The sequence below is a fragment of the Bombyx mori genome, chromosome 18 (genome assembly GCF_030269925.1).
Source record: "Bombyx mori chromosome 18, ASM3026992v2".
In the NCBI taxonomy this organism is placed as follows: Eukaryota; Metazoa; Arthropoda; class Insecta; order Lepidoptera; family Bombycidae; genus Bombyx; species Bombyx mori.
Window position 1 is genome coordinate 15,432,152 of NC_085124.1, and position 142,252 is coordinate 15,574,403.

General features: G+C 41.9%; 6 protein-coding genes across 29 annotated transcripts; 2 read left to right on the top strand and 4 right to left on the bottom strand.

Annotated features, from left to right (window-relative positions):
* Positions 1-13,010: 13,010 nt before the first annotated feature.
* On the bottom strand, positions 13,011-28,817 carry LOC101738080 (insulin-like receptor). 12 transcript variants are annotated; one of them, XM_012689882.4, is made up of 8 exons: positions 28,684-28,817; positions 27,160-27,331; positions 19,785-19,998; positions 19,119-19,259; positions 18,536-18,744; positions 16,526-16,672; positions 15,142-15,304; positions 13,011-15,030 (listed from the first exon to the last, which is right to left on the bottom strand). In XM_012689882.4, the coding sequence occupies exons 2-8, from the start codon at positions 27,180-27,182 to the stop codon at positions 13,270-13,272; spliced, it is 2,658 nt and encodes an 885-aa protein (XP_012545336.2). In that variant the 5' UTR covers positions 27,183-27,331; positions 28,684-28,817; the 3' UTR covers positions 13,011-13,269. The 12 variants fall into 12 exon arrangements, 11 of the variants coding, with proteins under 11 accessions (XP_012545336.2, XP_004925605.2, XP_062529523.1 ...); XM_004925548.5 differs by having other exon boundaries at positions 27,160-27,291; positions 28,684-28,794; XM_062673539.1 differs by having other exon boundaries at positions 27,160-27,447; positions 28,684-28,784.
* A 1,534-nt stretch (positions 28,818-30,351) lies between these two features.
* Positions 30,352-53,292, top strand: LOC101739167 (nuclear RNA export factor 1). Of its 4 annotated transcripts, none has more exons than XM_038017373.2 (15): positions 30,352-31,445; positions 31,879-32,028; positions 32,685-32,819; positions 34,455-34,994; positions 35,738-35,879; positions 36,167-36,326; positions 37,824-37,988; positions 38,678-38,912; positions 39,192-39,315; positions 39,974-40,190; positions 41,341-41,542; positions 47,153-47,292; positions 47,960-48,160; positions 52,823-52,935; positions 53,110-53,292. In XM_038017373.2, exons 2-15 carry the CDS (start codon positions 31,881-31,883, stop codon positions 53,198-53,200), a joined length of 2,613 nt encoding a protein of 870 aa, XP_037873301.1. In that variant the 5' UTR covers positions 30,352-31,445; positions 31,879-31,880; the 3' UTR covers positions 53,201-53,292. The 4 variants fall into 4 exon arrangements, 3 of the variants coding, with proteins under 3 accessions (XP_037873301.1, XP_037873302.1, XP_062529757.1); XR_005245763.2 differs by having other exon boundaries at positions 30,914-31,445; positions 52,807-52,935; positions 53,110-53,219; XM_038017374.2 differs by having other exon boundaries at positions 30,914-31,445; positions 47,960-48,151.
* On the bottom strand, positions 49,024-52,824 carry LOC100862774 (nuclear valosin-containing protein-like). The gene has a single exon (XM_021347611.3). It carries the CDS (start codon positions 51,953-51,955, stop codon positions 49,361-49,363), a length of 2,595 nt encoding a protein of 864 aa, XP_021203286.2. The 5' UTR covers positions 51,956-52,824; the 3' UTR covers positions 49,024-49,360.
* A 1,838-nt stretch (positions 53,293-55,130) lies between the features above and the next one.
* On the bottom strand, positions 55,131-58,672 carry LOC101737946 (26S proteasome non-ATPase regulatory subunit 8). Of its 3 annotated transcripts, none has more exons than XM_062673774.1 (6): positions 58,623-58,672; positions 58,044-58,276; positions 57,796-57,971; positions 57,107-57,314; positions 56,354-56,524; positions 55,131-55,323 (listed from the first exon to the last, which is right to left on the bottom strand). In XM_062673774.1, the coding sequence occupies exons 2-6, from the start codon at positions 58,149-58,151 to the stop codon at positions 55,180-55,182; spliced, it is 807 nt and encodes a 268-aa protein (XP_062529758.1). In that variant the 5' UTR covers positions 58,152-58,276; positions 58,623-58,672; the 3' UTR covers positions 55,131-55,179. The 3 variants fall into 3 exon arrangements, with proteins under 3 accessions (XP_062529758.1, XP_062529759.1, XP_004925604.1); XM_062673775.1 differs by having other exon boundaries at positions 58,564-58,653; XM_004925547.4 differs by having other exon boundaries at positions 58,458-58,648.
* A 1,661-nt stretch (positions 58,673-60,333) lies between these two features.
* Positions 60,334-81,552, top strand: LOC101739019 (centrosomal protein of 164 kDa). 5 transcript variants are annotated; one of them, XM_038017099.2, is made up of 20 exons: positions 60,334-60,583; positions 60,740-60,851; positions 62,434-62,581; positions 64,398-64,827; positions 65,158-65,359; positions 65,509-65,657; positions 66,791-67,028; positions 67,107-67,980; positions 68,551-68,728; positions 69,286-69,578; positions 71,573-71,673; positions 71,741-71,843; positions 72,607-72,721; positions 73,191-73,253; positions 73,522-73,591; positions 73,673-73,898; positions 74,576-74,779; positions 75,610-75,712; positions 76,315-76,370; positions 77,606-81,552. In XM_038017099.2, the coding sequence occupies exons 1-20, from the start codon at positions 60,517-60,519 to the stop codon at positions 77,660-77,662; spliced, it is 3,789 nt and encodes a 1,262-aa protein (XP_037873027.2). In that variant the 5' UTR covers positions 60,334-60,516; the 3' UTR covers positions 77,663-81,552. The 5 variants fall into 5 exon arrangements, 4 of the variants coding, with proteins under 4 accessions (XP_037873027.2, XP_037873029.2, XP_037873030.2 ...); XM_038017101.2 differs by having other exon boundaries at positions 66,839-67,028; XM_038017102.2 differs by having other exon boundaries at positions 66,842-67,028.
* Positions 81,495-96,238, bottom strand: LOC101737815 (uncharacterized). 4 transcript variants are annotated; one of them, XM_062673776.1, is made up of 7 exons: positions 96,006-96,238; positions 95,774-95,879; positions 91,846-92,000; positions 90,290-90,497; positions 88,853-88,977; positions 82,071-82,254; positions 81,495-81,642 (listed from the first exon to the last, which is right to left on the bottom strand). In XM_062673776.1, the coding sequence occupies exons 2-7, from the start codon at positions 95,820-95,822 to the stop codon at positions 81,593-81,595; spliced, it is 771 nt and encodes a 256-aa protein (XP_062529760.1). In that variant the 5' UTR covers positions 95,823-95,879; positions 96,006-96,238; the 3' UTR covers positions 81,495-81,592. The 4 variants fall into 4 exon arrangements, with proteins under 4 accessions (XP_062529760.1, XP_004925603.1, XP_012545328.1 ...); XM_004925546.5 differs by having other exon boundaries at positions 95,774-95,882; XM_012689874.4 differs by having other exon boundaries at positions 96,072-96,236.
* Positions 96,239-142,252: the final 46,014 nt, after the last annotated feature.

A 142,252-nucleotide genomic window follows, 5' to 3' on the forward strand; every position in this document is an offset into this window, starting at 1 on the left:
CCCTGGCATTGCTGACGTCCATGAGCGACGGTGACCACTTACCATCAGGTGGGCCGTATGCTCGTCTGCCTACAAAGGCAATAAAAAAAAAAAAAAAAAAAAAAAAAAACGATAACGCCCTCTTATAGGCGCTGCAGGCTTAAAGGGGGGCGATAAGAGACTCAGAAAAAATGGGGGCGTTGTGTAGAGGCTTGGAAGGCGATTTGTAATTTCACCTATGGGCCGTAGACAAAATAAGTTTGGGAACCCCTGCTCTATGACAAATAAAGTAATTTGTATATAATATGTATGGTAGTTTAATTCAGTATTTAGTGCGATTTTGATGAGTCATAAATAGCACAATATTCAAATGTCGACGACAGCGAAAACTGTGAAATATTCCAAACGTTGGAATGAATATGATGACAATGTAAAACGGGAGATTAAACCGTAAAAGCTATTTTTTTTGGAGTTTACTCCTTAAGAATCGATTTACATATATAGGCCCGGGGTTTGAAAATTATGGGGACCAAAATCGTACTAGCATGTCACACGAAATGCGTTATGCGCCTGATTGGCTCCTGATTGCGTGATGCGTGCGCGCGCCAATCAGGAGCCAACGCGCGGCCGCGTTATCGCAGGTGACGCCGGGCTGCTGCGCCGGCAGTCCGCCACAAAGCCTCGTACTGATCGCGCGTTTCTCTCATTATTGTATTTTCATATATTTGTTAGTCGTTTGTTTTGTGTCTCGTTAATTTGTTAATAATCTGTAGTGTATCGTGTTGTCGTAATATAGAACTATTTCTCGTATTGTTTCGTTTAATTTTTTATATCCAGTAAACTCCAGTCGTGCGTCGGAGCGGACACACACACTTTTTTATATCCAGTAAACTCCAGTCGTGCGTCGGAGCGGACACACACACTTTTTTTATTGCTTAGTCGGGTCGACGAGCTCACAGCCAACCTGATGTTAAGTGGTTACTGGAGCCCATAGACATCTACAACGTAAATCCGCCACCCACCTTGAGATATAAGTTCTAAGGTCTCAAGTATAGTTACAACGGCTGCCACACCCTTCAAACCGAAATGCATTACTGCTTTACGGCAGAAATAGGCAGGGTGGTGGGACATACCCGCGCGGACTCACAAGAGGTCCTACCAGCAGTAATTACGCAAATCATAATTTTACGTGTTTGATTTTTATACACGATGTTATTCCTTTACCGTGGAAGTCAATCGTGAACATTCGTTGAGTACGTATTTAATTAGAAAAATTGGTACCCGCCTGGGATTCGAACACCGGTGCATCGCTCAACGCTAATGCACCGGAGGTCTTATCCTTTAAGCCACGACAACTACAAATTATAATTACTATAAATTGTAATTATGTACTTTAATTTGTTCTATTACAAACAGTTTCCCTAATGATTAATACAGACACGAACGCACCCAATTGTCAAAGAAAGTACGGTCGAGGAGCTGCAACAGTCTGTCAGAAACACAGTCGGCACCTCGGGAGCGACCGCCGCCCTCTCTCGATACAATATCGTGTTTTAGTTTATCATCTATACTATCATAGATATTACGAACAAGCGACCCCCTCCGGCTCCACTCAGGTCTTTAACAAAAATTTCAACAATATTTGACGTTGTTTTATTTTTTTAAATAAAAGAACACTTATTGCGACGTAACTACAATAGTTAGGCATATGCTGTTGCGACATTTTTTGTAAATAATAATGTGTACTACAAAGTCGTAGTACATTATTTTATTCTCTCATCAATAGTATTCTCAGGGCACGCGATGTAAAGAATACTTTAGGTTATTTTTTTACACCTTCGATTACGTTATTGGAGTTTTTGTAAGGATCTCTAGGTTTTTTTCAAAAAAGATTATAGCCTATGTCACTTGAGAATAGTGTAGCTTCCAAACAGTGAAATAATTTTTCAAATCGATTGAATAGTTTCAGAGTCTATTCAATACAAACAAAAAAATCTTTCCTCTTTATAATATTAGTATAGAAGTATATACAATACTGTTTAAATTTTAAGCTGATGAGACCGCACTAAGGTTGGCAGCGACTTGGCTCTACCCCTGACATTACTGACGTCCATAAGCGACGGTACCCACTCACCATCAGGGGGCCGTGGTCTTGTCTGCCTACAAGGACAATAAAAAAAAAAAGACCCGTACTCAGGAGTTTCGGTAATCGTTTAATAACGAAATATTTGTCTACCCATCCACATCAATCAAAAAATGTTCGGGTAGCGAAAGTATATGACATACTTACCTCGCAGAATACACCAGCCCAGAATTGCCGATCACTCGGCCGGCCTACGGGCTGTCGAAGCGATTCGCCCACACCTGGGGGACTGGGTGAGTCGCGACCGCGGATGCCTCACCTTCCAACTGGTGCAGGCGCTACCCTAGCATGGTTGCTTCGGTGGTACTTGCATCAGTTCGAAACTGACTCACAAGTTGTTAAGCAACAAAGGGTTATAGTCAGTTCAGTTCCGACATGTCTCGCCTATCGCTCGAACGCGTAGGTCTAGCAAATTACCTTCTAACCCAAAAGAAAAAAAAAGAAAATTTAAAGTGATCCAATAACAATCATTATTTATTATTATCTAAGAAACTTTTGGACCCGCTGGACTGACCTAATAAAGAAGGCAACTGAGTCCACTATGGTCGAATGTACTCGTAACGCTTTGAACCGCTAGACCTGGAAGCGCATTGCCTGGAGGGCGGTTGTCGGGAGCATGGGCGACCTGACAGGTCCTACTGCACATACAGCGTCAACGCAACCACGACCACTCTGACAAGAGTGTCCGACTGAGAAGAAGAAGAAGCGTTTTGTTTTTAAACGATAGAAACGTAAATAGTAAATTGACATTATTCAAGAAAGGGGCGCAGGTGATTGTAGCTGCATCGTAGACTACTAAAAAGCCAATAAAATATCTTTGTTCCATCAGTTAACATAGTAACAAGTTTTACGAGCTAACTTCCTTCTAACCGTGAGAGGTGTAATTCCAGGCGAGAGAACATCAATAAAGTACAAATGCTTTGAACAAGAAAACCACACATTAGACAACTCTAGATAACACCGTTGCCATTCAAATAGAATGAAGGGCCTCGAGGCATTGATAACTTTGCCAAATTATGCCAACGATAGGGAAATTCGCGAAGTTTTCAACTTTCAACAGAATTTCAGCTCCAGCGTTTAGTGTTTCATTGAGTTTGTAGAATCGAAACTAATGAACTTGCCCGAAGAATTCGAATTGGTGTAATGAAGGTATCTTAATGATTATTTTATTTTATTTTGATAAAGATTTACTGGTTCCACACATGAGTTCGCACAGGTAGGTACCACCACCCCGCCTATTTCTGCCGTGAAGCAGTAATGCGTTTCGGCTTGAAGGATGGGGCAGCCGTTGTAGCTATAGTGAGACCTTAGAACTTATATCTCAAGGTGGGTGGCGCATTTACGTTGTAGATGTCTATGGGCGTCAGTAACCACTTAACACCAGGTGGGCTGTGAGCTCGTCAACCCATCTAAGCAATAAAAAATAAAAAAAGATTTAAGGACAGTTTCAATTACGGCACCACATATATGTACATAGTATATCTAACTGCGTTATTATGTGTTAACTGCATCATCACTTTTATACAAATGTGCCGAAAGCTCTTTCATAGGTCGGTACATAAGTTCCAAGTGTACGTGAAGGTGTACCGCCATGCGGTCTGTTTCTGTCGTGAAGCAAGCGTGCTTTCAGACTTTAGTAAACAACAGGGTATTTTTGGACACTTGTCCTGAAAAGAACGTTGATACCGTAAGTGTGTATTGCCGGGGTGAGCCATAAAGTCCTCGGAATAACACATCACACACTAGAAATAAAGTTGATAATCCTAACGTTGTCTGCTCCTAACATCCTACCCATAGTCTTTAGTGTGCGACTAATTATGGGCTTGCAAGAGCGGCGAATTATCGGGAAATCATTAAAACTAAAAATCGTGTTTAGAACCTGTTAAATGATAACGTTTATAAAGATCTTCATGACCATTCGAAGCGCTGTCCTACGCATTTCATTAAAAGTTAAAGCTTTTCGTTTAACTGGCTCACTACGGAGACATATTTGACCAGATTATGTTGACCCAACTGGCTCAATAAAGATTCCAAAAATCGGATAAATTCAGTTAATGAGATCAGGGTCCAGGTTGAGGTGGTTTAATTTTCTGTCGATGTTCAGAAGTTAGTATAGTCGTTGGTTTCGAAGTTTCACTAATTATCTGTAACTAGTTATTACCTGTACATTATTATTCTCTGGAGAATAAATAGGATGAAAATGAGTTGATGATGAGATGAGTTTATTTTGACTTAGTTTAGGCACATGGGTTCTAATGGAAGAAGCTCCAAAGTGAATTCTCGTATCAACTCAGGTGAAAATGAGCCACTACGCGTTTAATTTTTCTAGGTAAGTAGGTTATTTTTTTTACGCTTGATGTGATGCTAGATTGTTGCAAGTCAGTTGCACACATGTTACAATTTTGATGAATTTAAAAATACTAGTGGCCCTGCAGTAGTCGAGAATCGATTATAATTAATTGAAATTATAAGTTACAACATTATTATGGTTCTATTGTCAAACACTATAATATTTCGATAATATAATCACAGTATTCGCCAAAACTGCACTATAGACCAATAATATTAAAGACAAACAATATTAATCTATTTTCAATTCGACCACAGATTTTAAACAATAACAAAAGTTTCCCAATTGGCAGTAAACAAAGAGTATATTTTTATGTATGTGTTGTGTGAAATACACGGTAGTGTGTGTGATGTTTTCTTTATTGGTTTAAAGTTAAAGTTAAAAATTTTCTATGCATTATTTTAAAAAAATATTAGCATTGTGCACTCCTTCTCTATATTCTCTATAAGTGTGAGAAATTTCATACTCCTCCGTCCGCGCAATTTTCGTAAAAAGGGGTACAAAGTTTTTGCTTCACGTATTAATATATAGATAATTCGTGAAGACATTTTTTCTTTCAGGTTTTTAATAGCAGTTTTCGAGAAAACCAACCCTGGCAGATGCTATTTGCCTTCTTGCGTTCGTCGCCCCTGCCTATAATGACCCCAATCCAAGACCTGTCATTTCCAAAAAAAGATGACAGGCGACAAGCAATTCCACTTAACATTAAGAACATTATTTTAGAATTACGTGATAAGATTAAAGCTTACGTTTATATTACGTCTTTTGCCTAAGATAAATTTCGTTTTTTCTTAAATAATAATATATTTTATATCTCTTCTTCTTAATATGCACCCATGGAATCGATGCATCTCTGTTAGTGGAGTGTGACGACATTCAAATTGTGAAATCTAAGAGTTCTGCCAACCACTTAACATCATGTGGGTAGTGATCTCGTTCACTTGTCTATGCAATAAAAGCCTGGATTTCAAAAGTTGCCAAATTTACAACACTTGTACCACATGTAAGTGTCAGCATCGCTACCCACTCTGAATCAATCCTTCAAATTATCTAAGTGTAAAATAGTACAGTGAGAATTCAAAAAAAAAATACATGTGTGCAATTCACACGTGGTAGAAGTGAAACCTTCCAAAATTAAAATACAATTATCCTAAACGTCTTAAGTATATGTAAAATTTTGTCATTAGTAAATAATTGTAAGGTCATTAGTAAATAAATGTAAAGTGCCCTCTGTGAATTGATATTTTAATTTCACGTATAATCCTAAATTAAAATTCACTACAAGAGCTTTCATACACACGTTAGTATTAAAAAATCTCACAGATGGCGCTGTATTAAATAGTATGTATATTTCTGTTTCATTCTTTGCTGGCTTCATCCTACACATTTTTGTATTTGTGTCTCTTACCTGTCGTTTTTTCCGTTGCATCCGGTTTGAAATCACAACGATTCTAAAGAAGTTTTCACTTCAAAAAATGTTTAGGTGTAAAACTCAAAGAGGCACGTCAAAGCAGGTAGGACGGCACTCAAAGGTTTTCTGATGGAAAAGGCATTAGTTTTCAGCTGATCCAAATAGCTAAAGCCTCTTAGACCCTGGAATTCTGATTGTGTTTGTGTAAAGAATATTCGAGAAAAAAAAAAACGTTTTCGTGTTTTGGTTTATACGACGTAAAAAAAGCAATTTACGTAATGGTTTTTCAGGTCAATTAATCCGGTATATTTGAGTGGTTGTGAAACAACATGGAAAAATGAAAGTACTCTAGCGATTTTTCGTCCAAAAAAATTATTATCACGAATTTATAAATAGTTCGCGCATTTTCTTTTGTGAAATTCCGTTAGGAATTTTGTTCACGATTTTCTTAGTGAAATAAATATAAGCTAAATTTTTTTTTTTATTGCTTAGTTGGGTGGACATGCTGACAGCCCACCTTTTTTTTTTTTTTTTTATTGCCTTTGTAGGCAGACGAGCATACGGCCCACCTGATGGTAAGTGGTCACCGTCGCTCATGGACGTCAGCAATGCCAGGGGCAGAGCCAAGCCGCTGCCTACCATAAAGAACTCTCCGCAAGCCTCGTTTGAAGAGGGACATGTCATAGCGCTCGGAAAACACCGTGGAGGGGAGTTCATTCCAAAGCCGGATGGTACGTGGCAAAAAAGATCTTTGAAAACGCACTGTCGATGAACGCAGCGGTTCCAGATAATATGGATGAACTCTGCTCCGATGGCGGGAGGTGCGATGATAAAAAGGAGATGAGGGAATCATCTCGAATAATTCCTCAGAGCATTCCCCATGGACCATGCGGTATAAAACACAGAGAGAACCGAAGTCCCTCCGTAGACCCAGAGGCTCCAAGCGATCCGCGAGAGCAGGACTATCGACCATCCGAACAGCCCGTTTCTGTATGGAGTCAAATGGAAGTAGCTGGTATTTGGGAGCCCCGGCCCAGAGGTGAGAGCAGTACTCCACGCGAGGTCGGACCTGTGCTTTATAAAGCGCAAGTCTCTGTCCAGGCGTGAAATACCGCTTCGCTCTGTTGAGAACTCCCAACATTTTAGAGGCCAATTTGGCTTTACCTTCCAAATGACTCCGAAACTGGACATCGCTCGAAATATCGACCCCCAGAATCCCGATACTCGCGGAAAGCTGCAGGGATACTCCTTGAAACTCCGGCGCCATGACAAAAGGGTCCTTCTTCGCAGTGAACGCGCAAACCTGTGTCTTCAATGGGTTGAACTGAACTGAATTCAGTTCACCCCACTTGGAGACCCGCCCCAGAGAGTTCTCCACTTCAGACACAAGTTTTAATCGCCTCTCGTGTACAACGCTTCGAGAGAGACTCTGATGGCCGATATATCGCGCATCCCCCGTGCCATCATCCGCATAGCAATGCATGCCATCAATAGATAGCATGTCATTGATATGCAGTATGAAAAGCGTGGGGGAGAGCACCGAACCTTGTGGAACACCAGCGTTGATGGTCATGGTATCGGAGCAGCAGCCGTCGACTACAACTGCGATGCTCCGTCCATCCAAAAAGCTAGCGATCCACTTGCAGAGTCCCTCAGGGATCCCGTATGCTGGAAGCTTCAATAGAAGTGCCCTATGCCAGACCCTGTCGAAGGCCTTCGCGATGTCAAGGCTCACAGCGAGAGCCTCGCCCTTGCTTTCCAAGGCTTCAGCCCATTTATGTGTGAGGTAAACAAGAAGATCGCCAGCTGAGCGACCATGACGGAAACCGTACTGCCGGTCACTGATCAGCTGGCGATCCTCAAGATACTTAAGAAGTTGGATGTTTATGATTCGCTCCATCACCTTGGAAAGCAAGGAAGTTATCGCGATAGGTCTGTAATTCGAGGGGTCCGACCGGTCACCCTTCTTGGGGATAGGGTGGACATGAGCAGTCTTCCATGAAGACGGAACCCTGTTGGTATTGTACGAGAGGCGATATAGACGCGTTAGCGCGGGTGTCAATTCAGGGGCGCATATTTTTAGAACCACTGCGGGGATGCAATCTGGCCCACTCGACTTATGGACATCAAGAAGCCGAAGCTCCTGCCTGACCGCACGCTGTGTGATGCGAATCTCAGGCATGGAGCTGTCACACCGGGAGATGTTGGGCGGCGTGGCTCCCCCGTCATCCAAAGTCGAGTATGAGGCAAAGAGCTTGACCAGAAGGTCAGCCTTCTCCTTCGCACTATGAGCCAGACTGTCATTGGACTTACGCAGTGGTGGAAGGCTAGACCTGCAGAAGTTACCTTCTGCAGCCTTAGCTAGCGACCAGAAAGCACGGCTCCCAGAGGGATAGCCATTCAGTCGCTTGCCAATTCTGGCAACGTGCTCCGACTTCGCCTTGGCAATAGCCCTCTTATAGGACCTAGAGGCGGCGTTAAATTTCCGCCTTTTCTCCGAGATATCAGGATCCCGGCATCTCCTAGCAACATTAAATGCCACGTATGCAGACCGCTTGAGGCGTGCAGCATCCCTACTGGCTTTATTATACCAGGGTTTGCTGCGACCCCCAACGGGCACCTCAGAAGAAGGAATGAATAATTCCATTCCCTGAAGCACCACGTCTTTAAGTCGGTCCGCACAGATGTCAGGATCATCGGAGGAAAAGCAGAGCCGCCCCCATGGGTAGGATGCGTAAAATTCACGCATTCCATCCCAGTCTGCTGACCTGTACCGCCAAACTCTTCGAAACCCGGTCGTCGTTCGACGACTAGGACGAGAGAGTGGTATGGAAGCACGGATAAGGCAGTGATCAGACGATCCAAGTGGAGCGTCGACCACCACACTGTATCCAGCTGGGTGAGTGGTCAGCAGAAGGTCCAACAAAGAAGGCTCGTGCCCCTCAATGTCTGGGACACGGGTGGGCTGTGTCACCAGTTGTGAGAGGCCGTAGGACAAGGCGAAATCGTAGGCAGCCCGACCCGGGAGGTCAGTGGTTCTGGACCCCAACCACTCCTGGTGATGAGCGTTAAAATCACCAAGGACCGCCACCTCCGCAGATGGGTACTGCTCAAGCACGCGGTCAGTCCCCTCTTGTACATGCTCAAACAGAGCTGACCCCGCATCACTGCTGTGAGACCTGTACAGGCAAGCGTAGACTCTGGTACAGCCCCCATAGTCCACGCGTAGCCACAAGAGGGACAGGTCCCGTTGCTCGAGGCCCCGAAGCCGACGACAGCAGACATCCTCCCGGATAAACACGCACACCCCGGCTTTACGCAGGAAGGTGTGCTCCAATGCGTAGCCGGGGTATCCGAGGTACGACGTATCGTCCGGGGCAGATATCTGCGTCTCAGTCAGGAAAAAGAGGGCAGGCTGCGCCGTCTCAAGGTGGTGATGTACGGCGTCAAGGTTACTGTGTAGGCCCCTGACATTGCTGAAATCCACATTAAACGTGGAATGGGGATCCGCCGAAAAAACTCTTTTTCTTTTGTCGACTTTCATATTATTATTAATTTTAGTTGGAGAGTAAGGATTTGGAGAGGTAGGATGCTAGAGGTGAGATCAAGGCAATACCTGAATAAAGCGCAGGGCACAATGAACACTCGATCCGGGGTTGCGCGAGAAGCTGACGCAGGGCATGGAAGGGCCCCCAGTCCACCCTGCATACGATCGCCGGGATCCACTCCGGTCTCCGACTCCGGCACGACGAACGTATGACAGGATTTTACACCGGTTGGCGGGACAGCTTCCTGGGGCGGAGTTTAGTTGTGACACCCAGGTTCAGGTCCCCTACTGACCGGCGGGCGGCGGCAGGCACCGTTTCACTGGGTCTCCCTATACCCCCGTCAGCAACCCACGCCCCGCGGACTTGCGCGCACGTTTGCTCTGCATGTTCCAAGTATCATCAAGACTCACCCCCAACAAGGAGGAGGAAAGGAAAGGAATAGAACTGGCTCTCCAACCCACATGCCGGAACACAGCTAGGCTATTTGGCGGCAGACTCTAGTTGGAGGGTGGTCGCCAGCCAGTCGGACTAGGTCCTACCACCGATTGTGTTTTCGGCTCCCGTTTAGCACCACCCAGGGGTTACTTGTAGGGAATCGCGGGTTAAACCTACGGAAGCGGGAAGCATCAACCCCCAAAACCTGGTGTTAAGCGGTTACTGGAGCCCATAGACATCCACAACGTAAATGCGTCACCCACCTTGAGATATAAGTTCTAAGGTCTCAAGTATCGTTCAACCTTCAAACCGAAACGCATTACTGCTTCACGGCAGAAATAGGCGGGGTGGTGGTACCCACCCGCGCGGACTCACAAGAGGTCCTACCACCAGTAAATTGTACATATTATTTTAATTTAATTATAGGAGTTAAGTAGTCACCTCCTACAAGATGGTCCGACGACCTATTGAGGTTCGCGGGGATCCGCTGGATGCAAGCAGCGCAGGACCGATTTTTGTGGCGAGGCTTGGGGGAGGGCTACGTCCAACAGTAGTTGTCTGTGGGCTGATAGACCAGTAGTTACCAGGATCCACAGATACCACTCGATGAATACCTCCTCCCGCTTTGAGATATGAGGTCGAAGTCTCTACTATTCTGTATAACGGTGGCCCCGACAAGCTGACCGAAGCGCGTAGCTGCTTTTCGACAGAAAGCAGGGTGGTGGTACACAGAAAGCAGGGTAATGGTAAACAGAAAGCAGGGTGGTGGTACATAGCTCGGTATAGTAACTTTTTCTCTACCTAATCGCTGGTAGCTTAAGGGCTATTCCAGCCACGCCGGGACGGGTAGATGACCTCATGGGCTCAACGTGAGAGAATTGCTAACACTGGCCCAAGAAAGAGCAGTGCTTCGCTAAGCCTACCATTAGACCTAAATCGCGACCCACTAAGAAGATTCGAAGAGAAATTCAGTGGGTTAATACGGCACAATATTAACTATACCCTACTACTGATGAAACTGAATTTACCATTTTAATCGGCTTACTAAGTAATAATTTACGGTTTAATAATAATATATATACATTTATTTAGACTAGAGGTCCCACAATAGTCGAAATTCGACTATAATTAATTGGAATTGTAAGTTTGTACACTATTATGATTGTATTTTATACTTCTATAATCACAAATTTCACCAAGACTACACTATTAAAAACATTAACAAAGGCAAACAATATTTAATCTATTCTCAATTTGACAACAGACGCCAAGAACAAAAGTTTGACAATAAATAGTATGCATGTGTGTGTGCGTCAAATTCATGGTATGTAGTGTGTGTAATGTTTTCTTTATTGGTTTAATGTATATTTTATGCATTCTTTAAAAAAAATATTAGCATTGTGCACTTCTTCTCTATATTCTCTATAAGTGTGGAAAATTTCATACTCCTCCGTCCGCGCAATTTTTGTAAAAAGGGATACAAAGTTTTTGCTTCACGTATTAATATATAGATACTGAGCGCTATGACATATGCTTCTGAAAGAGAGGTTTGAAAATATTCCAGTGTGGGCAACGGCTAACCTTTTTTTTTAACGCTGGGGAATCCGTTTCCGGATACCCGGTCGGGAGGGTAACAGACCGGGTTATGTCGGACTTCGGCGCCTCCAGGGAAGAAGAGGGAGAATACGAAGACCAAAGTCCTCCTCTTTTTCCAATTCCTACCGGGAGACTACGCCTTGAGAAAGGCGCGCCAGGCGCTGCGTGGCGTCAACCACGCAGGACCCGCCCCGCAAAACCGACTACCGACTAAACCCCATCGAGCTCTACCACTCCGACTGTACGAAACCTACGGTACGAAGTCGTCTCGGGAGACACACCGTGAGCGGCGCACAGGAGCCACCTTGCGCCGCCTCACCACGGAACCGACAGCAGAGCACCGGGCGCCCCCGCACCCGGTACCCAACAGCCCCTACGGGAGGTTAACGGGAGAATCGTGCCCGCGTCGCCCACCCCGCCTTCTGATGCATGAGTTAAGTTGCACGTCGAACTCTTTATCGAATTCGACGAGTATGGCTACCGGGGTCCCTAAGCCTGCTCCTAGTGTTAGAGCTGAAGGCGTCTAAGGCAAAGGTTATTGGATCTGATGGATCCGTAAGGACGTGTCTAGGGCGTCGACGGTGACTGGCTCCTGCGTGATCAGGATTCGGGGAGTAGTCAGCTGCGGAAACGATACGGCGATACGACATTTTCAAGATAAGCTTGCCTATATACAAGTTGCGAACAACAAAATATTCGGACCGTCGGTCTACCGAGCAATATCTAGCGCTCGGTGGAAGATCTTCCCTTCGTCGTTAAACATCCCACGTACATATTAATACTTTATGACGCCATTACCAATGTATCCAGACCGGTATGAAATTACAACGTTGAAGACTTTCTTATTAGTAAATATATATTATTTTCTTTTTGTCGCTAGCTTTACTTAAGACATAATTATCAGCCAGCAAATGGTGCAGCAATGGTGGTGGAAACAAGTTTTTAAAATCCAAAATTACATTTCGTTCGCAAAAATGTCTTAGGTATGATTCAGTAAGTTACCTTGGACGCGCTTTCTATTTATTTTGTTAACTCGTCAAAGATGCTCTTAGAATTGTCATAATATGAAATCCGCCACAAACTTGAGACATATTTGCGTTGTTTTCCTGGCTAGAAAAAACAGGCGGGACAGCCAGTACAACACAATTTCTACAAGTATTTGGTGCAGAATCGCTCCATTATCAGACCACTATGGAGGAAAATCACATGTGGTCGCCATCTTCAGCGATGAAGGAACGATAAAGAAGAGAGGAACAGAATTGGGTGTGGGGTGCGTGGAAGATGACTCAGCTAAACCAGTCGCTCTCTCCTAAGCCGAAATAAATCTCGTTGAACACTATGCTGTACAGTGCGTTTAATTATACAATTATATAATTTAATAACCTATTCTTTTATTTGTATATTTTTATGTAAGGAGAGAAAAACTAGCGGTCAAAACGCATCACGTTTCGGTCACACGTCTGGTGTTGTCTTCAGCGAATCAGCACTCACAGCAGTCATAGAGCTGCCGTCATTAAAAATATTTTGAATATTTGAAAAGCATCAACGGAGGGATCTGAATTCTGACGAATTTATTTTCTTTTCTTTATACAATTCTATTTAATATTATGCTTATTCAATTACAATTTTTTATAATTGGTGATTTAATATTTGTGATTATATCTATCTTATTATACAGCTTCAGTATATAGACATTATATTCGTATGATAAAAATGGTGAACAGATTTTAATTTATAAAATAGCCTCAACAGCCACCATTGCGTAATCGTAGATTCATGTAAATTATAGATTTAATCAAGAAAACCGTTAATTATTTGTCCACTCCACTAAGCTAACTGTATCACTGCGATCTTCCCTTTGCCTCCACAAACTGCCGACCAAGAGAGACAGACCATATAGCATAAACCCAAAGAGTAAACTCCACCAAGCCCAGGATCTTAACACTGGTTTCGAAAATGTAACTAGAATCCATTCATTACAAGTGTTTAATGAAGCCAGGGTCTTGGAACAGACTCTAACTTTATTTGTGCTAGCCACCAAATTCACAATCTCAAAACTCGTTATGTTACCCATTACACACCAAGATTGCGGAATCAAATATGATGTTTGTTCAATTTTTGGCAATAGTTCAACAGTATAAGCCAATATTGGTCCATTGGTTATTTCGGGTGGCTTCCAGCTTACTACTATCCGGCTGTCTTTGATAGTAGCCACCGTTTCTCTGGGCACATCCACATGGTTAAACGCCCGTAACGTCCTCACAATGCTCTTGGTTGATCTGCTGCAGCTACTGTTGAAACAAGCCCGTAATCTGAAGCTATAATCCCTGTATGGAGCTAAGTTACCAATTTGAAATGCGTTCTTGGGTCCGGTGATATTAAGCGATAAAGTTTTGACGTAATTATTGAATGACGTATTTCCCGGTCTTGGGTCTTTTTGAATCTTACAACCCAAGAGGGTGTTGTCGCAAACATCAAAGTGATCTTCCACCAGCGCTCCAGCAGTCACTGTCGACAAGAACCCGCACATGGACTCACAACTTTTACCATATTCTGGAGGTGGTCTCATCACTACAGCATGTCTTGTGTAGTCAATATCAAAAAATTCATCCCCCATACTTTTGCAGTTATTTCTCAGTAGGATTTCTTGCGTATCAATCAAGACAACATCAAGTTCATAGCTAGATATAAGACGTCTATAATCTTTGTGATCGACCCAACTCAAAACAATAACGTCATAAGACGATGCCACAGATTCTATTATAAACGGCGGTTCAGGTATCCCCACAAGAGTAGTGAAATTCAAAATTCTACTTCTAGCTAATCTATGATACACTGGATCATAAGTTTCGATGCAAACGGCATACGTGGATGCAGGACGCAAAGACGTGAGCTGCACGATTACATTCTGACCAAACTTTGTGGGAACCGCTTCAGCGAACCATTCTAGCTGACTACACGTCTCCGGTAAAATTGCTTTATTTATTTCCGGGGGCATTCGAACGTACAACACTGAATAATGAACGTCAGGATCCGGTAGAGGAGAAAACATGACAACGGCACATGTTTCGTTTACCACTTGTATCTGGATATCTACAGAAGCTTCCTCACAGTTCCCCCCATAGCCATTAGTGCCTTGGATTACGTCTTCCTCTGCAGGTTCCTCGGGAAATAAGTCCTTTATCTTATCAATATGACTCATGCAGAGCAACGGATTGTTAAACATCTGATATGTCCCGTGATCTATTTGAAGGTTTTTGCTGACGTTCTCATTGAAAAGTGAATGAAGATTTATCATGTCATGGATTACGAGACTAAACTTTTCACCCACTAGTTTATTGCCTTTTATGTGTCGAAGTGATGACAAAAAGTCGAGGCTTGTGACCGTAGAAGAGCTGTAGATGACAAGGTATTCTGATATTACTTCGATTCGGCTTAAAAAGGTCCGTAGTTCAGTCATAGCTTCGATCAAACTTCCGAGGTGTATGGTGAGGGAGCCATTGATGTAGACGCACCGCTCAACTAATTGGATACTTTCCGTTGTCTGGACTGTTAGACTCTCACAGGTCTGTAAAGTAACGCAAATTTTCAAGGGATAATCAGTGAATATATAATCCATATATTTATCAATTTTTTTTCCTGTTTTACATCACAATTATTAAAAAATAGTTAAACTAACCTGATGACAGTTTCGACAATATTCACAAGTCTTTCCGTCTGGCTTGCGGACCTGAAGGTAATCGACTGGACACTGGAAGATACAGGTTTTGTTCCAGGTCCAACCGTCCATGTCATGGCAGTCTTCGGCTGTGATGCAATATTTGCTGGTGCCTAACAAAATCCTGGAACAATAAATCTTCTTAATCTGAGTACACTTTGTTGTACAGCCAATTAACCAAATTTTTTATTTATTGCATAGATGGGTGGAGGAGCTCATAGCCCACCTGCTGTTAAGTGTTTACCGGAGCCCAGAGACATCTATAACGTAAATGCCGCCACCCACCTTGAGATATGAGTTCTAAGATCTTAGTATAGTTACAAACTGTACAAATACTTTAATTGTGAGAAAGTGGGTATAGCAGTCTTATTTGTAATGAGTACATAGTGGATTCTCATTACTGAAGCGTGCAAAGTGCATAATTATTTATAAATAATATAGGTAAATTATTTTTTGTAAGTTGCACAATCTGAGTTTTTTTTAGATGATTTCTACTCAAGAAAGTTTTATTAATTACGCAAGTCATCAACGTTGCTTTTAATTATTTAATTGACAAAATGGTAAAGCGTATTAGAAGCTCGAACAGTTAGCTACCGACATCCCAACTATTTCAGACACAAAGCAGTTGTGCCTTGAGCTTTCTAAAGTGGAACACTATACTATAGAATTAAGAATTGAACAATATATTCGGAGATCAAGGACGGAGGCGATATTCAGGTTAAGACATTTATGAATCCTGTAACCACTTATCACTAGGTGGACCGCGAACTCGTTCATCCAACCATGCATTAAAAAGGTACATATTAATATTCCCGGGTGTACGACAATCTTTCAGGAAAGCGGCTGTAAAACATTTTAGATACGCGAAAAACAACACTAATGCGCTAAACTAAACTTTTCGTTTTTATAACTCTGAATTTCAAGCAGCTCTCCCCAACGAGGCCGTATTCGCCGAGCATCAATTTTATTCTTTTATTGTACTAAATGGGCGGATGGTCTTAGTGTTTGCAATACATTACGCGTAAAAAAAAACAACCATTTTTTGAACGCGACTGGTGCCTTGTCAGAAAACATGTACACCCCTACGTATTTTCGGTTATTGAAAAGATCCTTACAGCCTGTATAGGACAAACAAACTATTTAGACACAAAAATATTATGAGAGTCAGCTTTGTTATCTGTAAAAATATAATGTAATGGTGTATAGCAATGTAAACGTAATGTGAAGTGTGCAGGCTGTTATAGGCTACCTGTTAGCAATTTATTTACATTGTTAGGGCTCGGTGGTGGCGATTAAGCAGCCAGTTCATTAGCGAGCATAAGCTAAGCAGTAGTAAAAGACATACGTAGAATTGGGACACTCCGGCAAACAGTTTCCTCTATATGTAAAGTGTCGACACACAGAACACACTGTTGCGTTCGTTTTGCGACATCCCAGACACTGCTTGTCGCACACTTCACCTTCCGGCCCTTCGAGGTAGCGTTGACATTTCCTTAAAAAATGTAGAATTTAGGTGTAGATCATTCTCCTGCTCTTGACCTAGTCACCTGGGATTGACGCAACATGTGTTCTAATTCAATACTCCTCTATCATATACCATTTCTTCGCTCACCCATCCATTTCTTCTTAAGTCTACCTCTTCCTCTAAAGCCTTCCTCGTTCATAGTTAACACTCTCTTACCAAATTTATTGTCATTTCGTCTCATCACATGTTCATACCATCCAAATCAAATCAAATCAATTTTTATTTAATTAATTTAATATATTTCATTTTGTTGTCCTTTTCGTAACTTTTTTTTTAATTCTTGTTTTTTTTTATATTTTACATTCTTGTGTACTTGTGTTTGATTAAATCTAGCTTCCTTAACAAAGTATAGCGTGTTCCAATTATAAAAAGGAAAGTAATAATTTGCTAAACTCAAACTTTTTTTTTTTTTTTTTTATGATTGAAAGATTACTGGTGGCCCGGAGGCCTTTCCAGCTTCACCAGGACAGGTGGGCGCGAGCAAAGGCTCAGCCAGGAGGGGTGGGATTTGCTAACAACTGCCCGAGCGCCTCCGAAGGAGACCTAACAACTCAAGAGCAGCTGCTTCGCGAATGAATCTACTACCGGATCGGAATCGCGACCCGCTGAGAAGATCCGGCGAGAAACTCAGCGGGCTGATGCATGGGTTAGGTTGCACGTCGACCTCTTTGTCGAGTTCGACGAGTACGGTTACCGGGGTTCCTCAGCCTGCTCCTAGTGTTAGAACTGAAGGTATCTAATGCAAGAGTTATTGGATCTGATGGATCCGTAAGGACGTGTCTAGGGCGTCGACGGTGACTTGCTCCTGCGTGATCAGGATTCGGGGAGTAATCAGCGGCGGCAACGATAAGGCGATTATCATGACGCATAGCCTTATCGAAGTAACGTTCCGACACTGACTTCATGTGTTTGCGGATCGATTCGAGGCCCAGGTCGTCGTGTAGGTCGACGTTCCTCACGAACCACGGAGCCCCGACGGCTAACCTGCAAAAGCGGGATTGTAGGGATTGGAGGGTGTCTATGTGTGTGCGGGCCGCGTGAGCGAACACCACACTCGCGTAAGTCATGACGGGCCTTATGCAAGTTTTGTAAAGTGTCACCTTGTTCCGAAGGGACATTTTACTCCGCTTACAGATCATGGGATAGAGTCTGCCGAGAATAAATGCGGCACGGTCACGGACTGTTTTTATATGCGGGCGGAATGTCATGGATGCATCCAGAGTGACTCCCAGGTACTTGACCTTCCTGGTCCAGGGTATAGGTTGGCCGAAGAGGGTGATCGGGGGTGTGATATTTCTCCTCCTAATGCGGGAGGAAATAAGCGGTGAGTTTCCCCTTTGAAATAACACTGCTGTGCTTTTCGCTGGGTTGATGTCTATGCGCCATTTTCGGAACCACTGTCCGAGGGTTAACGCTGCACTCTGGAGCTTACTCGCGATTAGGGACTTGTTTCTACTTGAGTAGTAAACGGTTGTGTCGTCAGCGAATAAGGCTAGCTGGGTCGGCGGCGACCGGGGATAAACTCAAACTCAAGTACATAACGATTGGTCGGTCTGATGCTGGTGTGCGCGTCACTCCGCAAGTGCTGGCGGAAGATCAGCGCCGCAGTACCGATTGTTTCGTTACTGTTAGGCACAGCTGAGTCGGTAACCGTTTCCAAGCCTCGTTATTTTTCTTATCTTTTTTTTATTTTTTGTACCTAATTTATATTTGGAATAAATGTTATTAAGTATATAGATATATAAGATAAGCGTATAGAATAAATGTTACTATTATTATCATTATTTGAATATGTAGAAAAATAAATAAAACATAATAATTCTTGCTTACATATTATTCCAACAGTGGTTAAGAGAGGAGTTAAGGCTACATCTGCATACGTTGCAGGGTCGCAGAGAATGCTTGTCCGGCGGACTGATAACGTGCCTCGCGCGCGGAGCTATAATTTTCCAGTAAACCGTGTCCACGTAGCATGCTTGAGGCAAGCCCCAAATGATGACCCCGCCCCGATCTATCTTCAATAGACTGTAGAGGCCGATCTAAAGTGAGAATTAGAGGTGGTCTTAGTCGAACTAAAAACAAGCACCTAATCTGGCCTTCTTCAGAAATTAAGTCTTGGCACGAGCTCGGGAAGTGGCAAATTTCAAACCAAGCTTTGAAAGCAACCAATGACTTCCACCAAGAATACATAGCATTCTGTAAAACGACACATTCTGTATGACCTCTGTTCTCAGAAGTATTACGATTGTTAAAATTTGATGTAATTAACAAGGGAAATATTTCAAGAGGGTTTCAAAATTTTAGTCTTTCTAAGTTCCATTTACTTCTAAACGCCATCTGCCAATTTAAGCTAGGTAATTACTTGCTTTAAAATTCTTGCATATTTCTACCTTGATCTGTAAAATAGACTTACTTCTTTAAGTTTCGGCATATCGTATATAATCAGAGCATAGTTGTTCAGTAATACTTCTCCTCTTATACGAGCTAGATTCGGAAAGAGAATACCTAGTGACTGGAGACCTTGCACTCTGTATACTAGAAGGAAATGGGTCACCTGAAAAAATTAAGTGATTTTCTTATATATATTTAAAATTAAATATATAAAATTAAGGTATTCTATAGATTCATGCCATCTATTATTGGCATGAATCTATAGAATACCATTGAATAATTCTTTTTTGAATACAATTTGGAAGAACTTTGAATCTTTATGGATTTCTTTTTTTTCCAGAGGAAATATTTAAAGTTACTAATGGCGATGACATTGGCATCGGAGTGGTACACTTATCTCAAGACAATGTTAATGTTAACTCTTGCGATAGGACAATTGAGATTATGGGGTAGATAATAGACCTTCGGGGACGATATAGTTTTTAGGAACATCCAAATTTTTAAATGGTTAATAAGAGCTATGCACATCGGAAATTTCACCGGCATAACCAAGCAGCTAGTGTATGGAGTTTCGACGAAAAAAAAGGCGTCTGGGGTTTGACGCGTACCCACCCTTATGAAAAATAATATCAGGGAAGAGTCTGAGGATTAAAAAATATTGGAAATGTTACCTGTCACTATTTCTTACCTCTCTGAGGTTCGGAAAACTAATATTTTTAAAGTCTTGCTTCTTAGTGCGCTCCATAATAGACAATTGTAGGCTGCCCATGATCACTACGCAATCGCTTAGTTTCTCCCGGACGTCATGTAGAGAATTACACGTGACCGACCTGCAGACACCGTGGATACTCTGGGGCTTCGCGCTTTGGATTCGAACTGGAATGCTCAGGATGAGAAGAAGACTGGAAAATGAGTCATTTAATAGTTAGCACGCCAGGATTTCATATAGTAATATACAGTTGGATTAGCGATGACGAGACGATTTGTAATACCGGATTTCTGGAGCTATTCTTATTAGTTGCTTTTTTGGTCAGATTTAATGGTGGTAGGACCTCTTGTGAGTCCGCGAGGGTGGGTACCACCACCCTGTCTATTTCTGCCGTGAAGTAGTAATGCGTTTCGGTTTGAAGGGTGGAGCAGCCGTTGTAACTATACTTGAAACCTTAGAACTTATATCTCAAGGTGGATGGCGCATTTACGTTATAGATGTCGAAGGGCTCCAGTAACCACTTCACACCAGGTGGGCTGCGAGCTCGTCTACCCATATAAGCAATTAAAAAAAAAAGATAGGTGAACAAGCTCACGACCCACGTATTATTATATGGAAGCCCACTGACATAATGACGTGAATGCCATCACTCACCTTGAAAGACAGGTTAAAGTTTTAATATCCGTCCGCTTTTCAGGACATAACTTCCTCGCCCTCTGTCGCTTGTTAATCTATATTAACTGCCAGATATTGGCAGCACAGCACAGCATTATAGAGAGGCTCGGTGGAAAAGCCGCTTTATAGCCACATTCAATAATGACCGGTAGGAAGCGGCTTGGCTCTGCCTCTGGCATTGCTGAAGTCCATGGGTGACGGTAACCACTCACCATCAGGTGGGCCGTGCGCTCGTCTGCCTATAAGGGCTATAAAAAAAAGTGACCCGCGCAAACTTAATACCTACTAGTAATTTTGTAAGATACAAACACTAACTTTATAATAATTACTTAGGAAATTCTCGTAACGAATAGTTCTGAATAGTTTAGGGTGAAAGGGTTAATACAGATGCCCTTCAAGTGTCAATAGCACTATTTCAGGTAAGAAGTTATTGCTTATTGGATTCCATAATGGAAGGGCTGTTGAAAGGAATTTGGGGAAAGAAAATATATTATTATTTATACTAAATGATATGTATAGAGGCTGAACATGCGATATTGAATCACTGACGTGTCTATTTATGTGTTAGGGTAGACGGGGTAAGAACATGTTTTGCAGTGTTGATTAATTGTGATGAGCATAATAAAAATAATAGTAAAGAAATTACACCATTGTAGTATTAGGAGCATCTTAATTCAAGTTATTAATCCACGGCTGAATTTATTAAAACTAAGTCTTGTTAATGGAACGCAATTAAAGTTTATTCATTTATAGTAATTGTATTGTAATTAATGGAAATGTGTGAATAAAATAGTAATTATATTCTTCTCTATAGAAAACTTCTCTGTCACTGTTGTAATTAAATTCACGATGAAACGAAAATGACAAATCTGTGAAAAAAAGACACAAAAAACCAACAAAAATCTATATATTGGATTTAGCCTGCGAAAGAATAAATTGCTTTCACTTCTACCACGTGTTTCCTCCTATTTGATTAGCCTACAAAGAGAAAATCTTCCACTGAGCGAGTATCTTAGCTCGGTAAAAATATGGTCTTAATGTGCTCATTTATCTCAGTAATGGCAGGGGCATTATCAATCCGCTGCCTATTGCTAGAGTCAATTTCAAATCTTGCCTTTTCGGGCAACATGGTGAGGAGGACTCCTTACAGAGCTAACAGGTGCATGGCTAAAATGATCTCTTCATTATAAATGAACCCAGCAGTTTCGAGTAAAAGTGTAGGCGGGTAGTTTAACAGTAAAAAAGAGATGAAATGATCTCGCACTTGACTCAAGATGGCAACTCTCGTTGTGACTAAAACAAATATTTATATTATAAAACTAGCGACCCGCCCTCGCTTCGCTTCGGACGAACAGAAAGGCAGACAAAAACCCGTACCGCGTAGCTTTTTTTTTTTTTTTTTTTTTTATTTTTTTTTTTTTTTTTTATGATTGAAAGTTTACTGGTGGCCCGAAGGCCTTTCCAGTTTCACCAGGACAGGTGGGCGAGCAAAGGCTCAGCCAAGAGGGGTGGGATTTGCTAACAACTGCCCGAGCGCCTCCGAAGGAGACCTAACAACTCAAGAGCAATTGTTTCGCGAATGAATCTACTACCGGATCGGAATCGCGACCCGCTGAGAAGATCCGGCGAGAAACTCAGCGGGCTGATGCATGGGTTAGGTTGCACGTCGACCTCTTTGTCGAGTTCGACGAGTACGGTTACCGGGGTCCCTAAGCCTGCCCCTAGTATTAGAGCTGAAGGCATCTAATGCAAAGGTTATTGGATCTGATGGATCCGTAAGGACGTGTCTAGGGCGTCGACGGTGACTGGCTCCTGCATGATCAGGATTCGGGGAGTAGTCAGCGGCGGCAACGATAAGGCGATTATCATGACGCATAGCCTTATCGAAGTATCGTTCCGACGCTGACTTCATGTATTTCCGAATTGATTCGAGGCCCAGGTCGTCGTGTAGGTCAACGTTCCTCACGAACCACGGAGCTCCGACGGCTAACCTGCAAAAGCGGGATTGTAGGGATTGGAGGGTGTCTATGTGTGTGCGGGCCGCGTGAGCGAACACCACACTCGCGTAAGTCATGACGGGCCTTATGCAAGTTTTGTAAAGTGTCACCTTGTTCCGAAGGGACATTTTACTCCGCTTACAGATCATGGGGTAGAGTCTACCGAGAATAAACGCGGCACGGTCACGGACTGATTTTATATGCGGGCGGAATGTCATCGATGCATCCAGGGTAACGCCCAGGTACTTGACCTTCCTGGCCCAGGGTATGGGTTGTCTAAAGAGAGTAATCGGGGGTGTGAGATTCCTCCTCCTAATCCGGGAGGAAATCCGTGTGGAGCTTCCCCTCTGAAATAGCACCGCAGTACTTTTCGCTGGGTTGATGTCTATGCGCCATTTTCGGAACCACTGTCCTAGGGCTAGGGCTGCGCTCTGAAGCTTCTTCGCGATTAGGGACTTATTTCTACTAGAATAGTAAACAGTCGTGTCGTCGGCGAATAAAGCTAAATGGGTCGGCGGCGACCGGGGAATATCGTTGACGAATAAGCTAAATAGGAGGGGTGAGAGGACAGAGCCTTGCGGGACTCCAGCTGTGAGAGGTCGTGAGGAGGAGCGGGTTCCCTCGACTCGATATCGAAAAGAGCGGTTCGACAAGAAGTCCCGTATGATGAGCACGAGACTATCCGGCATGCCCATGTTGAATAGTTTGAAAATCAAACCATTGTGCCAGACTTTGTTGAACGCTTTTGCGACGTCGAAGAAGAGAGCTCCCGTGTATAACGGTTTTGGTCGATTAAGCCCCACAAGAATGTGCTCCGTGAGGCGGTGCACCTGTTGAACGCATGAGTGATTTGTACGGAATCCGAATTGTTCATCGATAAGAATGCCCTTGGATGAGACGAAGTCTCTGAGGCGTTTGTAGAGCAGACGCTCATACAGTTTGCCTAGAGACATGAGGAGGCTAATCGGGCGGTAGCTCGTCGGATGATTTTTTGGTTTACCGGGTTTATGTATGCCGATAACGTCCGCTTCTTTCCACACCGCGGGAAAGATACAGTTCGCCATAGCGGCATTGAAAATAGATGCCAACATCACGATGAGTTGGACGGGTAGAAGTTTAATAACGCGGTTGGATATACCGTCGGAACCGGGAGCCTTGCGAGGACGTAGGTCTTTGATCAAGTCTTTAACTTCCATCGGGGTGACGGGTGGTAACGCATCAGAGGGTGGCAAGGAGGCTCTGCGTTCTACCTCACTGTCTACTAATTCTACATGAACAGGGTCCACGGATTGAGTGCTGGGCGTGCACTGGGTTTGCAATGTATCGGCCAGCAGCTCTGCTTTTTCGTCATCATCAAAGGCCGCGAGTCGGCCTGAGGGGCCTACGAGGGGGGGCATAGTTACTACCGTATCCGATTTGAGAGTACGAGCTAAGCGGTAGTAAGACCTTTGAGAGGGCGCGAGTCCTTCTAAGAAATCAGACCATCTGGCATCTCGGACTTCGGTGATGCGAGACTTTACGTCGCGTTGTAGGGCACGCATTCGAATACGATTTTCCGCGGTAGGATACCTATCGTACGCACGGATCGAGGCGTTCTTAGCTCTAAGGAGTTCCCTAATATCGTCGGGCAATTTGAAGCGATGAAGGAAGTCCTCCGCTACAACTTGCTTCGATGACCTATCTAATGTCGAGGTGATGTGTGACGTTACGATGTCTATGGCTTCAGCGGTATCCTGAGGAGACGGGATAGAGTCCGGACTAAACGGAAGCGATGGTGGATCAGATTCAGCCAGGCTGATGCCCAGCGTGTGCCAATCCACCACAGTCCTCGTGACGGGAACGGAATCGGGAGCGCGACCGAGCTTCGTAACGACGGGACGGTGGTCTGAATCTAACTCTGAAACTACTTCGATCGGGTGTAAGCGCAGAGTTACGTTTTTTAATAACGCTATGTCGAGTATATCCGGGCGATGCGCGATATTTAGCGGGTAGTGAGTCGGGGTTAGCGGAGCGACGATATCGAAGGCGAGATCATCGACTAACGCGTCAAGCCGCCTGCCATTCGGGGTTGTGGTGTGTGAGTTCCACCTGATGTGTTTACAATTTAGGTCGCCCGCCAGAATGACAGAGCTCCCCATACCGAGCAGCGCCTCGATATCACTGCTTAGAACGATCTTATCCGGTGGAAGATAAACGGACGCGATAACGATCGGCGCGTGTCCCGTCAGTGAGATTCGGCACACTGATGCTTCGATATTAGCGAGCGCGGGAGGATCGAGCGGGACGCAATGCAGGGCTCTTCTATAGTAAATGACGGTACCACAACCACGGGCAGAGAGCCTGTCGTTCCTGACCATGTTATAGTTCGCGATTTTAGGGTCACGGCGCGCGGGCTTAAGTAGGGTCTCCTGCACTAAAAAGATATCAATTTGGTGGTCACGCAAAAAGTCAGAAACCTGATCACGTTGATTTGCGAGACCGTAAGCGTTAAAAAATCCTATCGTTACGGATAGGGGCTTTATTCTACTTATATACGCCATTGATTACCGGCGGAGTGAGGGGAGGACGTACGTATTTAATGACGCGTATACGTCGGCGTATTCCTGCACAACGGCGATAAAGTGTTGTGCAGTGGAGGCAGCGCGAATGGCGTCGCCCAAAGCGTTAACGCGCTCAAAGTTGATCGACTGAAAGAAGTCGATCGCTAAAGCGAGATTGTCGGACGCGGTCGGAGGGCAAGTCGCGGGAGAGGGACGAGTCGCGGGGGCGGGACGAATCGCGGAGGAGGGAGTTGTAGCCGTGTTCGTGTACGGCAGCGGTTTTGCCCAGGCCGAGACACTGGGCACCGCCGCCGGAACGAACGCTGGCTTAGCCTGCGACGCAGAGGGTGCCGAGGCTTTGATGTCTGGGCCGGAAGCTCGGAGGCGGTTTTGGCGGGCGACGCGGCGATTTATTTTAGGGGCTCGGGGGCAACCACGGTAATTCGCGGGGTGACCCTGTGTTCGACACAGGACGCAGCTAGGCGGTTCCGTCGCGGTTTTTTGGTCGCGAGCGCAGAGGGCCGTGGCGTGATCGCCCAAACACTTAACACATCGGGGGCGCGCGTGACAGTTACGGGAAGAGTGCCCGTACAATTGACAGTTATGGCACTGGCTAGGAGTGCCTTTTTTATGGGGGGCTTCGACAGCGATACCAGAGAGCCTACAGACGGTCTGTGTGTTAAAGATTTTCTTACCCTCGGGGGTAGGCTGGAGAGCGACTAGAACCATATTATATGGCTCCCTACCGCGACCGGTGTGCATACGGTGCACAGAATTCACTGGTAGGCCTTGTTCTAACAGGTCGGCTTTTACGAGCTCTACATCTAACTCTTTAGGGATTCCGCGTATTACAACGCGGAGTTCGCGCTCCTCCTGGAGCGTATACGTATGGAAACTTATACGCTCCTTACGGAGGTAAGAAGAGAGGGCCCTATGGTCGTCGGGTGTTTGAACCTTAATTTGAATGCCGTTCGCGAGGTTACGGGCATTCGTGAAATTTATATTTTTGGCCTTAAGGGCCAGGCAAACTCGATCCCAAGCTGCCTTCTCCTGAAGGATAACCGGGGGAGGGGTCTGGGTTTTATTTTGTGCCACCGGACGCGGCGACGGAGTGGCACGGGCTGGGGGCGCAACGGGAGTCGGAGGGCGGGGGCGCGACGCGTTCACGGCTTTGCTAATTTTAGCGGCCGCGGGAGCTCGAGACTCCGCGGCACGCTTCTTACCCTTCTGTACCAGGGTGAATCCATCCGTCGATGAGGCGGGGGCGAGGTCGACCTCCATGTCCGAGTCAGAGTCGGAGCACGAGGAGGCGGGTGCAGGCGACCTACGAGCAAGTGTAGGTGTTTTAGAGGGCGCGACGGAGGCCGCGGATGATCGCTCAGCTGAAACGATGGTCACGGCGGACGACGCAGCAGCTTTTCTCGCCAGTATAGGCGACACGGGAGCGGCAGGCACGACAGAGGCTGCGGTGCTCAATGCAGAAGCTCTGCACGCAGGTACAGGCGACGCAGGAGCAGCGAGCGCGGCGGAGTCCTCGAGAGGGCTCGCAGTGTGATTGGCCTTGAAGGCCAGAAACTCCGAGGCGAGCTGTGGGTGGCGAAGTCGGAGGAATTCCGCGAATACAGCGTCCATGATCGCTGTGTACCCAGGTGGGGCGGCCCCGGGTCTTGAAAACACTCGCCTTGCGGCGAGGCCCCAACTTCTCGGACCTAAGCGGCTCTATTGAACACAGGTGGCAATGCGGCGCGATTACTACAGGACAAAGAAAAAGCACAACAAAACAGAAATTACGAAAAGAAACAAAACAAATAAATACTTGCAGGAAACCACTTTGTCGGCAGATGTACCACGAACACAGAAACAACAAAAGGAAACAAAACAAATAAAAACTTCCAGAAAGAGCACTTAGTCGGCAGATGTACCACGAACACAGGCCGCGCGAACAATGGCCGGGCTAACAAAAGCCGGGCGAACAAAGACCGGGCGATCGAGTGGACGATGAGCACGTCCGCACGTGACGGGTGCCTCTATCGGAATGACCGCGTAGCTATATACATTTATATGCATGCAGTAAAAAGCAGTTATTTCAATATTACAAACAGACACTCCAATTTTATTTATATGTATGTATAGATAACTTACAGTAAAACTAAATTTTCCGCCATGTCATCTTCTTCAGTACCGTTTTTCTATTTCCAAATTTCTTGTATTTCTTATTGAATTTCTTCTTTAACATGAACCTGGTTATTCTGAGATACGCATACCTAATACTAGCTGCAGGCAAACACATGGTTCCATCTCAAGATCGAATTCGCTTAGAACAAAAGTCAACTTAATTAACTACAAAGGCAAGATTTCCTGTTTTAATAAATTGAACTTATAGGCCTTATAGAGCTGATATGGATTATGGACACAATGTAAGTCCAACTCCTGTGGAACGCATTACATTCACAACGGATGTAATCGAATCAGTCAGTTCTCTATATTATTAAGAGACTTACAAGAATCTATCAGAACCTATTTCTTACTTACATTAGAAATATGTTCCCATATTACCGATCTGCTGATTTGTTATTTCAAATAGTATCAAAAAAGTCTTATAAAGCGACATTTAAATTTATCAATAAAACTATTTTTTTCTCCTACCAAATTTTCAATAATCCCTGCAGACTCTAATGATAATTGACAACGGATTGTACATTTTACTAAGTTGAACAGTCATTTGCGTGAATAAAATTGCAGGTACATGTTTATCACTTACGAACTTTGAAAACACAGTTTCATTGAAATCTACTATTATTCTTCAGACTTCAGCTTTTTAGTAGGATTCAATATCAGTACCGTTACCGAAACAAGTTTTATTTTGTTTTATCGTATCTGCCATGTGAGCAATTAAAAGATTAAATTCCCATCACATTTATAACGTACAATTGGTGTAAATACGTAATTGATGCTGTAACGATTTGTCTGTCACTTAAAACACTACAATTGCATATTTACAGACCAACACGGTCTAGAGCTGAAATAAATGACTAAGTTTTAAGGCCCCTATCTAATTTGAGGTAAAATATTTAAATCAGCCACACTAAAACTGATTAGAGGTCTTGGAACTTCATCCCCCGGGTATCTCACAACAAGCAGCGATGACAATGAGCCACAGGTAATTTCGTTTACTCACAATTGCGTTGGTACCACCGTTCTTTCTATTTACCTGTGGAGCGGGTATCTACGAACCCCGTTAAGTTATTACAAGAGATGATGTTGCGACCATATTTTAGACAGCACCCACTTTTGGCTGATTATGGGCATTAGGGGTGATCCGACTATTTTTATTTTTTATTTATTTTCCCTACCTAAGCTGGTTACTTTAGTGGGTTATGCCAGCGTCGCCGAGCGAGTAGGTGAGCTCACGGGCCTCTAACCTGAGAAAGTTATCCGACATGACTTGTCCGCATACAATAAACTACAAATAATTTTATGTCTACATATAAAACACTTGTTACAACTAAAGAAAAAAATTTAGAAGCACCAAATTTTAAATACTACACTATTCTCACTTTACACATAAAACACAAATTAACTTTCTAATCGTTTTTACAAATAGATTTTTTATGACCAAACAATTTATGTAACAAAATTATACAATGGTTAACATTTATAACTCACAATATAGCCAGTCTGGACGAGCTTATACTACGAGCTGAACGAGGAAAATGCACTAAATTAGATTACATATAAGTGTACGTCCCACAAAGACACCGATAAAATAACAACTATGCGTTAATAAAATTGTAAATTTTCGAAGAGTCTAATAGACGATATTAATTGGAGACCTCAAGAGGTTAAGTTCTTCTATGGGATGTTACCAAATTATGGTATAAAAAATGTTCTTCTCTGCTCTATTACCCTGTCTTCAAACGACATGTAGGCTGGACGAAGAAACAAAGCGTAAAAAGGCTGAAGTGTGTGTGTGTGTGTGTGTGTGTGTGTGTGTGTGTGTGTGCGTGTGTGTGTGTGTGTGTGTGTGTGCGTGTGTGTGTGCATGTGTATGCGTGCGTGTGTGTGTGCGCGTGCATGTGTGTGCGCGCGTGTATATATGTGTGTGCGTGTGTGCGTGTGCGTGTGTGTGTGTGTGTGTGTTGACTGAGCACTGAAGAATGTTGAGATAACCCCATCATCTCTCAATAGAGATTGTACCTCATTGTACCTTCACACGATACAACCTCGAAGCAACGTTCATCACTAAATTTCTAGAAACTACGCAACAAACACGCCCTAAGACATTTTCATTAGGCTATCTTAAAGTTTAAGTAATAAAGTTAGCATCAGTGATGAGTTCGCCAATTTATTCATTTATTTTTGTAAGTGCACAAAAAACATCCTGTATAAAGTGTCAAGCGCAGGGTTAAGTGGGCTTAACAAGCAAAATTACATTTCATAAGAGCTCCCTTTCCAGCACACGATCCTATGTTGATGATGATGATTTATATTGAATGTTAATTACATTAAAGTCTTCTCACCCGCGTTGTGGTAAGGCATACATAAAAACCATGAATTATGATGCTGACCAGCTTTCGGTACACCTGGTGCGACGTGAGTGGTGCTGTACAACTTAAAACAAGATTGACGTTTCTTTTTTTATTTTCTATTGCTTAGATGGGTGGACGAGCTCACAGCCCACCTGGTGTTAAGTGGTTACTGGGGCCCATAGACATCCACAACGTAAATGCGCCACCCACCTTGAGATATAAGTTCTAAGGTCTCAAGTATAGTTACAACGGCTACCCCATCCTTCAAACCGAAACGCATTACTGCTTCACGGCAGAAATAGGCGGAGTGGTGGTACCTACCCGTGCGGACTCACAAGAGTTCCTAAGTACCACCAGTGATTACGCAAATTATAATTTTGCGGGTTTGATTTTTATTACACGATGTTATTCCTTCACCGTGGAAGTCAATCGTGAACATTTGCTGAGTACGTCTTTCATTAGTAAAATTGGTACCCGCCTGCGGGATTCGAACACTGGTACATCGCTACATACGAATGCACCGGACGTCTTATCCTTTAGGCCACGACGACTTCGACTATTGTGTTGCTACAACGCAACGGTTGTCTTACCCTTCACTCCAGAAAGTACCAATGATATGAGACAAATGAAACGTTATTAATTAGCACCCGAAAGAGGAAAAAAGACCGCCCGATAGGCCGTTAAAAATAATTGTTTAGCAGGAAACACTCATTAGGCATTATTAGTGCATGATAACCGAATGAATATGTTAGAGGAAGTCTGATAGTGGCACCTGTGACAGAGAAGCTGAGAAGTGAACGTTTTTTTTTTTTGTTGCTTATATGTGTGGACGAGCTCACAGCTCACCTGGTGTTAAGTGGTTACTGGAGCCCATAGACATCTACAACGTAAATGCGCCACCCACCTTGAGATATAAGTTCTAAGGTCTCAAGTATAGTTACAACAGCTGCCCCACCCTTCAAACCGAAACGCATTACTGCTTCACGGCAGAATTAGGCAGGGTGGTGGTACCTACCCGTGCGGACTCACAAAAGGTCCTACCACCAGTACCACCACCATATACATAAATTGAGAGAGAAGAGTATTTAAATTGTTTTGTTTTAACTATAAGTTCCAGCTACCTATGCGCGGACTGGTACGTGAGCTCACATGCTCAACATGTGAAAGCTTGCTAGCACCAGGATCGGAAGAGCCTAAAAGCACCTGGAGTAAATTTTGGGGATCCGAACAGAAATATTTCTGGCGACAGCGACTTTGCGTTAACTCGTCGCCTGGATCAGATAAGAAACCATAATATCGACAACCTCTTTACACTTATGAAATTACGCCGTGCAGATTAGAACCTAGATGTCGCTATGTTCCAGATACTATTGAAAATCCCCTTCAAGTGAAGGAGACCATTTGTTTTAGTATTTTATTAAATGTAGTGTTTCGTCAACACAGTCTAAATTCAAACTCAACTTTATCACAGACTAAAATCAACAGTGCTTGAAAATACTAAAGAAACGAAATCCTTACGCTTTTGCCGTAAATTCGATGTCAGTTTCATAACGTCAACGTCAAATGAAATCATATGTTTTCGAAAATTAAACATAATATTGTCATGTTAACACAATAATAATATGCTTTTGTCACACTCGTGCATTTCTGATATGTTTAACTTTTTTACAACAGATTCTCCTTGAAAAGCAAAATATACAAAATATTAAATTAAAATAACCCTCAAACAATAACAAAAACACCGTGGATTGTAATTTTAATTTTGTGTTTTTTGTGGATATTGGTTATTAAACGAAACAATTCATTAAAACTTAAGTGTTTAAAATGCTTAATATTTCTTTATTAGTAGGTATATCTTGAAGAACGCAAATATTTACGGTGACAACTGTGATTTCACAGGTACTACTAATTTATATTTCGTATCTAATATCTTGAGGTAAATAATAAATTATATGATTCATATTAATTGGTCTGATCACTGATAAAACCTACCTATCAATCTATCAAAAAGCTTTTGAATATCTTAATATTTAAAAAGATTAACTTTATGTCTTGAGTTGGACAGAAGTTTTAACTTTGCGTGATGGTATATTATAATTCCGCACAGGTAAGTATAATTTACATTTTTCAGCAATGAAGGAATGTCTTTCAGTTCAAGCAATTTGCGACTTTAATCTCACATTAATAGTCTGGATGCAGTAGTCAGGCCATCATGTCTTCGGTCACCAGAAACCCCTGAACCGCATGAGCCTAGTATAAAATTAGAAAACGAAGGATTTAATAAGATACTTTTCGTAACATAAAGTCTTCTACTATATTTTTCAAATTGCAGTAATGAAAAAACGCAAAGCAAATTCTAACCTCATAAGAGTTACAAATAATATTGTACCTATAAAGCCTAAAAGTGTTCCTGCACCAGCTGGGAACAAGATGCCGATTTGGGAGCCTCGTCAACCGAATGCCGAAAAAACACACATGCAAGGTATTGCTTCAAAATTATTGAACTTTTCAGTCATAAGTACTTTAACATTGTGTAGTAACCATCTATAATTGGTGTAGAATAAATAAATACTAAAAGCTCTTTATTGTTATTATAAGAGACAAAAGTGTGAATACAAAATATATATCGACGCTTAAAAGGCAAACGTGACTAAGCGACAATAACTGCTTTATACATAAATGATAGACAATAACCATATTCGATACGCAAAAAAAAAGGTCTATTAGGTCCATTAAAGGTCTATTAAAATCATTAAAGTCTATTAAAGTCATATCTAGGTCTATTAAAATCATTTCAATCCTACAGCTAGATTTTTTAAAATAGAATTTTTTTCAGGTATTTCAACTTAAAATTAGTCTACTGTAAAGTTCATGCATTGTCGCTTAGTCACGTTTGCCTTTGAAGCGTCGATATATATATATTTTCGTAGTTCTTCCAGCCACCCAAAATATGCTTATTGGAGCTGTCATCATGGTTACCAACACAAATGAGAACTTCCAACCTAAAAAAAGTACAAGTTTTATGAGTCACATAGAATGTACTCACAAGGAGCTTAGTTATTCTGTTTAGCAACAAACAAATTCTTTTCCTTAGAACCTGTAAGATATAATGTATAATAGTATTTTTTTACATTCTAGCTCAGACCTCAGCGATATCAAATCCCAATATTATGCAGATGAACAATATCCCTTTCTCAACAAGTTTGACTGCACCTGCAGAGAACAATATGCCGGTGTGGGAGCTTCAACAGCCCAATATCACAGGAGTACAAGGTAAATTTCTCAATTCAATCAATAACTTTCAATTTGTACTGTGTGTGGTACTGATGAAATGTGGACATTTAAAAAAAAAAAGTGTGGCACTCGGGAACTGCCGCGGTAGTATTTTTTATCAACTTATGCAATTATAATTAGACAATGATAATTTAATATTAAAACAATAATAAAACAAGACCACATTAAACATTTAAACATTAATAAAAGCAAAACATTAACTGTCCCCTTCACGCTCATAAACTAGACCGCGCGAGAGAGAGATGGGCAGACTTTTCATGATGCGCATGCAGTGTGACGTCACGCCACGCGCTTATTCACAAACACTACACAAGCGCAACATGTGAATGCGCGCGTGAATGTGAACAACGCGAGCTACATGGTAGGCGGAGTGAGGGGTGTAAGGTTTTTTCGTTACGGAATTTCATGATTCGGTCGCCGCGCTCAAGGCCCGCAATAAAATCTATGCAATAGCTTAATAACAAATTTATGGATTTTAATAATATTAATATAAAGCCTTCGTGCATTCTGGTCTGAAGTTGGAAAGTAAAATTATAATACTATTAGATTTCTTCCTGTGTTTCCTTGTGTATGTGATGCTTATGGATAGACTTTAGAATGTTCTTAGAAATTTTAGACGTATGCAGTGACTTGGCTGTGCCCTTTGCATTTCTGATGAAGATACGGCACGCCTGGTTTATTTTAGTTATTTTCATAGTGTTATGTCCTATGGCATTTTGCTATGGGGCAATGCTGCCGATGTCGAAACGATTTTCATCCTGCAGAAGAGGGCTATTCGTGCTATTTATAATATGCACCTGAGGGAATCCTTGAGGGACAAGTTTAAGGAAATCAAAATTCTAACTTTAGCGTCCCAATACATTTTTGAAAATTTATTGTACGTGCGTAAAAACATTAAAGAATTCCCCAGAGTCTGCGATTTGCACAATGTGAACACTAGGAACAAACATAGGCTTGCGTTGCCGGCGGCTCGAATTAAGAAAATAAGCAACTCTTTTAGGGGGCTGGGTGTACAGCTTTTCAACAAGATCCCACTAAACGTTCAACTACTACCTGTTCATAGATTTAAGAAAACTGTTAAGGAACGTTTGTGCAACAAGGCATATTATAAAGTTAAGGATTATTTACTAGATGGCACTACGTGGGAATGAGGCGCTCGCTCCTGGCCTTTTCCTTTTTCATTATTATTATTATTTTTTTAATTGTATTTTTTGACTTGTTTTTTCTTTTATTGCGAATATTTCTATTTATTTAAAAAAAAGAAAATATTTGAGAAAAAACAAAAAAAAAAAAAAAGCCCGCTGAGTTTGTTTCGCCGGTTCTTCTCAGGACTGTGGCTTTTTTTGGAACCGGTGGTAGAGTTAACATTGTTATTTGTATTTTGACATTCAACAAGTGTGTCATACTGACATCTAAGTTGAAATAAATGATTTTGAATTTGAATTTGAATTTTGATGTTTATGAGTGACGGTAACTACTCACTATCAGATGGGCCGTAATATCGTCTTATTTGTATTTATGGTGCTTAAAAGTATAAATAATCATTTTTCTCAATTAAATGACGTTTCTGTATACTTGGTAATCATTTACAAAAAAATATCCATTCTCTTTCAGAGAGTCCCTTCCGACTTCAGCTGAATCCGACACCCCAAACAACACCAATGTTGCCAAACTTCCAACATCCGCCCCACGAACAAATGCAATACCGACCTCAGTTGCCTATTCACATACACAACGACCTGAGATCTTTTGTCCCGCCCACACTTGGAGTTCAGCCATCACCAAACTTCGAATCTATACTGCAGCAGCAACAGTTACCGATAATACAAACTATACCTCCAACGCAAGCAATGTTTACGCAACCTTTGCCATCAACATCAGCAATGCAACTTCCGCAACTGATACCATCGGCACAACTAATGCAGCCTGCGCAACCAGTGCTGTCAGTGCCACTCGCGCCACTCATGCCGTCACCACACCCCATGCCCGCACCGCTGCCGGTGCCGCCACCGCAGCCACAGGCCCCCTTCCCGCCGAGACAACAAACATCAGCGGAGAGCCATGTGATCGCGTCCCATCAGAACCCATCTGCGCGGGACGCGTGCGTCGAACCTCCGAACTACGCAGCCTTGGATACTTTACAAGAAACAGAAGGTAAAACATTTAATATGAATCTTAACGCACTTTATACGTGTACAGTTCGTCATGTGTCGTTTTGAAGTCGTCGTGGCCTGAGGGATAAGACGTCCGGTGCATTCGTGTTGGGCGATGCACCGGTGTTCGAAACCCGCAGGCGGGTATCAATTTTTCTAATGAATTACGTGCTCAACAAATGTTCACGATTGACTTCCACGATGAAAAAATAACATCGTGTCATAAAAAATGAAACCCGCAAAAATTCTAATTTGCGTAATTACTGATGGTAGGACCTCTTGTGAGTCCGCGCGGGTGGTTACCACCGCCCCGCCTGATTCTGCCGTGAAGCAGTAATGCGTTTCGGTTTGAAGGGCGGGGCAGCCGTTGTAACTATACTGAGATCTTAGAACTTATATCTCAAGGTGGGTGACGCTTTTGCGTTGTAGATGTCTATGGGCTTCAGTAATCGCTTAACACCAGGTGGGCTGTGAGCTCGTCCACCCATCTAAGCAATAAAAAAAATGTGTCCGACCTTTTAATTCTTGTGGTTTTTTTAAGAACCCAAAATGCCCCCTTAACTGTCCGCCCTGACAAGGGATTTAATTAATAAAAACGAGGCCGACGAACTATCCAGACACTGCACCGTCACCATCCCCGCCAGGCGGACATAGAGCCAACTGAACGAGCTTGGGCTCACTGGAGTTGACATATCGAGTTCTTTTGTTGTATTAAATAAAATAAATAAATAAATTATTTTACAGACAGTAGACAATCGACATCACGGGACCCACCAGGGGCGTCCCTAAATAAACGAGCGGCCCCCCACAAGCGGAGTGCGGCGGAAAAGCAGAAGAAACAGAAACTAACCACACATTTGAGATCCGAAAACACTCAAAGACCCCAGTAAGTTTGATTTTGTGTTTGGTGTGACGTCAGGCCAGAGACTGCCGCCACCGCCCTCAGTACTCTTGAAGGGCTCACGAGCGCGCAGCCCACCTGCTTCTAAGTGCTTCACTGGAGTGAATGGACATCACGCCCTGAAGATGCCACTTCGAAACGAGAAATTGATTTGTGCAGGACATACATCGTATATTATATAACGCCCGTCTGATCCTTGCTCCTCGCTGATACCCGGGACACTTCTCCTTAATACGTGACTTTGGTGTTCTAAAACAGATGTGGCATTTTAGGCAAGTAGGTAAACCAACAACGTCCAGTGAGTTCACCCCGGTCCATCTCCGCGAGGACGTGCGGGCCAGCACGGAGCCCGTGGTGATGCGGTACCTCATGTCTTGGCCGTGGAAGAACGAAGTCAGGATTAAAGCTTCTGCGACAGTCAGACACTCCAAGGTGGGTACCGTCGCCGCGTGTCCCCGCGGCCTCGGGCGGGGACCTCACCTTCCACCCAGCACGTTGCAGGACCCCACGAAGTTTAAACGTTCTGTATGTAAACTTTAGTAACTTGGTAAAAATGCTTCGGTCACTAACTACATACTTTGGAATATAATATAACTAGCAGACCCGGCCACACGTTGCTGTGGCTAAGATCTTTGTTTCTAAATAACACGTGGCCGGCTGTGCTAATACCAAAAATTTACAAAATAAGAACAATTGGATTTCACTGTATTGCGTTTACTACGAAATAAATTTCACTTATACTTTAACCTCAGCAACACGTGGCGTTTATGCCATTAAATTGTAGCTTATGTGAAATGTTGGTATTTTTAACACAGTGCCATCTAGGAGACATTAATGTCAGACAGTATTACAACTATATGTAAAAACTGATTTAAGGCGCCATCTGTTTTAGACTTATGAAACTTACAATTAATAACAATAATTAATATTATTATAAGAAATCGTTTTATTGTTAATTAATGAATATTGCGACAGTTATTCGAAATAAAAACCATCCTATGGCCTAAGTTGGAACAAAACACATATTTTAAAAAAAACACGTGTGGCACTCTGGGACTGCCGCGGTAAAGCTGTTGCTGTTGCATAGCATTCTTTATCAACTTATGCAATTATAATTTGACAATAGTAATTTGATATTAAAACAATAATAAAATAAGACCACGCCTTATTTATAAACATGAACAAAAGCAAAGCATTAACTGTCCCCTTCACACTAATAAGCTAGACCGCGCGAGAGTGGGATGGGCAGAATTTTAATTGCAAAATAACATTTGCCATTAGATTATTTTAGAGGATTCGAATTCTCTTTGGTCGTGGTCGCGGGCGGCTAAGGTGTTATTACATTTGCATACAGTATGTTAGCCACCCTCTATTTTTCTACCAAAAAGAAACTAGGCTTTTACCTCTGATTTCACACAAAAGGAACTAAAAGTACCTTGAGATGTAGCAGATTCTTTGATTTGGGTCTTTATCTTCGATAAGAAGACTCAGGCATAATTAAGATAAGGGCCTACCACCTTCTCTGTTCAGTTTGGGTAGTATTTTTATTTATGTTAATGGGATCGCGCAGAAACGTGAAATTAATCGGTTTGTAGTGAGCATTTGGATTTTATCAAACCTTTGGTTAACGTCACTGTGAGAGCGTGCTGACAAACTGCAGACTTGTGCATTCTTGTGCACTCTTGTCGTCCGCTGGGTGCTCCTTGCCTGTCGCTGGTACGTGTTTCTAGTCCAGTTTCTAGACACCACGCTCCCGCAAGGATATGCTACGCTGCGTGGATCCTTGGTCTGGACTAGTTTAGAAATATTTTTACAGAAAAATTGACGGTAGTTAACACAATGTTCAAGTATCGACGAATAGCACCTTGGTCGTTCGCGACCACGGACTGTGGGAAGAGAATCGGTGCTAAGACTCGCATAATATTCCAGTCGCAGATGATAGCGGAGCAAGAGCTGATGGAACAGCAGTACAGCGACCCGGCGCAGTTCTTCCAGGTGTCGGTGCGCGGGCACGGCGCCGCCCGCCCGGAGCCCGTGCTGGACGCGCTGCTGGCCAGCGTGCGCGGACGCAGCCTCATCCCCTGCTTCGTCCAGGTAATCCCCCCAACCCCCCACCGCCCTCTCCTCTCAGTATATACTGCATGAATATCAAATTACTTTACAAGATCGAAGAATAATAACTAAGTTATCAATATTCTTTGAGCCCAAATAACAAAGCGCATAAATAAAAGTCGTCGCGGCCTAAAGGATAAGACGTCCGGTGCATTCGTGTTGAGCGATGCATCGGTGTTCGAAACCGAACAGGCGGGTAACAATTTCTCTTATGAAATACGTACATAACAAATGTTCCCGATTGACTTCCACGGTGAAGGAATAACATCGTGTAATAAAAATCAAACCCGCAAAATTATAATTATTGATGGTAGGACCTCTTGTGAGTCCGCGCGGGTAGGCACCACCACCCTGCCTATTTGTGCCGTGAAGCAGTAATGCGTTTCGGTTTGAAGGGTAAGGCAGTCGTCGTAACTATACTGAGACCTTAGAACTTATATCTCTATACCTTAACCCGCCAATTTACGTTGTAGATGTTTATGAGCTCCAGTAACCACTTAATACCAGGTGGGCTGTGAACTCGTCCACTCATCTAAGCAATAAAAAAAACTCACTAATTAAATTAAACTCCAATTGACACGTTTTAGTAGGATGCGTTTAGGTCGGTCCGCTGAGACACGCAATAGGTTGTCCATTGCCGGGGCCTGCACTTCATTAGCTGTATCTTTCAGTTGACGGAAGACGAATGCAAGTTCCTCGTGATTCGCTGCAAGACGGCGCTGCTGGCCATACACAAGTACGGGTTCGTGCTGGGCGGCGACGGCGCGCGCATGACGGTCACCGTCTCCGCGGTGGACATCACCACGGCGACGCTGGACTTTTTACCCAAAGTCGTCCTCAAGAAGATTTTGACGTCGAGGTACAAGGACGGTCAGCTGGACCTCAGCGCCTTCACCGCGGGGCCCGGTCAGTACTGTCCTAGTCTACCCGCACAACGTTCCGCGACGCGAATTGGTTAGAAATTTTATTTTTACGCACTGCGATTGGTCGGATTCGGGCGGAACGAGATCCTCCCCAACCTCAGCGCTCTTCATGAACCACTGAGCGTGAGGTCTGTATTAATTAAATTACCATCGGATGCTTGGGGCCGCACTTCGCGCTACCTCATGCGACTTCAGTGGGGGTCACCCCGGGACCTCTCCGTGTCGCTTGTCTTGTGGCTGATTGTTCGATGATTTGTTCCAGACATAAAACACTTTATCTACTACCCATTGAATCGCGTCAGCAACCAGACGGAGATATTCCAAATAGAGTCCACGTTCATATGGGAGAACCTCACGCACCTTAACCTCTCACGCAACAGGATCACGTAAGTCCCTTCGAGCTCGGAAGCGTTGGGCGCTGCTCAGTGCGACGCTCTCCCTGTGGAATTCTTAGATTCAGATTGTTTAGTTTTTGAAGTGAAACTTCTTTAGAATCGTTGTGATTTCAAACTCGATGAAACGAAATGAAACGAAACAAAAAAATAAATGTGCCGCGATTGGCTTGCCGAAGCGGTTCCGAGCGGCGCCGACAAGTCACGAAGCGCTCCACGCGGTCTCGCGTCCCCGACTTGTTCAGTACGTTTTTGACGTCCGTGCACGCTGGCGTGGCTCTCGGAGCGCCCTGAGATACTTTTATTCCTATTTCGTTTGCTATCATCAGACGTCGCTGCACGTAAATTCAACAATTCCTGAATCGCGGTGACGAGATGTTACACAGTTGATAGACGTTCTCGTATTTCTCTTGCTACATCATACTTACGTGGCGTAGGGATACCGTGATCATGCAGGCGGTTCCCCCAGGGTGAGGCAGTTCCATTGCACTGCGGAGTGGTTGACCCTTGCGATTATTATATCTTTTATAAGTTTCACTTTTACCGTATTTGACTTGCACACACGCATTTTTTTTTTGTTTCTGTAGTCAGACTTTAAAATTAGTTCTCACTGTTTGATTCTGCTTGAGCCGAGGCCCCTGGACGGTTGCAGTTCGCTGGTCGGGTTGAACCTGGCGCAGATGACGCCCCGGCTGCGGCACCTGGACGTGTCGCACAACGCGCTGGGTCGGCTGGGCGCGCTGCTGGCGGGGCGGGCGCTGCCGCTGCGCGCGCTGCTGCTGGAGGGGAACCCGCTGTGCGCCGACTGCACCGACCCCGACCGATACGTGCAGCTCGTCCAAATGATATTCCCTACGCTCGTCACCCTCGTGAGTCTGCAATTAACTTTACGTTTACGGATTACGTGTAAGGGGGCAGGGGGGGGCGCACGGACTCAAAGTCTGCAGTATCTATATATTAATACGTGAACCAAAAACTTTGTACCCCTTTTACGAAAATATTAAGTCGTCATGGCCTAAAAGATAAGACGTCCGGTGCTTTTGTAGGTGAACTATACTGAGACCTTAAAAGTCATGTCTCAGGGTGGGTCGTAGCATTTGCGTTGTAGATGTCTATGGGCCCCAATAACCACTTAACACCAAGTGGGGCGTAAGCTCGTCCACCCATCTAAGCAATTAAATATATATCATAGCGCTCAGGAAACGTGAAAACGCGTACGGATACTCCTTGGAATTGCGACACCATGACAAAGGGGTCCTGCACCACGCTCCGAAAAAGACTGATGGCCGATATATCGCGCATCCCCCGTACTGTCATCCGCATAGCAATGCATGCCATCAATGGATAACATGGCATTATCAATGGATAGGATGAAAAGCGTGGGGGAGAGCACCCAACCTTATGGAACGCCAGCGTTAATGGTCGTGGTATCAGAGCAGCGAACGTCAACAACGACAGTGATGATCCGCTCATCCAAATACTAACGATCCAATTGCAGTCTCTCGGAGATTCCGTAAAATGGTACTTTCGACAGAAGTGCCCTGTGCCAGACTCTGTCGAAGGCCTTTGCGATATCCAGGCTTACAGCGAGAGCCTCGCCCTTACTCTCCAAGGCTTCAGCCCACCTATGAGTAAAGTAAACAAGAAGATCACCAGCTGAGCGACCATGAGGGAAACCGTCCTGTCTTTCACTGATCAGCTGGCGATTCTCAAGATACTTTAGGAGTTGCGTGTTTATTATTCGCTCCATCACCTTGGAAAACAAGGAAGTTATTGCGATAAGCCTATAACTCGACGGGTCCAACCTGTCACCTTTCTTGGGGATAGGTTGGGCATGAGGCAATATTCCGGGAACCCTGTTAGTACGCGTTCGAGGCCCTGGCAAACTAGAAATGAGTGGGATAGTCAAATCAAGAAACTATTACTATGAACTGCTAGAGTGATGGCGGTCGACGGAGACGGGCTGGGCTACTAACGATCACATGAAATGAAGGTAACAGTAACGTATTCTGCCCCCAGGACGGGATCCACATCAAGAGGAAAGGGGAAATCCCGAAGTCAGTCCGCAAGACGTACTGTCCGGACGACGCTAAGGAGATAGTGCACGAGTTCGTGCAGGTGTACTTCCCACTGCTGGACTCGGCGCTGGAGCAGCGGGCCCACGTGGCGCAGCTGTACCACCGACACGCGCTCGTGGACATCAGCTACAACCCGGCGCTCAGTGCGTGCGCTCACATACATACGGCTTATTTCATTCATTAAATATAGATTAATATTCGAAATAAATGAACGAATGAATGAATGAATGAATGAAAATTCTTTATTGCACAAAATAGTGTACAAAGGTGAATTTAATGCTATGCAGGCAATCGAAATAAATATTTTAGTGAATTTTACATTACTTACTACAAGTAATTTATTTTATATAAATTAATTTAACTAATAATGTTTGATGCAGTCCTTTTGCAGTCTAATAATAGATGGCGCCACCAACATTATTTGCTTAGAAAATATTTTTTAAAGTGCATATTATAACAGGTTTTATTTTTAATATAAATTTAATACTGGTGGTAGAACCTTTTGTGAGTCGGCGCGTTTCGGTTTGAAGGGTGGGGCAGCCGTTGTAACTATACTTGAGACCTTAGAACTTGTATCTCAAGGTGGGTGGCGCATCTACGTCGTAGATGTCTATGGGCTCCAGTAACCACTTAACACCAGGTGGGTTGTGAGCTCGTCTACCTATCTAAGCAATAAAAAAACATATATGTGAGATATCAAACCAATTCCTAAACGCACTCGATACCTGTAATTCTAAAATGTAGCTATCTCGCTCTTTACTCAACTTCCGCCTTGTCTTTCCTAACAGTGTTCGGTTAAGTGTGCGCTCCTATATTAAATAATACTTATTAATTAATTAAGTGTTTTAATCCATATATGAAAGTGGCGACGAGGGTGGGATTCTAACCGAGAAAAGCAAGTGAAAATTAATAAATCAAGGTCATACACTAAATAATTATAGCATTTTAATAAATAAAAATTTCAACAATGCTTCAGTGTGAACTTAGTTGCGAACGATATTGAGCCGCCATGATCAAAAGGCAGTCCTAATATCTATGTACCCTCAAATTTAAAATACAATGTGTTAAACTAACGCGTGATTAACTTCAAGGATATCTACCTTCGATAAGCAATAATCAAATTACATTATTAATTCATGTCGAAAATAGAAGAAAAAAACGACGATCTAGACTATTACGACATAGAAAACTCGGATCTTGAACAACCTGATATAGTGACGCTAGTTAAACAAGGCAAACGCACATTTATATACAAGTGTAACAAACAACAACTACAAAATATTCTTGAGAGTGAAAACGTAACTTATAAATCGGAAGCAACACTTGATCAACTACGAAAATTAACGAGTGATTACTATAAATTAAAAGAAACTAACAAAAATAGTGCTCAGTTATCAGCCAACATGTCACTTATATCAAATTTGAAATCCTTTGATGGAGAAAAGTGGTCAGTGTTCCAGGAACAGTTAGACTGTTTCTTTATCGTTAATGAAGTGTCCGATGAAAAAAAAGTACCACTATTAATCACTAAATTAGCACCCAAAGTTTATGAAGTCCTCTCTTATTTATGTAAACCAAAAAAACCACAGGATCTAAAATTTGACCAACTTTGTTTCAAGTTAGCAGCAAAATATGATCAAAAACTACCATCAGCCATTGAAAGAGCAAATTTCAGACAGCGGAACCAGGCACCGAATGAAAAAGTAGAAGATTACGTCTTGGAACTGAGGAAACTTGCTGCAAAATGTAACTTCAAAGATATGGAGGACCAAGTCAAAGAGAAACTAATGGACGGAGTGTCCTCAAAAATGATAAAGTTTGAATTGATGAAGAGTGCTGGTGATGCAACACTAGAAAGGTGTATTGAATTAGCCCGCACTGTTGAAGCAGCAATATTACAAACAAACGGGGCCACAAATGAAGTTGCGGAAATATTTGTCAGCAAATCAACCAATAAATCACCACAACAGCAAAGAAATACCTACCAACAAAAAAATCAATGTTACTGCTGCGGAAAATGGAACCACCTAAAGCGGGACTGCAGACTCAATAGAAAATATTGCTCTGAATGTGGAATTCAAGGACACATCTTCAGAATGTGTCCCAAGAAGCAAAGAAAAGTAAATGTTCTGCAGGAAGATAACCAACAAAAGGATAAAAATACAGATAATGAACCCACTGAGTTTGAACCAAAATATTATGAAACATATGCATGTAACACTGTGAGTAAAATACCACCTTACTACATAACCATAAAAATGGAGGAGTGTAAGCTACCATTTCAACTAGACACCGGCTCAGAAGTGACAGTAATCACGGAAAATGACAAAAATGACATTTTAATAAACCACGTACTGCAAGATTGTGACATAATATTTAAAAATTTCGATCAATCCACAACAAGGCCACTAGGCATAGTTCATAATATATCTGTAGAATATGGTAACAGAAGTGTTTACTTAAAAGCTTTTGTAGTAAAAAATAAGTCACCCCGCATAATAGGCAGAGATTGGCTAAACGCCTTAGGTTTGTGGCCACCGAAAATAGGAAAAGAATTTGAAATTTATAATAATAATATTTTAAATGTTTCAGATGCACAAAATAGTATAGAAAAAAAATTCGCAGCAGTATTCAGCCCAGGCTGGGGAAATTTCAAAGGCGATGTCATAAATTTAGTTTTGAAAAAGGAGGTAGAACCCAAGTGTTTACCAGTGAGACGCGTACCATATGCTCTTAAGGACAAAGTAAATAATGAAATAAAAAGATTATTGGACAATGGTAGGATCACAGTAGTAAAACACAGTAAATGGGGCACCCCTGTAGTACCAATTTTAAAATCGGATGGTTCAGTAAGATTGTGTGGAGATTACAAGTTAACAGTAAACAAGTGTTTGGAAGTAGATCATTTCCCTTTACCGCATGTTGAAGACATTATAAACACCCTACAAGGGGGCGAATATTACTGCGAATTGGACTTAAAAGAAGCATATTTGCAAGCGCCTTTAAGTTTAGAAAGCCAGGATTGCACAACCATTGTAACCGAGATAGGAACATACAAATATAATTATTTACCATATGGGGTCAGTTCAGGACCTGGTGCATTTCAGCGTCTAATGACTAAAAAGTTGGAAGGTATACCAAACATAATTGTTTTCATCGATAATATCTATATTAAGGGATATAGTTTGCAAGATACTTATGAAACATTGTGTAAAGTTTTGGGCAGACTACAAGAAAGTGAATTTAAGTTAAAAAAAGAAAAATGTAAATTATTTACAAAATGTTTAGAAGTATTTGGTTTTAGAGTAGACAAAAATAAAATTAGTATTATTAAAACTAATATAGAACCTATTCTAAATACACCAAGGCCTACTAACCTATCATTATTAAAATCTTTTCTAGGAAAAGTTAATTATTATTCAAAATTTCTCAAAAATCTAGCAACTTTGATAACACCATTGTATGAATGTACTAAGAAAAATAAATTCCTTTGGACTGATAAGTGTGAAAAAGCATTCCTAATAGTCAAGCAGAAATTAGCTAATGTTTCTAGTCTTCAGCATTATAATATTAATTGGCCTTTGATATTGACTTGTGATGCCTCAGAAACAGGATTGGGGGCAGTCCTATCTAATAGGAATGAACAAGGTATAGTTCAGCCTATAGCTTTTGCCAGTAAAAAATTAAATGATACAGAAAAAAAATATGCTACTATAGATAAGGGCTATAATATTTGGTATAACTAAATTCTATAACTATATATATGGCAGACACTTTGAGTTGGAAACGGACAATGCTGCATTAGTACGAATATTTGGCCCAACAAAAAGTATACCTAAAATGGCAGCAAAAAGGTTACAACATTATGCTATCTTTTTGTCCGCTTTTAATTACAGGGTGCGTCATATTAAAACATGTATGAATCCGGCAGATTATTTATCAAGAACTGTAACAAAATTTGAAAATAATTGTATAAATGACCATTCCTTAATTGTAAGTGCTAATTCAAGTAGTATTTATCATGTAAACAATGCTGAAATAGAAACGTTAGATTGGAAGAAAATTCAAAGTGAAACAAAAAAAGATGTAATATTGACTAAAGTAGTTCGCTATATGATGGATGGTTGGCCGCATAAAAAACAAATAACTAAAGAAATTAGGCCATTTTATATTAGAAAAAATGAACTAAGTATTGACAGAGAATGTTTGTTTTGGGGGTTTCGTATTATTGTACCAGTATCTTGTAAAGATCAGATACTATCTGAAATACACAAAAGTCATTTTGGTATTGTGCGTATGAAAGAAATTGCTAGGTCATACTTCTGGTGGCCTAAATTAGATAGGGACATAGAATTAGTAACACAGACTTGTATGATTTGCTTACAAAATAGTAAGACCCCACCAAAAACTCAAAAACCATGGCCAATACCGCCTGGTCCATGGCATAGACTTCATGCAGATTTCTTAGGACCGTTTTACAATAAAATGTATTTAGTAGTTGTAGACAGTTATTCTAAATGGCCGGAAGTATTTGAAATGAGTAATATCACTTCAAATAAAACAATAGAAGCTTTTAAGAATATATTCTCAAGATTTGGGTTACCAAACCACTTAGTAACAGACAATGGTAGAAGTTTCACTAGCTCTGAATTTAGGGATTTTTGTAAATGCAATCAAATAAAACACACATTCTCAGCTCCTTACCACCCAGCCACAAATGGGGCTGCTGAGAGGTTTGTAGGAACTTTCAAAACAGCTGTTACAAAAATTAAAGAAAACGGTCACACCTTATCAACAGCAATTAATATATTTTTAAATGACTATAGAAGTACACCACAGAAAAGTACAGGGGTAGCACCATCAAAACTTATGTTGGGGAGGGAAATAAGGAATAGATTTAGTTTGTTACGTCCACCACCTATAGAGGAAAACATGAAGAATGTAGTCAGCAAAAGGAAGATAGGAAATAGAAAAACTAATTTGGTAGTGGGGGAAAAGGTTATGGTTAGAGACTATAGGAAGGAAGCCAAGCCATGGGTCCAAGGTGTAGTACTAGCTGAGTCAGTGCCAGGTCTTACATATATGATAGATGTGGAAGGTCAAACATGGAAACGGCACGTCGACCAAATAGTTTCATGTTCACAGTGTGATGATTAAAAGCAATATGCATTTGTGTAGTTAAGAGGTATTGTAATCTATGGCTGACGGCATTTATGTTTATTATAAGTTGGGGAGAGTGTGAGATATCAAACCAATTCCTAAACGCACTCGATACCTGTAATTCTAAAATGTAGCTATCTCGCTCTTTACTCAACTTCCGCCTTGTCTTTCCTAACAGTGTTCGGTTAAGTGTGCGCTCCTATATTAAATAATACTTATTAATTAATTAAGTGTTTTAATCCATATATGAAAATATATTTAGTAGCCACTGTTTTGATGTGAAAACATTTAAAAGATGCTTAATGTCTCATGTTTTGTTTAAAGACTCAAATGACGGTCAAAATACTTAACTATTATTATTATTATTTTTTTATTGCTAGATGGGTGGTATCCACCTTGAGATACAAGTTTTAAGGTCTCAAGTATAGTTACAACGGCTGCCCCGCACTTCAAACCGAAACGCATTACTGCTTCACGGCAGAAAGAGGCAGGGCGGTGGTACCTACCTGTGCAGACTCACAAGAGGTCCTACCACCAGTAATAAATGAAATAAGGTAGAACAGCAGCATAAGTAAGTAGGAGTGTTGCGGCAGGGTCGCGGCGCGGCGCGGCGGGCGTGTGCGTGCGGGCGCGGCGCGGCGGCGGGCGGGCGGCGCTGCTGCGGCGGCTGGCTCGCTGGCCGCGCCTGCACCACGACCGCCTCTCCTTCACCGTCGACGTCTTGTACCACTCGGTCAGTATCCCGCTAGTGCCACGCCAAGCGCAACAACTCTATAAGCGGTAGGCAGCGGCTCTGCCCCTGGCATTGCTGAAGTCCATGAGCGACGGTAACCACTCTCCATCAGGTGGGCCGTGCGTTTGTCTGCAAACAAGGGCAATAAAAAAAATGGTTCCGTAATCAAATATAAAAAAACAGAACCCTCATAATTTTATCCAATCTGTGCGTCACAGCTGTATCAACTAGAATTAGAGTATTGTAATTTAAAAATAGAAGCAACTAACTTTCCATACAAGTTAGAAAAAGATGAACAACACAGCACGAGTGACGTCGCGCGTCGTGCCCGTGCCACGGAACCCTCGGGCCGTCAGACACGAACGCGCCCGGCCTAAACAATATCGTGAGGGTCGTTGACCTCGCAAGCTTCCTACGCATCCATTGCTGTTTCACCAAATATTCAATGATTATATTTAGTCTAAATGCTAGTCGTCACTTAAACATTGGTACACACTCTTGTAAAAGTCATGTTTCTTGCAAGCTTGACTTCTCTAATTGGAATCGATTAGTAGATTGCACCATAAGTTCCGCCATTCAATCTATTTCCGCTGCAAAACCGACCAACCCGTAGTACCATCTCTATTGAACTGAATTGAATCGTAAAAGTGCTTACGAATGTGTCCAGGACGAAGCCACGATCTTCAGAGTGGGCGGCGTCGTCAAATTGACGTCTGATTGTCTTGCTGACGAAGAAGAGATGATCTACTTCAGCAGGACCTTGGTGCTGAAGGCTGAAGGCACGACAGAATACAAGATACATAACGAAATGCTTTACTGGGACGAAGTCACCGACCAAACTGCAAAAGCCGCCTTCCAGGTAACGGAGGTGAGATGTTCCACTTACAATTATTGCTCGCTTTTATTAAGGCATACAATTGAACGCACAGATAATTTTATTAAAAACAATACAGGCTCCCGTAATATGTTCACCTAACATAAAATGTTAATGCTTTCAAAATTCTACACTGACTTATGGTATTTATATGTAGTTCTTTTATTTACCATTGAATAATAATTTTATAGAAAAGGTAAGAAGTCTAAGGATATTTACAATGGCACCTTAGTTTAAACTACAAACAAATATTCTTTTCACAGCAAATGTAAATATCAATTTAGCATAAACATATTTCCTCACCGTGTCAAGGGTATCCTTAAACAATAATTATAATACATCTGAGACCTTCAACTCCTTGTCCCAGGGGGGTAGCGAACATCTCCTTTTAAAGTACATATTATGTTTCTTAATTATTCTAGTTGCACACCCTCTCTGATGTTAACAAATACTTTATCGGACATGAAAGAAGTTTAAAGATAAATTTCTGCCGCACAGTATTCATACCTTCTGTTCTGAAGGATACAATAATGGTATTATTACTAGTACAATCAATAATATAATTACTGTTGAGAATTCCAACTCACATAGACTTAGTGATGTGTTCGAGCTGCTGTAAGCTTGTCAACCCAGCATTAAATAGTCCTGGACGTTCAATCATAGGTTCCAGTTAAACTTGTCTCATCTCTTCATTCAAGATGGAATACCCGATTTATATGCTACTGCTGTACCATTTACCACCAAGTAGTAGTACAAACTGTGTTATGAAAAAAAAATGTAGTCAGTACACTCAGAGGTGAATGGATGTGATTATAAACATAACTAAAAAGTATCTAAAATATAAAATGAAAACAATGTTTATTTATTATGACTTATTTTATTGTATTTTAATTTTTACAAAATCTAGTATATGTGTGTTTCTTATAATGATGATATCTAATGGTCAGTCGAGGTCATTTGTATTATATTACCATTAACAAAACAATAATAGTAAAAATAATTTATATTTGATATTGTAATTCAAATGTGTAGTTTACAAATAGGGTATGAATATACTGGTGTATTTGTCAAACGCTTAAAACTATTTGAACATACTTATCGCCATGCAAGGGGCACTCAACCCATTCCGAACGAACGCAAATATAGGTTAATTAAAGGAACTTGGCACTGTCGGCTCAGGCGCGTTGCTGCGGATCACACGGTGTCCATCGACTCCTCCACCAGCGGCTCCGTCTCCATCTCCATGTCCCTGTCGTCTGCTCCAGATGCGTATTTCATCCTTAGCTTCTCGTAATGAAGCTGCTCCTTCGCCGAAACGGAAGGTTTGCAGCGCGCTAGGGCCGCACGAAAGTGCTCGGCGCGCACCGACACGTCGGCGTCCGCCCCGCGACCCTCGGCGATGAGCTCGCTCAATGCTAGCGTGGCCGCAGTCCGCACCAGTCCGCCCAGGTCGGCACCTGTGTACCCGTCGGTGAGCCCCGCCACCTCGTGCAGGTCCACGTCGGCAGCCAGGCGCGGCCGAGATCCTCCCTTGGTGAGCTTGACGAGGATATCGCTTCGATCGTCCCGGGCCGGCATGCCGACGTACATAACGCGGTCGAGTCTGCCGGGCCGCAGTACGGCGGGATCTATAATGTCCGGTCGGTTGGAGGCTGCGAGTACGAACACGCCCTCGCGCCCTTCGATGCCGTCCATCTCAGTAAGGAGCTGGTTGACGACGCGAGCCGCACCGTCGTGATCGCGTGACGTTCGTCGCGGACAGAGCGCATCAAACTCATCAAAGAATATAACGCAGGGTGCCGAGTTCCGAGCTCGACGGAAGCAAGTCCTGACGGCGCGCTCGCTCTCACCCACGTACATATTGAGCAGCTCAGGACCCTTAACTGAGATAAAATTAACGCCAGCTTCATTGGCCACTGCTTTTGCCAGCAAAGTTTTACCGCATCCTGGTGGACCACAAAGAAGCACACCGCTCGCCGCAGACAGTCCTAAGCTGTTTAAGAGTTCTGGGTATTTAACTGGACCAAGTACAGCCAGTTGTAAATCCTTGCGGACTTGCTTTAACGACCCCACATCATCCCATGTTACATCTGGGACAGTCACAATACCCTCCCTTACAGCACAAGGTTTTGTGGTTTTTAAAGCTTTCAAAAAATCTTCTTGTTTAATGGCAAGGCCTGATAATTTGTCTACGCTGTATGGCCTGACATTGAGAAGCTCTAAAACTTCATCAACAATGCTAAGTTTTTCTGGAGGGTTACTGCTTACATTCTCTTCCTGTCCTTCTGTAATATCCTTGTTTGCCTCATTAGTTATTGGTTCAATAGGTAGCTGCTCCTCTGTAGGTTTAGCTACATCATCCGTTGTCTCATTTTCTTTATTTTTGTCTTCACTTTCTTTTTCACCATTTGATACAATAGCGATCTCATCATTATTTGAATCAACTTTAATGACTTCTTTACTAGCTTTTAATTCTTCTGCATGAATTTCACTAAATATCCTTTTCACTGCATATGTGCTAGCTTTGTTCACCAGAGCTTGTAAATCAGCTCCAACGAAACCGGGAGTGACTTGAGCTAAAATGTTCATGTCCACATCTTCACTCAACGTTATGTTTTTACAGAGAATGTTTATTATTTCTTTCCTAGCCTTTAATGTAGGGATACCTAAAGTAATCTCTTGCTCTAGGCGACCTGCCCTTCTCAAAGCAGGATCTAAGGCATCAGGGTTATTTGTAGCTGCAAGAACTAAAACTGAAGAGTTATTTTCACTCAAACTATCTAAACTAGCCAGTAATTGAGCAACCATACGTTTTTCCATGTCTTTTTGTGCATGTATTCGGTTACCACAAACTGCATCAATTTCATCAATAAACAACACACTTGGTGCGGCAGCTTGAGCTCTCTCAAACAACTCTCTAATTCTCTCTTCCGACTCGCCAGACACACCTCCAACTAATTCAGTTCCAGTCACAGAAACAAGAGGTAACTGCAGTTTACCTGCTATTGCATGTGCTAATAAGGTTTTACCCGTCCCCGGAGGGCCATGTAGTAATGCTCCTCTGGGTGCTTTAATTCCCAATTTACTATATACTTCAGGGTGTTTCATGTGTAATATCAAGTCGCAGATCTGGGTAATGATGTCAGAAAGACCACCAATATCCTCAAAACCTATTTTAACCATTTTTGCTGATCCAGTCTCATGTTTTTTCTTCGGTGCTCCACTTTTATTGCTGTCAAGCTTACGTTTTTTATCAAGTGGTTGGTTTTGTTGTTTGAGTGCACTCTCAATCGCCGTGCTGTTAGTTCTGGCTGGGATATGTGGTGTGATAGTTATTTGGTCGTTAATTTTAGGTAATTTGGGAGCCGCACTGCCGTCTTCATCGCTGCTCAAGATGTCGATAGGCTCGCCTGCCTTGTCGGTGGGGCGCCGACTCGCAGCCGGACGTTTTTTATCTTGCATTTTGTACATGGCCAATATACGTTCGTTTAACGCACTGGTGTTTTCGTCTAACAATTCTAAATCTGACTCTTCCTCCGACCCATCTGATGTGGACGCTCCGTCGAGGCCGTAACTCTGTAGTACAACCTTGTACGCAGCTTCGACCATCTGACAGAAGGCAGTGTCGCTCCTATTGTTATACTCGCGGTACCGCTCTTTCAGAGAACGCGCCATTTGACTGACATCGACAAACGTTTTGTCCACATTTTCGGCCAAATAATTTTTTACACGTGACACTATTACGGGATCATTCAAAGTTTTTTGCCTTGTATTGTGAGTTTTCTTCATTTCCAAGAGATTTCGTCTCAGTATTGTTTGTAAAAAGGTTAAATTTCCACAACGGGCAAAACGCAATGTTTTCGTTTGACAGCGGCGTCTCAAATCGATTGAATGTTGCCAATAGAAAATAATTCTACTCTTTTAATGATGTTATTTATAGCTATTGGTAACTCAACTTTTAAGCCCATAGTTGTAATTCTTGTAGTAGTTAAACTTAATTTTATGAATAATTTCAGAAGAAATGTCATTCGATTTTGTTTCATTTCCCCAAACAAAATATCGTTAGAAAGATATAAGTATATTATAAACTAAGATATAAATAGTTTTTTGAATACATTAATAGCCCCTATGCGATGTTACTTTTTGCTTTTTAACAAATACTAAAGCGTTCTTACATCAGACATATAATTACATGCATACTGAATTAAAAAAAATTCTTTAATTTATCAATAACTTTATTTAATGTTGACAATGGGAAAACCGTAAAAATACAAACAATAGGTACAAAATGTATATTAGTTCTAACTTCTAACTTTATTTCACTATTTTAGATAAAACTACTAATCGGTTGCTCTCTACAACAAAAAAGCGACACTTAAAGTGTATCCTATTGTAATTTAATTCCACAATTCTAAATAGAAAACAATTTGAATTTCACAGTACTCTTTACCTAAAGGCCATATTGTTTCACTATCACCGCTGCTTCATGAGCATTGTGCAATGTGTAGTGTAGTGCGAGCGCGGCCAAATTCAAATTAAAGAAAGTACCTACATTTTCTTCGCTAGATATCATCGCCCATCAATACCTAAGTTTATTTAGTGTTATTGTTGCTTATTTTACATGCTTACCTATAGGCTAGGTACTTTTTATTGCAGGTTCCAACGACGCCGTTGAACCTGAACATGGATTCACCCGAGGATGAAATAAAACAGAAAATAGTTGAAATTTTTATGTCTATTACGAAACTTCAGAGTCAACCGAGTGAAAAGTATGTTGTTTATTTAAATGATGTCAGTAAAATTACAGTTATACTTGTTTAGATCTGAAATTTAAAATCTATAATAGTTGTTTAAGTATTCATTGGTTTATTTTTCTTTTGAAAAATTTTCTGTAAATTGAAATACTTGTTCAGTAATTTATTTTAAAATAAATATTTTTACAGGTGTTTAGAATTGAACAATTGGAACTTGAAGACCGCTCTGGAGTACTTTATCAATCTACTAAAAGATAACAATTCAGATGATATTATGTAATAAATAAGTATGAATAAGATCTAAAGATTTGGCATAAAAAGAATCCCCTTCTACTAAAAGATTAAGCTACATATTAAAAGACATGCGAAATATTTTAAACCTTTTTATTATCTAAATAAGTATTTTATATCTAAGTAAATTAAAGCATTTAAGTAAGGTGTAACTTGTTCCCACACTTAGAAGTACATTGAAGATTAAAAAGCAGTTGGTGATAGAAAATATCGTTTCAGCTCGTCGTCATTACTTTCTTTAAAAAGCTACCTATATATCCGAACTCTTACTCGACCACACTTTCACATCTGTGGCATACCGTCAAACTAGCCAACATTGCCCACATTTTTTAAATAACACTAGATATTTCAAGATTTTTGTATGTAGCCCAATACGTATTTGTTTATCTATGGCAACAATAAGTTCATATGCATGCATGTGTTTACTTAAATTTAACATTAGTCATCGTTTTCTCGATAATTTAAACAATTTTCAAGGCGGGTAAAGTTATCTAGACTTTTGGCCAACATTACCCACCTTTAATTTTAGCACAACATTAACACTTAGATGAATGCCATAAGAACCAATAAAAACATTTTGGCAATATAAGCGATCGTCCAAAATGTTTACTCAATATCATAAATATTTTATTACTAAAATGAAAGGGCAATGTTATCCTGAGATTTTTTCTTTTTCCCATACAAACGGTACGTAGCGATTTAATAGTGCTAGGGCTGTCACATTTGAGTAATCTTCACAGAGTGTCGCCATAGGTGAATAACATAAACAATTTTTAAGTGCAGTTGCTTAATAAAGACTTCAAGCAATTAAAATCAAAGACTCATTTTTTTAACATAAGACTTCAAATCTGATAACTTAGTTTAAGTTTTGTACTTCCTGGACCTAAATTCACGTCTCGACCTTTTTTATCGAATACCTACGCGATGTATGTTTGTTTTTCTGAAATACAAAATTGTGAATTATGATAGCTAATAAATAATTTTTTTTTTCTGTAGATATTTTTATTCTATTCAAGTTGGGATATATAGCCCAAAGGATTGCGACCTTAAGTGTAGTTGGGACTGGTTGGGACCGCAAAGTTCTCGAGTTCGACTGCGTACCGGGAGACGTAACATAGATAGGCCTCTCACAAGATGCACTGACGATCCATTATAATACTAATATATTGTTTATATTGTCTACATTACTACCACCTCACCTCTTTCATTATTGTCATAAAAGGACACAAAAAGGAATTACTGAAGAATGGACGTCAGCATGTTCAGTGTTATACTAACATACTGCAATCATCAACCCATATTCATTGGTGGTAGTGAATATTGTATATCTGCATAGGTACCAACAGGCGTTGGCTATGGTTTCTAGTAACCAATTAACAAGTAGGACTTAAGTTCTGAGAAATTAGGTCACCTTGCTAATACTTATTATTGCAAGAGATGAGATAAGCCCACCAGTTACAACAGCCCTTATGAATCTATTGGGACTACTCCAAAGAATTAAATATCTTTAACCAAATCTAGACTAATCCTGTAATTGTTGCATCTAGTTTGTTTTAAGAATTATTTTATTTAAGCATAGGGTAGTTTGGTAGCGGGAATACATAATGATGGTATGATAATAATGAAATGACTATGCCCCTGGCATTGTTGACGTCTATGACTGACAGTAATCACTCACCATCAGGTGGGCTGTATGTTCATCTACCTACAAAACAATAAAAAAGTGCTCCATGCTGAGTCGCTCCTTTCTGAAAGGAGGAACCACATGTATTTCTTCAAAAATATGGAAAGTGAACAGTCTTTAACAATGGACAGCAACTTGAGTACAGCTTACATCTTTGTATACAGTTCATCACGGAAACCACTTCTTGATTAATTAAGGTAATTAATGAAACCCAATTAAATAAAAATAAAAATAGTATACTACAAAAATGTTTATTTTGCATTGACAATCAAAAAATATTATTTTTATACAATCATCTCAAGATGTCTGGCATACTCAATGGTCTGTTGAGCCAGTTCAGCAGATGGAAGAATGCCCGAGAAGGCCACAGATGTTAATTCTTCGCTTGTGAACCGGTAGCAGTTGTCAGGACCTAACCTCCAGTTACGCTGTACAGTCAAATAAAATTATTAAACCCCTAATTTAAATTTTTACTAAACATTCAGTAGCAGTACTTGTCAGAGAATATTTTTGCAACAAGGCATATTAACATAACTTCTAGAGAGAAGACAGAAAATATATTTTTAAGCTAGCAGAACATTAGGCCAAAATTATTATTCAAAATAAAACAAATTAAATCCTGTCCGTGGCCGGTGATTCTACATTCTGTTACTTGAAATATTTCCTCTTCCAACCCAATTACTCAAAATGGACCACATGGATGTTACTTGTAAATGAATTTGTGTACTATGAACCTTTTTGTTATATAGAGATGTCTATAGAAATAATATGCATAGTTAATAACAAATTGAGTCAGTAATTCTTAGATGTGAATTCAAATTTAGATGTACCTATTGAAAAACGAATGTTAATAATAACACAATTCTTTCTTTGGATCCATTTGGGTTAAGAAGCCAGCCAAGCCAAATGCTATGCTTGTATTCCAAATTACAAAAAAAATGCAGTTAAGAGAAAGTTCACTCTGTTGTAAAAAATGCTTCTATTTTGTGCAGAATCTAGAGTGCACATAAATACATATCTTGTATGAGTTTGTAGTATAGCCAAGTCAGCAAATGGACAAATAAACAGACAGCAAAAAAGACAAATAGAAATTGATAAAAAAAACAATAATAGAGGTAAAGTGTGCTTATGAAAGTAATTTTTGAAATTGTTGGTTTAAAGAATTACAAACTCTTTTACTGTTAGAAAACAGCACTATTTTGCAGGAAACCTATACCTTGTTTTTTATCTATACTAATATTATAAAGAGGAAAGATTTGTTTGTTTGTTTGTTTCGAATAGGCTCCGAAACTACTGGACCGATTTGAAAAATTATTTTTCCATTAGAAGCCGACATTGTCCCTGATGAACATAGGCTACTTTTTTTAATTTTTTATTTATTTTTTATTTTTTGTTTCATGTGTGTTTCCGAAGCGAAGCGAGGGCGGGTCGCTAGTAGTAGTATAAAACAGAGCATACCTTCTTTCCATACTCAAGTACTGCTTGTTGAGAAGACAAGTTAAGTCGTCTAGCGGCTTCGGCACAAGGGATTGTGTGGTAAGCTTTCTCAATGCAAGCTGCAATCTCTCCACGAACTGTTTCTAAAAGTGTATCCATGAAGAAGGTGTAGCTCTCTGCTGGCACATTACCCTGTTGTAACAAATTTGTTGAATGATTGATACAATTTTTGTTTACCTGTGTGCCATAAAACAACTATTTCACAGTTTCTCTGAAGTTCTAAAATATGTATGCTTCAGACTTCATTGGAAGAGGCTGCTGTCTGGTGGACAATAATCAAATGACAAATTAATGTGATTGCCCTTTTAGTATAAATATTGATTAAACCAAATAACCTTTAACAATCAAATATTGCAACTAAGAATATCGTATTTATTTTTTATTTTTCTTTTTTAACAGTTCTAGGTTTTGTTTATATCTTTTAAATTTTATTTATGTATAAACTATTCTAGAATATTTGAATGCAATTCCATTAATCATTGAAATTAATTCATTCATACTTCAAAACATACTACACATAATGACTTCCAATGTAGTCCTTAAGGCAATGTACCATGTAATTGTACCATGTACAAAATTTTAAAATTACTGTAGGAATATACGACTACCAAAATTACCACTGAAGCTCATTAATTAATTGTGATAATTACAATTTAGAATCTCCATTGAATTACTAGATACAAAACTTTTCTTAGAGTTGCATACTATGAGTACCTTTGCTAAGAATATTTTGTTGTAGCTGCCCTCCATTAAATACTGTTCTAGAGCAAGCGGGTGTCTGATATAAAGATCTGTTCTTATAACATCAACTGGAAGACGCTCAAGTTCTGTGTGAAACTCGGCCACTCGGTTTTGAGAAAGCAGGTATAATAGATTCAATCCTAACAGTTGGTTTGTGAATGCAGACTCCGGGAGGTGGTCTCTGAAAATTGTTATTTATTAAAATGCTATATTAAGTTCAATATCATTGATAGTTCATTTAATAATGTTCCTTAATCTGAGCAATTTGTGGATAAGGAATAGTTCCTCCACAGCAGTAGATCTCACTATATTTTGGTTGATGGCAATATAATTTACATTTAAACTTTGTAACAATAAATGAATATTCATTATCTTTCCTTCGATTAATATTTACTGTCATGCAAAGTGTAAAAGAGATGCGAGTCTGAAAATACTACAAAACTACTACCCTAAGCATAACTGTAATTGCTTCATTTATTATTATTTATAGTTAATTCATGAACTCTGTATATATGGCTAAGCAAAAGGTAAATAGCAGCTCTAAAATGAAACTGATCTTTATAAAATAAACAAATATAATAATTGAATATAATGTCAGTATTGTAAAGTAATTTATTAAGATCAATCTCAATATCTCTGAATCTGATCGTCACTTGACTTACTTGTAATCGAAATAATAACACTTGAGTTGAGACATGTATCTCTCGAAAGCTTTGACGTCTTTCACGGCGACGGCCCATTGTGCACCTATTTCCAATACATCTCTAGCCAAAATCAACTCTTTTTGGTTTGCTGCGACATTATTACTTGGAAGAAACGTTAACTGTGTAAGAGCAATCTGAAAAAGCCAGTTATTTGTTTCTATACTTTGAATAAGTACAATTTTGACAAGTCATTGTTCATAGTTTACCTTTATTTTGTTTAAGAGCTCTCCACATTTGTCCAGCTTTCTTGGCTTCTTTGCCCACTCGGTCTTCAGATTTTGATATAATGTAGCGACGTCTTTTACAGTAGCCATAATTTTAAAATAAAATTTTCTAATAGTTAAGCACAGTTCTATCAATCTAGAATTTCGCCTCTCTTTCTGTGGTTTTAAGGTTTTGAATTTTTTTTAAAGTGATTTTATGACCTGGTATCTGAGACCTTTAAGTCAAATCTTACTTTAATTTTAATGAAAACTTTTTTATATGAAAAATTATATTATGAAATGAAATGAAATGAAGCTGATTAATATGAAACATGGCATGAAGCGAAATGAGGTGAAATGATATTATTATATGGGATGAAATATAATCTCAGTAAAATGGTGGTCATTTATTGAGACTTTTTCAGTGGCTTTTTTGGAGATCCCGAGAAGCTACGTTCAGCAGCTTTGTTTCATTTTCCCACATTTGTGCACTTTCACAGATACTAAACAGTTAATTAACCACCGTTATTAAGCATTTAAACCTGAAGAAACACTAAATAGACAAAATAAAACAAAACCCACAGCTACTCTTCGCGATCCCGCCAAAAAGCCCGAGGCTTTGTATTTGTTTTAATTCACCCATTGGAAAGGCAAAGAAAACATCGACTAGGCAGCCAAATCTTTTATCAAAAAAGTCAAAACCGTGTATTTGGTATGAAATGTAAAATAAAACAAAAATTAAAATTTGCTTTTTGTTATGAAATGAAATGGAAATAATAAGATAGGACAAGAAAACAGTGAAATTTAAGATAAAGTAAAATAACCTCTTAGTAAATAGTGAGAATTTATTAAGCGTTGAAGAAGCTTTTGAAAAAAAATTGAAAAGCCGTGGTGAAAATTCCCGCACCTGGGTTTAAATGTCACTATTATTAACCATTTAAACCTGAAAATAATCACTATAAGACAATTCATGTGTCGTATGGTAGGAAACATAGTGAGGTCGGCTATAATAAACCACACGCGATGATGGCTACTTTTATGTTTCACATTCTTTATTTTGTCCGAAACGACAAAGAGACCTACCTACCATAGTAACAATTTCGTTACTTTGTACACATTTTATAACTAAATTTTAGGCAAGTCAACTCATTGTTAGTGTTTTGTCTGATGTAAACGTGTATTAATGGTTGGTAACTACTTAGCATCTGTAACAATGTACAATTGAAAATGAAAGAAAATTATCTGATACGGCTTCCAAGTTTTTCCACCAAGTTCATTGAACTCTTTGCAAATATATAGTTGCTCCGATGGGTTTTTTGTAAATATTTTTTATTGCTTGAGCTCACGTGAGCTCACGATCCGCCTGGTATTAAATGATGATGGTAAAGGCATCTTCAGTTCATGTAGCGCCCGTGTGAAATCATTACTCTTGCACCCTCTAGTAAGCGCTCGGTCAAAGTGGATCAGGATTAGTGAACAAATATAACAGGTTTTTAGCGGTTCATTGAAAGTGCCAAAGCCAGCACCCCCTAACACAGCTGCGGCTGTGTGAAACGCACGCCCTGCATCATAGGTAAAGCCTGATTTGCCGCCACTGTTGGGTTTACTGGTGGTAGATCCTCTTGTGAGTCCGCACGAGTAGGTACCACCACCCTGCCTATTTCTCCGTGAAGCAGTAACACGTTTCAGGTTGAAGTGTGGGGCAGCCGTTGTGACTTTACTGAGATCTTAGAACTCATATCTCAAGGTGGTTGCGGCATTTACGTTGTAGATGTCTATGGGCTCCGATAACCACGTAACACCAGGTGGGCTGTGAGCTCGTCCACCCATTTGCAATAAAAAATAAAAACCTACCTTGAGGCACGTGTTTTAAATTTTAGTTTTACTGTACAATAGTTGCCTCACCCTTGAAACCGAAATACTTTATTGCTTCATGGCGGAAATAAGCTGGGTTGTTGTGCGGACTTAGAAAAGGCCCTACTATTAATTACGCAAATTAAAATTTTTGTGGGTTTGGTTTTTATTAGACGGTGTTCTTTCTCATTAAAGAAATTATTCGTGAATATTCATTAGGTACGTATATCATTAAAAAATTACTACCTGCCTGCGGGATTTGAGCACCAGTATAGTCACATCACCCGATACGAATGCACTAGGTGTCTTATCCTCTAGACTGTCTAGACCAAGACGGCGACGCGACGACTTCAATATCCATTCCATTTTACTGTTCATTCACTTTCAAAAGCTTAGACCTTTGATCTAATTGAAAATAGTTGTATGGCTATGTCCTCTTTGCCTATTCAATGGACGAATCAAAGAAAAAAATTGTGTCAAAGTTTTAAAAATCCTGGGGAGACGGCTCAAGTTAATTTGATTTATGATAACATCGATTATGTATTTATTAGGGGTAGCAGACTTGTTTTAACTGTTTCATAATTTTATTCTTAACATATAAAAATAAAAATGAGGTAAAACGATGAGTTCACCTTCTGCTGTTGTATGCCGTGAAGTTTTTGATGAAAACAGTCAGCCATCAGTCGAGGGTTTGTAAAAATATAACTAAAACAGGTCACAATAAATCGTAAACAACTGAAATAAGTCTTAAATAAATCAATAAATCATTTATGTGCATGTGTTTGATTTTTAATTAGTTTTATAGTTGAAAAACGATGTGTAAAGTTTTTTGTCTGCGGCTACAGAAATCTGCGAGTATGCCCAGCAGTTGGGAATTGATCCTGAGAGCGAAAGCCACCTTTTACCACTTGCGCGCGATGGACTTATGCAGGCACTGCCCCATCAGTGGAAAGCATAGTGAGTTTACTTACACAATGTACATAAGTTTTCGATCTAATCATCTTTCAGGATCACACAGAATTTTACGGCTAGTATGGTGATGATGACATTATTCCAAATGTTCAGCTCATTTAGGAAAAGTAAAATTATTACTTCCAAAGAATACATGTTGTGGAATAGTGACTTTGTCATTGTGATCAATGGTAATTAATTGCCACTAAATTGGCTGTTGGCTTTGTCTGCCTTCAATGAAAAGAATAAGCTTTTTGTTTATTTTAATACTTCCAAGAGACAACATAATTGGAATATATTTCAAGTAAGTTTCAAATCATTTTCTGGAGTAGCTAAAAGATGCTATGTAAGGGCACTGAAAGTTCTGAATTTAATTTAATGAGCTCTTAAGGAGCAATAGTGTAATGACTTCGCAAAACTCTTTATTTACTGTTATGTCACCAGTTAAAATACTTGAGTAAACTCTCTCATAGGAATTTATTTCTTAAGTGGATTTCCAAGATATGTGGCTGATGTGGTAAAAGCATAGCTTTGTACAGATTACCTTTATGCCTCTGAGATTCTGAGAAAACACAAATCATTCTATTTTGGCTTTAAGATGTAGTTTTAGCACTTTTGCATTATACGACATATATTGAAGTTGCTTACTGAGCCCCTCACCTTAGCAGATTTGTAGATATTGTGGAACCTATTTGTTACTTTGTGTGATCAAAATAGGATTATGAAAACTTCACCACAGTACTGAAGCTATCTCCAATGTTTCAATATCTGAGACTACACTTCTTCATGCTACAAAAAGTTACTTGTTAGACTCTATGTATGATGAAATTGTATTAAAAGAACAAATTGCAAACTAGAAATCTTCATAATAAAATGCTAAATATGTTAATTCAAACGCTCCATGCTCTATCCACGATAAGTGAAAGTATCACCACATATAGTAAAGTATTAGTATTTTATTAGAAGAACAGAATGAATTTAACATAGGAACAGAAGTATAAAGTCACTACAGGACTACAAACCTGATTTTCAAATACTGTGTTAACTCAAGCAGAACAGTTGTGTACCTGTTATAGTGATCACCATGTTACACTAGTAAATACACACAAGCTCAGAAAATCAAAAACAGTTTGGATCGCTAATTGTTCATACAATCATTGGAAAATAATATTCACCTCACAAGTTGAATATAGAAATTAAAAACATCATTAGCATCTCCATTGGTTAAAATGTGCATGTCAAGAGTTAATGAAATGGCTAGTACTGAGATTAGTATAACTCATTAGCATTACTAAGGGTACAGCCAGTCTGCTATCTGTTGCTCAAGATATGTCACAGTGCTTAGGAAACCCCTTTGAAGAAAGGTCATTTTAGATATAAATGGTACATTACAAAATTTTCTCTAGAAATGCACAGTAGAGAGTGCAGTGGCTCCATGGATTAACAATAGATACTGTTTATCATACAAGGTAATTGATGTAAAACCTAAAACAAGATGATGGGATCATCTTAAACAATTCCTCAGAGCACTCCCCATGTATAGACCCCCAGAGATGTTATTTATGTAATTAGTTATTATCTAAAACAGTTATGATGAAAAACTCCAAACTCATTACTACTATAACGAAGAGACAAAGAACACTCAATGGGAGCATCCTCTGGACAACTTGTACCGGGAACTTGTGAAGAAAGCACGAGATGCTTCTATGCAGGATGATACATGTGCTTCAGTTCAGGTGAGAAAACATAGAGTAAGTGTCAGGCTTTGATGAGCTGTAGATGAGCAGAAAAGCTCTTGGCCTATGTAATGCTAACATAGATGCCCCTAATTAGTATCTGCTTTTTACTGGTTGTAGGGTGTCTTGTGAGTCTGCACAGGTAGGTACTACCCTCTTGCCTGTTTTAGCCATGATGCAGTAATGCATTACACTGAAGATTGGGGCAGCTGTTGTACTCAAAAAAATACTGAGACTTAGAACCTTCGATCAATAATAGTACTAGATTAAAGATCAGGAACAAAAATAAGACGCTCCAGTGGCCACGTTTGCAGACACGAAAACATCGTCATTTCTTAGAAAAAAGTTTAATAATGTTAACGACTTCAGTTTATTATAAACCTTAATACTTAAACATAAAGTTTAATTACCATTGCAAAATATATGTATTTAGGTTCTTTCGTCAGAAAAAGAATATTATGGAATAAATTTAAAATGTCACTTGAACATAAAAAGACATCAGTACAAAAATATTTATTCTAAAATGATACTTAAAGCCTAATTTATAAGGTTAAAAATATTTGTTTAAAATTTCGTGCTTATTGTATTGTGGAACTAGATGTAGTTCTTGGTATTACATTTCAATGCTCAGAACACAGTAAGTATTGAAAGACATAGAGTTGCAGAATATACATATTTGTTTTAGGTTTGTTTTGTATGGTCGCAACTATTTTTGACCGATTCAAAATCGCTATTACAACAAATAGGTGATAAAAAATAAAATTGAATAAAGTAAAAAAAATATGAAAGGAAACACGAAACATGTTTTCCACGTTCTTTATACAGAAGTAATTAAAACAATAATGTAGGTTTAATTACCTTTAAACAGATTCAGTTTGTTATAAAGCTGTCTTTTAGAAGTCATTTTTATATGAGCGGTTTCTTTTTTACAAATATAATGTAATCTTATATCAATGAATTTTTCTATAATCAGTTTAATTTAGGCTTATTTTATGGCTGTGTTCGTTTCCCCCAGAAAACAAATCCTTTTCAGCATATACGCTTAAAATATTTACACATACATATAAAGTTTTTTTAATACTTTTTTGACTGATTTGCCACCACCATTGAACAATTCTAGAATTTTTATAAGAGTTCTATATTTCTTCTCCTCTTTCTTTCGCGACAATATATATCCATTGTGCACAGCGACAAGGGGCTACTAGGAAATCTACAAACAAAAATAACATTATAAAATAACAAAACTACTCTATGCATTCCCTGTTCAAGAATTGGTGATGTTTGTTACAATAGTTGGTGTCTTGTTGCAAACATTGGCCAAACAATTACAATATTCGTAAATTGTGTTTTATTTACAATATAATTGTGTTTATTATTTTATGAAAAACACTAAATAATATAAATTTACCAAAAAAAGATATTCCTTCCAAAAACTTGGTGTTACGGTGGTTTTTTACTTAGTTTTTGAACGCGCATTGCAGCGTTTTGACGTCTTAGTGTTGGCTATGATTGGACCATACTAATTTGAAATAAGACCACAAATTTATTTGTGGTCTTATTTTTCGGGCCGTTTTTGAAGCGCTAATCGCGAATCTAGTAGTATTATTGATCGAAGCTTAGAACTCACATCTCAAGGTGGGTGGCAGCATTTAAGTTTTTGTTGTCTATGGGCTTCAAACTTAACACAAGGTGGACCGTGAGCTCTTAGCAATGAAAATATTAAAAAAATCTTATAACTGTTATATGAAACACAACAGTTATTTTGCTATTATTATATTACCAATTAATGTATTTACATTGTTACTCTAACGTTCAGGAACTTCCTACATCAGAGGAGAACACCAACCAAAGAAACCTCGAGCGACATGAAACCAAAGTAGAAAGTGATGAAGAACTAAGTACAGACAGCGAAAACCAGCCAGAAGTCAAGGAAAATACAATACATAATAAACGACTCACACCTTTAGGTCGGCCACCACTGTCACCACTTACCAAACTAGATAAGAAACTTGGAGATATACATATATCTCCACTGCGGAGAAGCATAGAAGGAGTACCAAAGTCAAAATTAGTCCATCATACTTCTGACAAAGATGTGTTTGATAGAATGCCATTTGAGAAACATAAAATAATGTTCAAACAACATTCTGAGAATATAGATCTTAAGATGAACGTACAAAGTCCCGAGGAGGAGAATGTCAAGCTGTTGTTTGGAAGTAAGACTGATAAGGGATTGCCATTGACTGGTAAGGTTTTCAAATTTGTCATGTAACACTCATTACTATAAATTCATTTTAAATTGTAAATTGTGTGGAAAAAAATTGACTCATTAACATTCATTATTCTCACAGACCACATTACTGTGTACACCAGATCATAACCCACGTAAAACGTGAAGAAGAAAGAATAAAAAATTAAGCATCAGTGCTTGTATTGTCAGGTGCTTGTTGACATTGAAACTGAAATAAATTATTTTACCTAACCCACTTGTCTTAAGATACTGTTGATTATAGTGAAGTGCTCCATAAATATTAAGCACTAAGAATTTATACAGTTGTAATTATTTTCATTTCCAGGTAAAGGCAATATGTTTTTAAAGCTATCGAAATCTGATCTACCAAGTCCAGAGACTGAGAAGTCTCTACCATTAGACTCAGTCACAAAGAGCGATCCACCCAAAGGTATCCTCAGGGAATCCATCTCCGATATTATTAATCGGAGACCTGATAATGTGGGTAGACAAACTGCTAGTTTTGACGAAGACAAGAAGTGTGTCCGGTTAGTTGATAACTTTAAGCTTACTTTTGTTCAACTGTCGGCAATACTGATGACTAATGTAACACGTAAGCAGCTCGAAGGAGCCGAGACACTAGGGACTAGGGAGTGGTTTGTAAGTCCATGACTGAGCCGTTAGTGGTGGTCCCCAGGTTCCAGCTGGAGGACGCGGCGGAGTCGGCGGCCAGCCCGGGCTCCAACAGCTCCTCGGAACAGAACGAGCCGCAGAGCTCCGTGGTGTCCGCCCGCCCTCCCCTGCCGCCCAGACCAGCCAAGCCTTCGTCGGACAAGGACTCTACTGGTAATCATTTCCTATGAGTTTCTATCTTCAATTTTAGTTGAAATCTATCTATATATTTTTTAATTTACTGCCTTTAAGTGAATCATTTCTGTATGTGTAGTAACCGGTGCACCTAGGGAATGGCTTTAAGGATCAAGTTTTGTTATGAAATAAGTTTTGTAGCGTCAGTTTTATATCGAAAGATATCAGCGTAGACAAACTCCAATTTTCAAGAATAAGCCGTTGCTCGCGACCTCCACAACACCATTTCACATATCTCTGGCGCGATCGCTTTGTCATCCATATACGGATATTTAGCAGGTCAGCTACGTTTCACTGAATTGCCGTATGGACTTTCACTCAATAGTGACAATTGACACCTGGTTGTCGCGGCTCGACACGCTGGGTTGTAGTCCACTAGAGGCGGTACAGTTGCAGGCGCCCCGCGAGCGCTACCAGACAACGCAGTGTACATCGTACAAAAGGAGTGCGCTAACGGTTTCCGAATACAAACGCGGGTTCCCATATTCTGCACGCATTGGAAGGCAAACAGAAGGCGTGCGGGGTCAGCTGCGGTCATTTACTCAAGTCTTAATATTTTAGCAAATTTTATTAAATATACATATACATTTTTATACATTTTTTGTTTTTAATGTATCGCACTGTTTATTTGTTTTTTGGTGTACAATAAAGAATACTCTCTCTCTCTCTCTTTCTCTCTATACATAGTTATAATCTGGTATGGGATGTTACTTGTGTGGATACTATGGCTCCCTGTCATTTAGATGGTACTTCCTCTCGCCCTGGTTCAGCTGCAGCTTCAGCAGAAATTTCAAAAAATCGGAAGTAGTCGGGTTTGGGGTCTTCTTATTCTTGTTGAGACGATGGACTCTTGGGGGCCCCAAAGCAAAGATTTTTTTATCAGAAATCTCGAAACGCTTGAAGGAGGTTACACGTGATGCTAAGGCTGGCTGGTATTTTGCACAGAGAGTGAGTCTGGCTGTCCAACGAGGTAACGTAGCCTTGGGAACTGTGCCTCCTTCAAGCGCATTGGAAGATTAGTTCTACTGTATGAGTTGATTTATGTTCAATTATTATTATGTTCAATTAATTAAAAAAAAAAGTTATAATCATATCAAAATATTATATTACAGGATTCGACTTGCGGTTAATAAAATTTAGTTTAAAATTAAACACGGAAGCAGGTTCAGCGACAGCGTCGGCGGAGTCGGAGGTCGCATCCGGGCCGGGCCGCCGAGTAGTCCGGCCGCCGCCCACCGACTACATCCGGCCCCAGCTCTTCCAGAAGCACTTCCGCAAGATAGCGGACATACTGGCCGACCCCGCGCCCGACCCCGCCCCCGACCTCGCCCCCGACGGACCCAGGCCCAGGTCGGTCCCCCTCCGCCACTCTCACTAACTGTGCGTCGCATGTGTGTGTGTGTGCTCTAACACTGCGCCGTCCCACAGGTCGCCGATGGTGCCGCTCACTAACAAGATATCGATAAATCTAATGGAAAGTATCGAATCTGAAACCTCGATAGACTCACCAGACAGAGAGTTCGCCAACTTGGACCTCAACGACCTCAACGACGCGAACGAGCTGAACGACCTCGACGACTCAAACGAACAGAAAGACCGAAGCGTCTCGAAGGACGATAGCGACCGCGACTCGGGAATGTTGAGGTCTCCTCCCGCGGAGCGCGCCGGGCGCGGACAGCCCGCGCACTCAGACGAGCTCCGGGACACTTCTGAGCCCGACCGCTGCCAACCATCAAATGAAGGTTTAGCTAAAAATAAATCAAGCTCAGAAACATCCCACACGGCCGCCGCTCCCAGCCCCGCCCCGAACTCCGCCCGAGACATCAAACCCCTCAAGTATGATTTTGCAAAACCTTGGACCCCCTTATCAAGTTTCCAACCGCAGAAAGCTGTGATAGCTCCCCAAGTTAAGACCTCGGAGTCCTCGTCTAGCCTAAAAGTTGCCAGTCCGAGGCTGGATGGAGTCATCTTGTCTAATGGGAATACCAGATCCGACAACGTAATGGTCGTGTACCAGTTCGAAACGCAACAGAACTCTTTGTCGAAACCGCTCAGGTCGCCACTGATACCCGACATGGGGACTAGAGACTTCATAGAACGGCACAAGAGCGACGAGAGAAGGAGATTAGAGTTGGCCTTACAGAAAGAGTTGGAGAGTATAAGAGTGGAGTGGTCATTGAGGGAGAAAAAGCTGAGAGCCGAGCTAAATGAGGAATTGAGAGAGTCTGAAGAGAGGTTTGTTGCGGAGAAGAGGGTCAGGCTGAACGAACAGGCGGAGAGACATCGGAGGGAGCTGGAAGAGGTTAGCCTTTTTTGTTTTTTCTTCATTCTTTACATTCCGAGACATTGGAGAGCTACATGGAGCTCGTAGCATAGGAAAGTAAAAAAAGTATCATTCTATTTGTATGACATTTATTAAAAATAAGATATACTTGTATTCATGTCATAAACGAGGTATTGTACAAGCTTTTACAGTGCCTCAAACACCTGGGGCATGGGGATGCGACCTCTGCGACAAAGGGGCCGCGTTCTGGGGCAGGAGCGGCGGTTCTAGAGCTGGTTGTAGTGTCAACCGCGGTATCCCTCTGCTTTGTCGTACTCTGCCTCGGGTGAGAGTGCTAGGGAGAGTGGGTAGGTCCTTAACATCTTGGGCTACCGAGACCTACATATCCCGAGCGCCCCCTAGACGCTATAATTTTATCGGAGAACGGGCCCCGGCGCGAAAAAAAGGGTAGTGTAGTGTTCGTTGGTCCTCCCACATTTCATTGCACTTGGGACTGGAGCACATGATGTGAACGATGATAAATATTGAAATGTTTTTTATAGCGTGATTGAGTGTGAATGACAGTGACGTGATTGTTGTCGCGCACAGACGCTCGCGTCCAACGAGCGCCTGCACCGCGCCGCGCTGGAGGCGGCCCGCGCGCAGCTGGAGGCGCGGCGCACAGCGGACGTCCACGCGGCGGAGAACGAGCACGCCAGGGACATGGAGAGGCTCAAGGAGACCTACCGGGACAAGCGCGACCAGCTCCGCCGGATGTTGGAAGCAGGTAACGTTGCAGCTTTTTTTTTTATTCCTACTTAAGCTGATAGCCTTGAGAGGCTATATCAGCATAACCTTAAACTAGTAGGTGAGCTCACGGAGCTCAAACCTGACGACGTTGCTAACACGAACTTTATCTAGCAAGAGCCGTGCTTCGCAGACTCTACCACCGGATCAGAAACGCGACCCACTGAGAAGATCCGGCGAGAAACTCAGTGGGCTGTGTCTGAGAGTTAAGTTACTCGTCGAGCCCTTCGTCGCAAGCGACGGGTTCGACAAGAACGATGACCGATGCTTGAGGTACCTCAAAGCACCGTTAGTGGATCGGGAAGATCCAAAATGACGTGTTTGGGGCGACGTCGACTGCTTTCCATTCTGTCCGCAAGATCGGAAATGTAGTTACTGGTGGCCACGATGAGAGGGGTCTCGTGTCGTGCCGCCTTATCGAAGTGAGTTGCAACCCGGGGCTCCCGGCGCTGTGTCGCCAATATCAGGCTCGTGGCGCGTCCTGCTCGTTGTCGGCGTGGTTACTGGTGCACTACCCAACTATGTCTTTTGTTGTAGAGCACGAACAGTGCTTGGAGGAGGTCCGGGATCAGTTCGCGTCGCAAGTAGAGCGGGAGCGGGCGCGGCTCCGGGACGAGCAGCGCAGCGCCGTGCTGTGTGCGCGGGAGCAGCACCGCGCCGCGCTGGACGCGCTGCGACAGGACTACCGGGCGCAGGTGGAGCGCGTGCGCGGGGAGCACCGCTGCCTGGCGGAGGAGGCTCGGCGGCGGCTGGCGGCGCAGCGGCAGCCCGCGCCCGACAAGTACCGCGCGCTCAAGGACAAGTACACCAGGCTCAAGCACGACGTCAAGGTCGCGCACCCCTCGCGACAATTACTTTTTTTTATTGCTTAGATGGTTGGACGAGCTCACAGCCCACCTGGTGTTAAGTGGTTACTGGAGCCCATAGACATCTACAACGTAAATGCGCTACCCACCTTGAGATATAAGTTCTAAGGTCTCAGTATAGTATATATACAACAGCTGTCCCACCCTTCAAGCCGAAACGCATTACTGCTTCACGGCAGAAATAAGCGAGGTGGTGGTACCTACCCGTGCGGGCCCACAAGTCCTACCACCAGTAATTACGCAAATTATAATTTTGCGGTAATAACTAAAAATGTAAAACTTATTTTTCATTGCCATTGTAGGCAGATGGCACCATCAGCTGAATGGTTTCAGCTGATAGTGAGTGTTTGCCGTAGTTCATGGTCTTCAGCAATGCCGGGGGCACAGCCTACCGTTAATTACTCTTCGTAAGCCCCGTTTGAAGAAAGACATGTCATAGCGCTCGGGAAGCACTGTGGAGGGGAGCTCGTTCCAAAGTCGGATGTTACGTAACAGATAAGATTTTTGGAGACTCACTTTGGATGAACGCAGAGGTTCTGGGTAGTGTGGATGAACTGTACTACGGTGGCGAGCGGTGGTAGTAATGAAATGATGAGAACATCTCAAACAACTCTTCAGAACACTCCTCATGAAGCACACAGTGCAAAACACAGAAAGGACCCAAGTCCCTTTGCAGACCCAAATGTTCCAAACGATCCGTGAGAATAGGATTATCGACAGTCCGAACGGCCCTCTTCTGTATGGAGTCAAATGGAAGAAGCTGGTATTTGGGAGCCCCGGCCCAGAGATGGGAGCAGTACTCCAAACGAGGTCGGACCTGTGCTTTGTAAAACCAAAATCTTTGTCCAGGCGTGAAGTGCCGCTTCGCTCTGTTGAGGACTCCCAGCATGTTGACTGCCAACTTGGCTTTGCCCTCCAAATGACTCCGAAATTGGACATCGCTCGAAACGTCGACCCCAATTATCCTAATACTCGTGCAAGATTGTACACTCATTGGAAATGCAGCATCATGACAATTCCTTCTCCGCGCGTAGTGAACGCGCAAACTAGTGTCTTCAACAGGTTTAATTGGACTAAGTTCAATTTCAAATACATCTCACTTGGAAATTCGGCCCAGAGACAAATTTTGAGGGCCGATATATCCTCCGTGCTGTCATCCGCAGAGCAATGCATGCCAACAATAGACAGCATGTCATTGATACACAGGATTGAGCACCTAGCTTTGTGGAACGCCAACGTTGGTCATGGTATCAAAGCAGCAATCGTCTACAACGATAGTGATGATCCGCCTATCCAAAAAGTTAGCGATCCACATGCAAATTCTCTCGGGGATCCCGTGATTTGGTAACTTTAACAGAAGTGCCCTATGCCAGACTCGGTCAACGGTCTTCACGATATCAAGGCTTCCAGCGAAAGGCTCGTCCTTGCTCGCTAAGGCTGCAGCACCCTGTGAGTGAGGTATACAAGATAATTCAAGAGTTGTTCCATCACTTTGGAAAGCAAGGAATTTATTGAAAGTATTGTTACGCGCTGGGGTTCGGAATAAATAAAAAGTTCCACTAAAGTACAAGTTAACATTGTATTAGCACTTGGAACATTTAAAACACTTCACAAACACTTTAAAACTCAATTCGCTTCTAACGCTTCGCTTCAGATGATTCGTTCATTGTTTCGCTTCGAGTAGTTCCAATTACTAACTGATTGCGTGCCATTTCTCATCGACATCCCTAGAATCCTCGAGAATATTCCACAAAAGTCGAGTATTATGTTTCTCCTATCTGACAATAGATGGGGTTATACTTCTCGAGCGTTCTAGATGCTACTAGATCCTTCGATATTCGTTAGAGTATTTGGCAATAGATGGCGTTATTCTTACCGGCGTAACAGTATTATCTTCTCTGAGCCTCTTGGTTAAAAGTAGTATGTTCATTGAGGTTGAGCTGAGTGGACAATTGCAGATGTCGATAGAGCGGCGCAACAAGCGGCGCGAGGCCAGCGCCACCACGGGCTCCGAGACCGACCCGTCCGCCTCGCACCGCACCGCGCGCTCCGCCGACAGGTGACCCGCTCGTGCCGCGCTACTCCACTATGTGTGACAGTTGTCGACTCATTGAACAAACTCTCAGAAGCAGAGGCGGGCGCCCCCGGACGGACGACGAGCCGGGGAACCGCAACAGCACCTCGGCGTCCGACGGCCCCGCGCCCCGCAGCGCCGCCGTCCCGGGCCCCGTGAGTGCGCCCCCCACCGTCTCGGGGCTTCCTTACTTACTTATCCAAATTATACATTTGTTAGCTGGTCCGAAAATACAGAAAGGAGTTTTTTTTTATTTGTGGTACATTACTGTAGGTACGCGAGTTCATGTCCATCTAATAACTACCGATTTAGTCAACAGCTGTAAATTTGGTTTAATGTAACTTAAGGTAATTTTGCAATTTATGAAATAAAATAAATGTGATAAGTAATTACTTGTTTATTTCTAATAGAGAAAAATATTTTTAAATTCCAATTGAATCACTATCGAATGAAAAGACAACCGACAGATCAGAATCGCAATCAGTATGTATCTTTTTTCAGTAGGTTTTTTTCTATCTGAACTTGTTGGAAGCGGAGTAGTCATGGTTAAATAACACAATAAGCGTTAGCGTAAATTTTCGATATCGATAAGCGCGCGTCACAACCGTCACGGACAACACTCGACGTCAGACGAATGCGGGCAGGCGGGCGGAGGCGGGGTGAGCTGTCCCCCGCGCGTCGCCTCTGGCCCCGATGGACATGAACTCGCGCGTATACAATAGATGTAATGCGAAAAACAGGATTATTAATTTTCATGTGTTTTTTTGTGTTATCGTGTTAGGGATCACATTTTGCCTTTGATGTCACGCCCTGTTCCGTCACCTCGTGTCTGGCTAGTGACAACGCCAGTCAATTTGAGATATGTGGTTGAATCTTAAAAACACTATGTAATCAGTAAAACATTATGTACTTAATCAGTGTGCCACCTTCCCGATGGAATCCGAATCGCGGCGCAAGCACGCGCCCGCCGCGCCGCCCCCCCGCGCCGCCGCCTCCCCGCCCCGCGCCGCGCCCCGCCCGCACGCCGCTCGCGGTCAGCATTATTGATCCTTACCACTATGCAATCTATTCCATTTTAAGTTAAATTATCCACATTTACTATAACTGTTACAAACAATCACATTTGTACCTTGACATAGACAAGGCTCAATACAGTTCAAGACAGCTCGTTGAACATATTATATTTTTAGTATGTATAATACTTTAGAGGTCCATGGACTTTGGCCGTCGCTTTAAACTTGATCTTAGCGTCCATGATATTGAGTGTATTGAGTTATTTTATCGAGTTCACGAAGTAACGGCAGTAGACCGATCGCCCCAATGTGCTCCCTGTGCGCCCCCAGTGTGGGGACCAGCTACAACCACCGAGGATCTGTCATTATGGCGAGCGTTGGGGAAGCCCATGTCCAGCAGTGGGCTTCACTGGGCATAAAGTAGTTACAAAAGCATAAAGTAGAGAGCTGCAGGATGACGACGACTGACGAGCGCTCCTCGCGTTGCAGAGACCCCGACGGACCCTCCGGACTCGTCCGACGCGGGCTCGGCGGGCGGGCGCGCCCCCTCCGGTCGGTAGCCCTCCGCACGCGGGTGCTCTCCAAGAATTCACTACATATAGAGAACTTACTCACTTTTGTTTAAAACAAAAAATTGACACCGAGCTTCGCGAAAGTGTTACAATTAACTGAAGGGTAACAGTGTAATTTGGTATACTGAGAAGGGTTAATATATATACTAAAGTATGAAGCAAGTTGTATGTACATTTCCGATGTGTCACTAATGGCCCCCTCCCAGCTAGCGCCCCGCCGCCCCCTTACCGTTGTTGTTGTGGCGCAGGGCGCGGCCGCAGGAGGAGCTTCGCGAGGCTCAAGTCGGCTTCCACCTCGCGCCTGCACTGCTCGCCGCGGTGAGTCGCCGCCCTACTGCCGCACCACTAACTGTGCTCATGTGCACGTCGCGAGCCTGACCGATGCGATGCCCCGGACAGGTGGGCGGGCCCGCTGGAGAGCGTGCGGCAGCAGCTGCGCGCCCTGGACGCGCTGGACGCGCTGGGCTCCCCGGACCAGCCGGCGTACGCGCTGCCCTACCCGTTCCGCGCGGGGGAGGCGGCGCGGCCGGAGCTGGAGTTCGTGCGGCACCGCGCGCTGGTGGAGCGCGAGGGCGTGCGGCGCGCGCGCGGCGTGCTGCGGGCTCGCCGGGCCGCGCTGCTGCAGGTCGCTGCACTTGTCTATGTTTTGATATCATTATTTTTATTAAACGAGCGAGCTCAACAGACATTGTTCTACCTTGACAACAATCCTAGAGTCTGCGTGCAGCGCCACCTGCTGGGTGCTCGGAGGCTGATTGTAGCACACTAAATACATCAAAATGAGTTACGTCCCGTGGTTCCGATCCATGTTCCTGATTAACCTCATTTAGACCTCTGTACACATATCAGGTCCACAAACAGCTATCAGTCTTGCCGTCGTGTAGCGACGCGGCCCTCCCCATATCGTTACATTTTATATTTTATTTACAATTCTAATAATTAAATTTTAATATTATATTATTATATTAGAACGGCCTGCGTTTGACGATCTTCATAGTATAATATTATGTTATAGGATAATCCTTATATATATTATATATTATTATGTATTATAATAAATCAATATGTAATATATGACACACGCTTCAACAGCAAGCCGGCCAAAAAAAAAAGAATAATTTTAAAACTTGAAGAAGAGGATGTTAGATCAAAATGAACAAGCGATTGTGCCGCGGCCGCCGCTCCCGGGCAACTGCCGAGTGTCGCCGCCGGGCGCGCGCGACCACGAGACGCACATGTTTTCCCTTTTAAGATGATAGTTTTGTTCCCGTGAGGGGTAACGCCGAGGTGGTGCGGACACAGGAGGGGCGCGAGGGTCGGGAGGAGGAGGAGCGCACGGAGCTGGAGGTGTCGCTGCACCGCGCGCGCGCCGTGCTGGGCGAGAAGGAGATCCGGCTGCGGCACATCGAGCGCACGCTCGCCGCCCTCGCCGCGCCCCCCGCCGCGCCCCCCGCCGCGCCCCCCGCCGCGCCCCCCGCCGCGCCCCCCGCCGGCACCCCCCTGCAGGTCGCCGCACACCCGCTGCTCTGCGACGTTATTGTTGTTACGGCTTGTTGTCACCATTCTTATTTCCCGTTTGCTTGTACATAATGCATTTATTTATTTTATGTTAAATTTAATCTATGTTATATATTAAACAGGCTGCACATTACTCACCCTCATAAATACGCTCACAGACAGCACAGCGGTCCGACTGAACTACTTTAGTAATCATTTTATTCGCTTATTCTACATAATATAACTAGCAGACTCGGTCACACGTTGCTGTGACTAAGGTTTTTGTTCCTAAATAACACGCGGTCGGCTATGCTAATACATACAATACATAAATATAAAGAGTAAGAACAATTAGATTTAACTGTATTGCGTTTACTACGAAATAAATTTCACTTATACTTTAGCCTCAGCAACACGTGGCGTTTATGCCATTAAATTGTAGCTTATGTGAAACGTTGGTATTTTTAACACAGCGCCATCTAGGAGACATTAATGTCAGACAGTATTACAATTGTCTGTAAAAAATGATTTAAGGCGCCATCTGTTTTAAACTTATGAAACTTACAATTAATAACAAAAATCAACAGGAAATAATTTTATTGTTAATTAATAAATATTACGACCATTAATCGAAATAAAAACCATCCTATCTTTCAAGTTGGATCAACTGCACACGGTGTGCAAATTTAATTTAAAATCTGTTAAGTAGTTTAGGAGTCCATCGCGGACAAGCAACGTGTCATGTGATTTATATATATTAAGATTTTTTTATAAAGTAAACCAACACTCACATGTCGCTTTAAATTAATATATAATCGGAACACGAATGCTGTGCGTAGAACGGAACGACATACGGCTGCAGCGCGCGGGACGACAGTGCAAGCGACGCGTCCTCGCCCTTCGATGACGTCACGCCGCCCGGTGACGTCACGCCGCCCGCCGGTAACTCGCATCGTACTACTACTGCTGTTTATAAATCTTACTTGATAGGAATTTATTGCCCTAGTAGGCAGACGAACATACGGCCCACCTGATGGTGAGTGGTTACCGTCGCCCATGGACTTCAGTAATGCCAGGGGCAGAGTCAAGCCGCTGTCTACCGAGCCAAGCCGCCATGTGGGTCATGTAACCGAGTGGGAATAGGACAGCGGCCTCTCAATGTCTACTGTACATTTTGAACATAGTCAACTGAAACCATTATTGCTATATATATATATATATTTACTGAGGCCTTAACGTAACGTTTAAGAGGAACGTTACTTTACCATCATTTAAAAGAAAACTTATAAATGTCTCTTTATTTTTCTCTCTCTCTTTCCTATTAGTTGAATGTTAAATAATTTTATAAAGCTAACAATGTCTTTTGGCCTCTTTATTATAAATTCAAAATAATGTTGTATATTTTTACATCTAATAACATTGAACTTAATATTATTTATAATGAGTTTTTAGAGCTTTTGGAGTTGTTATGAGCTCGGAAACAGAGCTGCAAGAAGTGTTATTACTGTTTACGGTCTCGAGCGCTCACAGTCGGTCCCCCGCAGGCCCCCCGGGGAGCAGCTCGTGCCGCGCCGCGCCGGCCCCCCGCGCGCGCTCGCCCGTGAGTATCTGGTTATTGAACAATTGGGTGCATGTGGGTTAGGAATGTAGATTTTCAGGACGGCCTAAATTTAGTGCCGATGTGTCTTAAGGAAGCGTCAGAACGCTACTTCGACAAAGCGGCGCGACACAAAAACCGTCTTATCTTGGCCGCCGTTAATTCAATATCCAACTCAGGCGACGGGACACCGCAGGCCGCCGTCGCCCGAAACATGTCTTGTCGGAAGCCCTGGATCCACTCTCTGTACTCTTAAGCTCTTCCAGCGCCGGTCATCGTCCGCGTCGAATTCGTCGGTTACGACGAGTTTTTCGTGGGATCTTCTCAGTGGGTCGCTGGTAGATTCTGCGCAGCATTACTTTGGCTAGGGCTAGTGTCAGAAAATTCTCTGAGAATGAGCCCGTGAGCTCACCTACCCCTTCGGGCGTAGCTGGAGTGGCGTCTTAGGCTACCAGTACCAGCTACTATATAGGGGAAAAAAATGGACTACCAGCGCCCGCGGGCAGCAAGCCGCGTCGCGCAGCCGACTCACCAGACGACTCAACACCGATAGTGGCGCCCAAAAATATTTCGAACATCCGCCCGGCATCTCCATCACGCCGCCCATACGTACAGACAGATGTGATAATGTTTTATTAAAAAAAATATATATATACATATTAAAAGAATTTTATGTTGTCAAAATACTTTTGAGCGCTACTGTACGTAGTTCTTTAACCATTCTTGAGTCACTGCCGTTAACCGACAATCGTTCATTCGCAGCCGACTAAATCCTTAGTTTTTTTTCTGCTACTTATCCTGATAGCCTTGAGAGGTTATTTCAGTTTCTTGACGTGTAGGTGAGCTCACGGGGCTCAAACCTGACGACGTTGCTAACACGAACCCTAGTAAGAGCCGTGCTTTGCAGAATCTACCACCGGATCGGAAACGCAACTCACTGAGAAGATCCGGCGAGAAACTCAGTGTCTATGGGTTTTTTTTTATATTGTTTAGATGGGTGGACGAGCTCACAGCTCACCTGGTGTAACGTGGTTACTGGAGCCCATAGACATCTACTACGTAAATACGCCACCCACCTTGAGATATAAGTTTTAAGGTCTCAAGTATAGTTACAACGGCTGTCTCGCCCTTCAAACCGAAACGCATTACTGCTTCACGGTAGAAATAGGCAGGGCGGTGGTACCCTAGTGCTGTTCCAACGGCTCATTATATGTAGTTGTGTTGTGTGTCGGCGGCAGGAGGGCGCGTCCCCCCGCGCGCGTCGCCTGCGCGCCTGGCTCCACTCCCCGCCCTGAGCGCCCGCCACGTGCACCACACTCTATATACAATATATCCTGGATAAGTATAAGTCTGCGGGAACGCTCAACGTTTCTTAAAATGTCATATTTTGGCCTAAAACTCAACTAACATTCCCACGGTAGGATCATATCACAATTTAGGATAAGTTGGAGAGCAGCGGAGAGCGCCCGCACCGTGACGTCACTGCCGGTGCGACCGCTCAGTCTAGTCTAGATCTAGTCCAACGGTCTACTGATGTTTAAACTATGAATTAGTAGCTAATAAATTTAATTTTTATTTGTAAGTCTTTAATTACGTAAAGGAAATATTTTAATGAGTATATAATCAGATTGAACCCGTGTGCCACGAAATGATTCTGTGTCTGGCGAGCCGGCGGACGAGCCCGGGGGCCGCTGCCGAGGGCGCGCTCGTTACTCATAGCTATTCAATAACTCGAAGGTAGTCTTATTTAAAGCGCACAAATTGTATGAAGATGTACGGGCCCGTCGAGCACGTGTGCGTTTAAGGCTTAAATATAAGATGCGTTCAGTATGCCCCTCGGGAATAGCACTGTGATATTATGTTAGTTATCTACTTCTATTCGTACTTATCTGTATGTTGTATTAGTTTAGGATCTGCCCTTGTGGTAACGTTATGTGTCCGCCATTCCGTGACAGCATACTGATGTTGGAATGTACACGTTTTCTGTGCTTATTCCGTCTAGTCAAAATAATAAATTACTCCATTTTACATTGTGATGTTATTTTCCCGCGCGTGTGAAGTTTTGTTGTATAATCGAGAGACCCGCCGTAGGTCAAAGATCCCACCGCTAGTTTGTCTCCGCACCGCGTATCCCATAGTGGACAATCACTTTTTATTTTTATTTATTTTTTGACTGGAGAAACATTTCAAAGAATGTTTGCTAATCACAACTAAATTCTAATAAAAATCGTTAATTATCAAAAATTTAATCAAACATTTTAACCTCTATTTGTCCTCAATTGATGTCATCATTGAGTTCATTTAAACAGATAGTTTAGTCTATATCTGTGTATACTCTGTGCTCCAGTCAAATGTCAATTTTGTTAAGGACTTTTTGGCGGGAACGCGAGGAGTGAAGTGTGATTTGTTTTATTTTATCTATTTAGTGTTTCTTCGGGTTTAAATGTGTAATAATGGTGGTTTATTAACTGTTTAATATCTGTGAAAGTGCACAAATGTGGGAAAATGAAACAAAGCCGCTGGACGTAACTTCTCGGGATCCTCCAAAAAGTCCCCTGAAAAGATCTTAGTAAATGACCACCATTTTACTGAGATTATATTTCATCCCATATCATCCCATTTCATTTAATTTCATCCCAGTTGATTAATGTCTCAAATTAATCATTTTCATTTCATTTCACTCCATATTATCATTGTTCATAAAAATAAGAATATAAATTAAAATAAGACATGACTTAAAGGTCTTAGTTACCAGGTCATAAAATCACTTAAAAAAAATCAATTTTGTTAAGATTTTATTGATAACCTCAAATCACTTCTGCAAATTGACTAAAAACATAAAGTTTTTTTGTGATAAAGACTCTTCATACACTTCTGCTGAAGTCATCACCTTGAAAAGTGACAACATTTTCAATTATTAAAAAATAACCACGATGATTATTAAAAAAATATTTTAATTAGTTTCTTATATTGATTTATATTAATTAAGACTGCGATCCCAAAAAAATTTATAAAAATGTTGTATCAGGTCCTAGCTATTTTAACTCCACTAGTCCTGCTAGTAAAAAAACAGATATCCAGTAGGTGTAGACTCTGAACCTTAAAGGGTTAAAATAACAATTAATTCTTAATCAATGCCCTTGTGATTGTCTGCAAATCTGCAAAATATTTTTATCTTTAGTAAACATTTCGTGTGCTTCTGAAAAGCAGTTTCATTGCTTTATCATTAGGATTTTTGTAGGAGTTTTATTTCGTGTCGTGTCATGTGTCGCATCGCAAACATACTCTTATGTTTTTTGTATTCAAATAATAAAATATACGTTTTAGACTATAAACATACGATGATTCAGCGTTATTCTAGTTTAAATTGCAATCATAAAATTATTTGTAATTTATCAAATTTCGTCCAGATTTCAATACGCTCACTGATGTATCATAATGCACATTATAATTGTCGTTTCTGCATTCACTTGTTTATTTGAAGTGGAATATTTAATGAAGTTTGAACAACGACGACCGCGTAAACACATTTGTGAGTACAGATCCAACAGACCTAACAAACAATCTAGAGATTATCCATGAAAATAGTTAACATTTGCTCTTACTTATTGGATAATGTTGTATAAAAGTTTACACTAATGCGGGATTTACATTACGAAATTAGTGTCATGCATGTTGAGCTCAGTTTCACGAAAGTAGTTTCGATATATGCGAAAGTAATTTCGTTAAAAAATTAATGTCGCGAAATCCACAGTATCGCAGTAACCATGGCGCCTTCAGCATCAAAGTTATAATTTGCTATATTCAATGTAGCTAAAGAAATGCATAAATACTTATAAACTGAAAAAAAAACTATAAAAAAATTTTTAGGTGCAATGAAGTTAGTCTCTGAATTAGCAGATGAAGATCCTGAGAGTTATAGAAACTATTTTCGAATGAGTGAAGATAATTTTGATTTTTTACTGTAGGTGTTTCGAGTCCCAGAGACACCCTTGTCGCTGATATTCATTAAGATCTATTTTTTTTCTGTACTCCATCGTTGATTTGCCATTTTCAACGCTTGAAGCGCGTCCGCACTAACAATACACGTCCGCACAGCGCAGGCCCTTTCGCGACATTAGTTTCACGTCGCGTCTACACTATGAAATTAGTTGCATGACACTAATTTCACCAAAAAATCGCGCAGTGCACGAAACTAATTTGCATGCATGAAATTAATGCATGCATTACGAAAGTATTAAATTACACGTGAAACTGTTGGTAAAACTAATGTCACGAAACTAATTTCATGCCACTAATTTCGTAATGTAAATTCGCCGTAACAGGATGTTGATGCGATCGTCTTCACTGATACTAGAATGTCGTCAATGTAATCGAAAATAATATAAAAACCATCGTGTTGTATTCGATAAGTTAATTTTAAACAAGTAAGAGTTCAAAATTGTTGTCCACAAGTGTGTTTGAGCGGTGATAAATGAATTTGTCAAAAATAATGGTTTAAATTGTACTAATTGTATTCCAAATACTAATAACTTAATATTAATAGTTCAATGATTCATTTTTATGTAAGTACATTATAAGGTTTTAAAGTTGGAGTTATCGGATAGTAAAAGTGTTTTCATTGCGAACAAAGCATTACGCGCGATGCAACAATACTGATCGAACAGTGAACTCAACTTTAACTTGTCTATCCTTGGTCTACCAGGCTGACGTCACACCAAGTGTCGAATGTATGATGATGAGCCAAACAAATAATTTCCTGTGTGCTTAGTGCGAGTTTTTTAACGTTCTCGATAGCGTAAAAGTTACCCAATTTTGTATGCAGTTGGAACAGCGCCCTTAACGGCAAACGTAGGCAAACGATCCCACTCCATACAAATATGAGCTAACTTTTGCGCTATGGAGAATGTTGAAAAACTCGCACTAAGCACACTGGAGACGTCGCGGCGCCGTGCCCGTAGGACGATCGGGGTTAATGCGTAGTGGATGAATAGTTACAAATAATACATTGATTCAAAGCTATGTTGAGATGTTTAAGTCTGGCACCCGGGATCTTAGTCTAAAATCAATTATTGAACTCGCACAGAATAAAAGAATACAAGTCGCGATAAATAATAAGCGAGTAACTCCAGCTTGAAATTATTTATTCGTTAAACGAAATGAAAATAAAACTTGAGTAAACTAATTGTAGTTTCATTAAGTAGTCGGCCGTTGAGTCGCGCAGCTCACAGCAGCGCCGCCACCGCCAACACCAGCGCCACTAGGTCCCGCTCCCCTGCGGACACAGAACAGTTCAGGGCTCTGTGTGTAGTGGTGCGGAGGTAGGTGCTCTGAGGGATTATTTGAGATGATTCCATCATCTCGTTTTTACCATCGCACAGCCCGCCACCGGAGTAGAGTTCATCCATACTACCTGGAGCCACTGCGGTCATTCACAGTGCGTTTCCAGAGATCTTTTTTGTCACGTACCATACGGCTTTGGAATAAGCTCCCCTCCACGGTGTTTCCCGAGCGCTATGACTTGTTGCCTTCAAACGAGGCTTGTGGAGAGTACTCAACGGTAGGCAGCGGCTTGGCTCTGCCCCTGGAATTGCTGAAGTCTATGGGCGACGGTAACCGCTCACCTTCAGGTAGGCCGTATGCTCGTATGCCTACAAGTGCAATAAATAAAATTAAAAGAAACATTGCGTCCCCCCGCCCTACCTGCGCCTCCGCGGGCCCCGCTGTACTGTGCGGGCGCGGCGGGGGTGGTGCGGCCGCGGCGGTGCGTCTCCGGCGTGCACGTGGCCGGCAGACCCGCGTCCGCCCACGAGTATGACACCGCGGACCACGCGTCGTACACCTTGGTTGTATAGTTCCATGCGCTGCTCGAGAAATCTGGAGGGACCTTGAAAAGTGAATGTATTAGTAAATTTCAAACCGATTAATAGTATCCTTAGTAACGCGAAGTGTGCGTGTGCGTGTCCGCCGTGAGTTACTTGTCATGTCACACGTCCGATGTACACTCGACTCCTGATATGTATCGAGAGTAGGTGCTGGTGACAGGCTGTGATGTGACGGACTGACGCGTCGGAATCGATCTGTTTTTTATTTTATTTTTATTGCAAAGGTGGTTGGACGAGCTCACGGCCCACCTGATTGGTTACCGAAGCCAATAAACGTTTACAACGTAAATGCCGCCACCTACCTTGAGATATGAGTTTTAAGGTCCCAGTATAGGAACAACGGCTGCCCCGCCCTTCAAACGGATTACTGCTTCACGGCAGAAATATGTAGGGCTATACTAGACGTGCTACCACTCAGTCTCTGCTGCGAAGCGATCACAGACACCAAAACGTTTAATCTTAGTGTCGCCGTCCAAGTGGTGTTTCTATAGGTTTGAGAACCGGAGGCGGGCCTTGAGGTCGGCTGCGATATGCGCTAGCTAAATTTTAATGTTTTCAAATCTATGACCTTAAACAACATACATAATAGGGTAAGACAAATCACAATAAACGGCAAATTGCTATATATTTCATACTATAGTGAGGGGTAGATCTCAGGGGTATTTAAAACTATGGGTTAGTCACCAATATCGAATTTCGAATTTTAATCTTCCTTTATCACAAACAATTTTCAATTTTAAACAATAATTACATTTAGACGCGGGCGCACGCTATTCACACTCAAAACGGAAGCGCCCGGAACATAGATTAAACACTGTTAAAAAGATAGACACAGATGCTAACTATGTATAGCGAGCGGGCATACGGCCGCGAGAGTGACGTACCGGTCGGTTTGCTACATACTCCCCCTCTAGTCCTGGAGGACGCCCTCGCTCCTGGACTAGCATCTCATTACTACTGGGCTGAGGGACAGTCGCAAGACCAACCATACCACCAGCTGCGGGAGAAAGACGTGGAGCTTCAGCACATGGTTCAGCATGCCGTGTCGTCATATGCCCTGGAACTCGAGAATCTGTTTTAACATTATTTGGGGGACGACCACGTTTCTTTTTAGGCATCACCGGCCGCGGAAGAGCATCACTCTGATTCTCACGGTATAGAGTGAGATCGTTCACATGATATTTCCCTAAAACTTCATCAGGTTTGTCAACATGCGCGACGTGGTAAGTAGTAGGGCTGACCTTTTTAACGATGCGATACGGACCATCGCGTTTTGGAACAAACTTAGAAGTAAGGCCTTTAGCGCTCTTACTGAGGACGTGTGATTTGATGAGAACCATGTCACCTTCGTTGAATGTTTCAATGGGCCGTCTCGAACGATCAGCATACCCTTTAGCTTTATCTTGAAGCGTCTCTACACGTTCGCGCACCGCTGAAAAGGAGTTAACAAATTTCCTGAGATAGGGAGTTATTTGGGGAACAAAGTTATCTTTGTCTAGAACAGCACGAAGGTCATGGGCGACTTCTGTGGGGGACCTCATCTCTCTGCCAAATGACAAGTAAGCAGGTGACATACCTGTGGTGCGACATTTAGCGTTATTAAGAGCGAACCGAATCACTGGTAACATGTTTGGCCAGGAAGTGTGGTCACATTCCACGAGTTGTGCTAATAAAGTCTTAAGATCTCTGTTTTTACGTTCGGCGGGGTTTGCTTCTGGGTGATAGAGAGGGATAAGGTTTTGCTTTATCCCCAGGATGGACATGCATTGACGCATGACTGCCGAAATAAATTGTACGCCATTATCAGAAACTAGTCGGCGTGGAAGACCGAACCTCATAAAATACTCCTCTATGAGGACATGTGCACACGCCTCAGCAGTAGCTTCCTTCAATGGGAAAAGTTCTGTCCACCTCGTAGCAGTATCTTCTATTAGCAAGATCCAACGCTCCCCCTGTTTTCCAGGTGGCAACGGGCCGAAAAGATCAACTGCCAAGACCTCGTTGCGCAGGTTCATCACCGGCGTCTGCAATAGACCTGGAGGCTTGGTATTAGCAGCCTTATAGCGTTGACAATGGATACATGCCTTTACATAGTCGGTTATGACTCTTCTCATTCCTGTGAAGTAGAACAGACGTGAGACTTGTTGGTAAGTCCGGTCAATTCCTGCATGTCCAGCGGTAGGGGCATCGTGAAGCTCTTTGAGAATGTCGGTCACTTGATGGGCAGGAATGACTAATTGTGGGCACGGATCGAACGCACACCACTAGTGGACGACACTGGTCTCGATTGAGTCTCCTCTATCGAATCTTCTATATTCCGAGCATGGTTTAATAATGAATTGAAAGATGTGATTTCTTCACGGCGCAATCTTGTGCGTATTCTATTATGAAGCAACCCGTATATCATATCAAGTTGTACTTTTTCAGTAATATCATCCCGCGGTAGCTTTGCCATAAGCGCACGAATACGAGCAACAAACTTGTCTGTGTTTTCGTTATCCTGCGGGGAAGCAAATATTTCCAAATATATTCTATGTGGTGGAAGGCGGGTGCCATATGCATATATTAAATTTTCTTTGGCTTCGTTCCAAGTGGAGATGTGATGCTTTAATCCTAGCCACCACGTAGCTGCGTCAGCAGACAAAAGCATGGCTAGGCCTCGTATGATGTTAGCGTCAGATACTTGAACGCATTCTGTATAGCTTTCAATTGCATCTATAAAGGCCTCAACAGATTCACCAGGTGCACCGCTGAAAGAAGCTCTGCAACGCGCCAAGGTACCATCTACGTTCACTGGGGGCATCGGCGGAGGAGCCGGAGTCGACGATCTTTGTTCCATCACGTACGACATAATGTTCTTAAATGTTTCGGCCTGCGAACGTTGCAGCGAGGCCATCAACGCTGAAACATCATCCAAGTTGAACGTAGAATTGTTGCTACGTGATTCGGCGTGGGGGCGATCATGGGGGCTATCATGCTCCTCGTGATTTTCGTTGGCATTTGCATCTGCAGCAGGAATAACGTCGTCTTCGCGACGTTGCTGGCGATCTTGATTTCTAGTTAAAGGCATTCTTTACAATTAAGCACCAACAGCATACAATAGTTAGCAAATTTTTCACAAAAGCGTGCGCGCCATTTTGTTAGTCCAAGCAAGAAAAAAATTAGGAAACGTTGGGCAGCCAGATATAGTGAGGGGTAGATCTCAGGGGTATTTAAAACTATGGGTTAGTCACCAATATCGAATTTCGAATTTTAATCTTCCTTTATCACAAACAATTTTCAATTTTAAACAATAATTACATTTAGACGCGGGCGCACGCTATTCACACTCTCAACGGAAGCGCCCGGAACATAGATTATACACTGTTGAAAAGATCGACATAGATGCTAACTATGTATAGCGAGCGGGCATACGGCCGCGAGAGTGACGTACCGGTCGGTTTGCTACATACTCCCCCTCTAGTCCTGGAGGACGCCCTCGCTCCTGGACTAGCATCTCATTACTACTGGGCTGAGGGACAGGCGCAAGACCAACCATACCACCAGCTGCGGGAGAAAGACGTGGAGCTTCAGCACATGGTTCAGCATGCCGTGTCGTCATATGCCCTGGAACTCGAGAATCTGTTTTAACATTCTTTGGGGGACGACCACGTTTCTTTTTAGGCATCGCCGGCCGCGGAAGAGCATCACTCTGATTCTCACGGTATAGAGTGAGATCGTTCACATGATATTTCCCTAAAACTTCATCAGGTTTGTCAACATGCGCGACGTGGTAAGTAGTAGGGCTGACCTTTTTAACGATGCGATACGGACCATCGCGTTTTGGAACAAACTTAGAAGTAAGGCCTTTAGCGCTCTTACTGAGGACGTGTGATTTGATGAGAACCATGTCACCTTCGTTGAATGTTTCAATGGGCCGTCTCGAACGATCAGCATACCCTTTAGCTTTATCTTGAAGCGTCTCTACACGTTCGCGCACCGCTGAAAAGGAGTTAACAAATTTCCTGAGATAGGGAGTTATTTGGGGAACAAAGTTATCTTTGTCTAGAACAGCACGAAGGTCATGAGTGACTTCTGTGGGGGACCTCATCTCTCTGCCAAATGACAAGTAAGCAGGTGACATACCTGTGGTGCGACATTTAGCGTTATTAAGAGCGAACCGAATCACTGGTAACATGTTTGGCCAGGAAGTGTGGTCACATTCCACGAGTTGTGCTAATAAAGTCTTAAGATCTCTGTTTTTACGTTCGGCGGGGTTTGCTTCTGGGTGATAGAGAGGGATAAGGTTTTGCTTTATCCCCAGGATGGACATGCATTGACGCATGACTGCCGAAATAAATTGTACGCCATTATCAGAAACTAGTCGGCGTGGAAGACCAAATCTCATAAAATACTCCTCTATGAGGACATGTGCACACGCCTCAGCAGTAGCTTCCTTCAATGGGAAAAGTTCTGTCCACCTCGTAGCAGTATCTTCTATTAGCAAGATCCAACGCTCCCCCTGTTTTCCAGGTGGCAACGGGCCGAAAAGATCAACTGCCAAGACCTCGTTGCGCTGGTTCATCACCGGCGTCTGCAATAGACCTGGAGGCTTGGTATTAGCAGCCTTATAGCGTTGACAATGGATACATGCCTTTACATAGTCGGTTATGATTCTTCTCATTCCTGTGAAGTAGAACAGACGTGAGACTTGTTGGTAAGTCCGGTCAATTCCTGCATGTCCAGCGGTAGGGGCATCGTGAAGCTCTTTGAGAATGTCGGTCACTTGATGGGCAGGAATGACTAATTGTGGGGCCTCGGCATCAGAATCCGGATTAAGTCGATATAAAACACCTTGTTCCATTAGAAATCCTCTTTCTGACCATCTTTTAGCAGCAAGTTCATCCACTCCTTCCAGTTCTGTGACGATCTTCTGTATTTCCGGATCAGTCAACTGGTCTTGACGTAACTGGGTAGGTGACTTGGTGGGCAGGTCGCAAATGACAGAACAGATGCCGCAGTTATTTTGTGTTTCGTTGGAACAGATCGGTCTACTTAACGTGTCAGCGACAACGTTAGCTTTTCCTGGGGTGTACTCGAATCTAATGTCAAATTCTTGGAGTTTAAGCGCCCAACGGACCAACCTACCAGCAGGAGACTTTAAAGAAAGCAACCAACGCAAGGGTTGGTGGTCACTGCCTATAATAATTGGTTGGCCGTCGAGGTATGGCCTGAAACGCTCCACGGCCCAGACTACAGCAAGCGCTTCCCGTTCTGTAGTAGAGTAGTTGCGCTCCGCTGCGGTGAGTAGGCGGCTAGCATACTCGATAGGCCTTTCGTCCTTGCCTTCCCCTTGAGCTAAAACTGCGCCAAGTGCATAGTTGCTCGCGTCGGTACGCAGTACTAAGGGTTGTTTAAAATTCGCTTGAACAGAGAGAAGTGCACTTTTGCCAAAGAAAGGGTCCGTTATCTGGGCCACGTCATCACTCCAGACGGTGTGTCTCCTGACCCTGAGAAGGTCAGTGCTGTCCTTAATATGCTGGAACCATCTAATCTAAAACATTTAAGAACTTTTCTCCAAACATGCTCTTGGTTCAGGAAGTTTATTCCAAACTTTTCAAAGATAGCAGAACCGCTTACTCGACTGACCAAGAAGAATTACACATGGAGCTGGGGACCTGAACAAACACAGGCATTCAAAGAATTGAAGCGTCTGCTGACCACGGCGCCCGTACTTGTTCAAGCTTAATAGAGCGGGCACGGCACACATTAACTTTCAATTGCATCTATAAAGGCCTCAACAGATTCACCAGGTGCACCGCTGAAAGAAGCTCTGCAACGCGCCAAGGTACCATCTACGTTCACTGGGGGCATCGGCGGAGGTGCCGGAGTCGACGATCTTTGTTCCATCACGTACGACATAATGTTCTTAAATGTTTCGGCCTGCGAACGTTGCAGCGAGGCCATCAACGCTGAAACATCATCCAGGTTGAACGTAGAATTGTTGCTACGTGATTCGGCGTGGGGGCGATCATGGGGGCTATCATGCTCCTCGTGATTTTCGTTGGCATTTGCATCTGCAGCAGGAATAACGTCGTCTTCGCGACGTTGCTGGCGATCTTGATTTCTAGTTAAAGGCATTCTTTACAATTAAGCACCAACAGCATACAATAGTTAGCAAATTTTTCACAAAAGCGTGCGCGCCATTTTGTTAGTCCAAGCAAGAAAAAAATTAGGAAACGTTGGGCAGCCAGATATAGTGAGGGGTAGATCTCAGGGGTATTTAAAACTATGGGTTAGTCACCAATATCGAATTTCGAATTTTAATCTTCCTTTATCACAAACAATTTTCAATTTTAAACAATAATTACATTTAGACGCGGGCGCACGCTATTCACACTCAAAACGGAAGCGCCCGGAACATAGATTAAACACTGTTAAAAAGATAGACACAGATGCTAACTATGTATAGCGAGCGGGCATACGGCCGCGAGAGTGACGTACCGGTCGGTTTGCTACAATACTTATAAATAGAGGTTTGAAGTTGACGGAAAACCTTGAAGATTGTTTATACTATCGTGTACCGATCCAAGCGCGCCGTGCTTATCGCCGTTTACTAACCCTCTGTGCTCCTATGGTCCAGATAAGAGTGGGCGAGGGCAGGCCGCTAGACGTACAGTTGAGGGTGACCCGGCCCGATTCAGAGTCCATCGTCGCAACGCTGATGTGTGCGTCGCTAGGCGGTACTGGTGGCGAAATATTTCTGTTATCCTAAATTAGTTTTTAACGGAGTTTGGACTCTCGTTAATATCAAAAAAATCGACCCATCGAATAATAATATGCTAAAATTATGTTCAACTTTATGTTGAATTTATTCATATTACCTATACTTACTATACATTTAAACTGATAATAAGAAAACATTTCCGGAATATATCTTTTGCAAATTGTATTTGGCTAAATTGTCAACTGAAGAATACTCGGAAATATTACCGACTTGGTGGGAAGTACTCACTGTCGGTAGCTTGTTAACAAAGTATTTACGTTTTTAACGACAGAGGCGATTAGGACAATTGAGGCCTATAAAATCAAAGGCAGCTAAATCCAAGCCTATCAAATATTGAGGTAAACTACAAATATCGGCCCTAAACACGTCATTACGGATCCTTCCGATCCATCGAAGTACTGCTCTTGCTGGGGCCAGTGCTAGCAACACTCCCGGTTTGAGAAGCTGAAATAACTTTGTTCGGGTAGCTACGATATTCTTTATTTTAAAGCAGATTTATAAAGAATGAGAATATTACTAATAATCTGAATTTTAAATGATATATTTGAAGTGAAACTTCCTTATCGGCGTTGGAAAAAAATTTACCGTCACATTTTTCGGTTACGCGTCACTTTTTTCCGTTACGCGCCATCTGTTTTGTATTCATGTCTATGATAATAAAATCCTTTTGTTTAAACTTTATCTAATTTAACTTTTTTGTATTCATGTCTATGATAATAAAATCCTTTTGTTTAAACTTTATCTAATTTAACTTTATTTAACCAATTTCTAGAAAGTTGCATGTAGATCATTTTTCGAAAAATAAGGCCATAAACAAGTTTCACTTCTTACGTGTGTACACTAGTACACGCACACATTTTTTTATATGAACTTCGTTTATATTTGAGTACAGAGTAAAAATAAAAATTTTGAACTGAATTTGCTAGAGATTTAGCTGCATTTGTTATAACATGAAAACACTGAAGCGTGTCCCAACTAACTAAACCAGATGGCGCCATAGTTAATCCATTTTACAACAATAAGGCGTTTAGCTGCCTTTGATTTTATAGGCCTCAATTGTGTTACGTGGCGTGAACGCGTGCGGGCTAATTGCACAGTCCGGTCTGTCTGCTGTCACCGTATTTGGGATAGGCGTTATTCCCTCGCAATTATGACATCAACCGCGTGTTTCAGGACACGCATTTTGGTTTTCTACTCATTAAGACAAAATTCAAAATATACTTCTATATTTGTGTATCCTATTACTTTTCTTACTATCATCAAAAACTCACCAGAAGCTGAAACAAGAATGCTCTTCGTTTCGATCCTGAAGGTAGGTCTCTCACCGGAGACTTCACACGTGAAGTTGAAATCCTGAGGTGGCTTGATTAGTTCTGCGGATACTACACACGCTCCTGTCACACCTTTTTCGGAGGTCTCACGACACCTGACGTCCCACGCCCTAGTCCTGTAGTATTCACTTTTTGATGTGCCGTTTATCTGCGAATTCACCGTATTCAACGGCCAGGAAAGAGACTTTTTATTTCCCTTTACTGATCAAATTTCACGCAAACCGTTCTCTCAATCTAACCGTCAACACCGTCACTCCGTTTTTGCTTTTTTTATTACCTTTGTTTAAAAGTAGTCTTGGCCTGAAGGTAAGCCATTTAAGCAAAAATAGTCAGGAAAATAACGTTTGGTTTCGGTAACCGGTATCCAGTTTTAAATGGTTCGGAGTGGCTTGCAAACCACCTGTTCTTACGACCTTTTATTTTCTGTTCACAAATAAGGCGTCCCTCACTTTAAATTAACAATGAAATAAAATAATAATTAATCAAGCATTTGTAACACAATATCGGATGTATTTAATCAATTGTTAGTTGAATGACGTCATAAAGGTTCGCCCTTCCTGCCCTACGGGACGCTACAATTAAAATTATGTTTACAAAGGATGGAGGCTGGACATCCGCCGCGCCGCAAAACTATTACACGACGTGTTTGTTCTAATATTACTACATTTATTAAAGGTCATTTAGTGAATTGAGATAATACTGACTTGCTATTGGTAATTTTATTATTGGACTGTTTATAAACGATGTAATGTTCTCGGAAATATAGGCAAGAATAAAATAATCACGATATTGGATTGTAGATAGATACATGGAAATATTGCTGCTATTAAAACATCACATTCTTATAACGCAATGTAAAGAAGCGGGTACAATGTTCTCACTTGTCGCGGGGCGCGCAGTCAGCTGTCATGCGAGTTTGAATCAATGAGGTTGTCGATCCCCGAGCTACGAGTATTATAATAATATGGGCTTTACAATGCGGCTCCACGAAATTTAAAATAAGTGAAGCGGGTATTAAATAACTTTGGAACGAAGTTCCTTATACGTCCGTAACGTAAGATATTTATTAGTAATGCACACAGTGTACGACTTAACTTTGTAATAACGTACAAAAAATAACATATTTTTTTATCATTCATTGACCACGATCTCACAGCGTTCGTTTGCGCAATACACTAACTCTTATGCAAACAACCGTGCATACCACACCATGTGTACCACAATAAGTTCGCACGTTACCAAATGACCGTGGGTTGTTGCGAAACCTCCAGTTTTATTTTCTTTATACCTCGAATAGAACTCAAAATTAATATTTTTATAATAAGGAACTTCGTTCCTATCCGGTGTCCCACGACACCACACATCTTTTAGTTGCATTATCAGTTTTTGAAGAGATTCCTGTGCGTGGTATATTAGTTTGGCTTATATAATTATTTGAAAATGACTATATTTAATTAAGTGTTCATTCACTTTCTACAAAAATGAGACATACACACCTCTGGCCTGTAAATAAAGAATTGCTGCCCATTATTGTAGAGGCGTACCGACTGTAGTTCGTCGTTCTCGACTAGAGTCCACAGACAATCCACTTCCCAACCAGCATTCGGTATCCACTTCTGTGTCAGGTCGATCATCGAGCTGCACGAAAATTCTGCAACAGAAACCGAAGGCTTAATTAGACGTAGTTCTATGTTGTTAATGACCATGTGGTTCAATTAAGAATTCTCAGTAATTTAAGCATTTGGGATGGTATTGACATGTGATGAGACGAAATGAAAATGAGGTTGGTAAGACAGTGTTAGCTATGAATGTGGAAGGATATAGAGGAAGAGGTAGATCTAAGAAGAAATGGATGGATTGCGTGAAAAACGATATGAGTAAGAGGGGAGTGAGCGAAAAAATGGTATATGATAGAAGAGTATGGAAGGAGAAAACATGTTGCGCAGACCCCAGGCGACTGGGAAAAGGGCAGGATAATGATGGTAATAATGATTCTAAGTAATTTACGTAAATAAGCCGGCTCTTGGTCCGCCTGATAATAAGTAGTTATTAGAGCTCCTATATATTGCAAAGACAAAAAAAAATTTAGGTTGTGGTGTTTATTAGCTTACCCGTTTAACAATAGGAGCTCAGTAAGCTCGCCCGAATTTTCCTACTATACTAGGTCCATATAAATGAAGATCGGTTAATCTGTTTACTGGTGGCACTGGTGGTAGGACCTATTGTGAGACCGCGCGGGTAGGTACCACCTATTTCTGCCGTGAAGCAGTAATGCGTTTCGGTTTGAAGGGTGGGGCAGCCGTTGTAACTATACTTGAAACCTTAGAACTTATATCTCAAGGTGGGTGTCGCATTTATGTGGTAGATGTCTATGGGCTCCAGTAACCACTTAACACCAGGTGGGCTGTGAGCTCGTCCAACCATCTAAGCAATAAAAAAAAATCTATAAGTACTCCATACATTATGGTAATGTCCCTTGTTTTTGAAAACCAATTCTATCATTTTAATTCTTACATTTTTTGTGTCTCAGGCTGTTGTGATATGTAGGTACGTAATGTAATGAACACTCTTTCGCTTGATTAAGCAGGTTGTAAGCGACCACGGACTCTTAGCTCGGGGCCGTGTGTCTGGATAGTTAACATTACATTTATTATATAAAAATATATAATTATACCTAGTCTTGCCATAAATACTGAGACAAAGGAAAAAAACATTCTATTGCAAATAACATTTATTACTTTTACAGTGTGTTAATTTAATACATAAATATAAAACAATTTAAAGTATAAAAAGCTTATTCGAAGTGGTCTCCATTGGCTGCAATACAGTCCTTTAAACGTTGAGGCCAGTTATCAATAGAAGCACGCACTCTTTCCATGGGAAAATTTTTCACTTCCAATCGTACGGACTGTTTTAGGGACTCCAAATTATCATGGCGTTTAGAACAAGCCGTACTCTCTAAAACTGACCATAAATCATAATACAGCGGATTAAGATCGGGACTAGACGACGGTCAGTCTTCAGCTCTGATGAAGTCCGAAACGTCCGTTTCCAACCAAGACTGCGTAGACTTCTTCTTCTCATTCTTGATTATTGAACATGGTGTTGTTAAGGGGCCTCACTACATTCTCAAGAATGGTATCTTGATACACTTGTGCCGATGTTTTGATACCTTTTTCACAAAAGTATGGCTCAGTCACTCCTTCATAGCTAATACCCCACCAAACCATCACTGAAGTCGGATAGTGCCCACGTTGCACTCTATCGACTAATTGGGAAGCTTCCTTAGAGCTTTGAGCATAAATACGGTCATTTTGTTTGTTAAAATGTTGCTCAATTCTAAAAAAATTCTCATCCGTAAACAAATTTTTTCTATGACCTCCCTTTGCGTACCGCTTCAGTAGTTGTTTCGATTTTACCCCCCTATTCTCTTTTAAATTATCGGCTAAGAAATGACCAGTACGTCTCTTATAGGCTGCAAGTCCTAAGTCATCTTTTAAAATACGCGACATGGTTCTAGGTGCTATCTTCATCTCCCGACATAAAATCTTTTGCTTTCGGACAGGATTTCTTCGAATTCTTTCCCTTACTGCTTTGACCACCTTTTTCGTACGAACACTAGGTGGACGGACAGGTATTTTTCTGTCACAAACAGAGGATGTCTCATTGCACCTATTAATAGCCCGGTACACAAACATTTTACTAATACCAAGTATGGAGAGTTTTAAAAATTGCATTTGACTTCATACCTACTTCGTGTAATGCAATCACAGCGATTCGGTTCTTTTTATCACCCCACTCCGTTTTAATATCGCAAAATATTGTACAATGTATTGGCGCCAAAATGAGAAAACTCAATGAGCAATCATATAAAAATGACAGATTCCAAATTCAAATGTAATATTTTGTTTATTTTTAATTGTAACAGTGTTAATGGCCAGACTAAGTATATATAAAAATACAGCATGAATTATCTTTAAAAACTTGTCAAGTTATACAAAGTAGCCGGCGCCGTTCCTCTTACGATCGCTTAATTCGTTCAATTGGTGGACTCCGCTCGACAATGTGCCTAATGCCAGTATTTAGGACAACACCGGGAAGATGGTATCCGTTGGATGATCTTGGAGACTAAATGCTTGTTTGTTTTTAATGCATGCTCTACACTAAGTACCTACATTTACTGTCAGAGGGTTGATTGACAAAAAATGTTACTATGAGAGTATTATCAGAGTCTCTATTACTTTACTGATTTAGGAGCGTGTTTAACCTAATGGTTATTATTTTAATTTAGATTCCATCGGTATCTGTTCAATGTAAAATAATAAATTTACAACCGGCATAACCAGAGAACTAATCTTGCTGGTTTGATTTTTTATCATCATAGCATTATCATAAGCATAACTCATTTTACTGTCAGTAGTCCGTCATCGCGACTGTGATGTATTTGAAACGTCGGAAAGAATAGAATGAAATAGACGGATTCCTTTTGTCTTTTATTTATCGATTGAGGCACTACGAAGTCTGCCGGGTCAGCTAGTGCTTTTAATAAAATATTCTTGAGATTTAAATACACAGACCATTTTAATTAATTTGTAGCTTATTATTATATACGAGTATCCAATAAAAACCCCTCAAAATGAAGCCATGAATGAAAACCAGTATAAACAAGCATGAAAAGGAATTTTCAATTTGACGTGAACGCCGGTGGGAGGGTGCAAACCTCATCACAAATCAAAACGAATCCCGTAGCAAGACTCCTTTAATTATAAACCAAATAATAACGTGAATCTCATTTATCCATAACATTAAAAGCGAATTTTTCCTTTATTTCTAAAGTTCCCCTTGTAATAAGCATGATGGGTCGCGCTCACTAATTGAATTTAATTGGCTATGATTAAACAGTACTTAAATACGGCTGGGAACAGAGTTTTTTGCATCTCCAGATAAATATTTGTGCCTATTATCATTAGAATACGGCTTATATCAAAGAGATAAGCCGTCGTGTTACACGGATAATAATATCATCTTATATCAGACAGCACTGGAAATACTGAGGTGAGAAGTTCAATCCTAAGGATGATAGATCGCTGTTAAAAGGATATTTCGAAATAGATTGTGATTGTATTGGTTCTCATAGAAACAGCCTACTGAGTTTCTCGCCGGATTTTCTCAGTAGGTCGCGATTCCGATTTAGTGGTAGATTCCGCGAAGCACTGCATTTCCTAGTGTTAGCAAATTCACTCAGATTGAATCCGCGAGTTCACCTACCCGTCCGGGCATAACTGGGATAGCCCCTTAGAGAACCAGCGAATAGGTCGGGAAAGAGAAATTGACTGATGAATTATGCTTGTGGTACGCCCAGCATCACTTGTACCACTCATAAGAGATGGATACATGCTTAGGTAAAATGTTAAATGTACTTACCGATAGAAAACAGTAAAATCACAACAACTTTTTTAAATACTATCATCATTGTTCGAATAATATAATGGCTACTTGCACACGAAATTAATACTCTGATTCCGCAACTCTGCTACAATAAAAAAATAGATTATTCGAAAAAGCTTAAAATGAAACTGAAAATTAATGTTCAAGCTTGAAAAATCTGGAATTTAGAACGAAATAAACAAAAAAAAAAAGAATTTTTGCCGCTAACTTTGTTATTTCGTTCAACAACTAAAAAGTGATTTAGTAATAATTCTCAATGTTCAATGTTGTTGACCTTTTGACATTTCACACTTATAGTATCAAATAATGTGACGTTTATACGGATAAAGTTTGTTGTTTAACTATTCTTATTTTTAATTTTTTTATCTTTTACGGTATTAAACGCTATTCCGTGACGCGAGTGGCTGCCCGAAGCACGCGTTCGTTTGTGTGACAATAGATGCGCCCGCGTTCTGCTTCGAAGTTAATTGGTAAACTACGTTCAGTAAGTCATAGTGCGACATTATACGATGTTATTGTTATTTAAATCTATATTATTTCGATAAAAGTGAAAATCGTAAACGAATTATCTGCATCATAACGTAGACACATACTACGGAAAACTTACCTCGAAGACCAGCGGAATCCCTGTAGTTTTCCCAACTAATGTTGTTTTTTAATTACGGTAAAAACTAGTTTGATCGCTATTGCTGAAGAGGTTATAGTGAAGCTCCCTACAAGGGTAAGTGTATCAAGGATCCGTCTTCAAAACATATTACATACTGATTGCAACCTGGTGCGGACCCAAACACGGGCTCTCCTGTACAAGTTTTTGAACGTTTTTCATAATTTGACAAATATAAAGAAATTTATAGCTATTTTTTATTTATTTATTGCTTAGATAGGTGGACGAACTCATAGCCTACCTGGTGTTAAGAGGTCACTGGAGCCCATATATATCTACAACGTAAATGCGCCACCCACCTTGAGATATAAGTTCTAACATGTCAGAAATAGCAATACGGTGTTACATATTTCTTCTCGAGTCGATGTCGCCACACGATCTCGCTCGCACGCGTCGTTAGGTAAAGTGTGGGAGAGGGATGGGACAGGATTTGCAAAACCAAATTAAATGTTGCTATTTTCCGAAATAAAAACCTTTTCGTTTTTTTTATTGCTTAGATGGATGGATGAGCTCACAGCCCACCTGGTGTTAAGTGGTTACTGGAGCCCATAGACATCTATAACGTAAATGCACCACCCACCTCGAGATATGAGTTCTAAGATCTCAGTATAGTTACAACGGCTGCCCCGCCCTTCAAACCGAAACGCATTGCTGCTTCACGGCAGAAATAGGCGGGGTGATGGTACCTACCCGAACGGACTCACAAGAGGTCCTACCACCAGTAATTACGCAAATTATAATTTTGCGGGTTTGATTTTTATTAAATTCACCGTGGAAGTCAATCGTAAACATTTCTCAAGTACGTATTTCATTAGAAAAATTGGTACCCGCCTGTGGGATTCGAACACCGTTGCATCGCTACATACGAATGTACCGGACGTCATATTCTTTAGGCCACGATAGCTTCTATTTATTTTATTAATTATTATGCTTATTAAAATCACACGCTTAAACATGAACGTTATGAAGTGAATGATGATTCATTAAATAATCCAACGATTTTTAAACATACTCTTACAAGTTCAGGAGAAAATGACCACAGCTTAAAATCGATATTTCACTTTTAAGTAAACCGCATGGTTATCAATTTTGTTTAAATCTGTTAAATTTATTATCATTGTGTCAGTAGTGGTTACATATTTCACATCACAAAGCTGTGCTAAGCTATATTCGTGACAACTATTTCCACTAAAGCAGCAATAAATCTACACGACAAATACATTTCCATTTATATTGTTAGAATGACTAGCTATTATCAACAATCTATGTTTGTGCTCTTTCGAGTTTAGACATTGGATCCATTTTATTTAAGCGTACCAGAGAGAGAGAGAGATAGAGAGATGTTGAATTTTAAAATTTAATGTTTGCTTTTGAAATTGGTTTGACAAGTGACAGAGATAAAGTTATTTTTGTTTTGTATTTCATAGAGTTTAATTCACACGGTGCACACTGGTCGTGCGTTTGTGCTATAGTCGTTTTGCTTACGATTTGATCGTCAATAGAGTTTGTTCTAGTCGTTACAATGTGATGAGCGTTTATTGATTTGAATTCTCTTTTTAGTATACCGGCTCGTGGAATAGCAGTACCGTACGTGGTTTTCATGCGAGAGGATACAGGTTCTGTATTGGGCATTAAACATAAAGTTTGCTTACGAGTGCTCATAGTTGTTGCAACTATTAGAAATGTATTAGTAATGGTATGGGCGGAAGTTGACTTGTAGTCCGCGAATATTAGTTAAATTAGCAAAATTAGTATCAGATTAAATTAATATCCTAAATTATAAAACATATTTTTAAACCATTTACGATAACATTACAAAAGACCCGGATATTTTAATCGGATTCATAATGTTTAACGTTTGGCCCGGACCGGATAACCAGCGGTTACAGGCAAACGGAAGTCTCGCCCGGATGAACAACAGGATTAAATGATTACAATTATACATTTTATCCTTATTTACTTGATTTTAACATGAAGTCTCAGAATTTTACGAAACAATAGCGCTTTCGCTATTCTACTAAAATTAATGAATAAAAACGAATAGTTAATGGTTACTATAGCCCATGGACATCATAGCTCTGATGCCGCCACCCACCTTGAGACATGTGGTCCAAGGCTCTGTCGGAATGTATTTATTGTACTACATGCATAGTAATTGTTAATTACAATATTCTTACGAATCCTATGAGCTCTGTCATTAATTACCAGTGAAAGCTCTGAAAGCTGTGAAAGCTCGAGCGTGACAAATAATAGTTGTTTAACTTACTTACAATATAACTTTATCTTGAAATATTTCTACAATTAAAACTTTAGCGAAGTTCGTTTGTTTTTGAATTAAAAAGTTTTCAGTGACAAATCGAAAAGTATTTATCAATTTCTGGAAAGCTTCCATCCCACACAGCTTTTTAGGGTTGTTTGAATTAGCAAGCAAGGGCTAACTCATAGTTTCATGCAGTCCAACTCCGTATGTCACAATTAATTTACTATGAGCGGCCGTGAACGGTTCATAAAATTACGGAAAAATAAATGTAAGTTATATAATCAGAGGGATAAAAACCCGATTCACGCGGTCGTGATTGTCGTTATGTGAGTCAGAAATACGATTACTGTGCCATTTCTGTTTTAGTTAGCAAAATATACTCCATTGTTCAGGGAGCAAATTGACTGCGTCGTGAAGATCTAAAATATGCGTGCTACTTTATAAATTATGTGTGCTACATCCATATTGTGTATAGTATATTATATGCATAATATAATATATCAGGATTAAACATATCTTTTCATCTTTAAAAAAAGTAACAATCTAATGAAGTCTTTCACTGTACCCTTTGTGCATAAAGTGAAATATAAATTAATGTTAATAATGTTATCAAAATTTAATTAAATTAATAAATGCAGCAGCAATGCGTTTCGGTTTGAAGGGTGGGGCAGACCTTAGAACAATTAGAACTTATATTTCAGGTAGATGGTGCATTTACGTCGTAGATGTCTATGGGCTCCAGTAACCACTTAACACCATGTGGGCTGTGAGCTCGTCCACCCATCTAAGCAATAAATTTTTTTTTTTCCAATCAATCAGTCTTTATTAACATAAATATGTACTTATTTAATCACTTAAAAGAAGATAATCGCAAACAAACCCATCTTTTTTTCATGCAAGTTTATATCTGAACGTTTTTTTGAATGGCAAAAATGATCCGTAAGAGGATAGAACGAGTAACCGGCTGTAATCCGGAGCGAACCTGAACGCTTGTTAGGTTTTAATGAAAGCAGATTTTACTTAAATCTCTCCATTGCTGATGTACCTACCTCACACAGATTAAACTGCTCACATACCTACGTTATACTCGTATAACATTACCAAAATAATTTATTTTTGCTTACACTGACAGACGGATACTGTAACTGACAATATTAATTGATTCCTAATAAACTTCAGCCATGAAAATTCTTGCGTATCTCTGACATTTGTAATAGTTGAAAAATTGCAGCTATGTGCGCTGACTACATAAACCATACCAACCATTTAACAACAGCATTAGTTCTGTAAGCAAAACAGCAAAAAAATACAATAGGTATAGCTGCTTGGCTGTTTTGCAGGCCACAACTGGCATGACAATGGCATCGCTGACGTCCGTGAGTATCTATCATCAGGTGGGCCAGTTCCCTGTCTGCCTTTAATGGCAATATAAAAAGGTAATCAAAGTCTATAGAATATTACATCAGCACGATGCACCGTTCGGAGAAAATGTGGGAGATGAGTGCGTCTTCTGTTTCACTACTGCACCACAAGACACTACTGCCTGGAGCGATCAAAGTCAAATAGGTTCAAAGATTCAAGCGAGCCTTTACATGAATTTTAAATAGTCTTCACTTAACTACCGATTCAAAATGATGTTTTTTACTAAAAACAATGCTAATATTGTAAATAAATTAAAAATTAACTCAACGTTTGCTAAATATACCTATACCGAATTTACACCTATTAAACATTGTTTAATACACAAACAGAAAACCCATAGACTGGTGGTAGGACCTCTTGTGAGTCCGCACGGGTTGGTACCACCACCCCGCCTATTTCTGCCGTGAAGCAGTAATGCGTTTCGGTTTGAAGGGTGGGGTAGCCGTTGTAACTATACTGAGACCTTAGAACTTATATCTTAAGGTGGGTGGCGCATTTATATTGTAGATGTCTATGGGCTCCAGTAACCACTTAACACCAGGTGGGCTGTGAGATCGTCCACCCACCTAAGCAATAAAAAAAAAAGAAAAAAAAAACGTTTTAAAGCAGACCATACAACGATTGATGTACAGGCCTATTCTAGTATTTGTTTGACTTAGTCACTTAACATCCAGCTTTGGGATGAATGAGCTCCATGAAATTGCCGATATCTATACGCGTCAGTGACTACTTAAGATTAGAAGAGCTTGATTGCTTTCGATGGTAATTTAAAATATGAACACTAATATTCATTTGGGCTGTGAGATTGTCAGCTTTTCTAATAGGCTTTTATTATTAGAATAAATCATAAAAAAGAGTCGCAGGTAATGAATCGTTTGCGAACAACGAATCAGGACTGACATCGCTACATTCCTTTAATAATAACAAATGGTAGATCTAAGTAAAGCCGCCCATTTAAATAAGGGGCTAGAAATTTATCATGAGTATAAATAAAGTTTCTTTTAAGGATTAATCTCGTGCATTTTACAGTTTATGACGTTTCGAATAACATACAGCGGTTACGAACGAATCTGGTTAATTATTATTCGTCGGATTCTCAATAATAATACGTTATTGACAAGAGTTTTCTAAAAATTATGTTAATGCTTTGTTTGTTTGTACACAAAATCAGAGGAACCTCGAGGTTTATATTTGTTTAAATCTCTACTTGGTGCTACGAAGTGTTTGGTGGTAAAAGTAAAATTGTTTAAATCAATTCAATACATAAACAAGGAGCCTATCCTCTTTATTATTATCGTCTTTCTTTATTGTGCCAGTAATTGGAAATGTAATTTTTCTAATAATAACTTTATTTCACGAAAGCATGTAGCTATTGCAATACGAGAATTACCTAACATCTGCCGTAGCAAGAGCAGTGCTCTGAATTTTCAATCAGATCGGAATCGCGGTCCACTGAGAAGGTTCGGCAGGAAACTGAGAGGGTTATGTCCATGGATTAGGTTGCACAATAATAAACAGATATTACTCAAGTGGACTTTATTTGAAAGGCACAAAACTTCAACTATCTATGTAGTGCAAATTGAAGCTCCCGCGATTCCAGTTCGCGCTGAAATATTCGTAGCACTCGAGAGTGCCAGGATATCCGTCGGTTATTGAAATGTTTGCCGTGTAGAGTATTTACATGAACTTACCGATTACTAGAAGTGCCCATAAACTGTTAAGGTTAATTTGTATAAAATAGTCATTAAATTGTTAATGGACTCCTACGAATACAGAAGAATGTCCTTCTTCAAACGAGGCTTGTGGAGAGTACTCAACGGTAGGCAGCGGCTTGGCTCTGCTCCTGGCATTGCTGAGGTCCATGGGCAACGGTAACCACTCCCCATCAGGTGGGCCGTATGCTTGTCTGCCTACAAGGGCTATAAAAAAATGTGACTTTATAGTAAAGTGTTTATGAATATAGCTTCATTTGTTTCTTCATTGTTAATTTATCTATTTTTTAAATATCACTGTTAGTTAGTAGAACGTGCTGTGAGTTCGCACGGGTGCTTACCACCACTGCCTATTTCTGCCGTGAAGCAGTAATGCGTTTCGGTTTGAAGGGTGGGACAGAAGTTGTAACTATACTGAGACCTTAGAACTCTTGTCTTCAGGTAGGTGGCGGCATTTACGTTGTAGATGTCAATGAGCTCCGGTGACCACGTACCACACGGTGCGCCGTGAGCTCGTCTACCCACCTACGCAAGAAAAAAACTCATATGCAAGCCTTAAATAGCTCAATACTTTTGGTACTAGCTTAGTAGGGTAGTACCAGTTTTGCCTAATATTTATGTGCGGTATTACGTTCGTGTAAGCTAGTCTCGGACAGTGTTGAGAATATTTTCATAGTATTTGAATTATTTTGTCGTCTTCAAGGTTACCCCTCGCACATTTCGTGCTTCAGTTTTATATGTCGCAGAATGGGTCGATATATATATTTTTTTTATTGCTTATATGGGTGGACGAGCTCACAGCCCACCTGGTGTTAAGTGGTTACTGGAGCCCATGGACATCTACAACGTAAATGCCACCACCCACCTTGAGATATAAGTTCTAAGGTCTCAAGTATAGTTACAACGGCTATCCCACCCTTCAAACCGAAACGCATTACTGCTTCACGGCAGAAATAGACAGGGCGGTGGTACCTACCCGCGCGGACTCACAAGAGGTCCTACCACCAGTAACTACGCAAATTATAATTTTGCAGGTTTGATTTTTATTACATGAGACCTTAGAACTTGTATCTCAAGGTGGGTGGCGTGTATACGTTGTAGATGTATATGGGCTCCAGTAACCACTTAACACCAGGTGGGCTGTGAGCTCCTCCACCCATCTAAGTAATAAAGAAAAAAAAATATTACACGATGTTATTCCTTCACCGTGGAAGTCAACCGTGAACATTTGTTTAAGTACTTATTTCATTAGAAAAATTAGTACCCGCCTGCGGGATTCGAACACCGTTGCATCGCTAAATATAAATGCACCGGACGTCTTATCCTTTAGGCCACGACGAGGATTTCGTTTCCAGTAACTATAATTCTTAGTGACAATACGCCGAGAGGAGATTAGTGCGGGGCCGCAGCTTCCATACGACGATGATCGTCTTAAAGCCGTTTTTCAGTTTATACACTTTCATATGGAAGAGGTTATTATGATTTTTTGCCTTCCATGAATTTATAGTGCGGTTCCATCGTTTTTTAAAGAAGGTACCAAGGATAGGACCCGTGAAGATACCATTTTAATACTGGGCAATTGAAATGGAATTTATGGCGGGCAATCAATTCTAAATTCAAGAAAATTGTAATTTACAAGTATCGAATTCTATTTTCAAATTACGTCATTTGTTTATTGATTAGGGTTCCGTTTTTATTACATTTTTATTTTATTATCTATAGGGATACGATAAAAATACCAGTAACTATGGAATACGAGTTTCGTCACAGTAGACAAACAGCTCACAACATTGATGACGTGTACAGAGTGAAAACTACAAACGGACGTACGACTCGTTATTGATTAGAATGCTACCGATATGGAAATTTTTATCTAGAAAATCAACTCAGTGGTCGCCCGAAAATTCAAGTCAACAATGACGAATTGAAGGCGATAGTGCAAGCTGACGATATTAAATCTACTGCTGATTTAACAGCAGCTTTCAACGTTAGCATCAAAACAATAAGCTATTTGAGACAAATTGGGAAGGTAAAAATAACTTTATAAATGGTTGCCACATGAACTGAACAATAGCGCGACGAATGAGTTAAGGTATGCCTTGCGTTGCTTAACAGACAAAGAAACTAAAGAATTTTGAACCGCATTGTCGCTTGCGATGAAAAGTGGATTCTTTTTGGTGAGTCGTAAGCAGTAATCATGTTTGTTGGATCCTGGTTCAGTACCTAGAAAATACCACAAATAAAATCTTCCCCTCAAAAGTTCATGGTCACTGTTTGATGATCTAGTGTCAGTATAATTCATCACAGCTTCTTACCAAGTAAATAAAGACCTGGGAACAAATCACGCACAGTCGACCACAAAATAAAATTACATACTTGTATATTAAAGTATATAAATATATAAGATATATTTACGTTTAAATGTATACATATATAGATAATAAGCATCCAGACAAAGAACAAACAAACCTGTTCATCACACGAATTTTTGCCCAATGTGGGAATTGAGCCCGCAACCCTCGGCGCGTCAGTCAGAGCGGCTAACCACTGCACCTCCGAGTCACAATCATTTTCCGTTTCGATCCGATGCACAATGCAGGAAGGCCACTCTAGATTACTTGTTTGATTTTGATTAACCTTAGCACGTCTAGGAGGAATAGTCAAGTTACTACGCACATACGCTTGCTAAAAAAATGAACCTTCACGTTACGCTCATGAGTGGATAGAGCTGTGTATCGGTATGATCTATAAATAACAAAGGTAAAACAGATATACAACGTTTTTCTCTTCAGTGAAAGCGTTTTATTTTAGTTTTTCTTTAGTAGCTGATGATGAACTTTACTGCTACCAATAAAAACCGTTTTTTTTTTGTTACTGGTGGTAGAGCCTGCCTAATTCTACTGTGAAGCAGTAATGCGTTTCGGATTGAAGGGTGGGGCAGCCGTTGTAACTACACAGAGACCTTAGAACTCATATCTCGAAGTGGGTGGCGGCATTTATGTTGTAGATGTCTATTAGCTCCAGCAAGCACTTAACACCAGGTAGACTGTGAGCTCGTCTACCCATCTATGTGTCAAAAAAAAAAAAAAACGATAAAACCAAAAGAGAAATGTAATACTTGAGATGTATTTAAATCTTGAGATGTCGGTGATTATGGTCGAATTTTGATCTTTGGTCTATATAAATACGTACGTATGTTTATTATCTACTTAAGAAACAGTGCTCGATTTCATTGTAACATCACAAGATTAACTCTTCGATACAACAAACAAAAAGCCTTGATTTAATTTTATAAGAGTAGAAAGTTGTGGAGATCCCGCAAAGGGGATGCTGCTAGCAAATCTTCTTATTCACGTAAGAAGCTTAGAGCTTACCGGTAAGTCTTTGACAATCGAACGCGAGCGAGTCTGTAAGGAGGGCGCGGGCTGCCTACCTCACCCGAAACAACCGGACTGCGTATTTATTTACTCTGTTGCATTTTTCATAGCCATCACAGGTTAATAGAGACAATAGCTCACGAATGTCAGCAATACCAGGAGTACAAATAAAGCTACAGCGCACTGTAAAGGGCTTATCTTAAACGACGCCCTACCATCGATAATTAACAATTTTTATTTTGCGGGTTTGAATTTTATTACACGATGTCATTATTTCTTCGCTGTAGTCATGAATACGTATTCAGGATGCATTACTTGCTCGCAGAATTTGAACACCGATATAGCCAGACTTTTAGAATGTATGGAGAATGCACGATTGTTAATATCTCGTCTGTGAAAATAAATAGTTTTGTAAATAAAGAATGATCTTTGGAGGCGATTCAGTGTGCTCACTAATTACAAGAGACACAGTACAAGCGCCGTCTGGAGACCACACAACACTATTATATTGTAGTACATGCATCTCTTTATTATACGTCTCAGTTACATATCCATCTTTCCATCACATTTTTCAAAATCATTCTTACAAAGTGCTCATTTCCCAGAGCTAAAACACACATCGAAAATTTAACGCGACGGAGAAAGTTCACCATTCACCAAACAGAGCTTAAGGTACATCGGAACACACCCACATCGTTAACTATGGCCGGCCAAAAATTCCAAGAAATCCCTACAAATAGCTCAAAGTTTTCGTATTGGCAACCCACAACATAAGTCTGTTAGGTTTGGCAAATTTAAATTTCACCGGTAAAATAGCGATCCGTGAGCGGAGTGAATTAATTCAGCCGAATGTTAATCGGTACACCTTCCGATTTTTGGATCGTGCCGTCACAGTCTACAGGGCGAATCTCGTCAAGGATTTTCCTTGTAATAATATTATCTCTAAGCTTGCGCGAATGTTAACAATCTGCTCTTGCCATTTTCGAGCGCGAGCGTTATGATGGTACAAACGGTCGGTCTTGTATCTGGTATGTGGGGTTCAGTACAGAATGTATCTGGACAATGAGTACGGATGCCTTCTGGAACGGTGTGCTGTCTCCAGTTGTGATATCGTCATCCTGTCTAGAGTAAAAAAAGGCTTTTCTATATAAAGCTAGGATCGGATCGAACGGATAATTGTTAAGCGTTATAACATTGAAATCATGGCATAGTGACATTACTCAATGCGAATTCGCTATGCCGCGGGTGCTGACAGATTATTCTTAACTGAATTCTACAGAATGCATTACTTTGGCTAGCATTTTATACCACTTATTACATAATAAAAGGTGAAAACAAAAAAATGGTACATACATAATGATTCCTGAGTCCCTAATGATAATGATTTCGGCTCTGTACCAGTATTACTCAAAATGTGTATGTCAAACGTCAATTGATACAGAAGCACACAATGGAACAAACGGTCTGCAATTGTCATGCTATAACAAGGTACAAATAAATAAATAAACCAGCGGATAAATACTTTGTAAAGACAACGCATAGATCGAGCTGAGAACTAAGTTCACTGCTCACCTCATTCCGTTGAGCTGTTCGATCAGCTTCAAGACAAAATAATAAATAGAGGCGTAACGGTGTCCGATAGCGCACAAAGCGAGAAAACGGCTTAATTTTCCGGTTAGGAGACCGCTAAAAGAAAAAAAATCTACCGTCCTTATTTCGCCTTTCACACTTTGTCGTCCCATAGATCTCTTTGATGGACAATTTTGTGATTTACCCTCCGAGGGATTACAATGATTCCTTCCAGATTAAGCCCTTTTTTCTTTTCTTACAACGCCTACTTATTTCTTTAAGGTTTTGTGTCGGTTCAGGGACGTCTGGGTTTGATCATTGAAGCGCTATCGGCTTACACTTTGCCAATACAATGAATTGGATTAAATCAAATAATTTTAGGTATAATTAATTTAAATCAGGGTTTGATGATGATATTCATTTATTAAACGCTGTTGGAGTTATCAACGATGACGTTGGTAACTTTTTATTTCAATAATGGATGACGCTACTATAATGAATAATTTTGGAAATGAAGAAGTATCTGTCTTTGATTTAAAAAATAATTTATTTATTTATTTATAACTTCTTATACTATAAAGAATAAAGGCGGACTTAATGCCATAGGCATTCTCTAACAGTCTACGTTAGGGGAGTGCAGAGATGAAGCTTGGTAGGTGTAGTGTCAAGGTGATATTACTGAAACATAATAATATGTGTATATATAACATACATAATATTTATAGATACAAATACTCGTACTTAAATAAATACATATACATAAATATATAGATATACATAAATATATACATATACGTATCATAAATATATACATATAAAAACATACATAAACAAATATTATCAATTAGATGACTCTGCGAACTCTCTGAGAAACAGTTCTCGAACCTACGTCTTAAACGCTTCACGTGTAGTGGCCGACCTTATTTTGAGTGGGAGCGCATTCCATAGAAGAATTGACTGAATAGTGAATGAAGAGTGTAAAAAGTCAGAACTATGTGGAGGACAGCGAAGAAGAAGATTGTGAGATGAACGAAGATTTCGGCTGTGGTCAGACCCTAAGTATTGAAAGGAAGTAGTTAAATAAGCAGGTGGATTTGGGGAGTGCAACAAAGAGTAAAGAGTACTGAGAGCACGCAAGCTACGGCGTTGAATAATGAATTATATATTATTTTTATGTAATATTTTTATTATTATTCATTGATACACTGCAATTAAACTAGATAAACTTCTTTAACGAGTTTGTTTAGAAAATTGTGAATTTTTAATTCAATGTTATAATGGGTTAGGCTACAGAATTAAGAAATATATTCGGTTTTAACCAAACTTGTTTATTAACACATCTTAAAATAAAAATTGCAGACAGTTAAAATCGAACTATCGCATAAGAAGATATCGGTCAGCACTCACTATACCTTTTACTCCCTCACTATACCCATATACCACTATTAGTACTTAGGGTAGCAGGCCAGAAATTGCAGGTCGATGTAAGTACTCTTGGAAATCGTGGAATAGTTTGTCGTCACGACTGGCCCATAGCATCAGCCCGCAGTTTCCCGGCCAGATTTTTTAATATTGCTTAGACGGGTCAACGAGCTCACATATAGATCTACTACGTCAATGCATTCACCCACCTTGAGATATGAAGTCCCAATACGACAGTATCTTCTCTGCAGGTTCTCCCATTCTTCAAACCGGAGCGCATTATTACTTCGTGGCGGAAGCATGCATGGTGGTGGTACCTATTCGAGTTTGTATTTTCAGCGGATTGTGATTCCGATCCGATATTAGTGAAGGAGATGCACTTGAGCTGGGACGGACTAGGCAGTTGTTACAAAACTTACTCTCTCGTTAAGATGTCTTCTTTCCTCCCCCTTTTCTCTCTTTCTCTCTCTCTCTCTCTCTCTCTCTCTCTCTCTCTCTCTCTCTCTCTCTCTCTCTCTCTTACTCATTCTCTTTCTCTTTCTCTTTCTCTTTCTCTTTCTCTTTCTCTTTCTCTTTCTCTTTCTCTTTCTCTTTCTCTTTCTCTTTCTCTTTCTCTTTCTCTTTCTCTTTCTCTTTCTCTTTCTCTTTCTCTTTCTCTTTCTCTTTCTCTTTCTCTTTCTCTTTCTCTTTCTCTTTCTCTTTCTCTTTCTCTTTCTCTTTCTCTTTCTCTTTCTCTTTCTCTTTCTCTTTCTCTTTCTCTTTCTCTTTCTCTTTCTCTTTCTCTTTCTCTTTCTCTTTCTCTTTCTCTTTCTCTTTCTATTTCTCTTTCTTTTCTTTTACATTACCGTGTGCATAGCTTTACAAGATACTTATTTATGACGTTTGTTGGAGCAATAACAATGTCGTAGGCTCTGTGACATCACCTCCACTATGTCATGCTGTTTTAAAGTTTATCTATCACTTCTATCTTTATAAATAGATAGGCAGCTTCAGACGCGGAAAAAATCCAATAAATTAAACAATAGTAATATCTCTGCCCAAAACACATCCAGTGCTTCAAAGAAACATATTTCCTAAAGACTACGTACTGGACTTAAAGTCGTTTTACTGACGATAGTTCAATGTGACAACGTCATTAGAAAATACTGATGGAATGGTTTCATTTTACAATTATCGCAATTATCGTTGCTATATACAATTGACACCACATTCACTTTTCACTGAACTTCATACTTGACGAAAACATGTAAATGTATTATTGTATATCAGCTGTCCACGCGGATGCATCGCTCACTCAAGTAGGAGAGAGACAGATGTCGAACGCTGCCGAACGCGGATGCCAATTGTGCGTCTTTGTCGTACGTTGCGCGCTCTCGCTTGCACTTCAAGCCTTAAATGGAACGCCTCAATGAGTCTTGTTCTTTCGTGCGTGCAGCCGGCTTCATCGAATTATAAGACGTTGTCACGTTAAAAAATATATTATCTACATTTTGTATACATCGCATCCGTCTCGTTAAAATCGCTTGTATTATTATCGGTGTTCTCGTGAGCTCGACCGCATATTTGCCTGTTGAGAAAACCTTGAACCTAGCTTATGAAACACAATGATAAGTTCGGAATATAAGGAAAAAGGTTTCCTTGGAAAATGTACTAATTAAATAAATCAGCAAGAAAAGAAGATAAGATCAAAGCTCTTTGAACTTTTAAGAAGCTACTTAAAGACAACCGCACGCGAAATATTTGCTCTGTTTACGAAAATGCTGAGCTTTAGAAAATGATTCCAACTAGATAAGGATCAGAAATATGTACAATATGTTTTTTTACAAATTTAACGACTTTGGAGAAATGTCGTCTTTTCCACATAATAATATGGTATATTATATTGAAGACGTATTCGGTAGCCATGCTCCGAACGCTGATAGTAATACTAATAGGTTTAGTTGACCGATATTTATGATGAAGTCAACGGTGTTTTTTTGACAATTATACTTTTAAATTTTAATGACATCAGCAATTTTTAGGCCGTTTCCACACATCCATTTAGTGTTCATATTAATATAGATTACATTGATTTTATAAGAAATAAATTAGATGAGGTAAGGCTCAGATAGCTAACCTAGCAACTAGATGGGATGTAATTGCAGCCAATACAAAATAGCCAAACTCAAATAAAACCTGCAAAAATATTAAATGTATTATTTATGAAATGCAAAACCATTTCAGTGCTCAGCGGAACTGGCATCGTAACATTATCAATGACACTACTTACCAAAGAACTCATAATTTAGATCTCAGTACAAGTCGTATTACATTAGTTCAAATATTTTCACGTTTTATCTCGAGGTGCGTGGCGGCATTTCCCGGTGATATCTAATTAATGACTTAACACTATGTGGGACAAGGTAGTGAGTGTATAGTAGCTATGCCATGCCTGCGTCGCCCGGTGTGCAGAGAGTAATGATTGGAACGATGGAATTGAAGCTGAAAACCGTTGTTCGGTCACAGAGACACGTCAATTATTCAGTTCAACGATCTATGCGAGCGGTTTATTAACGTTCGTTTGGAAAAAAATCAAATTCGAGCGCAGTATAGTGAACCTCCATTGTTGTCTCTGCTGGTGATCTATATTAACATTTCTATAGGTGTGACGGCGACAGATCACCTAGCAGGTTATGTATAAAGAATTTGGCAGACCAGTGATGAAGCCTTGCAATCAAGAGGTCTCATTTTCAAGACAAGGCACGTACTAATATTTTCGTTGAAATTCAATTGTATTTCTGGAACGCGGCTATCTCGTTGGCTTTTCGAATTGGTCCAAACGCCTGCTAAGACGCCTGATATACAGTCGTCTCCCATATTATAAATAATGTCTACATGTAGGCAAAATATCGAAACAATTTAAAAAAGGATTGCGTGGTTTTACGAAACCACGGTAAGAGTGAAACTTTTTTCACATTATAGACCTTTAACTCTGACAAACAACATTTATATTAAACACTGACAAAAACAAATAAAATAGCGTGGAGCACTAGCACAAATGAGTAATAATCTATACACTACACGGCCAGTTGCTGCGAACTATAGGAGCCGCCATATTGGTCTTGGCTGCTCTGACGAGCGTCTTTCACTTTATTCCTACTCCGCGGCCGATCGTCACGCGACATGCAACACACAGACGAAAAAGTTTGAGACGAAAAAGGTTCACTTTTTTTTAAAAATCTCATTGTGCGTCACCTAATATTAGTGGCCTTACATTCTATAGGCTTTTTTAAAATTCAATATAATAGGCATTTATCATAATATCGTCACTGTTGTTTTGCTAGCAAATGATATCCACGAAAAACATCCTTGGTCTTTTAAATTCGTCCCGGAGGTGTTACACAAATAAACACATGGCTGATGCCGGCATCGGAACGATTTCCCTGTGGAACACCACGCAGCCATCGTCTGTAAATATTAACACTATACCTGCTCTATGAGAATATTTGAGTTTTGGTTCTTTTTATTTTGTGCTTGCCATTTCATACGAGGGAAATAAAATGGTATGTAACTATCGGAAAAGTGTAATATTTGTAGATAATTGGCGTTGCTTAGGTGTATGAGAGACAGTGACCATTCACCATCAACTGGGTTGGATGTTTGAGATTGGAGGAAACTTATAGAGTTGCTGTTGACTACAAAATATTTATTTAATTGCTTTTCAATAGCCTATTTTACAGGGATTGCTTAATGCAATAGTGTCGACATTTTAGTTGCTAAACTGCTATGATTTTACCTAAATCTTAAGTAATAAGGTAACTTAAGTTAAGGTGTATTTCGACGTTAATATTATTTACGACATTAGTTTTTGTTTATTTTTGCCTCAATGACAATACAGCTAAATACTCCTAATTACACTTGTAGGTAATTACGGAATAGTCCTTGTTGAGTTACAAAGTTTGACACGCAACAGGGTTATTTTGGGATTTATCCAATTATTTCACTTATTATTTGTTTCTTGGTAAAACGTTTTATTTATGTACACTGTGTGGGTCGAAATTCAGTATAATTAGGAATTTATTATTGAACTGGCGACCCGCCCTCGCTTCGCTTCGGAAACTGTATTTTTTTATTAAATTCTCCACTATTTAATGGATGTTATTATACATATAAACCTTCCTCTTCAATCACTCTATCTATTAAAAAAACCGCATCAAAATCCGTTGCGTAGTTTTAAAGATTTAAGCATACATAGGGACAGACAGATATAGGGACAGAGAAAGCGACTTTGTTTTATACTATGTAGTGATTTCACAGAACAAATGATCACATATGTACAACAAACCGTTAATTAGTAACATTATTTAAAAAACCAAAAAACGGATTAGGTAAATGTCTACACACTCAAAACCCTTGTTCATTGTACAGAACCGAAAAGTACTGTACTACCTGCACATTAAATATAATAATACTATAAAACTCATTCTTTACATTGCCTATTTATATTGTATGGCATATCACTCTTGTCACAGCGATCGTGGTTGTCAGTCAGTATCATTGCTGTGGGCCGATGTTATGTGCCTCACGAGTAATCGCCACTTTTCCAGGTTTGTGGTGAGGCTGGTAAACTCATGCAAACAGGCGCCAACTGCCGACTTGACTTAGTCGATCCATCAGATGGACAACCTTCCACGTGGTTTTTTTTTTTTTTTTTTTTTTTTTTTATTTTTTTTTTTTTTTTTTTTTTTTTTATTGCTTAAACGGGTGGGCGGGCTCACAGCCCACCTGGTGTTAAGTGGTTACCGGAGCCCATAGATATCTACAAAGTAAATACGCCACCCACCTTGAGATATAAGTTCTAAGGTCTCAGTATAGTTACAACGGCTGCCCCGCCCTTCAAACCGAAACGCATAACTGCTTCACGGCAGAAATAGGCAGGGCGGTAGTACCTACCCGTGCGGACTCATAAGAGGTCTTACCACCAGTAAAAGTGGTCTGGTGCCTTCTACTTTGCCCTGAACGACATAGCGCTCTATGAAGTAATTTTCTCATCGGGAGATATGTCCGAAAAATGATAGCATCGCCTATGTGTGAGCGCGTAAAGGTGCTGCTTAATGCTGAGTTCTTGAAGAATGGAGATATTCGGATGGATTCGGCTCGTACGATCTCTTGTTTTCCCCATATTTTTATTCGCTGAGGAGACGTGAACTTTGAGGCAGGTCGAGAAAAAGAAAATCAGTAGATGTGGAGCTGGAGACGAATACTTAGTATTTCGTGGAGCGAGTTTCGCTCTTATTCTTATTCTCTTCGTCGGAGTTCGTCGTTAATCTCTTTTCTCTAATCGTTCTTATTCTGTGTGTCATTAATTCGGTTGATAAATAAAAACAAACTTTATGTTGGGTTATGAAATCCCGAGGGACCTGGGCGGGCCCCCCGGCGCGCACTCTGCGTGGCCGGGGGCTCCGTCTGTGGGGGAGTTTTGCTGGACTTCCACCGGGCGCGTCCGTAGGTGGCGGATAACGGGATCCTCTGGGAACAGTCCCACTCCCAGGGGTATCGTCCGGTCTTTTTCGTTGCAAGGATTTCTAGGTGTTAGGTAGGTAGGCTAGGTGTAGGAGTAGGGTAGCCTAGTTAGGCTTTGCAGCGAAAGAGATCGGATGACGCGGACCAAAACCAGCAGGGGGAGTTGCGGGCTCTCCACGCCCTTCACTCGCTGAAGGGTGTTCCTCCTGGAGACGCTCGGGCTCCCTCTCTTGTCCCCTTTCTTCCCCCTTTTTTGTTTTTCTTCGGGTCACGTCCGACCTGTTTCGGACGTAACCCATGGGTGGTGGTGGGCCACTTTTGGCCTGCCCTTCGATGGAGAAGTGAGCCGGCGTTGCTTACGCATCTTCCGGCCGCTGGTCGCCATGTCCCCGGCTTCGGCTACAGGGGCACGCCTTCCAGAGGGGGGTACCGGTATACCGGCGTGGCTTCGTCGTTGCTGCTCTTTTGAGCGTCGGGCGGTGGTCTGCCGTGTTGCTCGTTGCACTCGGCGGGCCGCCGGCCAACCCGTAATCCTCACCGCGTGGGGGACGGGGGCCGCTGCCGCGAGGCACGGGGCCGCGAGGACGTAAACCTCTTTAAAAAATGCCCCAATCCTAAGCTCTGGTGCCCGGCGATGGGATGAATGGCTGGAGGGAGTCCAGTCCCAAGGGTACCAACCAGACCCCAGGGGACCGACCCCTGGTTAATCAAAAAGGAAATATGACACAATGGCACATGTAGAAAAGTTATTACCCCAGGAGGGTACCTCCCGCTCCGCGGGGGGAGAATCCCTCCGTGCGGTCGAGCGATCGGCCGCACGCTGCCCCACCGTTTCTGGGGGGGGCAAACATTGCCACGACGAAGGGGGCGACAGCACGGGTCGCGTAAGGGACAGGGTCCCCACCGTGCGCCTCGAGCGCTGCGAGAGCCTTATCTCGCTCTACTCGGCGCGGAGCTCCGCGAGGGGCGACGCGTCTAGTGGGCGGGAGACGCCAGCGCTGTTTGTGGACAGCACCCGACAGCGGACACGGCGGAAGCGGAAGTCGGCTCGACAGCCGGCGTCCTCCGCTCCGTCCGACTCGTCGGAAGGAGAGCCTGCCAGCGCCAAGTACATGGCGTTGGCGGAAGGGCCGGCGGCTGCTTCGGCGCCGCCCGCCATTGACTTTGACAAGCCGTCGTCTCGCGGACTGGACGCTGCCTCTTCGGCGCAGTCCAGGGCCGCCTGCCGTGAGGCAAAAAATAAAAATAGAAAACTAGAAGAGATCGAGCGCCTACAGCGATCCCTAACGCTGGTGGGTCCCTCTGACCCCCTCCGATCGTGTAAAATCGTTGGAAAAATAGTTGAGACCATCGCGGCCAAGTCGACTGCAGGCCTCAAGGGCTCAGAAGTGTCGGCCATGAAATCTGCGGCCGCCACACTTGAGGAAAGGCTGCAGGACGTCGTGGACCGCACCACGACGACGGAGACGGCGGGCTTGCGGCAGGAAGTGGCTCTGCTGCACACCCGCCTCGAACAAGTATCGGCCGAGAATGGCCTGCTTCGGGCGGAGAACGGTCAGCTCCGCGTCGACATGGCCGAGCTGCGAACAATGGTTGCCGATCTCATCGAGCGGCAACGCGGCTCCGCCCCTGTCCCTCCTCCGCCCGAAGCAGAAGGCCTCACTGAGGTCGAGGAGCTGAGGCGGCAGCTCCTTATACAGGAGGCGCGCAGCTCCAAAGTGGAGCGGGCGAGACCGCCCCTCGCCCATGAGGTGAAAGGCAGCGCGCCTGTGCCCGCACCTCGTAGAACAGTGGTCGCTAAAACTTATAGCGGCCCCAAACAGACAGCCACACCTGCGAGGATTCCCGCCGCGACTGTCTCGCGGTCAGCAGCTTCGGGGGCAACAAGATCTGCCCCCCCAAAGAAACCGGCATCCGCTCCTGCTCCGCCCCAGCCTGCGAAGGCAGGGCCCGCCAGGAGCCGGACAAAGAAGAAGGGAGGCGTCAACGCCGCCAAACCGGCACCGACTCCCCAGCCCCGCCCGCTGCCCCCGGCCCCGGCCAATATGGAAGAGGCCTGGACAACGGTGGTGCGGCGCGGGCCCAAAAAGGTGGCGGCGCCTCTTGCGCCGCGCCCCAAGCCCGCCCCTGCGGCCGCCGCTCCCCGTCAAGAGGGTCGAGCGGAGTCGAGGGGCCGAAACGGACGAAGGAGGCCGCGCGCCCCGCGGTCGGCTGCAGTGGTAGTGGAGCTGCTGCCCGCCGGCAAAGAAAAGGGCATCACCTACCACGAGGTGATGACCCAGGCGCGCGGCGGCGTGAATGTGGACGCCCTCGGCGTGGAGGGGGGCATCAAGGTCCGGCAGACGGCCAACGGGGCCCGTCTCATAGAGTGCCCCGGCCCGAACACCAACGCCGCGGCCGAAAAATTGGCGGCCCGGCTGAGGGAGATCCTGCCGGACCCCGAGGTGGTGCGCATCGCGCGGCCCGTGAAGATGGGTGAAGTCAAAATCACGGGCCTCGACGAGTGCGCCACGAAGGAGGAGGTTGCCGCGGCCATCGCGTCGCAGGGCAACTGCGCCCTCGCCGACGTCAAAGTCGGGGAGCTCCGGGAAACATATTCTGGTACCCGGACGGCGTGGGCGCGTTGCCCGATTGCAACGGCGACCCTCCTGGCCACCCCTCCACAGGGGCGGCCTTCCGACAGCCCAGGAAGGCTGCGCGTGGGCTGGGTAGTGGCCCACGTGCAGCTGCAGGATGCCAGGCCGTGGCGCTGTCTTCGGTGCTTCGGCACCGGCCACGGCCTCGCCAAGTGCCCCTCGACCGTGGACCGCAGCGGCTTGTGTTTCCGCTGCGGCCAACCGGGGCACAAGGCAGCCTCCTGCACCACAGCCGCGCCGCACTGCGTCTTGTGCGACGCGGCCAAAAGGAAGGCCGACCACCGGGCCGGGGGCCCGGCGTGTAAATCTGCCCCCTCCTCTACAAAAACGAGGAGGGGCGGAAAGAAAAAGAAGCCGGCTGCAACAAGGGCAGCCGGCGAGTCAGTTCCCGCCGCGGCTGTTGTCGAGCCGCAGGGCGGGACAGACGAGGGAGCGATGGACGTAGCCCCGTAATGGGTTGCGTCCATCGCTTCCTCCAAAGTAATTTGAACCACTCCGCCAGGGCACAGGATCTCCTCGTCCACACCATGGCGGAGTGGTCAATCGACGTCGCTGTCGCCGCGGAGCCGTACTTCGTCCCCACCGACCAGGACTGCTGGATCGGGGACGTCGACGGCTCCGTGGCCATCGTACTTAGACAGTCCGCGGCGTTACCCCCCTTGGATATGGTGGCCAGGGGACCCGGGTACGTCGCGGCTAGGATCGACGGGACCGTCGTGATCGGGGCGTACTTTTCTCCGAACAGGAGCCTCGCCGAGTTCGAGCGGTTTCTGGGCGGGCTCGAGGTGCTCTTGCACCGCTTCGGGTCCCGCCCTGTCATCGTCGCGGGGGACCTCAATGCCAAGTGTATGGCTTGGGGCTCCCCCCGCACGGATTCGCGAGGCGAGGCTCTTTCGGAGTGGGCGATCGCGACCGGCCTCTGTCTTCTAAACAGAGGTACGGTCGCGACTTGCGTGCGGTGGAACGGGGAATCTCACGTGGACGTTACGTTCGCGTCCCCGTCCGCCGTGCGCCGCACCCGCGGCTGGCGCGTACTCGAGGGGGCGGAGACGCTCTCGGACCACAGATACGTCCGATTCGAGCTCTCTGCCTCCTCCTTGTCGTCGTCAGCCGCGGGCGCCCGCGGCGAGGAGGAGCTCCCGCAAGGTGCGCCCCGTTCGTTCCCCAGGTGGGCCTTGAAACGGATGAACAAGGAGTTGCTGATGGAGGCGGCCGCTGTTGCTGCGTGGGCGCCAAAACCCGCGCGGCTCGCGGACGTGGATGCGGAGGTCGACTGGTTCCGGGGCACCATGGCAAACATTTGTGATGCCGCCATGCCCCGGGTCGGCCCCCGAGCACCACGTGGGGGTGCGTTCTGGTGGTCGCCCGAGATCGCGAGACTCCGTGAGGAGTGCGTGAGGGCGCGCCGCCGGAGCGCACGCCACCGCCGCCGCCGTCGTCGCGACGCTACGTTCGCGGAGACGGCGGCCCGGCTGCACGCTGACTGTCGTCAAAAACAGACGGCGCTGCAGCTGGCCATCGGCGAGGCCAAGAAGCAGAGCATGAAGACTCTCCTGGAGTCGCTCGACGAAGATCCCTGGGGGCGCCCATACAAGATGGTTCGCAGAAAACTGCAGCCGTGGGCGCTCCCGGTGACCGAGCGGCTCCAGCCTCGGCAGCTGCGGGAGATAGTTTCCGCGCTTTTCCCGCCGGCAGCGGGGGGGGACTTTGAGCCCCCCCAGATGGACGCCACGTGGGGCACACCTCCACGTCGCCCCAGCGTTCCCGCTGCCGAGGAGCCCCCTCCCCCTATTACGGGGGCGGAGATCCATGCGGCCGTGTCCAAAATGAGAGCGAAGGACACGGCCCCCGGCCCTGACGGCGTTCACGGCCGGGTCTGGAGCTTGGCCTTCGAGGCCCTAGGGGACCGGCTCGGGGGGCTTTTCGAAGCGTGCCTCGAGTCGGGACGGTTCCCGTCGAAATGGAAGACGGGCAGACTGGTCCTTCTGCGGAAGGACGGGCGCCCCGCGGACTCACCCGCGGGCTATCGCCCCATCGTGTTGCTGGACGAAGCGGGCAAGATGCTCGAGAGAATCGTCGCGGCCCGCATCGTCCGGCACCTGACCGAGACGGGTCCCGATCTTTCGGCGGAGCAATACGGCTTCAGAGAGGGCCGCTCGACTATCGACGCAATTCTGCGCGTGCGGGCCCTCTCCGACGAAGCCGTATCCCGGGGCGGGGTGGCGATGGCGTTATCCTTAGATGTAAGGAACGCCTTCAACACCCTGCCCTGGTCGGTGATCGCGGGGGCGCTGGAGTATCACGGCGTCCCCGCATACCTCCGCCGACTGATCGGCTCCTACCTCGAGGGCAGGTCGATCCAGTGCATCGGACACGGTGGGGCGATGTACCGCTTCCCCGTCGAGCGCGGTGTTCCGCAGGGGTCCGTCCTGGGCCCCCTGCTGTGGAACATCGGCTACGACTGGGTCCTGCGGGGCGTCATTCGGGGACCCCTCCCCGGGCTCAGCGTAATTTGTTACGCTGACGACACGTTGATCGTAGCTCCGGGGAGGGACTACCGGGAGTCTGCCCGTCTGGCGTGCGCAGGCGTGGCACACGTCGTCACCAGGATCCGACGGTTGGGGCTCGAGGTGGCGCTCGACAAAACCCAGGCCCTGATGTTTCACGGGCCGGGACGAGCGCCGCCTCTGGGTGCCCACCTCGTGATCGGAGGCGTCCGCGTCGGGGTCGGGGTGACCGGTCTTCGGTACCTCGGCCTCGAACTGGATGGTCGGTGGAACTTCCGCGCTCACTTTGAGAAGTTGGGCCCTCGACTGATGGCGACGGCCGGCTCTCTGAGCCGGCTGCTTCCAAACGTCGGGGGTCCCGATCAGGTGGCGCGCCGCCTCTACATGGGGGTGGTGCGGTCGATGGCACTATACGGGGCTCCCGTATGGTGCCACGCCCTGACCCGCGAGAACGTCGCGGCGCTGCGACGTCCGCAGCGCGCGATCGCGGTCAGGGCGATCCGAGGATACCGCACCGTCTCCTTCGAGGCGGCGTGCTTGCTCGCCGGGGCGCCACCCTGGGACCTGGAGGCGGAGGCGCTCGCTGCCGATTACCGGTGGCGTAGCGACCTCCGCTCTAGGGGGGAAGGGCGCCCCAGCGAAGGTGTAGTTCGAGCGCGGAGGCTCCACTCTCGGCGGTCCGTGCTGGAGGCGTGGTCTCGCCGCTTGGTGGACCCGTCGGCCGGCCTCCGAACCGTCGAGGCGGTCCGCCCGGTTCTCGCGGACTGGGTGGGCCGCGACCGCGGATGCCTCACCTTCCGGCTAACGCAGATGCTTACCGGCCATGGTTGTTTCGGCCGGTACTTGCACAAGATAGCCGGAAGGGAACCGACGGCGCAGTGCCACCACTGCGCGGACCGCGACGAGGAAGACACAGCGGAACACACGCTGGCGCGTTGCTCTGGATTCGACGAGCAACGCGCCGCCCTCGTCGCGGTCATTGGAGAGGACCTCTCGCTGCCGCGCGTCGTGGCTACGATGCTCGGCAGCGACGCGTCCTGGAAGGCGATGCTCGACTTCTGCGAGTCCACCATCTCGCAGAAGGAGGCGGCGGAGCGAGAGAGGGAGAGCTCTTCCCTTTCCGCACCGATCCGTCGCCGTCGAGCCGGGGGCCGGAGGCGGGAATACGCCCGTACGTCCCGGCCCCTGTAGGTGGCGGCCTCCCCCCGGTGAAGGTCAAGGGGCGACCTGAGGGGGTGAGGCCGCGCGGCGCGCTACCAGCACTCTAGCGCGCTGCCGTGGAGTGATTAGAGCGACCGGTCGACGGTGTATCGCGTCCCGACCCGGCAGGCTGGTTCTGGTCCAGCGGGGTATTCCGGGACACCAGCGGCACCGTCTGGGCGGCCCGACGGGCTGCCGTACCGAGACGGCCGACGTTTCAGAGCCTTCGATTCGCCTCGAAGGCTCCGTCGGCTGGGCGTCCTTGGGGTGAGCCGCGCCGTCTGGTTGTAGTGTTGACCGCGGTAGCCCCCCTACCTCATCCGGGTTTTGACCTCGGAGGGGATCGGACGTCGGGTGTAAGAGTGCAGAGGAGTCGTTTAGTGGGTGGGCTCTAAAATCCTTGGGCCCGCGGTCTGCTCACAACACCATGCAGATCGTTGAGTCTCACATACCCCGCGCGCCCCTTTTGCGCGGGGACCTCGTAGGAGGTTCGGCCCTCTACCCGAAAAAAAAAAAAAAAAAAGGGTTATGAAATCCCTTTATTTAGAAAATAACTTTTGGTGTATAGTCGACAGGTTAGCGCGCACTAATATTTGGGCCAGCGGCAAAGTAGAGCTGAGTACGTTAGTCTGACCCGCGGATCTACAGAAGTACTTCACTTCACTTCGGGTTCACTTGTAGGCAGGTCATCAAAGCTTAGACATAACAATGACCGGCATTCTCTCGACGTTATAGAAGAGAAGTGTGCTTCTCGAGCTGTTTCGAAACTATGAGCGCCGTGGGCGACGTGATTATTTCCAATGAAAGAAACTAGTATACGGATCGTCTGGTAAAGAGTTCCAAGGATACAGTGTACTGCTACTAATCATTTGTCAGTGTGAGGCAGTTAAATAAACCATTTGATGGCAGAATTAACTATAACGGCTCACAGCCCACCGCCGTGACGTGTTGACGATTATCGTTTCATTTAGCGTATTATTTTTGAAGTAATGCAATTTCCTTGATTGACCATGTGCGTGACCGGAATAATCATTTTGTATGCGAGATATAGATGGTGTACAACTCATTTATGGTAATAAGTGTTAAGTGAGGGCTTAAGTTGTACATTCAAGAAGCCGGTAGCTTCATGTTTATATCCTACTCATCTGCTAGAGTAGGCTGTTCAGTGCTTTTGTCAGTATGTGTAAATGTCAGTGAACGCGATAATTATTATTTAATTAAGGTTCTAGTTGGGATGGCTTATTGCTTAATTCAATTGAGAATTGTCAAACACCCTGAGTGGAAACTGCTAATTCATAAGGAGAGTGCGTCAACGTGGAATATGATTCGAATTACGGTGAACCCGAATGTATTGATAGAATTAATTATTGGCTTGTTATAATCATAAGTTGGCGTGCTCCTTTATTAATAAACAATAACACTTTGGAATTTGGGACTGATTAAAAGTGTCCTTTCAATGCGTGATTTCCTCAATACGCGCTCAAGACCTCTTCAGGCCAGGCAGGATCACGTCTTCATTACGTATACACCTACGTATTAGAATGATAACTTGGTGTTAGGAATTTGCTCAAAGATTACACGGATTTGTACGGCACGACCCTTTGTACATTAAGTTTCATGCACAGGATAAAATTCAACAGATTTTTCGTCTTCTTATCTACTCAAATCTTCATAATGAATGTACCTATTTAGGTGTTGTTTTTTGTGCTCGGGCTAATATTTTAACCAAAATATAATATTTAAATAATGAGAACCATTTGGCGCGCATAAAGCTGCGGGCACGGGCTCGTTTTCTAATAATGAATATGAAATTTTCCAGCAGATATTTGTAGATTTTTGCAACTTTCTGCACGCACTGTACTCGCATAGTGGCGTGTAAAATACTGAAAAGAGCTTGTTTCAGTCCTAATGTAGGATTGACACGAAACCGCGGAAACGGCAGGCAACTCACAGATATGAATCACGCTACAGTCTGTATAAGTTTTTGAGGCCTATTTTTGGTCTCCATAAATTTGAACACATATTTCTATGATAAGCACAGTAAGCACTGTCTTACTCACCCCGTTCCATTAACTCTGTTCGAACGTCCTAACAGGCACTGAGCGCTTGGAACACAAGCTAGTCCCAGGGTACTATTTTAGAATCGTTAGGCCTGGCGACCTGCATAATCCCCCATCATCTGTCAATATAGTCTTCCTACGAAGTAGCGGGCCTTTAGGTCACTTTTCTTTTACTTTCGATTGCGAGTGCTGGCTTGTGGCAGTCTGTTAACGATGTGTTAAATTTGGTAATGACACACGGTTTCGTTTTAGCAGCAAATTTATTGAAACTAACTGAACAATATTATTTCGTTCTGAAAATATCTCGCGGTGAAAAATGAGCTCCGAAACCGCCTTCAGTTAGTATTCGGTCTACACTAAGTAATATTATAAATTATTTCAGAACCGTATAACAGGAATATTATCTTTTTAATGAGATTCATTTTGCTTTCGGAGCGCAATGAACTTTACATATTATTTCTTTATTTGTAAAGTCAGTGAATGGAAAGATAATTTAGTATATCGGGTATCGTCGAAGATTCAAATCTCATGGATTGCCTAAAGGTTAGCTCTAAGAAGCTTAAGATGGGATAAATAATTTTTTTTTTCTTTTTTTGCTTAGATGGGTGGACGAGCTCACAGCCCACCTGGTGTTAAGTGGTTACTGGAACCCATAGACAGCTACAACGTAAATGCATCAGCTACCTTGATATATAAGTTCTAAGGTCTCAGTATAGTTATAACGGCTGCCCCAACCTTCAAACCGAAACGCATTGCTGCTTCACGGCCGAAATAGGCAGGGTGATAGTACCGTGCGGACTCACAAGAGGTCCTACCACCAGTAATTACGCAAATTATAATTTTGCGGGTTTGATTTTTATTACATGATGTTATTCCTTCACCGTGGAAGTCAATCGTGAACATTTGTTGAGTACGTATTTCATTAGAAAAATTGGTACCCGCCTGCGGGATTCGAACACCGGTGCATCGCTACATACGAATGCACCGGACGTCTTATCGTTTAGGTAAGAGAAAGTACCATTCGTAGGGCATATAAAACACATTTAATTTATCACTTTTACTAGGAAACGTGTCTTGTACAGTTTCTATTTAATAGACTATTTATCGAAATACTTTGAAGGTCATTAATTCGAGAACTGTTAGCAGCCGCGTTGCGTAGGATGGTAATGGAATTATTTCAGAATTTGTATCTCTTTATTTTTACCACTAAAATACAATTCTGCCTATGATATTCTCAGATCCTAATTTGTTACCTAAATATTAACATAAAAATAAACGAGCCACGCGTAACGACTACAATAAAAACTATTATCCGACCAAAAATAATACGCAATTCGAGCTACCAATTTGTAAAGGTCCGCAGTCAATAAAATGTTTTTTCGGTAGTTCAGAATGAATGTCCGAGCTCTCCCTTGCATACATTACCGCGAATATGTACGGCACTGACAAATGTTAGGCATGTATCAAAATCCCGAGTCTCGCGAACCGGTCGTTCTGGGCCGACCCTTTATTTTATTCGCTCATTGTGTTTTTCCTGTATTGAATTGTTTTAATTTTAGGTTAAGTGATGATCATTTGTTTTTCTGTTTTTAATGGGTTCAGTTCATTTCTTAGTAATGGGCGTAGTCGCCGCTTTATGTAGACGCCTCCGACCTCGGGCCTCCAGACCATCGTATCCTGGGGGCAGAATTGATTTTCGGTTGGAATCTTCTATATAGACTAGTTCCGGCAGTAGTCGAAATTCGACTATAATGAATTGGAATTGTAAGTTTGTACACTATTATGATTGTATTTTACACTTCTATAATCACAAATTTCGCCAAGACTACACTATAAAAAATATTAACAAAGACAAACAATATTTAATCTATTCTCAATTTGACAACAGACGTCAAGAACAAAAGTTTGACAATAAATAGTATGCATGCGTGTGTGCGTCAAATACATGGTATGTAGTGTGTGTAATGTTTTCTTTATTGATTTAATGTATCTTTTATGCATTATTTTAAAAAAATATTAGCATTGTGCACTTCTTCTCTATATTCTCTATAAGTGTGGAAAATTTCATACTCCTCCGTCCGCGCAATTTTCGTAAAAAGGGATACAAAGTTTTTGCTTCACGTATTAATATATAGATATGATATTTGTTGCAAGCAAACCCCGACGAATCTGGCGGTATATTTAAAGCACTTACCGATATCGTCATTGTGTGTGCGGTGTTGGTGTTTCTTGATGCGATCAAATAATTCTATTCGTCCCGCCTATTTCTGCCGTGAAGCAGTAATGCATTTCGGTTTGAAGGGTGGGGCAGCCGTTGTAACTATACTTGAGACCTTAGAACTTATATCTCAAGGTGGGTGGCGTATTTACGTCTTACCACTTAACACCAGGTGGGCTGTGAGCTCGTCCACCCATCTAAGCAATAAAAAAAAAAGAAAATCTGCAGACTAAAGTCATGCTCAGCTCACATAACATGCAGATGAGCTCACGTCGCACCACGCGTTAAGCGGCTACCGGAGCTCACAAACATCTCAACAGCGCACGCACACCTGTTTCGTCTCATAAATAGGCAGGATCGTGACTAGTTTCTGTTGACAATGTATCCAATTCACTATTTATTACAATAACATCCACAGTACAGTAAAAATATATGTTTTCTTTCCTTCAAAAACAATGCGCAGAGTTTTTCAATCGGAGCTAAATTCGATTAATCTTGTTATTTTTAGTCGGACTAGTCGCATTGAGTGTTTTGAACAAAAATATGTGTCCAAATAAAGGAGTTAATACTAAAAAGGAAAAATGTTTTTTTAAATTAAACGTTATTTAGTAAAACTCATTAGAGATCTCATACACGCTAGCTCGTGGACACATTTTATTTTTTATTTTTTTTATTGCCTAGATGTGTGGACGAGCTCACAGCCCATCTCGTGTTTAGTGGTTACTGGAGCCCATAGACATCTACAACGTAAATGCGCCACACACCTTGAGATATAAGTTCTAAAGTCTCAGTATAGTTACAACGGCTACCCTACCCTTCACACCCAAACGCATTACTGCTTCACGGCAGAAATAGGCAGGGTGGTGGTACCTACCCGTGCGGACTCACAACAGGTCCTACCACCAGTAAAAGTATTTTACTGGATCATTACTGATTCTTTACATTCGTACACTGTTTTTAATTATTTTCGAAGAGAGACAAGCCCTTAGCCTTCATCGTGGTGAATAGTCGTCGTTGTTCATGGATACCAACATTGCCTCTGTCGCACGAGCGTCTTTGCACAGCCAAGCGCAAGCTTCCTTTAACATATCCACAGCTGTAGGGTTACACAAGCCTAAAAAGCAGTCAGAAGCGCTGTTTTAATGTTTTCTCGTATAAAGTCGAATAAGCGCCCAAATTAATTCAAAAAATTCATATTTTTTTACTTATAAGTTATAACGGTACGAGTAACGCCATCTGTCGTTAAAAAGTAGAAATGGATATCAAAACATCTAGTACTATCCGAAATATTCTGGAAAATTGTAGACTTGTCGTATCGATCATAAAAGCGTTGCAAAGACGACATTAAGGCAATGATCAGTTCTAATTGAAGCGACACATCGAAAGGATCAGCTGAAGCGAAGTGAAGTAGTACATTTTGAAATTGTATTTTATTTATTTATGTACACACAGAAAAGAAGACATAGTACAGAGTAATAGGAAAATTATGTACAAAGGCGCTGCTTATTTCTTTAAGAAATCTCTTCCAACAGACCTGCGAGAGGATTATGAGAATAATAATAAAAAGTGATAAGTGTGTGTAGAACAAATAACACATAACTAAAATAACAAATACACCTAATTGTACCTTGATAATTAAATTGAGTTTTATTTGTATTTCGGTGAAAGTTATTTTTTATTCCGAGCCCCAGTGCGTAAATATATATAAATGAATTAACTGAAAACCAATCCGAATCACACATTGTAATTGATTCAACACATTATTGTCGAACTTACGTAGCGTCGCTTTACTTCTATTAAATACTCCGAGGCTATGATTGCTAGTATAACTTAAGTAATATTATGTGAGTGGTAGAATTTCTCGTTTGAAATATTGTCTCTTGACGGGAACGAGATAAGACGATAGCTGCATGACAGTAATGTATCGAGTTTCGTTTTCTGCATTTGTTACATTCTGATACTATGTATAATATTAAGCAAAAATGTTGTTATTTTACTAAGTAGGTCAACAGGGATTTAGATGTAGCTGTGGTTTACATATGGCATTCGATTGAGGTCGCAAGATATTAATGGGCCGCGTTTGAAATCGCTTAGATTTTATTATTGTTATTTTCGGGAAAATATCGTTACAAAAATCATCGTAGCACTCATGCAACCGATTATTATTTCCACAACGTTACGTTCTGATATGAAGATGCTCGTTATTTTCTTAGCGCTATAACATATGCTTCTTCAACAGATGTTTGAATGCTTGGTGGTACCGTTGGCTTTGCCGATACGGTGGCCACTTATGATACGGTCTTGAATGTGTCTGTTTTTAAAAACATCGGAGCTATTGCCAGCTGGACGTGTTGTTAGCCTCAAATAAAATGTATCCTTTGAATAAACTTAATTAAGGAACTAAGCCTGGCTTTATTTTAATCTAAATACTAAATCTAGTTATGGATATAACATATGATACGTATAGTATTTAGTATAGTAGTATACGTATCGTAGTTATTCTATAAAATTTCATTATTTTCTAGTTGAATCTATTTGCATAAGGAAAAAGGTCATTTGGGAGAAGTTCCAATATGGAAAGTAATCTGGCTTGGATAGGGTAACCATAACTCGATTTAAAAAAACTATCTTATTATCTTTTACTTGGCTGTGTGGTATCGATCAGCAACCTTAGCACCCCAGGTCTCCGAGGATTTAAAAGACAACTTAGATGTACCGCGATAAATGCGGAGCACAGTTCTCTGAATGTTATACAAATTTTATACAATTATCAATTGGTATTTATTAGTGACAGGGCGTATTGTAAGCCACAAGAGAAAGTACCCCCGCCCATTTCTGCTCCGAATCCATCATGGGTCCCGGTTTGAAAGGTGGGCCAGATTTTATAAAACACAATTGAGGCCTCGACTTCTAGCTCATGGCCATGACGGCGTTTATGTGTCTATGGGCTCCAAAGACCACTGTACACCAACCCACTGTCGGTCCAGAGCTCGTTTATCCATCTACGTCAAAAAAAGAGCTTACATTTTTTAGATAGTTTAAGATTTCGATACCATGTGAGGTAACAATACTTTATTAATAATTATTTCATTTAGGTTTTCCAATAGGAGATCTATCTACACAATGAAAATCTTTATTTGGTAAGAACAATCCAAATTGTAATTGGTTGTAAATTAAGTAGGTACTCTATAAATTCGTCAAAGATAAAAATTCACAAGTAACTTTTATACTTGAAAGGTTCTCATTGGAATTCAGAACGGTCGAATTTGAGGATCACAATCTTCAAATCAACAAATTAAAATCTCGAGTTCGGTGACCCCGACGCGGTACATTCTTCGGCATGTCCTTCGAAAACAAACCCGTCATCGCAATTATTTTTATTTAATTAAGGCAACTACTTTATGCGTCATTATCGCCGTGTTTCTGTGTGTACCATATCAAATTGGGCCCGTTTGTTTGCTGTAGTCAAGTACTCAACACTAAGCGCGATCTAGATTTGCTGTTCTGCAATTCAAATCAATCGCACTGCACAGCGCTGTCCCCGTTTGTTCTGGAGATCACACATATACAGAGTATCCGACTGCGGAACGTTGATATACTAACTAAACGTACCACAGAGGAGTTAGTTAGCTACTTACGTGTTCGGTCCAAATCACTGTGGTAATTATATCTGCCCTAAAGTAGGCATTAGTTTCAGTTAAAGATTTTTTTTATTGCCCTTGTAGGCAGACGAGTATACGGCCCACGGTAAGTGGTTACCCTCGCCCATGGACTTCAGCAATGCCAGAGGCAGAGCCAAGCCGTTGCCTACCGCTTAATACTCTCCACAAGCCTCGTTCGAAGAAGGACAAGCGCTCGGGAAACACCGTGGAGGGGAGCTCATTCCATAGCCGGATGGTACGTGACAAAGAGAAAGAAGAAGCAGTTCGAGGGACATTCATATTCATGCTTGGCCATTCACTTCATAGAGTTATGTTGAACCGATGATCGGCTCTTTAAAATCGTTAAATGTCCGAGGCCTAATTACAAATCGTGGTGACATCACAAGCGGTCGATTTAAACGTTATTTAATGAAGATTTATCTAGCTCCGTGCGCTACGGATTTACTCCGCCAATGAATATTCTAGTTAGTTGCTATCTTCGGGTAAAGTGACACTTCATTTAATTTTATACTACCCTATGCAGTCCTTTAAGAAATATTAAAATCATTCATAATTATGTATATTTATGGATCTTTTGTGTGTATTGAAATGAAGTATTGTGTGACAGTTTAGTCTGCAGGACCCAACGAATGCTATTATAGTTATTCCCTGCCCGTGGTGACACCAGGCTTTTACTGATGATGCGGCAGGCAGATAGCGGTAGGTAGTGGCTTGGATTAGTAGGCAGCGGCTTGGCTCTGCCTTTGGCATTGCTGACGTCCATGACCGACAGTAACCAATCGCCATCAGGTGGGCCGTATGCTCATCTGCCTACACGGACAATAAAAAAAATACTATTCACTATCGTGACAGATAATTAGACCTCATCTGTCACCTATTAATATGTTCCACGTAGTGTTTGCATTCTCCGGTCACAGACGTCCGCTATTTTCGCAACCAATACTTTTAAAAGTTTGATATATACGTATATATTTTTATATTATATTATATACTTCATATTATATATCGATTGCAGGTCCAATATCAGATGCGTCTAAGAAAGTATTCTTCAAACGGATAGAACAAAAACCCGAAACTCGGAACAAAAAAAAACAAAAAACAAAACAAATCTTTGATCAGCTAAGCCCGGTGACCCGACGTCTGCGAAGTTCGTTTAAATACGAATTTTAAACTAGTCGAGAGATCAAGCTACATTGGTTATCTGATATTCCTTATTCGAGGGATCAGTAGGTAGATTCCGTGCAAAATATCCGGAACAGAATTTGACACCGGCCTGATATCGACACATTTCGGTTTTTTGATGTTGGTTTAGTGTGGATACTATTATTGTAATGTGCTTAATAAGATAAAGTCTTAAAGTTATTAATAGACAAACTGACCTTAGGTTATTGAATTTAATCTCAACAAGAAAGACAATCTCTGAATTAACTACATACACATGCAGTTTTATATACAATTTTCAAAGTTGGAAATAGATTGGCTAATGAAATGGTAATTTTGGGTTTTTTCTTCTGTTACTGTCTGTAGTAGTATTAAAGTGTGAAGTCACCGGGAGAATTCAAACCACATAAAGCAATTACAACTATTTCACATTTAAGATAAATATTGAGCACTTAGCGGTCACACTAAGCTGGAAGTTAAACAGGAGCCCGGCGCCATTACTTTGACATTATATCTAAAAGCTGCAATCAAATGTTTTTTAAGATTTTTTAAAATATGACTGCATTGAGTTAACAGAAGATCTGGCAGCTTTAAACGCGCGTTATTTTTTAAGTTTTCCCGGGATCCGTGCAAACGAATCACAATAATATATTTTATTTAGACTTTTAATCTAAAGCTATTGTATAAAGTTTGTGTGGTTCCTGTGTACAATGTAGAGAGTGCTGACTGCGGTCTTTGTGTCACGTAATAGGAGTGTCTGAGTCCTTTGTCCAGCTATAACTGGGTACCTCGTACTGTATAACCAACTTCGAAACTGTTTGGAATAGTTTTGTTCTATTGCAAAAATTATTTTGTTATTGCGTTGATTAGCTAAAACATTATACCGTTATGATTCATATTAATGAGCTCGTGCTTTAGTAAATCAATTGAGTTCTTCTTGATCGCAACTGATCTTATAACTGGCAGCTTCACTCATCACCGCCGTCGAGTTCGTCTTTACTTCGTCGAACATCTGACATAGCGTACTGTCATTTCTAAGAGTTACTTATTTCCCTGTATCTAAAAAACAATCATGCTCTAAAATCTGCTGTACTTCCTTGACATAATGTGTTTTTTATAAATGAGATTTTTGGGAGATACTTCTGAATATTTGCCCGAACGATCCCGTCAACCAGTAGACAAGAAGCTATTCTACCAAGAGTGCAAACGACTGAGATGAAATTTGACCTTACTAGGCTGCACTAAAAGTATCGGGAATGGAATGCTGAGTTTCAACGTGGACGTGTCAAGCTCAGTGATGATCCCCGTCAAGGTCGTCCAAAAACTGCAGTCACCCAAGAAAACGTTGATGCTGTGCGTAAGCTGATTGAGGAAGATTGACATGTGACATACCGCGAAATTCAGGCAACTTTAGACATTGGCATGAGTCAAATACAAATAATCTTGCATGAACAATTAGGTGTAAAAAAGTTGTTTTCCCGATGGATACCGCATTCGCTCTGTGAAGAGCAAAAAGCGGCTCGCGTTACTTGGTGCGTCAGAACTCTCGAAAGATTCCACGCAGGATCCTCAAATGCTGTATACAACATTGTATCAGGTGACGAATCCTGGATATACGCGTACGAACCCGAAACAAAAAACCAGTCACGAGTTTGGGTGTTCGAAAATGAGTTAAAGCCAACAAAAATTGTTCGTTCACGGAGTGTTGCAAAAAAAATGGTGGCCACGTTTGTCACCAAAACCGGCCATGTTACGACTATTCCTCTTGAGGGACAAAGAACGGCTAATGCAGAATGGTATGCTAGCATTTGTTTGCCACAGGTCGTTTCTGAACTCCGTAAAGAGAACTGCAACCGCCGCATCATCCTCCATCACGACAATGCGAGTTCTCACACCGCGCACAGAACAAAAGAGTTTTTAGAGCAAGAAAACATAGAATTATTAGACCATCCGCCGTACAGCCCCGACCTAAGCCCTAATGATTTCTATACTTTTCCTAAAATAAAGAATAAATTGCGTGGACAGAGATTTTCATCACCTGAAGAAGCTGTGGACGCCTACAAAACGGCCATTTTGGAGACCCCAACTTCCGAATGGAATGGTTGCTTCAATGATTGGTTCCATCGTATGGAAAAATGTGTCAAATTTCGCGGAGAATACTTCGAAAAGCAATAAATACATTTTTAAATAGTAATGTTGTGTCACTTCGTTAATTCCCGAAATTTTCAGTGCCGCCCTCGTAGTATAGTTGTCAATGGGTGACAGTAATGGCTGAGAGCTAAGTTCTGGTGTCCCGTCGGCTAGTCAATTCATCCGTCTTCGGCGCTCCATGAATTCCTTTGGACACATATTACATTTTATTCTTAAATTATTTTGTTATCGTATCCTTGAATTTTTTTTTTGTTACAACGTGTCTCTTATAGAACATTTAGAATTGGGCAATACTTTATTGCTTCATCAGTTACGGTTAGACTGTTACCATTTGCGATCGTTTGAAGTACAATTTTAAACGTGCAATAGCAACAAAAGTTATTTTGATTCAAAATTAAATAAACTGTAAAGGCGCATCTACGTAAAGTCTCACGGTCAACCGTTTGATACATCGTCAGGTGTACGTGATCCAGCCGCCGTGTTATTTGCCGGCGCCGTCACCGGACCGGAGACGGGCCGCGGTGCGCGCTGACCTTTTTACGTCAATTATGTTTTATGAATCTTTATTTTTTCCGGATATGGGGTAGCAATTGAGACGGAATCCACTCCGATTCGTCCTGAGGCGCCACGAATATCTTCGTTCTTTAAGAGCGCTCTGAGTTCATCACTAGGTTCATTCGGAGCTTCTAGTAAATACTTTTAGCTACTTCCTATGTATTTTTCCATTTAATTTTGTCGAGTGTTGTTTAGAAGATAAACTGTTTTACCAATAATTACTCATTGTTTGTCTAAATTCGTGTCGTGAAGTCATCGTGGCCTAAAGGATAAGACGTCCGGTGTATTCGTATCTAGCGATGCACCGGTGTTCGAATCCCGCAGGCGGGTACCAAATTTTCTATTGAATTATGTACTTAACTAATGTTCACGATTGACCTCCACGGTGAAGGAATAACATCGTGTAATAAAAATCAAACCCGCAAAATTATAATTTGCGTAATTACTAGTGGTAGGACCTCTTAAGAGCCCGCACCACCGCCCTGCCTATTTCTGCCGTGAAGCAGTAATGCGTTTCGGTTGCGTTGTAGATGTCTATGGACTCCAGTAATCACTTAACACTAGGTGGGCTGTGAGATCGTCCCCCCATCTAAGCAATAAATACAAAACTGCACTGCGTCAATGATCATGCATTTTGTGTGAGCAGATGTGGCGTTGCAATCAGCTACCATCAGGTCCTTCTACGGGCAAAAAACGGTAACGTAATCGCCACGTAGCTGCCTCGTAAGCGACTCGTAGCTACCCCGTAGCTGTCTCGTAGCGTACTGCTGAGGAGGAAGCCATTTTATTGTTTAATTATTATTTTTGCTTTATATTATGTATTGTTACTACATTTTTTGTTTTTTTTTCTTCTTCTTTTGGCAATAGCGTTTACTTTTTGCCAATGACGTAAATTAAAAGATTGGGAAACTAACACGGGAAAGGATCAGATAAGTAGAAAGAGGTTTGAAACGGATAATCAAAATTTCATAAATATATTATTATATTATACACATATTTATTTATGAAAATAACAGTGTACTAGATAGATATTCATTTTATCTATATCAGTTCGTTTTAAAGACCATCTTTATACTCACCTTAAAATTTTAGAATGAACTCCGTTCTACTCTTCAGAATATGTACATAAAGATCTTTAAATGTAATATTTATAATACGTAGGTGCGTATGATTATAATGTTAGGCACTGTTATCTTTATTTTTATTGTTATGGTAGGAGGTAGGTAGTTTGCGGTAACCTCTTTATACGGTTTACCAAAAGCGTTTTAAGCTAATAATCATAAAAGTACTGTAGTTGTTATTTACAAACACGCTTTGTATCTGTTTCGTTTGTATAGCGATGCCGACTTACCTAATATATTTTGCTGATTGAAGAACACCACAAATAGAACATCGTGTAGTAGAATGAAACTCATAATTCGTAATAAACCGATATGACTAGTATTTAGGCTTTAATTGTGAGTTAGTCTTATATATTTGTATTTTGATGTCGTCGTGGTCTAAAAGATAAGACGTCCAGTGCATTCGTGTTGAAGCGATGCACCGGTGTTCGAATCCCGCAGGTGGGTACCAATATTTCTAATGAAATACGTACTCAACAAATGTTCACGATTGACTTCCACGGTGAAGGAATAACATCGTGTAATAAAAATCAAACTCGCATAATTATAATTTGCGTAATTACTGGTGGTAACACCTCTAGTGAGTCCGTACGAGTGGGTACCACAACCCCGCCTATTTCGGCCGAGAAGCAGTAATACGTTTCGGCTTCAAGGGTGGGGCAGCCGTACTAACTATACTGAGACCTTAGAACTTATATCTCAGGGTGCGTGGCGCATTTAGGTTGTAGATGTCTATGGGTTCCAGTAACCACTTAACACCAGGTGGGCTGTGAGCTCGTCCACCCATCTAAGCAATAAAAAAAAAAAGATATATTTCTACGGCGCAATCATGTTTGTCTAAAGGGTTGGTTGAACTGGTGGTGGAGCATCATGTGAGCTCACATGGCTTGTGTCACCATCTTATATTTTTAATCATGCATTCAGTTTGAAATTGAAGGTATGAATTATGGCTATACTTCTTGGCTCAAGGCGGTATTCGTGCTATGAGGTCTAAGAGCTCCAGTGATGAGTTAATGCATATATACAAGGTGTATCATGAGCACGTAACTCAAACAAAAAAATACGAAGAGTCAAAGTATGCGGCTGACCTATTTTTGAGTAGGCGAAAGGGAAAATTACAAAATTGAGAGTGACGCCACGCCATTTTTAATTTGTCCCCCAATTATTGCGAGGGGTCTGTCCTTCAATCATTTAAAAAATTTTTTTGACGTTTTTATTGAGAAAGTGTATTCGGTACATATTATGATAATAAGTAGTTTTCCCTACACTAGACAGAGCAAAACTTAAAATATGCCCGTTTACTACATGTAAGTGCGTCGGTATGTGTTATAGAAACATTTCACGAGCCGATCTCACCTAATGTTACTCTATACGATAATAATCCCTAATTGCCGTTACAAGAACCTAAATACAAAACAATGTTTCTCTTTAGATCTTTTTTGACTAAATTTGCAAAATGACTTTTGTTTATTGATATTGAAGTCTGTCCGACGCTTGTCTCATGGTAATTTTGTTTACGTTGTGAGTATCCTGAGTGCTCTGGGACGAATCAGATGTACTCAGGACTTCGTCACTGATAGTCCACTCAATCTGGGGTCAAGGTCTTATTTAACCTGGATTATAAACAACAAGGATTAAAAAGGAAGGAATAAGAATTCTAAGGAATAATCTATGAATTGCACAAAATGAATTTGTAATAATAAAATAATTAATCAATACAGAAGTTTGATTTTATTTTTAGTTAAATGTTTAGACTTGGTAGAGTTCGTAGTCAAATAAAACTTTTCTTTTAAAAATTCTATATTGAAGATATGTATTATGAGTCTGTTGTTAAATAATACGGCCGAATTCCACTTCTTGGCTCAAGGCGGTATTCGTGCTATGAGATCTAAGGGCTCCAGTGATGAGTTAATACATATATACAAGGTGTATCATAAGCACATAACTCAAACAAAAACAATTTTTTAATAATAAAGTAAGTGCTCAATTCTGAGATTTGATTTTATGTTTATTTAAATGTTTTGATTGGTAGAGTACGTAGTCAAATAAAATCTTATTTTAAAATTTTTCTTTACCATGACTTTATTAATGACATAAATAAAAACTTTACGAAAATGGGGCTGTCAACATGGAAACTAGACGTAGAAACCTCAACTGCATTGTTAAGTAAAATAGAGATTTAATCTTAATTATACTTCATTCAGTCCAGAGACAGCTTTTGAAATTCCAGCAGTTTATGCAGTGTGCGCGTATTATTCGTAACGATCATTTGAACGAGAACCATTCAACGCGCGATTTGATGTGGAACAAAACTTTTCTATTTCGTTTCTAAAAGAATCTTATATTTATTTAGTTAAAACGGTTTTAAAAACTCTATTTGTGTTACGTTGAAGAGTAAGCGAACTTAAATTGTATGCAAAGTAGCAGGCAAATCTTACGAGGCCTGATAGGTGAGATTGTCGGTGTTATCACGAAGATACTGAGCGGATTGGTCCTGGAATAACAAGTACGCCCAAACTGACCTCCGTCGTGAAGGAATGATATCGTGTCGAAGTATGAATGTTGTGACCTCACACGGGCTAGTCACACCGATTTGAGTATCTCTTGTGAGGGAATCATTTGCTGTGATGTGATGCCCTCTTGCTTTGCATCAAGAAGGGCGTGGACTTTTAGTTTTATGGGATCTCTGAGTAATCGCTCGACAACAGATGAATCCTGAATTTGTTTCCTCATATTTTTTTTCTTGCTTAGATGGGTGGACGAGCTCATAGCCCACCTGGTAGTAAGTGGTTACTGAAACCCATAGACATCTACAACGTAAATGCGCCACCCACCCTGAGATATAAGTTCTAAGGTCTCAAGTATAGTTACAACGGCTGCAGAAATGCTGCAGAAATAGGCAGGGTGGTGGTATCTACCCGTGCGGAGTCACAAGAGGTCCAACCACCAGTAAATATTTTATTTAATTTAATTATTTCATTAGTTTAATGTACCAGTAATTTAAGCATCCTCTTATAAAAACATGAATAAACGCACATTGAAGCTTTAATAAATTTACAGTATACCTTGTACTTTCTCGTTAAGGTTTAGATTAAGTTGGTACATAATAGCAGCACGAACAGTTCGCCTTAAGCCATCTTAGTTCCGCTGTGAAATAATGAAGGAGCCCAGACAAACCGTTTTCTTATAAATATAGAATGATATTGTTTTGAAATAAAAGGAAAAATATTCTTCGGAAGATTATTTTTAAAATGTTTTACTGTGTCCTTGTATTGAGAGTACATCTTGGTTTAATCTACTGTATGATGATGATGTATGTATTTCGTTTTGTCCAATATGAGACATTCCTTTCTTTGTTTTTTTTTTTGTTGCTCATCTCAATCGAAATGAGTGGACGAGCTCACAGTCCACCTGGTGTTAAGTGGTTACTGGAGCCCATAGACCTCTACTACGTAAATGCGCCATAAACCTTGAGATATAAGTTCTAAGGTCTCAGTATAGTTACAACAGCTGCCCCACCCTTCAAACCGAAACGCATTACTGCTTCACGGCAGAAATAGGAAATAGTCGCGCGTAGCTTACCAGGAAAGCTCAATATCCACCCAGGGCTAAATTATAACTAGAATCCATTAAAATAATAAAAGGAGGTGACATAACTTTGAACAGCATTAGCGGAGCCACATCTTGTTGCCATTTTTTTTTCTTTTCTTTTAGTTATCTACTTGTAATAATCTAAATCTGTGTGAATGGCAATAAATTATAGTATTTATTATTTATTTATTACATAAGGACGAAGTCTCAATCCAATCTGGGTCAATCGGCAGTTTTCAAACCAATACGCCAACGGTTCAATACAACTTCTTAAATTTGATGCAAAAGCAGGGTAACCCACTCTAACCAGCACCATCTAGGCGGGCTCCGGATAGCCTGCCGACCGAGAGGGCTGGTGGTCGTGGCGCCGACGACCGCCAGTCCGGCGTCCCGAGGGGGAGGGTGATGGGAGAGATGTGCTCCGCACTAAACGCTTCACTTTCCCCCCTTTGCCTTTTCATGAGTTTTGTCTCATGCGAGGTTTGGACGTTGGTTGTTGAGAGACAGGAGGTTTTAGTCGGTTCGACTCCGACATGCCCCGCCCTTCATCCCCAGTGAAGGGCGGAAGTCCGGCGATTTCCTCCTGACAAAAAAAAAAAAAAAAAGGTCTCAGTATAGCTACAACAGCTGCCCCACCCTTCAAACCGAAACGCATTACTGCTTCACGGCAGAATTAGGCGGGGCGGTGGTACCTACCCGTGCGGACTCACAAGAGGTCCTACCACCAGTAATTACGCAAATTATAATTTTGCGGGTTTGATGTTTATTACACGCTGTTATTCCTTCACCGTGGAAGTGAATCGTGAACATTTGTTAAGTACGTATTTCATTAGAAAACTTGGTACCCGCCTGCGGGATTCGAACACCGTTGCATTAGATACGAATGCACCGGACGACTTATCCACGGCCACGACGACTTCAACTCAAACTTCACTCCTAGAATTTGTACTCGCCCATCCACAGATTCTTCTGATTTCTAAATATATCTGCCATTCATTCATTATTAGTCAAATAAGTATCATCTGCCGAGGTCAGAAGTACGACAGGCGTTTGTAAAATGAGAACTTGCTCGCAAATTGAAGGAAAATTAAGTCGCAAGAATTTAACTTACGTCTAATATAATTGTTGAACGTTGATGTTTGATCTCCCACTACCGCTATCACTACCACTTACCAACGCTTGCGACCACAGTAATAGTCCTGAGTAGGATCGGCGGAACAAGTCAAACGGGCTAGTTATTATAGTTTTCTTTAATTATCCTTCCATTTGATTTCTTCATCCTTCCGTTTAATTCTTTTTAACTCTTAATTAATCTCTAAAGAACAATGTGTAAACAAAAAGGAATGTCTAGCAGCGAGTGTCGCTCTCCTCCATTGTGCTGGTGGTTAGATAATCATAAACTAGTAACTAGTGATTATTCATAAACTAGCTAATCATTAAACTTCTGCTTTTAAGCTTCTGGACAGTAAAGGCATCATTGGTAATCCTGGTCAACATCATAATGATGCCTTGATGGCGTTCTTGCATCAGTATGCAGTTAGTAATTAAAACCTTTTGAAATGTGAATAACGGCAATATTATGTCGGTTTGATATTCGATATATACCTACCAAAAATTGCTTGAAGTGAAGTCATATGGTGTCCAAATGATGACGGTGAGCATAATAAATTGTATCTTTTAAAAATATAGTACATCTGATTTGGTTTTGAAATCCATTTTAGTATTTAAATTCTAATCAGGTTTTTCGCAACATTGAACACACGTACGTCAGTTACGTGAGAAAATCTATGAAAAAATGCTAATAGGACACGTATAAGCAATATAGGGGCTGGGCGATGTAACAAAACACGCGTATTGGCTCACGTAGCGGGTCTTGTGGTTGCTTCGACCCAACTTAGTGATGTGGCGTGCTGACAAAGCGAGTCCATGACGGGTATCTGAAAATGAGTCGGACAAAACACATGGAGTCGGTTCATTCTACAATCTACATTGTGGCTTTACGATTCTATTAGTATTTTTGTCAATTTCCATTCATAAAGTATTCTCATCTTCTTTTTCAACATCTTTTCAGTTGCCGACGTCAGGGACCAGAGAGTTGATGTCATCTTACCCAAGAAGGTTTGATTTTGTCAATGAATAGTATAGATAACAGGCTATAATAATATATAATGTGCCGATTGCTATTTAATTAGGGCTGGAATAAAAAGTTGTACCGAGTTTTAAAACTGAGACGAACAATAGAGAATATAAGAACGAATGCTTAGCTTCCGACGATAAACTAAAGCCTGGTGTAGCTGAAGGTATGTAGAAGATAGCACTAGTGAACTATCTAGTGATAGTCCTCCATAATTTACTTTCTCCTTAAATACATTCATTCATTCATTCATTCCTGGGCGTGTTCTAGCTGTTGCTGTAGAGAATCATTCGTGCGTTGAGGCCTTGAGGGTAGAATAGCATTAGACATCTGGATCTCAAATCCAAATTTTTAGCAGTTTTTATGTTACCATGATAAGTCGTAAGTCGTCGTGGCCTAAAGGATAAAACGTCCGAATCGTCGAGGAACCGAAGATGTCCGGTGTTCGAATCCCGCAGGCGGGTACCAATTTTTCCAATGAAATACGTACTCAACAAATGTTCACGATTGACTTCCACGGTGAAGGAATAATATCGTGTAATAAAAATCAAACCCGCAAAATTATAATTTGCGTAATTACTGGTGGTAGGACCTCTTGTGAGTCTGCACGGGTAGGTACCACTGCCTTACCTGTTTCTGCCGTGAAGCAGTAATGCGTTTCGGTCTGAAGGGTAGGGCAGCCGTTATAACTGTACTGAGATCTTAAAACTTATATCTCAAGGTGGGTGGCGCATTTACGGGTCCATTAGTCTATGGGCTCCATTAACCACTTAACACCAGGTGTGCTGTGAGCTCGTCCACCCATCTAAGCAATAAAAAAAAATATTCTCATCGGATCTGGCAACAACTTACCACGATACAAAGATTGATGACCAAGATTCCTCAAGTTGAAGACAGAGCTATATAGTGATGATTAGATGAGCTATTGAGTAAGAACAGAACAGATTAGAGATACTATTTATTTTGCACGTTATCAATATCATTCCATTAGGTGAAGTGTTCTCTGTTCAATGCTGCAAAGAGAACTTCAATCAGACTGACTCGCAACGAGTCAACGAGTCCGAGTCACGTCCCTAGTGCGAACTCGTATATTCGTGCGGCCGTTTGATCGATTCTGCCTATTTTTCGAATGAGTCTCGCTCGTTAGTGAGGTTGACTTATTTCATTTTTAAAAATTGTTTCATTTATCAACGTAAATGATCGGGTATTTTATTTTTCTTTGTGTTATTAATGAATGTTTACGCATTATTTTGTATCTTACTGAATGGTTGTTGTTTTTTAAGAATAAAGGAGTCACTTAATACAATATACGAAAATTCTTTATTTTCAAAAGCGAGTCAAAACAATACATTGATTGGAGTCTCTTCTTAAGCGTGCAAGCCTGTACTAGGAGACTCCGCTCTTCCATAAAAGCACTTTATATACCACAATACTACCAATTATACATAACAAGTGTGTGTGTGTGTGTGTGTGTGTGTGTGTGCATGTATGCGTGTGTGTGTGTTAATTTAAAAATAAACATTAAAAGTTCTCTAAATTTTTTGTTTTTTTTTTAAATGATTCCGTCATCTCGTTGCAACTCTTTGTGATAGTTCGCAGTGCGTTTCAGATGTCACGTTTTTATTACATTTTTGCGATTCTAGATTAAGTTTCCATGCTCAGTGACTTCACAATACGATTTAGAAGCTCCACACGAATATTCCCATTTAAGCGTATTATACAAGTAAACGTTTTACAAAATGCGTTTTCGGTATCGGAGCAGTCATTAATCAAATACTAACGATTCTAGGCGCCGCCTCCACCTGACACGTCGATCACAAACGTTTCACTGCGCCACTCCATCACTACATCAACAGGAATGCGTTAAAGGGACTCCGGTTGTTAGACGAGGTCATTACGATTACAGCCAATAGCCATGAATCTGCTTCAAAGCGTTGATGATTTAGGTTTCATTAATACGCTTTTATTAGCTTCAGACGTATGTATGTATGTTTGTATGGGAATCTTTGAACATGATTTTAACCCCCTTCAAAACGTCGGATTACCTCGATGACAATACAGTATTAAAAAAAATTGAAACTCAACTAAAAATGAAAAATAAATAATAGTTTAAAAAAACTAACAAAATACACTTTATTTTTTATTTTTTTTTTGGATTTTCTAAAAAAGCATACTTTGTTAGTTTTTTTAAAACTATTATTTATTTTATACCCCCAAGACGCTGCGCCGAGAATGCAGTTTAACAGCTCAGAAAAAGATTCACTGCCAAGATCATCCCCTTGTTTCTGTTTTCGGTACAGCTGATAAGATACGTCATGAGCCTAGGGGTAGCTGCTACCGCTCTATGTCGCCACGAAGCGGTCAAGCGTTCTGGTTTGATTGGCTTCACATACCCGTTGTTCTCCACTGAGTAGTCGACCTGGCGCTCCAGCTTGTGATTTGTTCGTGCTCTGTAATTTTAACTAAGCTAATTTCCTAACATCGAGCGGGTTAGCTCATTTACTTATCCACGCTATAAGATGTTTTGTAACTGTTGAAGTTTTCTGACGTCACGTATGGCATCCCTTATGTCACGTATGGGGCCATAAATGACATGCAAGTAGCATTTGGGACGATTGTAGGATTTCGTTTTATTGATTCAAGTTTTTTAACTTTAATTCTTCCATTAAGTGAATACAAATAACAACCTTATTTTTTTAATATAGCGTTTATTATTATAATTTAGTGACGTGTCACTGCTTGTCCCTATTGCATGATCGCTGCGATACTACCTACATTCATAGATGAAAAAGTATATAGAAAAACAGTAAAGTTCAAATTGAAGAATTAATAGAAATGGGTACTTATATAAAACACGATTGATGCAGCACGGATTTGATGTTTAGAAAATCTGAAAATGCATTAGTATTTTTATTTATTGCCAAAAAAGGCAGATAGCTGTATGGCTTATTTGGGCCTGCGTTTGGATCAAATCTAAGAGGTTGTATTGAACCGTTGGCATGTTGGTTTGTAAGCTGCCCATTGACCCAGATTGGATTGAGACTTCGTCCTTATGTAATAATTAAATAAATAATAAATAAAATGATTTATTGCCGTTCACACAGATTTAGATTGTTATAAGAAGATAACTTAAAGAAAAGAAAAAAAATGGCAACAAGAGGCGGCTCTGCTAATGCTGTTCAAAGTTATGTCATCTACTTTTATCATTTTAATGGACTCTAGTTATAATTTAGCCCTGGGTGGATATTGAGCTTTCCTGGTAAGCTACGCGCGACTATTTCCTATTTCTGCCGTGAAGCAGTAATGCGTTTCGATTTGAAGGGTGGGGCAGCTGTTGTAACTATACTGAGATCTTAGAACTTATATCTCAAGGTGGGTGGCGCATTTACGTTGTAGATGTCTATGAGCTCCAGTAACCACTTAACATCAGGTGGGCTGTGAGCTCGTCCACACATCTAAGCAATAAAAAAAATAAAAAAAAGACCAACCGACTGAGAGAGAGAGAGATGATTGCCAGTCCAACGTCTCGAG

Bases quoted from the DNA above. Each gene is read 5' to 3' on its own strand.
- LOC101738080 (XM_012689882.4), bottom strand. From the start codon at position 27,182: ATGGCGGAAAATTTAGTTTTACT. The intron at 16,673-18,535 runs GTAAGCAAGAAT...ACATTTTTTAAG, and splicing joins AACCACTGTTGGAATAATAT to GAAATGTCAACGCTACCTCG. The intron at 15,031-15,141 runs GTTAGTTTAACT...GTTACTTTACAG, and splicing joins ATTGTCGAAACTGTCATCAG to ACCTGTGAGAGTCTAACAGT.
- LOC101739167 (XM_038017373.2), top strand. From the start codon at position 31,881: ATGAAAAAACGCAAAGCAAATTCTAACCTCATAAGAGTTACAAATAAT. The intron at 37,989-38,677 runs GTAATCCCCCCA...TGTATCTTTCAG, and splicing joins TCATCCCCTGCTTCGTCCAG to TTGACGGAAGACGAATGCAA. The intron at 48,161-52,822 runs GTGAGATGTTCC...TTTTTATTGCAG, and splicing joins CCGCCTTCCAGGTAACGGAG to GTTCCAACGACGCCGTTGAA.
- LOC100862774 (XM_021347611.3), bottom strand. From the start codon at position 51,955: ATGAAGAAAACTCACAATACAAGGCAAAAAACTTTGAATGATCCCGTA.
- LOC101737946 (XM_062673774.1), bottom strand. From the start codon at position 58,151: ATGGCTACTGTAAAAGACGTCGCTACATTATATCAAAATCTGAAGACC. The intron at 57,315-57,795 runs GTAAGTCAAGTG...AACAATTTTCAG, and splicing joins TGTTATTATTTCGATTACAA to AGACCACCTCCCGGAGTCTG. The intron at 55,324-56,353 runs GTATGCTCTGTT...TTGACTGTACAG, and splicing joins TACTTGAGTATGGAAAGAAG to CGTAACTGGAGGTTAGGTCC.
- LOC101739019 (XM_038017099.2), top strand. From the start codon at position 60,517: ATGAGTTCACCTTCTGCTGTTGTATGCCGTGAAGTTTTTGATGAAAAC. The intron at 60,584-60,739 runs GTTTGTAAAAAT...CTGCGGCTACAG, and splicing joins CAGTCAGCCATCAGTCGAGG to AAATCTGCGAGTATGCCCAG. The intron at 62,582-64,397 runs GTGAGAAAACAT...TCTAACGTTCAG, and splicing joins ATACATGTGCTTCAGTTCAG to GAACTTCCTACATCAGAGGA.
- LOC101737815 (XM_062673776.1), bottom strand. From the start codon at position 95,822: ATGATGATAGTATTTAAAAAAGTTGTTGTGATTTTACTGTTTTCTATC. The intron at 92,001-95,773 runs GTAAGTACATTT...TTTCTGTTGCAG, and splicing joins GATTTTACTGTTTTCTATCG to AATTTTCGTGCAGCTCGATG. The intron at 90,498-91,845 runs GTGTGTATGTCT...GTGAATTCGCAG, and splicing joins TCTTTATTTACAGGCCAGAG to ATAAACGGCACATCAAAAAG.